Source organism: Salvia hispanica, chromosome 4 (genome assembly GCF_029641045.1).
Source record: "Salvia hispanica isolate PSC_SH4W2 chromosome 4, Shi_PSC_v1, whole genome shotgun sequence".
Taxonomy (NCBI): domain Eukaryota; kingdom Viridiplantae; phylum Streptophyta; class Magnoliopsida; order Lamiales; family Lamiaceae; genus Salvia; species Salvia hispanica.
The window spans coordinates 8,489,099-8,632,389 of NC_142695.1; the positions used below are offsets into that span (position 1 = coordinate 8,489,099).

Here is a 143,291-nt window from a genome sequence, read left to right on the forward strand (position 1 = left end):
ATGATCAATATTCAATTATATGCAACAAAAGTAAAACGGCGAAACATAAATAATTACTTCCTAAATGATAATATTCATTCATATGTATATGTGTAACAAGAGTAAAACAAGTACTAGTATAACTAGAAAGATTAATAAAAAATTACTTCCTAAATGATAATATTCATTCACATGTATACGTGTAGGGGTGGGTCGATACGATATATCGTATCGAAAACGTTGTATCGTGTATCGTATCGAAAATATCGATATGAAAGAATTTCATATCGTTATCGTATCGAAAGTTTCGATATATCGAATTTCGATATAAAAAAATTTCATATCGTTATCGTATCGATATTTCAATATATCGTACCGAAATTAGATATATCGTTAAATATCGAAATATATAGATATATATCGAAAATAAAATATCGATATATATCGAAAATATCGATATATCGAAAAATTTCGATATATATCTTATTTTCGATATAAAACGATATATCGCAATATAAGGAAATTCATATCGTTATCGTATCGAAAACTTACGATACGATATCGTATCGTATCGAAAATTACGATATATCGAAAATTCGATAATTTTTTGATATTTTTCAATACAATACGAGTGATATATCATTTTTCGGTATTTTTCCCCAGCCCTATATACGTGTAACAAGAGTAAAACAAGTACTAGTATAACTAGAAAGATTAGCAAAAAACCACTCCTGATATAACTCGAACTCGAACTCGGGTGCTAAACAATAATAAGTGAGCATTTTACCACTAGGTCATTCACACTTTTGGGGATATGGTCGTCACCCCTTGTTCTTAATTGCGTCCGCTACTGTTCCTTCGTCCCTAAAGAGTATGCACTATTTTCTTTTTTATTCGTCCACAAAGAGTATGAACTTTCAATTTTGAAAACTCTCTTCTCTCTAATGAGGTGAGACTCATTCTCTACTAATAATACTTAAAAAACCATCTCTATCTCTCTCTCTCTTACTTTATCAATAATACATTAAAATCCGTGTCAAATCCAAAGTTCATACTCTACTGATGGAGTATATGATTTTAGTATTACATACTCCTACTTAATAAACAACCTCAAACAATCTAATACTCCACTTAACTACTACACGACTAATTATAGAAAGAGGGTAAAAAAAATCTAAGAGATGAGATATTTTTAGGGTCTTGATGTGTAAATTCGTTCATTAATTGGAGTAGTAACAAAATTCACCGACTTAATTTACATTCGTATTTTTAAAATTGAGTGTAATATTTTCCACACTTGACTCGTCGTAAATTTTAAGAAATGTAAAGAAAAGTGAATAGAAAAGGTTAGTATAATGTAGATTCCGCATATATATACTATTCCCTCCGTTCATGAAATGTTATCCAAATTTGACTCGACGTGGGTTTTAAGAAATGCATAGAAAAATGAGTTGAAAAAGCTAATGGAACAAGAGTCTCATATTTATATTAAGTTTTATAATAAAATGTGAGTGTAAAGAGTTAGTAAAAATTGGGGTCCATTTACCAAAAATAGAAAAAAGCAAAGTGGACAATTTTTCACGGACGGACCAAAATAGTAAAATTGGATAACATTTCAAGAACGGATGGAGTTATTAATTTTAATATAGAATGTAAGTGTAATAAGTTACTAGAAAGTGACCTCCATTGACAAAAATGAAAAAACAAACAAACAAACAAATAAAATGGACAAAATTTTATGGACGGATCAAAATAGCAAAAATGAACAACATTTTATTGACGGAATCACCGGCAGAACCAGCATAGGCCAAAGCCCCCGCTTGAGCGGGGGCTTTGCCGGAGCCGTCCGCCTGTTTATACAGAGAAAGAGAGTGTCCGCCATTTTAGAGCATCCGCAATGGTCGGCTAGCGACCGGCTAGCCGATTCGTCGTGCTGGCCGATCGGCTAGCCGAACCATTGCAGTCGGCCAGCGCAAAATCGGCGAGCGGATCGGCGTGGGCTCGCCGATCGCTCGTCGCTGGCCGAAACGCTAGCCGATCGGCTAGCCGCCATTGTGGAGGCCCGATCGGCCAGCGCCGATTTTCGATTTTTTTTTTTTTTTTAAATCATATATAAACGCGATTTTCGTTTCATTTTCATTTGCACCACTTGTTTTAACGAGTTTTCTCTCTCTCTAACTTTCTGTTCAAGAGCATCATCGAGCGATGGATCACGCGGGTGGTAGCGGTAGCGGTAGTGGTGGGGATCCTGAGGAGTACGAACGGAGGATGAACGAGGCTATGGAGGCCTACATGAACCGCGGGATGGAGCGGTACATGCGTATGGTGGAACAACAGGCGATACCTCGCCCTCCACGAGTTGTCCACCACCGAGCAGTGATTGATCGGGATCACGTAGCTGCATATCAGCGGCTGTACGACGACTACTTTGCAGAGAACCCGCGGTTTCCCGCCAACATGTTCCGGCGGCGTTTTAGAATGCGCAGGGAGTTGTTTATGCGCATCGTTGGCGCATTAGAGCGTCGATATCTGTGTTTCCGCTTCAGGCACGATGCGGCTGGCAGACCCGGCCACACCCCTATTCAAAAGTGCACGGCGGCAATCAGGCAGTTGGCCTACGGAGGCGCGGCAGACATGTGGGATGAGTACCTCCACATCGGTGAGTCGTCAGCCCTGAAATGTCTGAAGGAGTTCTGTGGGGCGTGATCAGCATTTTCGGTGAGCAGTACCTTCGAAGCCCTACTCCCGAAGATTGTCAGAATTTGATGCAGATGCACGGGGAGAAGCATGGGTTCCCCGGGATGTTAGGCAGCATAGACTGTATGCATTGGGAGTGGAAGAACTGTCCGACTGCCTGGAAGGGGGCCTACACGACCGGCTACAAGTCAAAGAACCCCACGATAATCCTCGAGGCCGTAGCTAATTACCGGCTGTGGATCTGGCATGCGTATTTTGGGGTAGCCGGGTCGAACAACGACCTCAACGTCCTGAACTCGTCTCCCCTCTTCAACGAGAAGTGCCAGGGCGTCGGTCCAGCCGTCTCATTCGTGGCCAACGGCAACCGGCATGATATGGGCTACTACTTGGCGGATGGGATATACCCTCGGTGGCCGGTCTTTGTGAAGACGATCCGACAAACAAGTGATGAAAAGAAGGCCTACTTTGCGCAACGACAGGAGTCGGCGCGCAAGGACGTGGAGCGCGCATTTGGTGTGCTCCAGTCTCGATGGGCGGCAATCAAGGGCCCAACGCGTTTGTGGGATGTCGGATGCGTTTCCGAGATAATGTACGCCTGCATTATCCTGCACAACATGATCGTCGAAGACGAAGGCGTACAACTGACTAGTTGGGTCAGTGACGATGAAGCCGGTCCAAGCCACGGAACGGCCACCCCTAGTGTACGACAGGGGGTACCCCTCGATGAAGCCGGCCGACTCAAGGAATTTGCCAGCATGCGCCAAGTGGATGCTCATATTCAACTCCAAAAGGATATAATTGAAGAGTTGTGGGCACGGAGGACTGCACGACGATAGTTTATTTTCTTTATTATGCATGTACTTTTTTTTTATCTATGTAACTTTTTTAAATGCAATTAATGAATTTTCCCGTACACGTGTCTAAATTTAATTCCGTATTTTAATCGTAATTTTAATTCCGTAAATGTAGTATATTTTGAATTTTTTTTATTGCGGCTGGCCTATGGCTGGCCTAAATCTGACGTGGCAGGTGGTTTTTTTAGTGTTGTTGACGTGGCAGAGGAGAGAATGGCTGGCCTATGACTGGCCTACCGACCATTGCGGATGCTCTTATAGAACTTAAAAATTGGAGAGAAAGGGGAGGGTGAACTGGGCAGAAAAGAGAGACTGAAATACCCTATCTAGTTTGCAGACTTTTCATTTTTTTCATACATTTTGTGGATATTAGTGACATAGAGTACAGGATATTTTTATTTATAAAACTTTATCCTATGGTTAGAGTAAGGGAAATCATTTTATAATTTTATCTTTTTATACTTTAAACAAAATGTCGATTTAGAGGATGGGATATTTTTATTTTTATTTTTTTTTCTTAATAAAGTTTCCTATATTTTTATTTTTTCAATTACCATTTGAGAATTTATTATAATATTACTCCTTTTATATTGATTCATTATATCTATACTTTATACTCCCTCTTCACTCTAAGTGAATCATTTTCCTTTTTAAAATATCCCACTCTAAAAATAAAAACTTCATTCCCTCTCTCCTACTTTATTCTTTCTACTTAACTCACAAAACAACACTACATAAAATCTCATGCCGAAAAAGAAATGCTCCACTTAAAATGGGACGGAGGGAGTAGTATATTTTACTTCCATTTCGTTAAAACTTTCGCAATATCACAATATCTATGTGTATGTATTAATATAAGTACTATTAATATTTGCTTCACCCATAAATTGATAATTATGATGCGTCATTGCGGACAACTAGTACGACTAGAATTGGCTATCCACTCTCGAAGATAACAACAGAGTCGGCGTTGTGCTATTTTATTGTTAAATTTCAACACCGGCTTCATTAAATTCCTGGTTCCGCCACTGGACGGAATGGAGGGGAGTAATAAGGTATGTGGGCGATATGTGTCACGCCTGCATAAATAAGGTTTAAAACACGGTGAATCACGACCAGGGGAGGGTTAAAGAAGCGGGGAAGAAAGGGGAAAACAATCAACGGCTCGAAACATGAATCAACCTTGGAAATTCATCCATTTAAATCAGAGTATTCAATCTCAATAGTTCAACAATTAAAAGAAACAATATTCTATCATATCAAAAGATAAATGAAATAACGTTTAGTGGAAACATTTCGAGAGTAGAATACTGCTATGTTTGAAGACACAACATATTCTGAACATTTGATAAACATTCTTCACTTTTATGCTCAACATCCACCGTGCTCGTCACAGCTCAACCTGCACATTTTTTACAACAAATGCAGGGTTGAGTACTTTATGCACTCAGTGGACTCATGCCGAAAACATTTTTATAAAAATTGTTTACAAAGAGATAGCGCACGATCTACTGGGTGTATACCAGCCTGAGTAGGGACTCACTCCCTAGTCAGACCCGAATTTGATTAACCATACATGGCAAAAGCCACTTCAGATAGGTCCACATCAACACAAAAATATGGCATGACAAACATATTTTGCACCATTTAAAAATAAATATACTTAGGACATAGTCCTTATTTAAAAAGAAAGTCCACCTCAAATGCTTAACTCCTCAACTCGGCTTTCCATTCCGTTCTCAAATACTCCCTTCGTCCGCCATTAGGAGTCCCGGTCAATTTTGCGCACTCATTTCGTAAAAATAATAAGAAATAGTTAAAGTGGAGAAATGGTAAAATAAGAGAGAGAATAATGTTGAGAAGACTCTTATCAATGTTATTCTCTCTTTTACTTTACCAATTCTTGACTTTAACTATTTATTATCATTTTTACAAAACAAGTGCGCAAAAGTGACCGGGACTCCTAATGACGGACAGATGGAGTAGCATGCAAAAATTCACCCTTCTTATGAAAAATCATATCATGCAAAAATTAGACTTCAGTGAACACAACATTTAATTAAAATATCCTATGTGATATTAAATCTTACCCTTCGATATTACTTAGAAAATTCTGAAATCCTCGTCCGTTGGGATTCTTTTATCCAATCCTTGAAGCTCCTAGCTACTGGCCCAAATTCAATACACCATCACCCTTATTTCTTCTGCTCAATCTTCCATTCAAATAATTTGGCCCAAACTATATTAAGTCCAATTCATCTCTTTTGTTAAAACAGTAAGCCCAAAATTTAAATTAATTCATTAAGCCCAAAATATTTAAATCAAACAAGACCCAAATCCTTAATCTTCCATCCAGAATGGAGTTGAAATCCTCTTCTCAAATCAAAACACACGTTGTCATCTCTCTCTGCTCACTCTTCTACAGCTCCTCCACACGGGGCTGCCACCATCATCGCGTTCGTCGCCCACGCACAGACCATCGCGTCACCTGCTGCTCGTCGATGTTCTCTCTCTCCGTGACAAATCTCCTATTTCTCTCTCAATTTGTTCCCAATTCCAAAAAGAACTCGTCGCCTACATTCTCCTATCCCAAAGCAACTTCTTCTCTTTCTCCCCTTCTCTTTTCTTGGCAACACAGAGCTGTCGCGACGACTAGTGCACAGTCGCCGCTGCGGGTTGCTGCTGCTACTCGCCCTCCAAGTCCGACCCCGCCGTCGCTGAACTGCTGCACGGCTGTTGTTCCTTCGCGCAGCTATTGCCCCTGTTCCCAAACTCGCTCTCTCTGCCCTCCGATCTGTGCTCCGTCGAGCTCGAAGGCTCAGCTCTCTGCCTATCTTCTTCTCTCATCATCGCTGCTGCCTGCTGGATACACGTTCTGCCCACACAGCCTTATTCTCAAAATCATCATCCCCTGCTACTGGCCTCGTAAGGAGCACTGCTTCCTCTTGCTTCTCACGCCACCATCTCCGTCTTACCCGAAAACAATCGCCTCCGCTATCTCTGTACCAACACAGTGCCGATGTCGCCGGCCGTCACCGATCGGACCGGTAACGCCTCACTCTCGTCTCTTTCCAACGCTGCTGCACTCCATTGCAATCAACTCAGTCAGGCCCTCCAATCCGGCGTCGCCGCTTCTGTTCACGACTTGTCGCCGAGGTGCGACGGTCAGCGCCGCTCTGCTCTCTGTTCTCGATTCTAGTTTCAGATTTGCTAGGGTAGAGTTTTGTTTGGTATAGAATAGTGAGAAAGTGATGGTAGAGAAACTGATATGCATATATCCATAAACTCAAATCGAAGATTTGTTGGGATTCATCGTGGAATTTAAAAGTGCAGATAGTGGAACAAATTAACGTTTGTAGCGGAAAAGAAGTGGGATCGTGGTGATTAAGAAAAGATCTCTTTGGGCTGCTTTTGATGAACTGAACAAAAATAGAGCCCAAATATTATAATTTGATTTGAACTTTATCCTTCTTTTATAATACAAAGGATTTAATGAAAGAAAATTTGGTTTGCAAAATTCGTTATCGTTTCGAGCTCAATTAAAAAGATAAAAAAAAGTTGGGGTGTTACAATACCTGAGCACCTTGTGTATCTCTCTCACCCCACATCTCCATGTATTTCTCTCTCATGATCGTCTCTCTCCTAGAGCCCTCTCTATCTTCCACCATTTTTCCTCCCTCCTCACTTTCTCCACGTCCCTTCTTTCTACCAAGCACAATCCGCCAGCCCATTAAAATTAATTGATTTTGTATAGTAAATCAATTAATCTCAGTCACAGTTATATTTGCAAATGAAAGGCGCAAATAGATTGTTAATAAGGCATAACGTTTCATCTCAGCCCCAAATCCAATCTTGCAGATTGAATGAAGACTTATTCTCAGCAAAACATCCTGTAAATTATTCAAAAAAAATAGAATTCAACTATTTCTACTCCCTAGGGATAAATATATGTTGAGTCTAATTTCCCAATAAATCGCGTCTCCGGCAATTGAATCAGAGTTCTTCATCGACGACGGTAAGTTGAATTTTAAAATTAAGAATGAGGCAGACGACGTTTCTGTGAATTTGCTTGATATTGAATTTGAGAACCCAAAAAAAATGATGGAAGAGAGGGGAGCGTGAAAAAATTAAGAGGCCGCCATGGTTGTGAACTCAAAAAAATGGTGTAGAAGTGAGGGATTGAGCTTGGCGTGGTTAAAAAAAGAGGTTGTCTGATGTAAATATGTTTGATACTGAATTTGAGAAACAAAAAAAATAGTGGAAGAAAGAGTTATTGAGAGATCAATTCTCTGTTCTTATATCACCAATTAATTGTATATACTACAGTAATATAGGTTTACACTTTACAGATTCGTGAATGTTATTTAAGCTCAAATATGATTTAGTAGTATGAGAAATGTTCTGCTGAGCGCTCAATTTGAGCGCCAGTGTGAGCGACAGAACAAATTCCCCTCTCTCTCTAATTTTACACGGTTCCGTCTCATAAATTTTATTCTCTAAATTGAAATTTCACAAAACATACTTCCAATTTCTTAGTTCTCCTAAAATCAAAGAAATTTCAAAATTGCAGGGATGTAATACCACAACAAATTTCTTATTCCCACTCTTGCCTATTGCCATTGATATTGCTGCAAATAAAATTTTTTATACCAAGCGTCGAGAATTGATTCAGAAAAAAAGGAGAAAAAATTGGCTTCAATGGCAGAAAATATTGATTTAAGCAACAATTAAGATAAATTTCGCCAGAATTCATATGAACCCAAGTTCTTTTCGTCAAGTTAATTCAATGAAGATAAATTTGTGAATGGTTAAAAGAAAAGTTAACAAAAGCTGATTAATTACAATAAAAAAAAAAAAAAAGAGGAAATTATTCGCCTCTTATTTGGGGATATCAATTTCGTCATAATTCAATTAATCTAAGTTTTCTTCTTCTTCCTCTTCCAAATGACTGAGAATGTCGGTGAAATTTCTTCTTCTTTCTGCTGGGTTGAACCGAAGAGATGAGAAATTGGGTGAGGGTTTCTTCTTTCTACTAGGTTGAATCGAAAGGGTTGAGAAAGTGGGTGAGGGTTTTCTTCTTCCTGCTGGTTGAATCAGAGGGAAGCAAAAGTGGGTGAGGAGAGAGAAATTGATGATAATGAAAATGAATGAAAAACGTGGAAGAAGGAGAGATAGAGAGTAAGTGAGGAAAGAGAAAATATAATGACGCTCAAATGTCGCTCACATAATCACGCTCAGCAGATCATTTCTCTTAATAGTATAACATGCTCCTACATAATAAACAACCACAAACAATAAAAAAAATCCTCCACTTTAAATAATTCTAGAAAGAGGGTAAAAAAATCAATAGACAAGATACTTTTAGGGTCATGATGTATAAATTCGTTTACTTATTAAGTAATAAAGTCACCGACTCAATTTACATTCGTTTATCTGTGATGTGCCATTTATCTCTGTTGGTTGAATATGAATAAGTGGAAGATAGTTGGTGGTCAAGACATATCACTTGGCAATATGATATGGTATGTTCACTAAATGAATTTTCAACAAATGGAAAGCTATATATGGAAATTAACAAATGTAAATTTAAATCTACTCATAATTCTAAAATATTCTATAAATATTGAAATTTTCCCAAAAATTATTAGGGTATAATTAACAGTTTTTAATATTTAGTAGTAATTTTTTTCTTAATAACATATAAGAAATTCAAGACATTTTTTAAAAATTATGAAATACTATTAAATATTCTTTACTCCCTCCATTCGCCATTAGAAGTCTCATTCATGGGCGGCACGAGTTTTAAGAAATGTTAAGAAAAGTGTGTGGAAAAAAGTTAGTGGAATAGAAGTCTCACTTGTATATATTAGTTTTAAATGAAACGTGGGTGAAATGAGTTAATGGAAGGTGGGACCCTATTACTATTTATGGTAAAAGTGAACCGGTATTTCTATTCGTGGACGGACTAAAATGGAAAACGAGACTCCTATTCGCAGACCGAGGGAGTATAACTGTATAGCATAAAAGTTAGAATAACAATTTACGAATAGAATTGTGTAATATGATTAATATATTCATTATAAGATCTACATAGTCAGTATATATTAAATTAAATCCACTATCGTGAATATATGAATATTTTGTTAGTTATAGAGTATAATATTTTAGAATATTCATGTACGTGTATTATGTATATACTGAGATGCCCATAAATTTTTACGAAATTTTCCATATTTTAGAACTAGTATAAACTAAAATAATAATATAAACGATTCTATAGTGTATAAAGTAAATAAACTATATGAATAATTCTATTTATAAATTATTATTCCAACTATTATGTTATAAATAATATTTAATATTATTTCATAATTTAAAAAATATCTTGAATTTCTTACGTGCTATTAAAAAAATACTCATTAAAAACGGTTAGTTATACACTAATATTTTTGTTGGGAAATTTTAAGTATTATAGGATATTTTAGAATTATGAGATATTTATATTTACATTTGTTAATTTCCATATATGAATCTCCATTTGTCATAAATTCTTTGAATATACATGCCACATCATATTGCCAAGTGGTATGTCTTGACCACTGAATATTTTCTCCACATCATATTGCCAAGTGGTATGTCTTGACCACTGAATATTTTCTCGAATAAGTGATGTTCACAACAGGTCAAGTTCAATGTTTAATTAACCAATGAGGAGCTTCTTAAAAGAAAACCACTGAAATTCATTCATCTTATTGCACTTTCATCGTCTCTCTAACTGATTTACAATCTGTTAATGGCATCTCCTACTCAATGTAAAAATGCATGTGATGCTTCGACTGCCTTAAACAGTCGATAGAAAATCATGTACAAATATTTATACCAACGTTCTTCACTCATTTTCCACAACTAGAAAACTAGCTGATCCTCGTGGAGAAAATACGAAGAACGGGTATGAATAAAATCTAACCTATGAATGCAACGAAGGTAGAGAGCTGAGACAAAAATAACAAGTCAAATTTTAAGGACCTAATACCGTTTCTTGTTAAGTGACTAAGTAGGTATTAGAGCCAATATCTGGTTCTTGATGATGCCCACACACTTTTGTATCTCGGTATAAACAGGAAGATTTTGCGAACTGCGTGGCTGTAGGCTTGTCACAGCAGAATCTAGTATCTGTGCCACGTCAGATGGAGGGAACTGTCTTTCTGTACATTTCTGCAATGATAAAATAATTCCAAATCAGCAAATGTAGGGGAAATACGCTATCCCAACTCTGTCAGGGACTAAAGTACTTTCTTGAGAGAAAGATATCTTCGCTTTGTGTTTATATTTCACCTGAATCATTAGCAAAGTTGCTACACATTTTGTGATCAGCTCAGAAGGAATTTGGGCCTCAATATCAGATGCATTTGTAGATTTAGGATCAGGTCTCTGCAACAGTTTACAGTTAAAAAAAAGATCATAATAGTTGAGGCGATACATAGAGAGAGAGTTAGATAAGGTAAGTAGAAGATTCACCACAGGCATGCAGGAATCGTCTGAGGGAAGCCGGTCATTTACATAGTCTATGGCTTCCTCAATCTTCTCCATGGTATCCTCCCTATTCTTGAGTGATGATATTGCCTGTAGAGGTATGATAGTTCGATTTTTGAATGTGCTCCAAGCAGAAGGATATAATTATTAAAAAGGGTAGGAAATAGATCCAAGTTTTTCGTTTTTTGTTTTCATGTTCAAGGGGCTAGGAATTTTAAATATTTACTACTCCAGAAAGCAACAATGACATAAACTTTGAGAAATTGTAGTACCAACTCCATGCGAAAGAGAGGGCCCAACTCAAAACGGAAAGTTCGTGGATTTCACTTTTAAGGAGCACCACACATTAAAAGGGTCACTTGAATTTGACTTGTTTACCTGCAATGCAGCATCCACCATTGTCCGAGCTTTTGTTCTCGAGCTATCCATGATTTCATTCACATGTGATCCCAATTCTTGAGTTTGAAATGCAGATCGATCAAAAGAATTGAATGTGCTATCCAGATCAGCAAGACCAAGCAGTGGCCTTGGCCATGCAAGTGAAAGTTTTCCTTGATATGTGTTTCGTTCTCTCAAGCGGTGTAAAGCTGAAGAGACCTGCCAACGAAAATAGTAAGCTTATATCTAAATGCAACAAAATTTGGTCCATAAGACTCAGTATCTTTTATGGGACCTCTACCTGTTCATTGGCTTCATTCAATTGTATAAGTACTGCAGCATATTGCTTTTTAAATGGTTCCGATTCTTTTAAAGGGCTATCACCATCCTTCTGACTTTGCACCACATCATCGTTCATACGCCTCAACTCGAGAACAATAGCTTCCTGTACATATTACAAGCAATAAGGCCACATATGCCCAGTTGTTAAATTTCCAATCACCAAAATGCAACAGCTACTTATATATCCAGAAACAAATCATTAAATAATCCAAGGAAGCATTACTTTTTTATCAAGAGCACGAGTCAGTTGTGCTAGAGCTTGAATGTCTGCTTCCTTTGCCTGGATCTGCGCTAGTGTACCTGGCTGAGGATAAGTTTGCTGGTACGTTGTGGTATCACCAGTTCCCAGCCTTGTTGAAACATCAGATGCAACCTGGAGGATAAAATCTACGTGAGATACTAATGCTTTACAGTAACGTGTCATTCTGCGAGTGCAAACTAGCATATTGGATCGAATAGAACATATAGTACAATCAGATATTTCAGGACACAGTATGAAATAAATCAATGTCAATCAATCATATGCAGTGCAGTGCGATTAATAGAATGTGTATATACTGATATAGGGACAACATATCATCAGAACAAATAAACGATGAAATTCGGTCAACAGAGACAATTAACTTTAGTTCAAAAAAATTTGCGAACTCATGCATCAAGTCTAAAAATTCTAATAGGATCAAGTAGAAATAACGTATAACGCAAACCAATGAGAATGAACAGGAAGGAAGAGAAATAATGCCTTTGATTGCTTCAGCAAACTGGCAGGATTAGCTAATAAAGATAGCCGAGAAATATCATCCATATTATCCAGGTTGGTGTTAGGAGAAAGCTTAATATACTCCTTTGCTCGTCCATTCTCTTTCAGTTCATTGAAGCTCTCAAAAAACTTGTCAACTGTGATTGTGTGTCTGCCAAGCATTGCAGGCATGATCTCAAAAGGATTTACAGGCATGCAGTCAATGTCCTGCCACGGGAAAAATCACATATCATTAGGAAAATAAAATAAACATAATGGAGGCACAAGGGCTTCCTTGTACTTCTTAAGCACATAAACTGAAAAATTCTGAATCAGACAAACAAAACTGTTAAGGAAACTTGCATTTTAGGAATGTATGCAATTTCACTACCTAAAGTGGACATGCTGATACTACGACATATCTGAATGGTATCAAAATTTATATATGAAAGGATTAAATAGCATAATTCACCATGACAAATTCAACCCCTAGCTCTTGACGGTCAAATTGAACCCGGCACTTCAAGTGGTCAACAGTTAACACACTTCCATCATGAATCTCCCTTGTTTTTGGATGAATAGCAATGACACGCTGACCAACTGATAAAGGCCTTGCAAGGTCAGTCGGTAGTCCGTCCCTTAGACCTTCACGGAGCTCAGTGTAATGTTTTCTGACAGACTCTCGATACTGATTAAGCTTATCTTTTTCTTCCTTCAGGAACTGCTCTGAAAACCGCCGTGGTTTACCAAGTGAACTGCTTGAACAATAGAGAAACTAGTTATCAGCCCAGAGCTGGTGCAGAACTCGGGTGACAAAAGCACAAAAGTTTTGTGCAATCGGAAAATGAAATATACAAACCTTCGTATGACACCCCACTCTACACGAGTTAATCGTGGTACATGACCCAATCCAACATGATACAGATATTCAACAAACTCCCTCTTTGCAAACCATGGATAATCAATGGCACTGTAGAACCATTCATAAGTGCACCATCTCCTCAGACGTTGATTCGATAAACAATTAGACGGGTTCTGCTTGCCATAAAATGGACAAGGAGAATGAGTATTTAACTTATATAAGAATATGGATTCAAAGAAATTAAAACAAGCCAAACCTTAAATCTAGGCACTGTATCATGGAGCGAACCAAGTGACAGATTATTCTCATCGTTTAAGATCTTTTCAGATAACTTCAGGTCTTTCTTGGCCATTGGTTTTTTAAGATTCATCTTGCGCCGGCTCCGCATTTTAGTAGATAAGTTATTGACGGTGACCTGTGTGGCTGATTGGGCGGAGTCACTTCCTTCTTTCTGCAAATCAGTACCAGAAGAGTTTTCTGAAATTTTCATCACTTTCGGGGAACTGCTTTGGGAAGATTTTTTAGTCCTCATTGATTTCTTGCCTACATCTCCAACCTAATAAAAAAGCGTCATTACTATTTGATGAGCTCTCAACTAGAGAAGGATATGAATTTAAGGTTGCATACTTGTATTATACCTTCCAGTAGTCATACTGTGTAATAAATGTCAAAAAAAAAATTATACAGCTAAAATAAGAGTACCTCAGTCCCTGGTGATCCACTAAGATGAATATCAGCATGAGTTTCAGGCTTTTGACTCTGCAAGTGGTAAAAACCATGCCAAAATTAAAATAGTGTGAGAATAATCAACAATGAAAGATGAACAATATGCCTTTCTCACCTTAGAAACTGGCGTCTTTTGTTTTTTTCTTGATTTGGTAGACTGATGGGAATCCTGGTTTTCTTCATGAACAGAACCACCATAAAAAACTGAACCTTTTCCAGGTTTTGATGTTTTGCTAGAAGCAACTTCAAGACTCGATGCTAGATGTCCTTTTGTTCTTACCCCTGGGGGTCTACGTTTCTCTCTTGGCTGGTTTGCTGGTGGAGATTCTAATGGAACAGACTCATCAACATGGTCATGATGTTCATCTTTAAACAGCACCATTGATTCTGATGTAAGAAAATCAACACTTTTTCAATCTTCATCTGATTTTTCTATTCTTCATATTAGTTGTATCATAAAGTAGAATGAATGATAAAGGCGATGCAAATTTTCATCCAGTGGGACAGTCAAAAGTTATTTTCCAAATAAACTGAATATTCCGAAATGAGATGCTGGTCGATAGGACAAAAATATTTAACTTCAATTTTACCCCATAAAAACTCGTGAACTGCTTGATTTTAAATCAGAATACTTGGATATGACTAATTAACAGAATCTTAAGAGTTTGTATGCTAAGAAAGTAGTAGTGACACCTTTCTTGTAATCTACATGAGAAGGTAATAGCTAGGTGAACGAATTGCTAAATATATTTGGCAACCATCTTAGTCATCTGAATTTCAGTAAACAAGAAATAGTAGATCTGAACACGTACCATCTTCATTATCTGTTGGCATCATCAGTGACAAATCTGCCAATGTTTGCAAGGCATCAAAAGCAGGTCCTTCGTCTGCAAAGATCCATCATAATCTCAAAGACAGTGGAGAGGTATAGTTCAGTTAAGCTACCATCTAACATTCCTACAACTGAATAAGTTTTTGCAAGGAAAAATAGCCCATAAAATATAATGTTCAAACTCTTGAAGGCCAGACAGTTTTCTGAGATATGAAATGCATCCACATTCAACAAGGTGTTTGATTAATGAATCAATTAACTAGTTGGCATCTTTGCATGATGTTTCTTATTCTATACAGAATAATGGGTAGAGCAAGTCAAAAAAATTGTCCAAAAACAAACACTATCTAAACTGTGGAACTTACTTATAAAAGCAAGTAAACCCTAATATCACTTTTCAATAAATAATAGACTGTATAATATGGAATTATTTCCTTAAAGATGTATTGTGAATAAATTTTAACCATTCCTTAAAGATGTAATATGGAATTATTTTCTTTTTTACTGTCCAGCATACCAAAAGTGGTGAAATCCATGATCTGTGATATACTATGATTCAAGGGACAATAATTAATACGGAAGATATATGAAAATCGCACCTCTTCCAAAGAGAACCTTTTTGCTCTTCTTCTTCTTCTGCATAGGGGATCTGGATACCTTAGTGGCATTGACCTCCACATCAAACTTTCTTCTCATTGCACTCAGCAGTTGCTGACCTTCCTCTGTTCCACTGCATTCTTCCTTGATGTCACCCAAATGACTCTCTATATTGTTATCAACTTCATATTTTCTCCCTTCAAGTTTTTTTCCCTTCTGTCTTGTTGTACCAATACTTACAGATTCAATCAAATGGGGCTTATACCTAGACAATTCACCAGTGTCGGCTTCTGTGCTTCCTTCTAAATCTTCTTCATCCGTGTCTGTTGCCAACAGCTTGGCATTTGATATCTCTGCTATATTAGGCTGTAACCAACATCAGTTCTATAAGGGAGGAGTAAGATATATTGTTTCAATTTCACTAGACCAGGTCAAACTATTACCTTTCTTTGAGCATGCCTAAAAGGCGATGACATTACACTTTCAGCTCTTCTATTAAGTGTACCAGAAACCTGGGGGGAACCACCTCTTTGTGATGCCTCCGCCAAAGCTATGGCAATCTCATGAGCCACTTCATCGTCATCAGCGTTGGCCTTTAATTTCAGGCCCTGCCTTGTTGGAGAAAAAAATTTCTCCCCATTGATATTTTCATATGAAAATGAAACAGGGAACCTTGGAGTTCTTTTTCCAACAGGTCGAGGTCTGCTCCCTAAAAGAAAATACCAGCATTTAGCAGGCAAAGAGAAAACAGGGGTGTACTACCCATGCCAGTTAAAAAAGACGTTAACTGTAGAATAAGAAATAAATTTGCCATTAAGGCTCAAGATGTACATTATACAAAGTACAAACATTATATGAAGTAACCAATGAAGGGATACAGGGGACAACGTCCACATAATTTGGCAAATATTTATTTGAGGAAAAAGAGCTAGTTCAGGGGGGGAAAAGGACAGCAGCAAATTAAGCAATGGAGGCTCTCATGTATAGGACAACTAGATGAAACTCGTAAGTACTCCGGAGTAAACATGAGAATGCGCTGGAGAGATTTATACCCTTACATCTTGAAAGCTAAAATACTGTCCACCTTTTCCCTACCTAGGGATCCTATACACAATTAATTCAGAAACTACGCAGCACATAAGCATTGATCCATAGTTCCAAACAAAGACTATATGGAGAATGACTTTCAGCATAGTTACGCACAAAAAATATATTGACTTATCTAGATTCTAACGTACCACCAGAGCGTTTCTTTTTCAATAATGAAAGGCAGCCATAATTTGATGCATTGATTGGAGATTCTGAAGCAATGTACTCATCTGACGCTTTAGGGGTGGGAGGCTGTACTTTACCACGAGCACGCTTCTGTGTCTTTTGGGATGATCCTGCTCCATCATTGTTTTCTTGGTCACTATCACTTCCTGCCTGTAAATCCAAGAATATATTGCATAATTGTCATCATAAAGAAATCAGAAACGGTATCTCGTAACTGACTGATTCATATGATCGACATATGCTAATACTACCAACATTCCGCAGAAACTGGGTTTTCCATCACCAGAAGTCATGAGACTTATGAACAAGTACTTTGTATGTATTGGAATTTAGAGATGGAAGATAAAAATATATACTGACAGCCAAAAACCATAAGCGCACATGTGTGTAGGGGAAACCAGAATAACTGGATAATACCACCTTCTTGTTGTTTGTGTTCTCACGAATATCAGAATTATGTGAACATTTAATAACATGGAGATGGCTAAAGGGATCACAAGATTAGATGGCACTGCGAATTAGATTGTAGTCTCACCAGATTGCTATAGTGATCAGTCATCATGGCAATTAACCCAGCTGCAGAAGCAGTTCCATGTGGAAGAGATAAGTATGCCTGAAATTAACAATTATAGATGAGTTGAAATTGTTGTTGAATGATGCATATCTCAATATGTGTTCTTGGAAAAATCACAACGTCATGTAACACTGTCTACAGAATGACAGCATGGGTTTATATAGATAATTACTGAAATTTGAAAGAATTTTCTTTTAGCATTTGGGGAACCCGTCTTTCCACCAGTAAAGATTCCAGTATATATTTGGTAGTTTGTAGTCAGTAGTCCATACGACCAGTGGACAAAAATGGCTTATATGGACAACTGTCTCACTTTCTTATTTCTAATGAACTGTTGTGAACTTGATGCAATGTGTAATGATACCATAAACCTGAAATCTTATTTATTCATCTGCGGCACACTAAGGCGGATTTTTTTCAATATTGCAATTGTTTGAGCAGATAAGCAAACAAGTGAATCAGATGGTGAAATTGCAATGCTCATAGGCCACTATAGATTTTAGGGATGAAGGACCTCTAAAAGAAAATAAATTTTTTTTCTAGAGCCACCCCAGCATAAAGCTATTCTATGCAATTAGTACAGCCAGCAACGAACTCCAAAAGGCAAAGAAAAATCTCATTGATGAAAACTAGCTTGATATAAGTGAAGTAAGATCCATAGTAGAAGAACATGGAGTCCATCTAGTCTATAATCAAAATTACCCGATTCATCGTGTAAAGTGCCTCCACCATTTCTGCTGAACGATTTCTGACAGCACCAGCTACCTGTACACATGCAAAAGAAGAAAAAGAGACAAGCATTTAGCAATCAACAGATTAGGTCCTAAAAGAACTGTTGCCATCAACTGACTAGTCTATGAGGGATCTAGCCAATCTGGCCGTTGTTTATGATGATGCTATTGTTATCTTATTAGCATGTTGGCATGTCACAGTTATATTTATGGTTATTTTAGGTAACAAATTCTACATTTCACAATATGAGTTTGAACTGACCTTCTTCCAGTCTTTACTGTGCTTGCGGTAAGAGTCATAAAAGCGAGTTAGCTCTTCCATGGTCCACCGAGGCCCAAGCATGTCAGACAATTTTCTTTTCTGTGTTTTAAGAAAAGAAAACAATGTGGTCATTGTGTTGATACTTGATGTGCACATGCATGACCCCAAAACAAAGAACCAAAGAGATGGATTTTAGGATAAACAGTGAGACACTGTACTGGAATCCAGCAGCTTATGATAACAATTTGAGCTACCAAAAACCAAATTTCACTTAGATAAAAATTATTGCACTTAGAAAAGTTTTCCTAGAAACTTGAACAGCTTGTTCCTTTGGTGTGAAAACATGCATGGCAAGAAACTATGAAATAAAAGGCTCTTTTTCACGCTTTATGAGTCGGGAAAAAGAAAACAAGAACAATATCATGAGATAAGACAAAGGTCAACAGCAAGAAGTGAGTTATCAGAAAACGTGGTAGTAAAAGTAAGGAAACTAATTCACTATAAACTCACCCGACTGTTACTTTTTTTAGAACTATCTCCATCTTTGCTGGGAGATACCTCGTGGATATCAGAATAGCGCTTATTCACACTTCTCGACTTTCTCGTGGGCCCCATAATGTGCTAATATAAGAACCTAAAATAGCATCTAAATATCATGAGATCAAATTGTTAGTCATCATAAGACTGCAGAAACTCTTTAAAAGGTATTTATTGAACAACAAGTACTTTTAAATCCGGAGAAGAATCTTCTAACTCATCTCCCAAATATAATGAGAGCCCATACCCATTGAGTATATATTCAAGAGGTTCAAATAAACTAACAATCGGAATTCAATATTATAGCCATGGAACAGAAAGTGAACATTCAAATACCCATTTTGACAATTAAAATATCTTGACATGTATTACAGCATAGTCCGATTAGCAAACACAACCATATATGTCTTGAATCATAGAGAACAGAAAAATAGTAACCCGGATTATCTTAAAGTATACGCTCTAGAAATATTAACAGCATCAACTCATATGAGACATCTCTAGCTCGGCAGGCGCGCACAACCTCACTCAAATTCAAGCAAAAAGAATCCTCAAAAGTTCAAAATTAATCGCATTAAAAAGACTCAAATTAACGATCTTCAAAACAATCCTGAAAAGAAAGGGGAAATAAGAAGAATCTCCGAGTAACTCAAAAAATTCAACCAGACGAATAAAACAAGCTGCGAATTTGCAGCCAAAAAACCGACATTTATCACTGATAATCAGCTAGACCCGCCAGAAAACAAATCCAAAATCTTTCACTTTAAACCCTACCATTCGGCGCTCAAATTAGACAAAAGGAAACAAAAAACAAATTGAAACACAAAAAAGGATCAGCAAAATAGAGAATATAAAAAAAGAACTCACCTCTTCTCCCCCCTCACCTTTCCGATGAATTCAATTCACAACGGTTGAGGAAAGCTCCAGATTTGAAATTAACGGAGGATTGGTGGCAAAAGGGGTGAGATTACGAATTTTCTGCGATGGAGTGAGACTTTAGAGAGAGAGAGAGGCGAGTTTTTTAGAGAGAGAGAGGGGAGGGAAGAAGGATGAATTTATGATTTTAATTTTTATTTTATTCTGTGAGAGTAATAACCGCGAAACGCTACTTCATTGTATTTGTATTTGTGCGACGAAATAAATCTGTTTAAAAGATTAGCTTAATTTCAATTGAGTCCCTCTATTAGTTTCTTTTCAGCTTTTTACCACGGATGTTTTAAATTCAGTTCCCACTGACTCAACTCTAATATTTTCCGTTTCTTATAATGTATTTTAAAATAGAAAATTCAGTTTCCCATAAATAAATAATAGTATTAATATTTGAGAAAATATTTTTATTTATATCATCGGTAATCATTTTAAATAGATACGGAGAATGTTCAATCGTATGAATAATTATTATTCCAAGTATGTAATGCTAAACAATGTTAACTTCGGCCCAATTGGTGACGAATCTCAAAAAATAAATTCAAAAATAAATAATTACTCTAAAATGTTGAGGTTGTATTGGCTTTTCTCTAAGGATTCACTTATTTTCATTTTTGTATTTTTTAATATATAGTTTATTATCAATTCGCTTATAGTAACATATATAACGAAGGGTACAAATTATTAACAAAACAAAAAACCTTCTAAGTTAAATATTTATTTTGTTTAAGTAACGTAATTACGTAAGTTGACTATAATTATAACTTTTAAATAGGATTCAGCTGGTATCAGATTTTGAGACTGCCGGAGAAAAACATAATTGATTCAAATTTGGTGATTTTATCTGTGAAAAAAATTAAATAGGATTCAATGTTACATTTAATTATCAAAGGAGAAGAATCTCCTATTTCACTTCATAATTATCGTCACCGTCATCATCCCTAAATTCTTTACTCTAAAACTCAACCGGTTCACAGAGCATCCATCGTTTAACCTTCTTGTTAATAGGATGAGGTGTGTGAGGTCTCTGTTATGATCAAGAAACTCCAAATCTTGACACTTGAGAGAAGATGGTGCCTAAATGCGCATTTATATGTTTTGGAGTCCAAGGGACTGGTCCGCGCAGGTGGGTTGCCGCTAGGGATGCCAATCGGACTACCCGTTCGGGTTCGGTCCAATCCACTCGGGGTGCTGGACTATTTGGGTGCTGGTTAAGAAATTTTTAGGTCATGAATTTTTAACCCTAACCCGTTGGGTTTCGGGCCAATCCATCGGGCTATTCGAGCCTAAAAACTTTCAAAAATAATCTCTTGTGATCAAATTTTCCTCAATAAAATGATATTAAATTTTGATTATTTTTTTCTTTTTAGTGATTGAATCATATAAAATCTTCAAATTTTTCACAAAGATAAATTAAAAGTTAAATCGATTAATTTCAATTAAAGCTTGTATTCTTGTCATTATTTTGGCATTGGTCATAATTAATTATTTTAAAATAAAAAATCATATCTTACATGAATAATTATTAAAATGATAAATATATTGAAATTTTGATGGGTTAATTCTTAATTTTGGTGTTGGTGGTAGTAAGACAGTGATGGCATGTGATGAGACTATGGAATAATGAGTTGAGGTGGAACTTGAAATTTGATAATGTGAGATTGAGTATAAATGTGTAGAATGTAGATTAAAAAGACTAACGATTGTGTCACATGAAATTAAAAAATACAATAAATCCCTAAAACTCTTTTTTTAATTAAAAGTTGCAATCCTTCGGGGGCCAACCCGCCAACCCATTCAGGCCAACCCATTTAGCCCGCTTTGTATTCGGGTTATAAAATTACAGCCCTAACCCACTCATTTTACCGGACTATTTGGACCGGCCCACAGGTTTCGAGTTGAATTGACATCCCTAGTCGCCGAGCATGTTGGAGCATTTAAGCATCTTGAGTTTGGATAATTGCGCATATTGGGTTATGTCATTATCAGGGTAACTCCAAATCTTCAACCCAAATTAACCCAAAATCATTGAGTTTTTATGTGATCAACCCTATAAGGTGTCAAACTCATTATCTTTGTACGCGTTTGTGTCGAATCGAAAACTTGAAGCCCTATTGACAATGATAAGATACAATTTAAGTTGATACACATAATAACAACCTAAACCTGATATTACACAATAAAATCCTATGAAATATTACACGATTAAAACATAATATAATACGATATATAACGATCGAATTATTGTGTCATCGGTTAAAGATGTGGGTGTCAATCCTCGTCAAGGGTGTGGGCGGCTGACTAGGCCTTTTATGTGTTGGGCCAAAGAAGACTTGGGTCACGATTGGGCTGAACAACTCTCACACATTTATTTTGAAAATACCTAAGCCTCTATTTTATTCTATGCGAATACCTTAGAGCACTCCCAATGGAGGTGGCGAATTCTCGGCGATAAATCGCCGATTATCGCCGAATTATCGCCGGCCATTGTGGCGAAGTCGGCGATAATTCGGCGATAATGTTACCGTTGCTTCGCCGAGTGGCGATTTATCGCCGGATTATCGCCGAGCGATCGCCGGCCACTGTGGGCGACGCTCGGCGATAATCGGCGATTTTTAAAATTTTTTTTTTTTTTTTTGGCCGAACGGCTATTTTATCCCACCCCTATAAATATTTCATCCTCTTCCTCCATTCATCACCCACAAACTTCATTCACACAAATTTTCAATCTTTTTTCTCTCCATCTTTATTAAATGAGTTCTGATTCATCGTCTCGTGCTCAGTCCGACGAGGAAATATCACATTCTTCTTCCGAAGAAGAGGTACCTCCCGCTCCCACCGGATGGGATGTAGCGGGTTTCGCCAACAACCCAATCAACAACTATATCTCCCGCTGCATACAAAGCGAGATCGCTCGAATGCAGCAGCCACCCCCCCAACGGCCAATCCGCCGGCGGCGCCGATACATCCCTCGCAACCACACTGGTGCGCACGATCGGCTGTTCGCCGATTATTTCGCGGAGGAACCACGTTATCCGGCAGATGTATTTCGTCGCCGGTTCAGAATGCGCCGCTCCCTCTTCCTGCGCATTGTTAATGCGTTGTCCGCGCGTTACCCCGAGTTCCGGCTCCAGCGAGACGCAGCAGGGAAGCCCGGACTATCGCCCCTACAGAAATGCACTGTTGCCATCCGGCAGTTGGCATATGGAGGGTCCGCCGACATGTTCGATGAGTATCTGCAATGCGGCGAGACGACTGGCAACGAGTGCCTGAAGAATTTCTGTCAGGGCGTGCGAGAGATATTTGGGGAGCACTACCTTCGCTCGCCGGACGCAGCTGACTGCCAGTTCCTACTGGATTGGCACTGGAGGACCCACGGCTTTCCGGGGATGCTCGGCAGCATCGACTGTATGCACTGGCAGTGGAAGAACTGCCCAACCGCGTGGCGAGGCCAGTTTACTACCGGCTACAAAGGTACGCATCCCACCATCATTCTTGAAGCCGTTGCCGACCAACGGCTTTGGATTTGGCATGCTTATTTTGGTATAGCCGGGTCGAACAACGACCTAAATGTTCTCAATTCCTCGCCCCTTTTCAACGAGCGGATCAACGGATTAGGCCCCTCCATCGAATTCACGGCCAATGGCAATGTGCATAACATGGGGTACTACCTGGCTGACGGCATCTATCCGCAATGGCCCGTGTTTCTGAAGACGATCAGATGCCCACTCGGAGATAGAAGAAGGTATTTTGCCCGAGCGCAAGAGTCTGCGCGCAAGGATGTGGAGAGGGCATTTGGGGTGCTCCAATCGCGATTTGCACTGGTAAAGGGTCCGACGCGCTTTTTCTACCAGGGGGATATTGCCGATATCATGTATGCGTGCATCATCATGCATAACATGATCATCGAAGATGAACACGAAGGCGTCCTCGACGTCACCAACGACCCAAGTGTTGCATCATCGAGTCACGGTGTCTCAACCGAGTCCGCCCGCCAGGGTGTACCGCACAACGAACATGAACGGTTCCAGGCGTTCATGGACATACACCAGAAGGAGGCCCATCAAGCACTACAACACGATATCATCGAAGAATTGTGGGCAAATAGAAACCGCGCCCACCGCCCTTGAATTTTTTTTTCTTTGAATTTTTTTTTTGATTTTTTATTTCCATTCGTGTACTTTTTTTTTTTTTAATTTTCTTCGTTGTAATGTGTACCCGTGTTTAATACAACGAACTTTATTACTATTTATTTGATTTATCTTTATAAATTAAATAAGCTAGCTTTATTATATATAAAAATAAAACAATTAAATTAGTGATGATGTAAAAATGAAATGTTGAGTTAGGGAGAAATAAGGGAGAAATAAGGGAGAAACCATTGTAGGGGTTGGCTAAAAACTGGGGATAAAATGTGATGCTGATGTGGCGCTGATGTGGCAGGAGTTAGGGAGAAATAAGGGAGAAATAAGGGAACTCCATTGGGAGTGCTCTTAGTATTATAAAATGTTCAATATAGTTAGTAGTATATCATATTTTCTGATATCACTTTTGAATGTACGGGATTAGCGTTTAGTTATAATTCTCTGCTTCTATTTCATTTATCATAACTATTCTCGTGTATATCGGAGTAATACAAAATTTAATCTCCTTTCTTCTTTCTTTTTTTTCTGTGAATTGTATTGGCTAATTGAATATGGAGAACCTACTACAATCACGTGCTCTGCACGCGCGCAATCTGAAGGCATGGCTTGCTTCAGTGACACGTGTGTTTTCCTTAGTGGGTAGAATCTTGTAAGTGTGCAGCTGCTCCTTATTTTCTTCACTTTTTATCTTATTCATTTTATGGAGTACATCATTTAGTCCAAAATGCATTTTTTGTACTACATTCCACTTCATAAATAATTCATTAACGCCCCTCGAGTTTAAGGAAATATCACAACAGACCAGCCAAAATATCTAGCCTAATCAGTTCAGTAATATGAATATCTGGCAAATTATATGACTCATTATTCTGTTCAATCCAAGTTAATCCTTCCACAATCACATTAATCTTTTCCACTCTTTTTATTAGGAAATCTCATTGGGGATGTAGACAAAAATAATTATATTCCATATTTTATGCATCCAAGTGCATGAAACTATTTTTATTAGGAGTACTATATATTTTTAGGCAAGAATGGCGTGGGAGCATAATCGGTTCTGGTAGAAAAACTTTTTGTGAAAATAATTTCTGTATAATATTTTTCCTGTTTTTCTACTATAAATACAAATCTTGGGTCCACAACTCTCTCACTTTCTCAGTATTCTCTGCTTGATTCTATAAATATACCTGTGGCTTGAGTAATTGGGATTAGTATTATTATGAATAAATTGTAAAAAAAGCCCCCAAAATTCCTAAATATATCCATTGAATGCTACCTATTACAGGGATTCATTAGTCAACAAATAAATACACAACTTTATGGCTATTTTTATCAATAAAGATAGGTAAATATTTAAATGTGCTTCCTTTGGTCTTATTCCTAATTAATAGTGCATGTGTCACAGACTCGCAAGCAACCACATTCCAATTAATGTTATATTAATGACAATCTATTATATATTCTAATGTTATTAGAATAGAATAGAATAGAATCCGTATGACTTTCGGTCGCAGTTATACAAGAAGACTCTTTATATGTTTTTTCAATATATATATTAGCTTTCTTATTTATTGAAAATAATATGATTGACACATAAGCTTAGAAAGTGCAATCTTTGGAACAAAATAAAAATAAAAATAAAATAAAAATAAAAATAAAAATAAAATAAAAATAAAAATAAAAGAGCACACTTGATTAATGTACACGTAAACTTGCATGCTGGCAAACTTTCAAATAAAAAAAACTGTGGAAAAAATAGAAATAAATCTTAAAAAAATCCATAAGATCCAACATCCATAGAATAATAAAAAAAAGGCCGAATAAAAAGAGACGGAATATTAAAAGAAAATAAAATGTTCAAAAAGTGCACAAAAATCAACAAACACACATTGAGTGTGAAATATATATAGAAGGAGTGTGTGAAAAAGCAAGGTGAAGCACTCTCTCTTTCTCTCTCCTCTTCCCTCCTCTCTTCTCACTCTCTCTCAAACCACCAAACCCCCTCTCGATCAAAAACCACCCTTCTCTCTACCTCACTCACAAACAATCACATGCTGCTATGTGTTTCTGTACCTACAGCGTATGCATAGCTCTGTAAATATCTATCTCCGCACACTGTTATGAAACATTTCTGTTGTATAGTGTAGATACTGTATATATTTGTAGAGAGAGAGAGCGAGAGCGTGTGTGTGTTGAGACAGTGTGCGATAAAAATATGGAGAGATACAGCGGGATCCAGGCAATGGAGGCAGTACCAGCGGATCCGGTGGCGGAATGGGCGGCAGTGGGCGGAGAAACCGGGCTCGAAGGTTGAATTTCATCTGAATTTCACTTGAATTTCACTCGAATTTTCCTGAATTGGGGGCGAGTTTTTGTAATGTTGAATTCGTGTGGGGTTTGCTTGTTTAATGCAGAGCCTATGTGGCAATTGGGCCTTGGTGGAGGGCCCGAATCCTACCCGGAGAGGCCCGATGAGCCCGATTGTATCTATTACTTGAGGACTGGTTTCTGTGGCTACGGCAATCGCTGCCGGTTCAATCATCCCCGGGATCGTGGCACGGTAAATTACGTTGATTTATCAAGCTATGATTGCTGTGATCATTTGGTAAAGAGCACGATTTAGTGGTGGTTTTGTGTAGATTTGATTCTAATTTGGGAAATTTATACTTTTCTTGTTTGGTTGGGGGGATCTATTCTGGTTTCTATCATATATCAGTTATAACTAGACTGGGGAAAGAATTTACATTGTGAATGATCGTATGAATAACACGGGTGAAAATTGAGTCTATTAGTTTGTCATGGTTTTGGTGAAGGCAATGTTGTGAATCGGGTACACAGGTATTCGGTAGAAATAGTAGTTTCCTATATCGATTTGATTTGATGGTAAGTCCGGTAGAATTGGAGTCCATGTTGTGTCGATGAAGTTCATCGTTGTTATGATTATGATATAGAAATAGTATAAAGTAGGTAAAGATTTTTATTCACTGATCACCTCAATTTGGTGTATGCGCACTATTCATTTTTTTTCTATCACTGTTTTAGGCTATGGGAGCTCTCAGAGCTGGTGGAGGTGAGTACCCCGAACGTGTTGGCCAACCAATCTGTCAGGTATAATTTATAGATTGTGAAATTTGTTTATAAATTCACGTAAATGGAAAAAAATATTTAACATTTACCAGATAAAAAATCTTCAAAGAAAATTTGATGTCAGTGAGGTGCAATGTGTAAAGTGTAAACTTTTTTTCTAAGATTTAAAATAAAGGTGTTGATGAGGTCAGGCTGAATTTGTACTTTCTATATTGGAAAAGTGTATTTGCTATAACATGCTAATTTACTAAGTTTTCAGCTCATGCCTATTTAAGGGTTTTGAGCTGAATGGCAAGAAAAGGCCTCGAAGTTGGCTGAAATGCATGTGCGACATAATGCTCTAAAAGAAATTGTTAAGTACTTAATTTTTGAAAGATTTCTAGCATTTATCCATGCGTTTGATCTCTGACATTAGCCAAAGTGATCTACAAACTATGATCCTACTGCAGTTTTTCTTTCCATCTGATATTGTCTAGCTTGCGTAAATTTCTCCGAGGTAGTTTTAGATGTTAAAGTGAATGCTGATAAATGTTTACGTACTCTTACCTCTCTCAGATTTCATCTTTATGTTGTCATGCTATAATAAAAACAAAGAAACTTCTTGATTGCAGACTTCTATTTATCCTTTTCTCAGTTGAAAATTTCAAATGATGATTCTAATGCAAATATCCTTTTTAGATACCAAATGATTCTGATTGCAGACCAGTAGAAATATTTTCAACCATTTCTCAGTAGAAGCATCCTTTTTAGATGCTCGTGTATTTCATTTAAGCATTATATCTTCTTTGTGAAACTAATCGTTTTGTTCAATTCACGCCTTCACAATGGATTTGTAGTACTACATGCGCACAGGAATGTGTAAATTTGGTGGTTCATGCAAGTATCATCATCCAAAGCAAGGAGTTGGCTCTTCAGCTCCTGCAGCGCTGAATATTTATGGATATCCTCTGCGTCCGGTCTGCCTCTTTGGATTATATTCATTCTTATATTTTCTATTGCATTATCTTCGATTTGTTTAAAGAAAAATATATATCTTGCTAGCTGTTTCATAGTCTTCCTTTGGCAGGGAGAAAAAGAATGTTCGTATTATGTAAAGACAGGGCAGTGCAAGTTTGGTGTCACCTGTAAATTTCATCACCCACAGCCGGCCGGGATACCAATGCCAGCCCCTCCTGGTCCTGGGTCTTTGACTGCCTCAGCAGCTATGCCAACACCAGCTATGTATCCAGCTGGACCTTCTCCTTCTGTTCATCAACCTTCCCAACAATATGGGGTTATTCAAGGCAACTGGCCAGTTGCCAGGCCTGCTATGCTTCAAGGCTCTTATGTTCCTGGAAGTTACGGTCATATGATCCTCCCCCCTGGAGTCGTTCCTATTCCTGGCTGGACTCCCTATCCGGTAGGTGTTGCCAACAGTATAATGTTTAATGTCCCTACTTTTATGCTAAATTCTGGAAGTACATGTACAGGCACCTGTTAGTCCCGCGGCTTCACCAAGTACTCAACAAACAATTGGTACAGCCCCGATCTATGGGATAACACAGTTGTCTCCTTCGGCTACTGCCTATACAGGGTCGTACCTTTCCGTTACATCTTCTGCTGGACCATCAAGTGGCAGTCAAAAAGAACAAGCATTTCCCGAAAGACCTGGCCAACCAGAATGTCAGTACTATATAAGGAATGGGGACTGTAAATTTGGAGCTACATGTAAATATCATCATCCACCAGAATGGAGTGCGTCAAGGACCAGTTATGTACTTAGCCCAATGGGTCTGCCACTACGCCCAGTAAGCATTCATTTATCTCGTGAAGTTTGCTGTGGTTTTTAATTGCTTACATACGGCATAATAAGATGATTGACCACAGTGTGGCTATGCCACTTTTCACAATTATTAACTTTTGCCTTTATTTGAAGCATCTGGGTGTTATATCCTTTTAGGTTGAAAAAAATCTTTTGATTATATTTTATTTGGGAGGTTTGTGTGATATTAACACTACCATTTCTTTTGTTTTCTTGATCTAGTAATACTTCAACAGAGGCTGTTGCTTCTGATAAACCAAAACCTGCATCTGGATGCTCGCATTAGTGCTCAGCCCCTTGCTCCAATATTACTCTGGAAGTCGAGTTGTATGAGTTTTGGTAGATTTGGAGGCTTCCAGCTCATAGAAATCTTTAGTTATACTTGCCTGCAGACTGTTATAAACCGATTGCAATAAATTGGACAAGTTTCTCTTATTCCTCTTTTTTCTTGATTTTGTCAATTCTTTGGCATGATCTGTTTTGCCTCAGTAAAATGTTGTTTTTTCTTTGTTGTCAATTCTGTGGCATTCCTTGTTCAATTTGCATGATGGTAGGTGTAAGACACTTTTGATATCCTCCATTATGTAGAATATAATCAAGAATCATACCCGTGTTTCTAAATATTGTACGCCATTTCTCAGGGTGCACCACTTTGTTCTCACTATGCACAAAATGGAGTGTGCAAATTTGGGCCCTCTTGCAAATTTGATCATCCTATGAGATCTTTGAGCTACAGCCCTTCTGCATCATCTCTGACCGACATGCCAGTTGCTCCTTACCCGGTGGGATCCACAACTGCAACTCTGGCTCCATCATCCTCATCATCAGATCTAAGGCCTGAGCTGCTTTCTGGGTTCAGTAAAAACCTGCCCTCGTCACAAATTTCATCTATGAGCAGCTCAAGTGCATCAGTTGGTTCAATATTCTCAAATACTGGGGCTCTTCCTCAATCGTACGTTCAGCAGTCCGGCCAGGGCTCTGTATCTTCAAGTGGTGGCAGTAGTGCAAGTCATGGTGGTGAGACACACGCATCAAGCTGATGTGGAAGTGCGAGTCTAGCAACTTCCATAAAGCAAAGTTCAAGTTTTTGGTGCCAGCGACCTTCATCCTTTCAGGTCTTAGCACAACCTTTAGCTACTTCCATCATTGTTCATAAATATCACGTGGCCGCCCCCCTTTTGAAATAAGCCATACATACCCAAAAAATCATATTTAGCTTTTCAACTTAATCTTTCAATAACAAAAAGCCCAAATCCAACCCCCCCTTTAGCTTAATTCCCATCCCCTGCTCGAATTTTGGAGCTTGTTGTCTATTTATGCTATCTTTTCCGGAACGGGAAAGATGAGTCCTCACCATTCTCAAATCTGGACATAATTACTGTTTCTACACCCCTTTCATCCCAACTCGATCTTGGAGTGAGCATTGCTTCTTCTCCCCCTTTTTTGATTGGGGATCTTATTCTCGACCGATAAAACTTGTAGAAATACAGAGGAAATATAATGCTTCCTTTATATGTATGATTTGTAGTTATGTGGTGAATTATGAATTGTGCTTGAATGGTGCTTCACAAATTATCCATCAAAGAGTTCAGAGGAAATATTGTGTTTTACATGTATTTAGGTACATCATTGCACATTACAAACATATTTCTCTGTACAAATATTAGCAGGAAAAGTAGACAGCCTATTTTAGACTTTGCAGTAGATGTCTGAAAATATCATCTGCTTAGGAGTTAAGGTTGTACATTTTGAAAAGTACCATGCTTAATGAATTAGGTCATATTGCACATCAAACTAAAGGTCTTTATCACAAATTTTTTATGTTAATTAAAAGGATCTTACATTTTTTTTGTTAGTCCAAGATCACTTAGTTTTCTAAAGCTGCATGTGTATTTATTTCGGTACGTATATTTGTAAACTATGCAAATAAACTAAACAAACAAGATAGATATATGCCCATGCAAATATTATACCATTGGACTTGCAAACAAAAAAAAAGTGAATCTTTAACATAAGACTTGCATAATTACCACTCAAAATAGAGACTGTCCCAAGTCAGCTGAATCCCCAAAACAAGGATAAAAAGATGAGCAACTTGCTGCAGAGTTATTGCTATTATTAGTTGCTGCATTACTCATCATTTGATCAAAATCTCCCCTATTCTCTTCCATATTATTGGGATTGTTAATCATTGCTGAGAGCTCACAAGAACTCAGCTCCCACTGCTGCTGGCTGTCCCACAATCCGTAGTCGAATTCTTGGTATGTAGAAACATCTGCTGACGCCGAATCAAAGAGGTTTTCTTGATAATTCTGTGATGAGAGAGAGTTTTCTTGATTCTTGCTTGAGTTGGTGTTAGGAGAAGGGTTCAAGTAGTTGTTTGGGACAATGCAATCCAAGTAGCCAGAGCTTGTGTCAGATTTGGACAAGTTGAAGAAACTTTCTTGATCATCATTGGGTGATGAAGATTCATGGGAATGACACGTGTTGTGGACCGGGCCCCGAGGAATGTCGAGGCTCGCAGTGTTGGTGGTGGCATGGTGTTTGGTAGTTTGTGGTGATGGCTGCAAGAAGGATTGGAGTTGAAAAGGGGTTAAGAGGGAGTGGAAAGTGGTTTGATCAGAGTAGATGAAGTTGGTTCTTGCTTGAGTGCCTTTGATGGAGAGGGCTGCCCTATCATAGGCCAGTGCAGCCTCTTGAGCAGTGTCAAAGGTGCCCAGCCAGTGCCTCTCCTTGGTGGTTGGGTCCCGAATCTCCGCCGCGTACCGGCCCCACGGACGCCGCCGCACGCCCAGGAACCGCCCCGGCTCCGCCTGTTTCTTGCGGCCCCGGCGGTCGCCTGGCTGCGCCGCTGCCGCCGTGTTGCGCTGGAGAAGGGTGAAGCCTGTGTCAGTGAGGATGGGCTCAAAGAGGGTGAAGGGTTTTTCATGGGAGGGTTTATGTGATGACATTTTTGTTGCAAGAAAATGGGAATGAGTTTTTGTTTGTGTTTCTTTTTGTTTTGGTGGTGTGTTAATTGACCTCTCTTTTAAAGGCAGTGGTTTGGAGTGTTGGGAGGGTGGCCACATTGAGTGATTGAAAGACGACATCTTTTAATAAATTATTACTATTTGATATAACTTATTGGATTTTTTTGGAAGTACTTATTTGGATCACTAGAAAAATAGAGAAAAAAAGTGTCCTTTGCCTTTCCGGAGTATTAGATTTTTGATATTGACTAGGATTTCAAGATTCTATTCTCTTGACAAAGGGCCTTTCACCAAAATGTGTTGCATTATTTAAGCCACTTTAAAGCTCAAAAATCTTGAATGAAATGTGATAATACATATATTATACTACTGTGTATATATAGGGACACATTAAAATGCTAACTAAGATCGAATCAGGATCGCACGATTTTAATAAACGCCTAAAAAATGGACACATGGCATCTTTTGTTTCTTAAAGTGAATCTGCATGTATATAACAAATTGAATCTCTATTTATTAAAAAAAATATATATATATATACTTATTCAACGTAATCTGTATATAGTTCAAAATGGCTCAGATAAGTTATTAGCTGGGCAGTATTTTTATATACTTTATGAGCATATATACTGATATACAGGTACTTGTACACACACAAGAACACGTCAGGTTGAGATTTTCGTCTTATAAGTATAACTTACGCAATGCCCCATAAATTTTATGATAAATATCCAATGTCACATGGCCAAATTTTTTCTTCTTGATAAGGTATTTCCATGATAGCTCTAATCCACATAATGTCATGGAAGAATGTTTGGATAGAAACACCAAATACTAAATAAAGACTTGTGATTTTATAAGATTAAATAAAGATTATCACAAACATGGGTTTTTTTGGCTGCATACGTTCTCGAGAGACTCAAGAATTTGAAATTTTAAGGCACCAATTTTGTGTACTTTTGTTGAGATGTCACATGTGTTAATCCTCGTTCCATGCAATTAATATATAATCGTGTGATAATTCTGTCTTGTTCTTCATTTTTCAAAGGGGGCAGTTAGGGATCTTAATTCACCAAAATGATTAATCCCAATAATTAATTAAGTAGCATAGTTTGAATTACTGTAATTAAGTAACTGGAATATGTTAGATTTCCTAGGCAAATGTGTGCAGTACGTGCAATGTATGTGGTTAATTTGTTTAAGTTTCTAGGAAATTACCTTGATATTACCTATAAAAAAAATTTATACGAAAAAAATGCTCTTTATTGCTTAAAATGGTAGCAGTAAGTGTGAGCCCGATCCCGGAGAAGATCACCTACGGCAAATCCTGATCCATATGCTCTTTATTATGTTTGTGAGTACGTGTATTAGGAGATGGATCATGATTTGTCGTAGGTGATCCTTGCCTGATTGATCCACTTTTATTCATTTTTTACTCCCTGCTCTTCCGCAAGAGCACAACACCCATATCCATACTCTTCCGCAAGAGCATGCTCAATGGTCCTATCTTTCTATCATTCAATTTAAAAACTTCAATTACTAAAAACAATTCCACAATATTAAAATGGATAAAAAATACTCGAAACACTATTACAAATTACTAAAAAATTAAAAATTACATAATTAAATTCATAAAATTAAAACACCCACTACTCATGGCCGAATTTCTCCCAAATGTGTTTGATTAGGTCTTCTTGTAGCTCAATGTGGGCTTTGGTCTCGCGCATTGTAATCTTCTTTTGATCCTCTCGCGCACCGTCGTATGCACACCTCGGCATGGGGAGACCTTGCGGTTGAGCTTCCGGCTTCATCCTCGTCGGAAAAGTTAGCCGCCCCCAGTCCTTCGTCAGCTATAATCATGTTGTGCAAGATAATACACATGTACATGATGTCGGCAATATTCTTTGTGTACCACAGTCGGGACGGGGTCTTCACAATGTTGAATCGGGCTTGAAGGACCCCAAAAGCTCTTTCGACGTCTTTCCAAGCAGCCTTTCGTGGGCTCCCTCCCGGTCACGAGGGATGTAGCAGCGATTTTATCTCGTTCATCAAGGAAGAGGGCCAGTGGCAGCGGCGACATAGGCGGCACAATATTGTTGATAATTGGGTGGCAAATCGTGCGTATTGTGTCGTTATCGTGTTGACACGATAATAACATACACGAACACGACATGTTAAGAAAATTCCAAACACGAACACGACCCGCTATCCTCAAACACGAACATGACACGAACCACTTTGGGTCAACACGACACGATAACAACACATATATGACACGACACAATAACGACACTATAATAATATTATAATATATTAATATTATATCTAATATTAAATTTTAAATTTTAATTTTAAAATTTTAAAATAAATAAAAAATAATAATATTATAATATATTAATATTATTTCTTAAAGTGTAACACGAACACTCTACGAAGTTTTCGTGTCGACACGATGAGGACACAAACCCAATAAGCCTTGATACATACCCATTAATTTCGTGCGGGTTCGTGTCGTGTTATCGTGTCGTGCCAAAAATTGTCAGCCCTAGTTGATAGTATTCTTGTTCTTTGCGCTCCGCTTCCGCAATGATCTCGTTCGGATCCGTTTCTGAATTTAGAGAGTGTTTGAGTGAGAGAGAAAGATGTAGGTGAGTTGTATGAAAAAATATGAGAGAAGTATGACTGAGAGATAATTTGATGTAAAAAAATAGATGATAAATATGTGTATTTATAGATGATTTTGGGATGAAAAAATAAAAAAAAGGTAATAAAACAACTATATTTTTGGGAATCCGAAAAAAATATATATTTTTATTTTTTGGGATTATTTTCTATTTTTTTTAAAAAAAGAAAATTCCAACGGAAATTCTGTTGGAGAATTAGAGCCCCCACGTCGTCCTGCTCTTCGGCACGGTGGTGCTCTTAGCTAAGAGCGGGGCCGTGCCGTCGGTAAGAGCACAGCGGCAAGCAGGGGTCTCGCCGCGCCGACGGCATGACGCCTGTTCTTAGCTAAGAGCACCGATGCGAATGCATCCAAAAAGTATAAATTGAAAACAATTACTCCTGACATCGCAAAATGTCACAAAATTGTTGCTAACATAAATAAATTAAAAATACGTTTAATATTGGTAGATAGATTTATGTAGCATTATCATAAATTCGGCCATGAAGTAAATAAATAATTAAAAAAGCAAATTTGGTGAGTCATGGAGCGGTGCCTTGTCTAATTAAAAGTGGCTTCAAAAAGGGACTGCAGTCAAAAGGGTAATCAAAGGCTTAAGAGAAAAAAGAATCATGATAACAATTATTTAAAGAACAATTGATGAAACAAAGTGGGCCACTTAGTTAAAAATAAATATATTAATTATTAGTTCTAAGGTTATATAGGTGAAGCTTTTAGCTTGTTTTTTAATGATTAGTTGATTAAGCATATCACATGCCAAAATGACATTGGAAACAACATTAAACCATATGTTATTACCAAAGGGTCAACCCCTTTTTGTCTTTAGCATTTCAAAATTCCATGATGCCACCCACTTCTCTTTTCACCTGTTTAAAACTTTAAATTAAAGTTTATGACTGCATGTTGCCTCTAATAAACTCTTAAATTGATTTATGCTGATGTCATAAAATACTTAATAGAATTATATTTGATTCGATCTAGTGGAGACACCAGTTGATCTTTATAAGGCGTAATTAAGTTATTCCAATCTATCATTATAAGGCGTAATTAAATTATTCATACAAAATATTTCACAATTATTTTCGAGTTGGTATAAAACTATTTAAAGTTTATATAATATTATAAAAATTTTATTTGTGTTTCATTTTAATATATTCTGCCAGCTATATTTAGACGTTGCTATTTTTTTTACTAACGTGAGATATAAATAATGAAACAATGATGAAATTTTGTGTATCGAAATAAAACAGTGATGCTAGTATTTGCATCAAAGAAAAGTACTACGTATGAGTTTTTTTATCACATAAAATGATGAAATTTTTGTACCTTGCATAACTCAATATTTATGGTATCTAAACACATTGGGCTGCTTAATCGGTTCTCCGGTTCTCGGGTACTCGGAATCAGAATCGGAACCGACCGGGTAATTGAGGAACCGGTTCTAATATTTCTAAAAAGTTTTGGTTCCGGTTCTACCTGGAACCGACCGATTCTTACCCGGAACCGAATAATAAATCAATTTTAGATTCTAATAATATTATGAATATCAAATATAAATATACTACATAACTTTCCCTAATAAATAATAATATTATAGGATCCTAATCTTACGGTAAGTTTAACTAAATTACTCATATTTATTATTTACCCTAATTTCCCTCTCCCACCACTTACGCCGCTATCCCATACACGATCACTCTCAATCTCTCACGCCGCTACTCTCCTCGTTCACTCGACGCTAGATGCTGACCTCCCTGGCCCCGCCGACGGTGTTTTTCTTAAGTTTTGAAGTAGTTTTTTTGCCCACTAGAGTATATTTTCGTGTGTATATGACTTTGTGTGTGTATATGTCGCACGGGTGTGTTTATGTGACAATGTGCGTGTGTTAGGGGCTGTGTGTGCGCATATGTCGTGTGTGTTGGGTCTGTGAGTGTGTGCATGGGGTTGTGATGTGTGTAAGGTGCTGTGAGTGTGTGTAAGATGCTGTGAGTGTGTGTATGTGCGTAATGGTGTTGTGTGTGTGTGTTTATTGAACTATTACTTTTAGGAATTAGAATATTGGATGATAACTATTATTATCTTGTTGATTTGTATTTTTGTGTATTTATTTGAATTTTTAGGTATTAATTGTTATATTTGTAGATGTTGAATTATTTAAAAAAATTAAAACGAAAACTATAAATCGGATCCGGTTCGTAACCGGAATTGGCTGGTTCTTACCCGGTCGGTTCCGAACCGGAACCGGCCGGATCCGGTTTCGGTTCTGGGATTCATGAAAATTTATAACCGGGTACCCGGTCAAACCGGACCGGATAGAACCGGAACCGGCCGGTTAAGCAACCCTAAAACACATAGTACAATATGATGAAGTGCATTATAATGAAATACAAATAAAAGTTTACACTACTACTCCCTCTGAACTAGATAATTTGTTTCAGTTTTTTATTTTGGTCCATTCCACATAATTTGTCTCACTTCAAAATTACCAAAAAAGGACATAAAGAAAACCACTCCATTCACCCACCCCACCACTCAATGTGGGACCCCTTTCCACTACATATCTTCATATAATAGAAAGTCAAACAACATTTCTTAAAATCTGTATCGGGTCAAACTGACCCAAATGGCGGAATTTCATATATCAATGTTGTAATTACAAACCATTATTACGAGTATATGTTATAGAGAAATTCATCAACAATTTTATTTATGATAGTATTGTATCATTGTATGAGATCGTATATGAAGCAAGGCGAGATATATATGCATCAAATTTCACATTAAATAACATCTTACCAAAAATTGCATCATTTAAATGTTGGATTTTATTATAACTCAATTAACTCATCTCATGACTAGATTAAAAAATGTAATTGAAATGTTCGTTTTTTTTTTTAAGAATCTTAACTCATCTCATGATAAGATTGAAGGAAAAGATGTAGAATTGGAATGTTGGTTTTTTATTAATTTTAACTCATCTCATGATAAATTTATTTCAAACTAATACAGAGTACTATATTAGTAGTGTCATATAGTATGTTTTAATGTGTTTTTCCCTAAATTTTCCAGGAAAGTATATGGCACGGAAAAGATCTATGACCCCTTGACTCCACTATATTGTCATATGAATGCAATCAACTTCATTTTGCTCCCCATAGGCTATAATTAACTTTTTAATTATATCTAAGAGCATTTCCATCCGTGCTCTTAAATAAGAGCACGGAAGTGGGCTCGGACCCACTTTTACTCCTTGTCCTTAGCTAAAAGCACAACCCACATCCGTGCTCTTCCGCAAGGACAAGCTCAAGGATTCCACCATTCTATTATTCAATTTAAATACTTCAATTACTAAAAACATTTCTACATTATAAAAATACATTAAAAAATAAAAATTACATAATTAAAATCCTAAAAAATAAAAATACATAATTAAAATTCTAGAAAAAAAAACATAATTAAAATCCTACAAATTAAAAAATACATAATTAAAGACTAAAAAATAGATGAGAATGTGATTTTTTTTTGTGTTGAAGTGGGGGTATTTATAGATGAAAATGTGGATTTTGGGGAAAAAAAATGAAAAATAAATTAAAAGTGGGTAGAAAACAGATATAATTTTTTGGGAAGTGGGATAATATTTTTTTTAATTTAAAAACATTTTTTTAAAATTAATTTCGAATTTTTTTTTAAAAAATAAAATAAAATTGAATATGCCAACAGCGGCCAATCAGACAGCGCCACGTAAGGGTGCTCAGCGGCACGGACGTGCTCTTAGCTAAGAGCAGCGCCGTGCCTCTGGCACGGACGGACGGCTTGCAGCGGCGGACGACCTCGTCCTTGCCGCTGGCACGGACGGACGGACGACGATTTTGCAACCGCTGTAGATGCTCTAATAAGATCTTTTTATAATACAGGGACTGAAATAGCATCTTAATAAAGTTTAAAGAGTTTCAATTCTATGAAAATGAAAACCTATACTGCTAATTAACAATTCAATTTTACCAAGAGAAAATGAGGAAGTAAAATAGAAGGAAATCAAATATTCTTAATTATATGTAAGTAGTCTCCTTTTAAACTGTCACATGGATCCCTAGTTTAGTCCAATATCATATCACCACTATTCAAATGCATAATTAGAGATGAACATGGAAATCACTGTTTTTTATATGAGTTCACTATAAAAGCGTTTCTAATTTATAATACGGATTTGAAAACATAAAGTGAACTAAAATGCCATTATAATAAAGATTTAGTTTACTATAAGAATATTTTAGTTCACTATAAAAACATTTAGTTCATAACACATATTTGAAAACATGAATTTTAACAAAAACGCCCTTATAATGAACTCCGTGTTTTCAAAATCCATTCCATCTCATCCTTGCATTTAATTTAATTTACTAACTGTGATTTATTCTCTAATTGTATATTAAGATTTAGTTATACATTGATCATTCATATATATTCATCTACTATATTAACTCGTAACAAATTTTATTCTTTTGATCTTTTTTTTTTTTAATTTCTTTATTAGTAGTAGTAGTATATTTCAGCTGGGTGCATGGGGTGATTAACAAGTAACATGATATACATCTATACTTTCGGCTCAAAACTTCTTTTCCTTGAGATGAGGATTTGTATAATAATTAACTTTATATCACATCAGAAAATTAAACCTTGAATAGTCACAAAACTTGGCAATCATGTAATTTAGCTCAAAACCCCATTAGGACAACCGTGACTAATTAAAAAAAATCATGTGTGATTAGTGAGTTGCAATGGTGACAAGAGAATTGGTTTAGTTGAGATTGGTATTTTTGCACAATCCCCAAAATAATGGACAAAACTTTTGTGTAAATATATTTAAGGCCATCCGGAATTTAGGGATAAAGATTATGACATTCTAAGGAGAGAAAAAGACCTGGACTTTGACTACATTTTAAAACCAATATTTTCTTTGATGTCTTTGACCACTTCTTGAAAATAACTTTACAAAAAATCAATTCAAAAGAGATTTCAGTAATTCTAATAATTATATGTTGCATTTTTACAAATAGTTTCGTGGGATGATGAGGGAAGCCCCTCTTACCCGTGATATGCTTTGTTTTTGATAAATTGATTCGTTTATGTATAAATTACCAGTATTATTCTATAGTAAATCAATATATAAGAGGTTGGAGGATGAATATGTTTTTCAATTTTCATAATATTGGATTAAGAGGATTTTCTCTATGCGTATAAATTGCTCTATTGGAATCCATCACAAAAGAACGCTGACATTTGGGTGAGATATGTAATACTCTTGATTAACCATATATGTTGAATAATGGTCTATATATTATGGATACAATTATGCTATGCATGTGTATGGCAAAGCTATTTTATTGTTTAAATCTCTATCCTGACCAAATATAAAAAAAAAAATTGGTATTCAAGATTAGGTTCATGTATTATCATCATATTTTTACTAATTGTATTATAAAATAATACGGAGTTATAATCAAATGATAACTAATTAAGTCTTACTATTTGATAACTATTTAGATTATTGGATTCAGAGATTTAATGATAATGCTATGTATTAATTGAAAATATTATTTTAATAGTAAAGTAGTATTATTGTTATTCCTTACATAATAGTTTTTGTGATTCTCATAATATCAACATAATATATTTTAAAAACCAACCCAATAACATGCATATGTGAACCGAATTATATTGGTGATGTACGTGAATTATATTGACATTTATTATACTATATTATATGTTGACATTGAGCAGATTCTCAAAATATATGAAAAATTTAAATAAATTTTATCATTCCAAATATGATATCAGTTAAAATCCTTATAAACTTACCTTTTATTTAAGTACTACTACGTTTTGTAATTGAGATCCGAAAGACTAAAATTAATGATAATTATAACACTAAAAAATTATCATCTTAAATTCTAATGGGACTGTTTTGGGAGTCCACTAAAATAAGACACATTCCTTAATTATATTTATTTGACACATTTTTTATACCTTATCGTAATTTACATACCGATTAAAAAAAATCAAGCATAGTTCGCCTTTATCTACACTAGTCTCACACCCGTGCTATGCACGGTCCATTTTATTTTCTTCAAAATATAAAATATTGATTTGAAATATAAAAAAAAATTATTATATGGGTTAAAATCGTACATTGTTATAATTATTTGACCTTTCAAATAATAAAAATAATTTTAATTGATATATAAATTTGTAATTAAAATGACATTGTTTAAAAAAAATTTAACTCTCCTTTTATATATGGAGTTATAATTATTTGACCTTTCAAATAATAAAAATAATTTTAATTGATAGATAATTTTTAATTAAAACAACATTATTTTAAAATTTTCCAAAACTACCATTTTATATATGTATATATAGATATATTCTAAATATCCAACAATAATAATTATTTTATAAAATTATTTCAAAAATAAGAACCTTTTTTTGTAAATGACTAAAATATAATACCAAAAAACAGAAAATCCCCAACTTTGTAGCATATGAAATGTAAAATTAATTTAAGATATTGTTTATCAAAAGCTATAATTTAAGATTGCACAGGTGAGACACTTTTTAATCGAGCTTCATTTCATTGCAATATAGTGACTCTATACACTAAAAACCCAAACCCTGAAACCTAAACCATAAACCCTTAACTTTAAAATATACTCATCATGACCAACAAATGGGCCAAATATCAATAAAATTCTCCCTCTGTCCCACTTCAATTTTACTCTGTTGATCACTTATTCTATTTTGGGGGTTTTAGATCTGTATTCGATATTCGATATCTTACACTTGGTCGGCCTACTTGATAATCCTTACTGATAGTAGAGTTTTTTTTACTAAAGCTTGGCTGTAAATCTGTAACTAAAGAATTGTCTTAAATAAATGACCATCATCAATTTTAATGTTTAAGATTTGATAAGCCAATATCATCTATGTTATTTTGCTTTAAAAACTTTTTGTTTTTTTTTTCAATTTTTACTAACTCATAATGTTAAAAAATAAAAAGTGACCATCATCTAAATTATATTTCTCTAACGTTTTAATTAATTCATGAAAAAATAAAAATACAAAAACTATATTGTGTTGTTAAAAACTCAACCAAGACTTTTAATAAGTGTTCTAAAATTATTGCTCGTTATAACTAAAATTTATCAGTACCCGTTAGTTAATTTTTATTTGAGTGAAATATTATTTCAATTCAAAGATTGCTTATTTAATGCACAGGCATTTTATTATTTTAGTTTTTTTCAATCATTCTTGAACTTGTAAACACATTCAAATAATCAAGTTTATAAATAATTTTTAACTATATAGTAGTAATAGATTCGTATATTGTTTAAAATACACAAAAAAAATAAAGAACATGCAAAAAATAAGGATAGATAAAAGAAAAATGATGATTTGTTGATCATTGTGATATTGACATCAATTTTTTAGTCAAGAATATGTCAAAGTAGGAAACAATTCACAGAAAAAAAGGAAAGGAAATAATTCAATATTAGATTTATATTGCAACCAAAAATAGTTCTATAGAGCTTTATTTGTATGCCTTACTTGTTTCTATAAATAAGAGGCTGTAAACATGTATAGTAAACAATATAATGAAAATACACAATATCGAACTCATCCTTGCGCTCGCGCAGCAAATCAAGACTCGAGATATTATTTCAAAGAGTGCTTATTTAATATACATTGTATAACATTTTATTATTTTTAGTTTTTTGTTGATCATTCTTGAACTTGTAAACACATTCAAGTTTATAAATAATTTTTAATTATATAGTAATAGATTCTCTTAAGGATAGATAAAAGAAAAAAGTATGCTAAATTAAAAACAACTATTATATTCCATTTTTGAGTTAAAATAAGTATAATTTCATTAAAAACAATAGATTTGAGTAATTATGATTTCATATTACCATTTACAACTATTATATTCCATTTTAAGTATTGTGTTTTTAAATAAATACATAAATTTAAATATTAAAAAGGAAGAAAAATATGGTAAAAATGTGTACCGTAAATCGTAATTATCAAGGTGGCTCATTTTAACGGCCCACTTTAATCTAGTAAAGTTTAAATAAACATAGTGTTACTAATATTTACCATAATGCGCTGATTATTATTCTTATCTCGTATCTGTGTCTTCACTCCCCTTTTACACCGCCCTCTTCACTCATTCATGGAAGATTACCGTTGCTTCTCACCATACAATCGCGTGCTTTTTTCGTTGTTGATTTTCAATGGAGATTTTTCGGTTAGTAGTTAGTTATTTGGATGTTGTCGGGGTTCCTCCATCCTCTTCATGCTTTATCTTCTGAAATTTCTGGTAAGCACTCCATCTTCTTCGGAGTAGCGTCTATATTCTTTGTTCTCCAGCGACACTTTATAGAATATTCACTGTCAAATCGTCAGGAATTTTGGTGCATAGCGGCGGTAGAGAAGGTGGCTGAGAGAAGAGAGAATGAAGAATGAGTATATACATGCCCGTTTATATATGATTGGGTGATGTTATGAATGAATTTAATTAAAAGACTCTTTGTTTCAAATTCTCAACTATTTATTTTCATATTTATTGTTATAATTAAAAACGGCTGAATTAAATAAATGATTTTAAATTAATAGAGAATTGTAACTGCTGTCATTATATATGAAACTAACACAATTATCCTAATGATGATTTGGAAACGCCATAATGTATATAAATGTAATAATATATTATAACTGTAACCGCCACAATTTATTACCATGTATGTTTATGAAAATAAAAGAATTGTTCAACGGAAAGCAACGTCTATACTATAGTTTTTATTCTTATTAACTATACTTTTTATTTTCTTATTTTTTTTCGTATTATATACATGTTTCCTAACTATGAGTTTTTACTTTTATTTGAAATTTAAAAAATATTAGACTTGGTACGATTTATTTTTTATTTTAAAACTCTTCAAATATGTTAATTTATATTATATGTAATAAAGTTTCATTGTATATTTCCTCTTTGATTCTTAGTACACATTTGCCTTTATTTGTGTATCTTATTTTGATTAATACATGCATATTCTTAAATATAAGCATCATTATCTCCTATTTGTCCTATGTTTTATTATATTTTACTCTACTCATATCGGAAATAATAATGTGTAAAATTGTTTGTCGAATGTGACATATTTCATTTAGAGTTGGATGAGAGAAATACAGGTCGAATGTAAAATTGTTATTGTTTATAATGTTTTGAATTGTTTATAATGTTATGAATACTTATTTTAATGAACATTTATTTTTAACTATAAACATTAGTATCTAAATTATAATATTAGGAAATTTTTTCTCTATTTGTTGAGACATAACATTAGGGATGGATCATAATATTAAATTAAGGGAATTTAATACATTTTTATTATATATATTTATGATTTTTGAATTTATATGATGATATTGTTTATTATTTCGTAAAATTATTTTACAGTATAAAATAAGTGTGTGAAGAAAATAAATGATTCGTGCATAGACATAACAATAGCTCAACAAATAGAGGAAAAATTTCAAAATGGGATTCTTTAGCTAGGTTCAAACTACATGCAGATATATTTTGTTGTCTCAATTTCGTTTTTCCAACTATTTCTGTTATTTATTTTGTATAATTTTAATTAGTATTTAATGTCATTTAATTTGGTGTCTCATTTGCATTTTTTTTTATTATAAACCATTGTTTTAAAATTTTTAAATTCGGATTAGTTATTAATTATTGAGATTGATTCATCCAAAGTTTGGGTATATAATAATATATTTTAAGAATAAATTATAAAATGGCAATATTATTAGTGTGACATGATAAATTCAAGGGCATGGATATTTTTCGGATTTAAACAACTTTGTTATGTAAACCTTTTAAAATTAGTTAGGCAGTTTTTGTAAATATTTTCAAAACTTCCCTTTTATATGTGTATAGATAGATAGAAGTGTATTATTTAAACAAAATACACGAATTACCACAAATTTAATAAAAATGTGTTGCTTATTACGATAAATCAGAATTAACCACTAAAATTAATAATGACCACAAATAAAAAATAAAATAATAATTAAAAAGAGCGAACTATTATTACTACACGTTCTGAACGAAACTAAGCAAATTAAGAATTTTAAAATGTCATTTATGTCAAAGAATATAAGAAATTATAGCACCTTTTCATGTGGCAGAAGCTAATTAATTTTCGTGAGAATTTCATTCCAGTGTCAAGAATTGTGATTACATAAATACCCCTAAAATTCCCCTTTGTAATTCCATAAACACCTCTAAAACTCCCCCTTTAATTCCATAAACACCTCTAAAACTCCCCATATGTATAGATAGATTAATTAACATAAAAGAAAATAAAGTGAGATAATTTCTCTACTCATAAAATATAAGTTACTTAAATTTTTTGTTAAAACTTGTGGCATATTCCAAGGCCCACTATTTTACGGGATCGGTGGGGGTGTTATTATCAAATTGAAGAGTTATTCGTTCGAATCTTAATTGAACTTGAATATGCATAATATTTTGAAATCCAAAACTGTTCCCACTTTATCACTTAAAAATTTGGAAAAAATGATTTATTTTTACTTTATTTTGAACTTCATGATAACTTAGAATGCTGTAATTATACATCACATCGAAATGATATAATTATGAGCATGCATTGATTGGTCTAATCTGTTTGACGGACAATTTTATAATTATAAATATAATTGGACAAACTAAAATTGAGGATAATTGTGATGATGATTCGAGGTATTCGAGGTTGAATCAACATTTTGAAATGATTGTTGGTTTAGGACAAAATCAAGAAGTGTGATTAAAGTGTTTTAGTGATAACGATTATTGTCATCAACTTGCTTATAATCATTCTCAATTTATTTATTTTTTAGCTTTCTTACTACTATTTGACAACATGTCTGCGTCTCAAAAAATACCAATCAGGAAATGAAAAAGTCGACAAATTCAAACCTCAGATTTAGAAGAGAGAGAGTGAGCATGCCTAAAATTGCTATCATTTTCCTTGACTGTCAAATCCTTGTTTCCGCATCCTTATCATTGTTAAATTTGATTTTACATTATTGTTAATTTTTGTTTTTATGATAAAACAATAGTATTTGAATCAATAGAATTCAACTTGGTGGAGTTTGACTGCATGATAATTAATTTGCATGATGCATCTCCTATTATTAAAATTGATTTTTTTTATAACCTACTTAATAAATTTTACACTTATGGCTATTCCAAGGAAACACGAAGCTGTATTATACTATTATGTGACCAAATTCCTCTTTAACCCATATCAAATAATCAGGATCATTATCAAGCCGATGAAGAATAAGATTTAAGAGATTTTAACAAATCATAATTACCACGATGAAGATGGTACGCGGTTAGTCATTTAAATTTATTTATATTTTTGTTGATGCTAAAATTGATTGTAGATCCTAGTCCTTAAAGAGAAAAATTGTGCAAAAATAACTTCGGTCACAAACAACTAAGAATGTCAGCTCAGTTCACAGTTGGTATTAAGAAAAAAAAAAATTAAATTGAGAATCAAAAATTAAAAATCAATCTCTAACATTATTAACAAGATTGAAAAATATAAATGGTTGGTCCAATTTCCTTCCTTAATATTAATAGTAAAATCGATTTGAGAGGTATTGATGGAGAGTGAAAATGAAGGGTTACTATCAGTATAAGTGAATCTTGAGTATGGGACACAGTCAAAGATTGCATGTGTTAAGGTACAACTCTCAGATTTCCTCCGTATAGATTTTGTTACTTTAAGAGATTCTATTAAATTTGAGTAGTTGGGTAAATAAAACTTAGTTACCACATTCATGTGTTTTAACTTTCTTAGCATGCGAGTGCCCAAGCCCCAAGCTATTGAGCCAGTTTTATTGGGCCATTAATTAACATAGTCCAAATCCACTAGTGTGACAGTTCTAAATTTATTTGTATCTGGTTTCCCAGTACAGATTATAATTTCAGTGAAATTTTTAGATGATTTTTATGTTAAATTGGAGAATCTGCTAACTTGTACCAAAAAGAATATGACATGTTTGAGATGCATCCTAAGTTCCTAACTAATTATCCAGTAAAAGAAGTATAATAAGCAAAAGGCTAAGAAAGAAGAGTATCAGCTCATGAAAAAGATTGGCTTACCTTTCTCAAATAATTCCCTACAAATCATCTCAAAATTTGGACGATAATTTAAAGAAAGAAAGAAAAAAAGAATATAAAGATTTATAAACTCAGTACTATAATCTATACATAGTAACAGTGAAGCCGGGGTTGGGAAGCTTTCGTGAGCACCTCCGTGAGAGAGCACGTGGAAGTGCACAAATTTGCAGAGAAGATGCACACTTCCATCCAACAAGATGACTGTATAGGAATGCAATGAAACGACCAGGGGAAAGATAGTAGAGGATTCGGGGTTGATCATCGAATCCATGCCGAGCAGTGGACACACCAATGCTTAAGTAGGTTAAGATCTGCGTTCGTGCTCTGCAGAAATGCAAAACATCTTCATAGGGAAAAAGATATAACAAAATAAGATGACTAGTATAGCATATGAAATATGATCATCTTTTGTTAATATGTTTGCAGTGATAGTAAGATAATGAAATTTTAGATACATCCATTTCAGTAATTGATATTGAAAACAAATGAAATATGTGTGCAGTCATACCTCTAAATATTCTTATCAGATGGTGATAATTTAACCTTGACAGATGATGATCTGAGTCGAATTCATTCATCTGATTCTGCTGTCCTCCGCCTACTCGTGTGGCCTGAGTCTGCACTATCGTACCACACAAGCTCCATCTAGAAGGAATCAAGATGAAAGCTTTGTAAAGATCCATTTAGAAATAGATGCCAATGTGCAACAATTATGTAGTCGGTATTCCAATTTCAGATCATTATAGCTAAGTAAAATATTTTGCTCTCAAATCTGAAATCATGGGTTTATTAAGTATGATGTTGCAAGTTAAATAAACCAGAATGCTTGATCGTACCCCTCCAACGACGACTGTATCGCCCTCCTTCACGCCTCGTTTCTTCAGGGATTTATTGACGCCGCATGCCTCCATAACATGTTGGAACCTCCGATCAGAGTCGTTATACCTGTTCCAGAGACATGGAAGAAGTAAACATGAATGTAATAGGAGCAACAGCTAAAGCACAGGCAAGGCGTGCTGCTACAACCACACAAAGAGAACGAAAGGCTTGATTTGCATACCTCCAGTTGGTCATTTGGACAAAACGCTGCAAGCCCGCTCCTTCCACGTGCCACGAACTGGTGCTGCTATCGTGCATAATCTCAAACTCGTCTAGAGGAGCTGCCCGCTGCTTCTGCATCTTGTCAGCCACGTAATTCAAATCAATCGGACCCTCGTAACCTGCAATAAAATGAACACACAAAGGTTAAGGTGATGATATTCCTTCATCACTTGCCAAAGGACTTTGGCAAACAGTAAAACGAGAATGTGAACAGTTCCCCACCATCTGTATCTGCTGCATTCTTCTGTACAAGCTCATAAGCAGCATTCGTAACTTCCTTGGTCCCGTTTCTAGTAACAGCGCTCATGCAAAAGGGATCGAATCCACGTGCTCGTAGAGCATCTCTGAATGATGGCCAGTTTTCAGATGTTTCCGGTAGGTCCATTTTGTTATACACTACTAAGTAAGGCTTTTCAGCCAGCTCAGGGCTGAACATCTCCAGCTCAAGGCGGACTGCATCAAACTCGTATTCAGGCTGCTCTGATGAGCCGTCCACTATATGTACCTAACTCCCCAGTTCGGAAGTTTCTAATTAGTTCTAGAATAATGCACTTAAATGTAAGGTTCTACATCAAGAAGTAAAAGCACAGAATTGACAGACACAATGAAGTTATAATGATATACTTTGAAGTTGTAAAACAAACAGAAATCACAGATTGCAACTAAACTAAAATACTCACATTATAAGATATACTATCAAACAAGCATCATCATATAAAAATGATTAAATCTTTATCATCATAACCAAAGCATTCGGGTAATTTACCAGAACCGAACATCTCTCAGTGTGCCGAAGGAATTCATGCCCTAACCCAAAACCTCGATGAGCCCCTTCTAGTAGTCCTGGCAAATCTGCAACTACCATTGTAGCATCATAGTCAAATGAAACAACACCAAGATTGGGAAGCAAAGTTGTGAAGGGGTAATTTGCAATGGCTGGTTGGGCAGCACTGATGACACTGAGAAATGTGCTTTTCCCAGCATTTGGAGCTCCGACAATCCCAACATCTGCAACCAATTTCAGCTCCAAGTCGAGCCACCTGGTCAACACACACTTTCAAAATAATGGACTAATACTAATGTACTGGTGACAAAAAAATCAGTGGCTATGACACTAGAACACCAAACCAAAACCAAGAAATATTCAGAAATCAACAAAAAAGGGTCATGACTCATGACACAATGCGTGTTAACCAGATGTTAAAGAGAAAAAGGCATGTTCCAGTATGAGCTGCTTGAAAAAGGATACTATCTATGAGAGTTAAGATAGCTAGTTTTAGCCACCGACATCTTAAGACGATATACAAATGGCACTAAATCATTGCATAAATTCTATACCAACTCAAAGAAATTACCTCAGTTACTTGTGTTCTTCCTACATTAAGATGCTTATAATCCCACTAACCAAATATTAGCACAGACAGTAAAAACAGCGACAAGATGAACAGTTACAAATAACATAACATACAAGACAAAGCATATATACACATCAAAAAGCAAAACACAAGCAACCAAAGGCACCTACATTTCAGGCCCTTCTTCCCCATTCTCTGCAATCTTGGGCGCCTTATTCATCCCCGTCTTAAATGAGGCATTGCCCCTCCCACCTCTCCCTCCGGGCATAAGCAACGCCCTCTGCCCTGGATGCAGCAGCTCGAAGAGCACATCCCCACCACTCTCTCTCACAACAGTCCCCGGGGGCACCTTAACCACCAAATCCTCGCCCTTTGCACCACTCTTCTGCTGCCCCTGCCCGTGGCTGCCCCTCCCTGCCCGGAAATGCACACTCTTCCTAAACGGCAACAGTGAATTCATAGTTCCATCCACCTCCATGTACACATTCCCTCCCCTCCCACCATCCCCACCAGACGGCCCCCCTAACGGCACAAACTTTTCCCTCCTAAAAGCCACCACCCCATTCCCACCATCTCCCGCTTTCACAAATATCTTTGCCCTGTCGAAACATCTCATCACTGCTGGCACCCCTTTCTCTTTCTCTTTAACCCCCTCTTCCTCTTCATCCTCATCACCTGACACCATAAACCCTTCATCCCCATAAAAATCATCACCATCACCATCATCATCATCGTCGTCATCATTATCTGACCCCACCTCATAAAGTTCGTATCTTCCGTAGTCATATCCCACTTTCTTAACAATTCCTTCATCCTCATCATCAAATTCATCGTCCACCTCATGATCAAGACTCAATTCTTCCTCAGTGACGCCAATTTTTGGAGCAAAACCTCTTTTTTCTCCATGATTTGGATCAATTTTCTTGGTTTTAATAGCTGGGAATTTTATATCAGCAAGCTTGACTACTTGACTTACCGAGTGTGAAGCTAAATCATCGAAACCAAAGTCGTCTTTGGGAGGTAGGCGGGTGAATGTCGTAGCTTCTCCGCCTTCCCCGGCGGATTGGGGCGGATTTGGCGGCGGCCTGAAATTCCGCGATTTTTGCTTTCGGGACTTCGTGATTTTTGTAGGGACACGTTGTCCACTTGAATCGGTTTCGCGCCGAGATGCTGATAATGGTTTGAAATGCATAACAGTTCCCGAAAATACAGCGGAAAACGCCATAAAAGAAAAAGAAAAAAAAAAGGAAAGTATTGAGCTTGAAATGAATATGAGAAACCTGCAGAGTTTTGTAATTGAGAGACGATTACATGGAGGTGAGGTCTTATCTTCTTACTTTCAAATATTTGCATTTAAGTTGCTTTCTATATTTAGTTTGCACATTTTAGTCCTTGTTTCTTTGCACCATATACTGATATTTGAAAGTAAAGAAATTTAAAAAACTAGTCTTTGATTCTTTAAATACACAAAATTGCACTTTGGCTAATATTGAAGAGTTCTTCCAACAATATTATTAATAATCAGAATTGCTTTGCGAAATTCTAGATAATAAGTAGTGCAAATAATATTAGCAAAATTTTGGTTGAAAACCGATTTCAAAAAAGAAGAGCGCATCCTTCCTTCACTCATCGCTCAGAGACACTTCACACAGTACTCCAACTTTTCGATGGATGTTCCCAAAGACCAATTGCACACCCTTCTCGATCATGGCCTCTTCTCTTCTGCTCAAATTATGGTACAAATCGCGTTACCCTGAATCAATCCCATAAAATTTTGAGCTCGCGTTCTCGCTAATTATACTTTTTATTTACTAATTACCGGAGGATGATAATTGTTGTTTGCTCGAACTAGGGCTGTTTTGCTGTATCTTCGACATCGATACATCCCGAGACGAGCCCTCATCTTAAAGCTGAAAGCTTGGTACTTTGCGATTGTTATTGTTTTTCAAGTAAGGTGAATTTGTTTTGGTAATGGCTGTGTGGTGACAGGTTCTGTTTGGTGATTCGCTCTTTCGAGGAAAGGAGTTCCGAAGAGCAATTGTAAGACCATGACATTATGTTGAGCTTGCTATTATCATGATTTGGTGCAAAATTTGTGATTAGCTCTTGTTTTTTATATTTGTAAAATTCCCAAAATCTACAAATGCAAGTCCCATTTTTAAAATTTAATTTTGGATGACGTTTTGACAGTAAAGTATAAAGTGGCAACCCTTTGTTGGTAGTTGTACATTCATAGAACATACACTGTTTTGGTTGTTACTATTCCATGGCTCCGACTAAACATTTTGGATTACAATAGGGTGATGATAGATTCTTAACTTCAATTGATAGCTTTCAAGTCCCTATTTAGTTGTTTGGTTCCTCTATTTACGTAATTTGGTAATGCATTGGGAGCTATTGATTCTTTAAAGTTGATGTCAGTGTGCACATTTGATCCTCCAAAATTATGCACTTTTGATCCTTCTAAAACATGCACTTGTGACATTATCTTTTGGGAACCAACCATCTTGGACTTCCCACTTAATTAGTATCATCTATAATGCCAACAACTTGTAACAAAATTTGAGTTTGTAGTTTGTACCTTATACGCTCTTCTTCTTTATTTCTTAACATATGATATTATGTATAGTCTGTTAGTCCATTTTCATCTAAGTTTCATGCATCTTTCAACAGCAAGTATATAGACAAGCTTTGCAGTACCACAAAACACTACCAAAACAAAGTGTAAATACAACTCCAACAACCAGGAGCACATTATCAGCCTCTAATAGATCTTCTTCTCCAAATTCTAGCAACACCTCAGCAATAAACGAAAATGAGGTAATTCAGTTCATAAGTTCTCCAGATATTTTCATTTTGCTAAAACCAAAATGACTATCTGTATCATTTTTTTTATCTCATTGCAGGTGAAATTCCAGATTGCCACGTGTCATAGCTCACTCGGTGATAACAGAGCTGCTCTTGCTGAGGTTTGTACTTGCTTCGAGTTAGTCATGTTTAAAGTGTTTGTAATTTTTTTTTTTTTGACAAGTTCTAGGTACTTACTCAGTTTCTTATATCGATGATGCATTGCAACTGTATCTGGCTTAGTGCTTTTTGTACCTTGGATTATGAAACTATAGCATGAAAGATAGTTTGACAAAAGTTAATATGAATTAACAGATGGAAGGAATCCCAAGCAAGTCAAGAAATCTGGAGATGAATCTTATGATGGCAAAGCTCTATCGGAATTCAAGGCATACTCGAGCTGCAATTGGTTGTTTTAAGGAGTGTTTGAGGTTTGCTACCTTGGTATAGTAGTTTTGTACAATCCGCAAGCTTCTTGGCTTACTTCATAAAATGTTTGCAGTGGAGATGTTTAACCTACTTGGAAGACACTCAACCAACAGATTTCTTTTCTGAAAATCCTTTGAGAATTGATGCATCTAATGTCTTACTGTCTTTAGATTATTATTGATCCAAGTGCATAATTTCTTGTTATGTCATACTTCACATTTTGTGATATGTTAAAGGTTTCAACTTGGGTTTGTCCTTTCTGGCTGGACAATGTAATGTCAATAACCTTGTCTCTTTCCCTTTGTGTATGTGAACTTGCAGTATACCTGCTGAGTTTGTTTATTGCTACACAACTTACACTTATTTTAAATCGTACTATTATTGAAGAGAATTTGAAGAACTTTACCAATGAACTTGGTGTTGATGTTGACAGGAATTGTCCTTACATATTTGAGGCCATCATAGCTTTGGCCGAATTAGGTGTTTCTGCAAAGGATATTATTTCATTATTTCCTCAGGTTTGTTATATCTCTGGTTCCTTTAATGGGTATATTGGTGCTTACTGGACATTTGGGTGGTGTTTTGTTTACTAGATAAAAAGTAGCAAAATATAATCTAGGATTAAGTTGTGAGATTATTTAGTAGGAGGGGGTTGGCTATGACTAATTATTACATGACTATCCATCTAGGATTAAGTAATGAGATTCAATCTCATGAACCAAACATAATACAAATTTAATCATGGGATATAATCTTGCAAACCGAACACCCCCTTGGTAGACAACTTTCTCATTATGTCAATTAAAATTTTTATCTGAGGCTACCCAGATTAGATTAGGGTCTCACTCTTAAGTAGTACTCTTTTCCTCCAATAATTATTTTACTTTCCATTTCATGTTACCTTAGATTTTTGTTATATTTAAAGCCTTAAAGGAAATATGTGTGTAGTATCCATTATAATTAGCCAGCTGATGGTTTGCCATCATAGGCTTTTTATTTGTCAAGGTTCAATTCCTGATAAGCATGAATTCAACTCATTAATTATTATGAGATCCATATACTTCCTCTTTAAAGCTAGATGAATTACAACTTTGAGAAATACTGTATATGTTGTTCAGTCGTTGTCGTCAAGCAATTCTCTTAAGTCTCTATCATCTTCATTTTGTACAGTAATTTATGATAGAGGTAGGGAGTAATTTATATAACACTCAACAGATTTTCCTTAATACTCATAGAAGCTCTATGCCCACTAATTGTTTAAGGCTGCATTTAGGTATTTCAAATAAATTTCTTGTTAAGGCAAAAATTCTAAATGTGTGCCTCTCACTGTGTTTTTGCATCCCAGACACCGAGTAGAAGTGGAAGACCTCCTTCTGATCATTTTGATTCAAGTCGATGGCTACCAGTAAGTTGTTTCAAGAGTAGATCTATTTACAAATTAAAACATTGGGATGTTAACTTTTAATCTTTTGATGATCTTATTTAACTAAACCATGGATTTTGGCAACAATATTCTTCAACCATTCTTTTGCTTGCCGTTCTATTGAACATCATATTGCTGAGTTCTTTTGTGTACTGTAATAGAATTTCCCCTACTATTGGTGCAGCGCTATGTTGAAGCCCAATGCTGTATTGCTTCAAATGATTACAAAGGTCAGGTTGGCTGTATATATATTTATCTCCTGCAAAGAATCTATAGATGAAAATTGCTTCTTTTCATGTTCACAATGCAATGCTCATGCGTGCCACACTGATATTATAATTTGTAGTCTGAGGCAGCATTTTCCTGGGAAGGCCGTTGGCGCTTCACTCGAATATTCTGCAGAAAGTTCATGATTGAACAAACACCATGCCTTTTTTCTTATTTTCTTGTGCTTGGCTATCAGGTGGGCTCGATCTATTTACGGAACTGCTACAACGGTTTCCTAACAACATCCACATATTACTCGAAATGGCCAAGGTTTGTGGAATGAGGCCTAACAGTTTAAGTATGTTCTCAGTTGCATGCTGGTCTTTGTAGAAGCTTTAGTCTTTAGGTTTCAGTTCGTCGGCAGGTTTCCTTCAGGATGAATTTTTTAGGCGAATGCAATTACTCTTTTTGTCATGACAGCTATAGCTGGTGAGTAGTGACATCACTGACACTTTTTGTGAATTGCTCTCTGAAGGTCAAAGCTGTCATAGGAAAAAATGATGAAGCCATTTTGGATTTTGAAAACGTGAGTAGTTCACTTATTATAATCACACAAAAAGTTCTGTTGTGAAGCACAGTAAAATAATCAAATGGCTTCTGCAGGTCCTGTCAATTGATCCATACGTTGTGACTTATATGGATGAGTATGCTATGCTTCTGAAGCTTAAGTCAGATAATTCCAAGTTAAATAAGTTAGTTCATGATCTCTTGAACATCGATCCTACAAAACCCGAAGTATTAGTGGCCTTAGCTGTTCTGTGGGAAAAGAAAGATGAGAGAGGAGCTTTAACATATGCTGAGAAGGTTAAGTTTCTTGTCACTGAGTTGATTAGATTGCTAGAAGTATTTTATGATTGTTATTTATTTACCATAAACAGAGCATCCGGATTGATGAAAGGCACGTAGCTGGTTACATAATGAAGGTATGACAATCTTATTTTCATATTTCCTAGATTGTCTCTTTGTTATTTGGATTTCTATACCTAACAATTTGAGATTATCCAGGGAAATCTTTTCTTGTCTTTGAATCGACCAGAAGCAGCTGTCATTGCCTTTAGAGGAGCTCAAGAACTAAGGCCTGATCTTCGCTCATATCAAGGTATGTTAAGACAATTGATTGATGTATTACATTCTGATGTTTTTCCAAGATGATTAGTACGAATAGTTTTTCAATTAATGAAATTCATGTAACTAGCAAGGGGGCATAGTATGAAGCTCGAGATTTATATTATTGCAGGTTTAGTTCGCTCATATCTCGCTGTTTCAAAGGTGAAAGAAGCTCTATTTGCAGCAAGAGAGGCAATGAAAGCTATGCCTCAGTCCGGAAAGGCTCTGAAACTAGTTGGGGATGTACATGCTAGTCATGTCACCGGAAGAGAAAAGGTATGCCTACAGCAAATGAGTTTAATCTGTAGTTTTCTTTCTCTGCCAATGGAGCTGTGCACATGATGAATCCGTTCGCGACCCTGTCTATAATTTTGAATTAATTAGCATTACCTAAATTGGTATCCTTCCTGAAATTAGGGATAATTACGCACATTTTTTCTTGCATATCTTTGCAGGCAAAGAAGTTTTATGAATCAGCCCTCAGACTTGAACCTGGTTTTCTTGGAGCCGCGCTAGCTTTGGCTGAACTCCACGTCATGGAAGGTCGAAATGGAGATGCGGTCTCCCTCTTGCAGCGTTATTTGAAAGATTGGGCTGACGACTGTTTGCATGTCAAGCTTGCTGAAGTCTTTGCAGCAACAAACATGCTACAAGATGCCCTTTCACATTATCAGGCAGCGTTGAGGTAAAAACACTCTGTCGTCGCCCTACTTGTGACATTGCATGATACCCCCTGCTGAATTTCGATATATTTCAGAATAAACCCCCAAAATGAAGGTGCTAAAAAAGGACTAGACCGCTTGGAGAAGCAAATGAAGGTCTGCATTATATCTGCTCAGTCTTTGAATATGATGTCCTTGCCATTAACGAGTAATTTGAATCAAATCTCTGTTTTTAGGGAATTGATCCTGATGCACCTGAAGAGGACGAAGATAATGAGGTTGATGATGGCGATGGAGATCAAGAAGAGGTCGAGCTATTATGATTCAAATATTGTTGTAAAGTTTCATCATGGCCAGAAATATCATATGTAACATTGCTGTTACGGAATGTAAAATTTCACAATACATAACAGACGAGAATTTGAAAATTCCACATCAGAAATTTCAAAATATAAAAATCTTCGGAATATAAATCTTGTGATCTAATTATCCATCCATATTTATAGATTACTTGGTGGGCTTGGTAAGTGATCCAATGAGATTTGGATAGATATTCTGCTATTAAATTAGCCTAATATGATTAACTAATCTATTTTAATAAAATTTCAAAATTAGAATTTACATACACAACAACAACATTTTTTTTTTAGTATATATACCCGAGCAGGGTGGCGGCAATTGGTTTGAATGTTGTTCCACTTATAAAAAAAAATATATCAATCAATTATTAATCTCTTTAGAAGCATAAATAATGTACTTATGTTCATTATTAATCTTTCCATATGATATACGAGCGCGCAAACTATCGTATATATATTCTTAACCAACCCATGCATGCATTGTGACGGAAGTTTTTTACTTTTGTATATATACTTAATGGAAATATATGAACAATGGAGCAAGGAAATCAGCAATTATTCAAACTATAGTTTCATAACTCATAGTGCAACTTCAATACAAAAAGGTTGAAGTATACACAGATTATTCATATAGGAGAACTGGAAGCATAAAAAGCTTCATACTCTCCCTACACACCTATCTACTAACTAGTATATATCCTAGTCGACTCATATACGACTATAATTAAGTATCCATAAAAACTAGTACTACATTTAACACCATGGTATCAATTAATTAATTATTAAACCCACAATGCACCTGCCCTTTTGAGCATGGGCTTCAATGACCTCTTGAGGTGGAGACTCATGATTTCATTGGCACCGCCAACAAATTCACCACCTATGAACACCGCTGGCAAGGCCTGGTTTCCCCCCAGCCGCATCAGTGCTTGCTCGATCTCTTGGCCCCACGACATCTCGTCCAGCTCGTATATTGTAGGGTTCACACCAAAATCATAGAAGAGGGACTTGATGGTGTGGCTCATGCAACACTCCGTCTTGCTAAATATCACAATAGGCTTCTCCGACACCATTTTGTTCACTCTCTCCATTGATATTGCAAATCAAATATTGATTCAATATATGTCACCTTCCAAAAATGTGTTGTGATTTGTATGTATAGGAAACTTTGTTTTGATGTGATGAATATGTGGAGCATGGGAGCATATATATATTAGGGGAAGGAAAGATTTGGGGTAGAATTGGAATATTTGCTTTCTCTCTCTTTTGTTGGAGAACATTGGATTGGAGGGGTTGGGAATTAAATTTTTTTGATATGGGATATTTGATGATATCTTTTTTTGTGAGGGTCTAAAAATGAGAGTGATTGATGTGCCCTACTTCATAAATAAAATAAAGTAGTAAACGACGACGAATATTTGCATACGAAAGAACGTGTCCTTTGTACGGGTGACTTATACCACCATGCATGATTTAAATGTTAGTAGTACTTAATTTTTTAAGGATTAGGATATGTCTTATGATAGCCACAATTTACTAAAAAGATATTCCCATAAAATAATTAAAGTGGCAAATTTCTATCAAATTGGGTGATGTAAGAATATTTCGTATTCTTGATTAGTCGATGTTATCTGATATTATTATTATCCATCAAATCTACTTTATTCTAACCGTACATGATTTGACTTTTGCAATCTCGGAATAGAAGTGCAATTTATTCGACAAATCGCATTATTTCGTTATCTTATTTAGGTATAGTTGTCTTTGTGAATTTTTTTTATCTAATCATATTTTAGAGAGTATATATATTTGGTGGTCCAATAAAATTGTGTGGTGTATGTTTAGTAGATGCATCCAGTGAGCCGGAGAAAGAAATAAAAGTTGGATTTATCCAATTGGGACCTCTTACTTTTCTTTTTCTTCTTGCTCCAAAACATATATTCCACCCACACACAAACAATGGTGAATAGGATCGAATATAATTCTTTTTATTGGATATATATTGTATTTCGTGATCGTTTATATAAGACGAATTTTAAACCTTTTAATTCTATCTGCCAATCGAAGTTTGTGATGTGGTATTTGGCAATTGGCATTAATAATAAAAAAATAATATGATGTTAATTTTTTAATAATACGTTTAAAGAATGTTCAAAAATCACATCGAATTTATGATTAAGTATCACGATTAGTGTTATAATTTAAGCGTTTTAAACCTAACAGATAGAACATGTGTTCCATTACAATTTGCAATTAATTGATAATCTCATGTGTAATTAAGAACTTGAAAAACTTCTCTCGATCATTAATTATTTAGTTTTTGGTAGCGTAACTAACATAGTACGATAAAACTACAAAAATAATCTCTTAGTTGGGTGAGTAAATTCTTATATAGTCCCACAGCAACATTAGGGTTAGCATTTTTAGCCTAAGAATAACATGAAAATTCTCCTGAATTGAGCAATTAGGTTTATAATCTCTTAACAACTTTAAACACTTAATCCTAACAAAATTAAAAATAGTAGGAGTACTCTACATATATGACATATTTTTATCATTCATGTGGGCACAAAAATATAGAAGCATTTTTTGTGCGAAGGTATATATAAAAAAAGCAGCATTCAACTTTCGCAGCAGCTTTTCGTCACACATTCGAATCTATTAAAAAGAAGAAGAAAGAAAAGCCGACGTTTAGAATGTGTGTGTATGCTTGACAGCCGTCCAAGCTTGTATGTACACCAAGTAATCGTCACACGAGATTCTCTATATCATGACCTTAACTATAGTAATGAAGTAGTATAGAAGAGACAACAACACAATGAGGAATCGTCAAATGCTGGATTCTAGAGTATAACTTAAAGCTGCAAGAGCAAGTGTCCATATGTAAGTGGCCCTAAAATGCCCCAAAGGACAAGAGACATCTTACATAACACATTTGTGTGTCTGTGTGAAGCAGATGCCATTTATAGGTACAACTTATACATGTATACATAATACACGTGTGTGTATGTGTTTGCATAATGTAAAACTTGTGCAGGTTTAGAGACGAGTTCGGTTTTGAGCATCCCATACATGTACTCTAATTACCACCTTTTTTATTTGGCAAAACACATCAAATGATCCCTAAATTTTGATTTGTTTGTTTCATTGGGTTCTTATATACAATTTTTTATTTTAATAAACCCTTATACATTTAGTTTTTATTTCAATATCCTTGTATTATTATTTTTGTTTTGTTTTGTTTTTATTTTGTTAAATCCTTATTTAATGGATTTCATTAAAATTTTAAATTATTTAAGTAATAGCAATATTAATAAACTGTTAATTTATAATAAAAAGTATTTTGCCAAAAAAAACTTGAACTTGACTATTTAAACTAGAGGTATAAATAAAAATTATATCTGCGTTATAAGAATTAAACTAGAGCAAATTAAAATTAGACGTGGGCATAAGATAGACAAATTCTTGAGGTGGTTCTGATTGCGAATAAAGAGGTATGGTGGGCTAAGAGGACTAAGCAAAAGGCCGTGATCCTTATGCTCAATTTTTAGAAAGTCTACGACACGGCTCGGTAGGACTTCTTGGAGGAGATTATGTTAGGCATGGGGTTTGGAAATAGGCGGACAAATTGGGTTATGGAGTGTGTGAAAACGGTTATACCTTTCTGCTAGCAGAAGGACTACGTCAAGGACACCCGTTGTCATATTTTCTGTTTCTTTTGGTGGCTGAAATATTAAGCTTTAATAGAATTGTTTGTTGAGGTAGGGAGCTTGGGGTATTCGTAGAGTTCAAAGCTGGGAAGGACCGAGCCCCAGTCACGCATCTTCAGTATGCTGATGATACAATCATCTTTGCCCCGGCTGATATCAGGATTCTGGATGCCTATAATTTTTTTTCTCGATATTTCGCTTTGCTTATAGGATTGAAGATAAACTACAAGAAATCTATCATCAAACCGATGGAGTATGGATATTAAATAGATGTGTTATTTTATAATGGCCGAGTTAAAGATTCCATTATAAAAAAATATAGGAACTTGCAAATTTTTAAAAAAAATTGTAAAAAAAATCTAATTAACCATAAATTTAAAACAGAAGGACCTATATATGTATCTATTTTCCCTTTCTATTTTGTATACTAATTATGTGAAAGCAACAAATATGCTTATTTGCTATGGTTGCATCCTGTGCCAAGAGGATTGCACGATCGAGGTTTGAGCATTTGTAACGCTCCACTTTTCGAACCCTAATTTTAAACCATAAAATTTTTGCATTAAATGCTTTTAATGCTATGAAGTATGCGGATTAAATGATGAGTGAATTAATTGCATGATTTTTTTGTGACCTAATTGCAATTTGGAGTTGAGATTGATTTGAAAAGTCAAATCTGTTGAGTATATGACATGACTGTTGAATAGTTAATATTGTTGAAAATGTGACGTGGTCGTGGAATGGTCAATGTCGTTGAAAATGTGACGTGGAGGTGGAATAATCAAAATGGTTGAAATTTGCGACATGATTGTGTGAATATTTTGATGCGGGGTGAAATATATTGTGGTGAATTATTTTCCTAAGGTTGAGTGAGATTGAATAGATTCATCCAGAATTATTCCACCCATTTTATTGAAATTTTCGACCACTATGATTTATTCGAGAAGAATCCTATTTTCTTGGATTTAATTAATTGCTTGGGATATTTATCCAATTAAATCCAAAACTCAATTATTCTCCCTATGAGAAAAATCAATCCCCATGATATTTCCAAGGAGATTTTGAAAATCTCCTATTTATGGAGAGGAGGGATTATTTATTATATTATTTGATCCCTTATTTATTCCCTTCCATGAATAAATATAAATATCCTAGCATATCTTACCATATCTAAGGAGATATTTCCATATCATATTTAAATTAGGATTTGAATTTGATTCCTTGTGAGAGAGACTCAAAATCCCGCCACTTTCCTACTGGGAGAATTATTATTTTTATTCTGCTCCGTGAAATCTCTTGCTCCGTGAAAATCTAAATAAATCCTACGCATAACTTAATAGGCAGAAATCGCCTACTTCTTATTTTAATAGTGTGATTTATTATTTTATTCTACTCCGTGATATTTTATTCTACTCTGTGAAATACCAAATTAAATCATATGCTTATTAAATAACATATAATTCGAAATCCCTATTTTTCTCTCCCTAATTCACTCTAACTTCTCCCCATCAAATCTTCCCAAATCTTTTATTTATTTATTTGGGGATATAATTATTGCAGTCTATAAATACACGAGAGAAAACCTAAACCTAAATCAAAATCACGCCTCCCTCACTCTTGAAGTTCACGCCCCCACTCCTCCACCCTCTCTCAATTTTTCTTTTATTTTTCTCCAAGAATTCTTCATCTTTTGAGAAGAATTAATGTTGAAGCCTCAAGAATTATTGAAGAATCAAGATTTTACTTTGTTTCTACCGATCGTTTCTATCAAGAAGAGATATTTTGATCTATCTCTCTCATCTAACCGATTAATCGGTGTTCCTGAACCTTCATGCATATAGATTGAGTGAAAAGGGGAAACCAATTTATAAATGGGATACATGTGTGTGTGTGGATCGACGTATGTGTGTGTGTGTCGGCGTATGTGTTTGTGTGTGCGTGTGATGTGTGTTGAAGAACACTCATGCGTGACCATGATTTGATGATAGATCTGGAGTTGTAGTATGAATAAATTGATATGAAGATCATGTCTTGATTGTGACTGTTAATATAAAACAAATCGATGGGAAAAGGGAAACGTTGGGAACATGCATGAATTCGAGTAATTGATTGAGACTGATTTGTGATACACGTTAATTTAAAGGTGATAACTCGCGCTCTAAGCGTGATAGCAAAGGGAAGAAATTACTTGAAATTTGAGCAGTCGAGGTGGACTTTATTCTCCTAAACTCTTTTATATTGAAAATCATGATTACAGCGTTATAAGGGTGGTTTAAAATGTTATGCCATGCCTGTGATTGTTTTGATGATGTCGTTTGTCTGATGCCTAGTTTGTGAGTACGCTCCATTAGGCTATAGGGCTATGTTGTCTGATGCCTAATTTGTGAGTTCGCTCCATCAGGCTATAGAACTATATAAACGAATTCGGGTTGAGCAGGGCCGCAAACCCTATCAGGCTAGTGTACACAGTTAGGATCGGGAGCTGTCCTTGCTAGTCGACCGGTCTCGTGGGCGAATAGTGTGGCCACACTTTCGTCGCACTATGGAATTGTTGTGATTTGTGGATTGTTGAGAAAATGGAGGAGATTGTTTGACTGGCCAGTCTATGAAATTATTTTGTGATACTCGACGATATTCTTTACTAAATGCAAAAACTCGAGTTCACTGTGTTAAGGATGGCATATCTGTTAAAAATATTTTGGCACGAGTCCACTGGATATTTCAAAATACTCAGCCATGCATGTGTTTTCCCTATGTGCAGGTTGAGCTGGCGACGAGCGGTTGGTGGTGTTGAGCAATTTAATAAAATACTATGGTTGTCTTGAAACTCCGAGTGTCATTGTGTCTTCACACATGACTTTACTCTTCTCTTGGATGCTTCCGCTGAAACATGTTTTACTTATTGTTGGTTGATGTTGAAACTATAAATTCTCGTTTGGAACCTAGAGGCATGATATGTTTTTGAGTACTCTGAACCCTTGCCGTTTTGATTATTTTAATGATAGCTGTTATCCTTTTGATTTAACTGCCAAAGCGTTGCTCTGACTTATCTTGATGTTAACCGTTCATTAAATGTTGGTCAAACTCTTTTATGGAACCCTAGACTTTGTCTTTGTTTGTCATTTAAGCCCTTTTAGGTCGCGATCGCCCTAATTTAATTAACCCTAGAAGGGCGGTTGACGGTACAGGTTTCTTTCCCTAGTGGGTTTCGTATGTAAATTGAGTGCATCCAACTAATCAGGAAGAGATTCCCGACCCAGCTGAGTCGTTGGTACGATAACCGGGACCTGGCTTCAAACAAGTTTTCTCAACCCACTTCTACTTGCTAGTATAATGGAGGTAAGGGTCGAATCCCATGAGGATGGACACGTTTTGATAACTGTGGTGACTTTCCTGGGTGTTTTGGTTAGCTACCACGCTTGGGTTGAGATTTTACCTAGACAGGAAATAAAGGTGGTACTCTACTGACTAGTAGGCGAGAAAATAACAGACATGTGGGAGTGTTCGTGAAAATAGGGGACAAGGTGTATCAGAGACATATGGAAAGTGGACAGTTACTAAAAGGGGAAATTTAGACAACAAGGTATATCTGATGGCTGGGTGCCTTCTGACAGGTCTGGGCAGTACATCTGAAAAGTAGGGAACAAAAGCAAAAGTAACTTAAAAGTAAAGTGGTTCAAGCTAAAGTTGATTTTGACGTTTTCTTCTTCACCAAGTATTAACAGAATTCAGATAAACACAAACACCATGACTGAACTTCAGATTCACAAATTCAAACTTAAGATCCATCGATTTAAATGCTCAAACTTAAATTAAACAGTGAAACTGCAACTTAACTTCTACTGACTGACATGCATGGTGGTAATCACAACGCAGAAAAGAACTCATGCACGAAAACTTGACTAAACATAGCTACACTTTGAATCAACAACTCTCGATAAGAAAACACTTAGAAATTGAAAGCAATGACTAAATCTAACTTTCCTAGGCAGAATGAAGCAAACTCGAACCAAAGTGACATGCGAAATAGAAACTTCATAATGTAAATGTTGGAAAATAACAAAGTACTTCAAAAGAGCAACAACGATGAGTGTTTGCAAATAACTAACGATGAAAACAAGTAAACTTTAAACTAAGAAAGCGATTAAGATTGTTTTTGCCACTCCGGGCGATGATACTACTACACTGCTACGATAACTGGCTGGAACGGCGGACTGATGACTTCTCCGGCAGACTCTCGGACGTCAAGTGACCATGGCTGTGGCGAGGAACGAGAGGTAGGATAATGCTGAAGGATCGATCTTCTAGAGAGAATTCTACTAAGTGTGATTGTTGAACTGCGAACTCCTTTTCTCTCTCCAAGTGACTTCTTTTATAAGGAGGCTTGCCCTTGCTTTTAGGGTAGACTTTTCCCGCAATTTGACCTTTTTGCCCTTGTCAATGATCATCCCAGCTATTCTCCTTCTCCATCTCGAGCCATTTCTCTGGCATGCATCCTGGTAAGTATGGCACCCTTCTGGCGCCCTTTTCACTTGCGTAACCTGAATCGTCTCCTACTGACTTGGATCCTTCAATCCTGCACACTTAAGCAACTGTTTTGCAGATAATACATGAATTTCACGACATACTGACCAGTAACCAAGGCTTAGAATACGACTTATCAGCGGTCGTGACAGCATTGGCCTTGGTTGAAGATCCAACGGCATGGTTTCGTTTTCCATGGGGAGCTTACTCTTTCCAGATGATTGAGGATTACATAAAAGACATTGGACCGAAAGAAGGCGTAAACATGTACCGTTTGTATGGTCCCTTTTGGGCAATTCAATTTTGGGCTTTGGAGACCTTTCCTAGTCTCCATCGTTTTACTGGAAATAAAGTCAGCGATACCAAACTTCAGAGATGTTTGAGGTGGGAACAGGCTGCACGGAGCTGCCCATATGGTTCATATTAGGGGTGGGTAAACGGTTTTCGGTTAATTGGTTAATCAGTTAACTGAGAACTGAACCGGAATCAGTCGGTTACCGGTTAACTGATAACCGACATTTACAGTTATCGGTTCGGTACCAGTTATACATTTTTGCTCTAAGTCGGTTATAACCGATAACCGAATTAAATTCAATTTTAATTTCAATTATATGTTTATTTAATACTAGAATAAATTATAATTTACTTTCAAACTTTGTCACAATGGAAGAAATTGTAATTTATATCTAAATTTTGTCAAAGTCTTGTATTGCAATGTCAAAAAAGTCTATATTAATTTGTGTCACTATCAATTATTATAGTATTATACTTATAAATTTATATCTCAAAGTCAATAAAGTGCTTAAGCATTACTATGTTAAATATAGAATAACCTTTCACTTTATTGGAGAAAAGTTTTAAAATTATAGATCACGTAAAGTTTAAGTCTTTAAAAGTGCCTAAACAATTTATGCATTACTTGTAGATAGGAGTATAATAATAATAATAATAATAATAATAATAATAATAATAATAATAATAATAATAATAATAATAATAATAATAATAAAAGTAGATGAAAAGTTAAAAGTTAAAACCATAAACAATTTTAATTTCAATTATACTTTTAATTAATAATAAAAGAAACTGTAATTTACTTTTAAACATTGTCACAATAGAAGAATATGTAATTTACTTCCAAATTTTGTCAAAGTCTCATATTGCAGACTTGCAATGTCAAAAAAGTCTATTTTAATTTGTGTACTATCAGTTACTTATACTTATAATATCTCAAATCCAATAAAGTTTCTAAATATATTTTTTAAAATAAGATCTCTCAAAGTTAACAAGTGCTTAAGCAATACTACTATTTTAAAAATAAGATAACCTTTCACTTATTATTAGAGAAAGATTTTCAAATATTAGATCATTTAAAGTTTAAGTCTATTAAAGAGCCTAAACAATATATGTATTGCTTGTAAATAGAGTATAATAATAATAATAATAATAATAATAATAATAATAATAATAATAATAATAATAATAATAATAATAAAAAAATAAATAAATAAATAAAATTAGATAACAAGTTAAAAGTTAAAACCATAAACAATTTTAATTTTTGTTAAATTTTTAATTAATAATAGAAGAAATTGTAATTTACTTTCAAATTTTGTCACAATAGAAGAAATTGTAATTTACTTCCAAATTTTGTCACAATAGAAGAAATTGTAATTTACTTCCAAATTTTATTAAAGTCTCATAAGTCATATTGCAATGTAAAAAAAAGTCAATTTTAATTTGTGTCACTATTAAATATCTCAAAGTCAAGTGTCTAAGCATTATTTTAAAAATAAGATCTCTTAAAGTTAATAAAGTGCTTAAAAACTAGTATGTTAAAACTATTATAAACCAATTCGGTTAGTTCGGTTAAAACCGATAACCGACCGGTTCTAATCGAGTCGGTTAATTAAGTAACCGAACCGAAGATCGGGTCGGTTCCGGTTAGTTTTTTTTATGAAATTTTGGGGTCGATTAACCGACATGTCGGTTCGATTATTAACCGAACCGACCGAATACCCACCCCTAGTTCATATGGATCTTTATTTGATCAGACAGACGTAAGTTTTATGATATTGCATGCTTAAATTTATTACATAAATTTATGATATTGGCTAATATTACATTGAATTTTTTTTTTCAGTTGCAGATAACACACATGCAACCAACTGCGGATGAATTAGAGACATCCTATATGAAGTCTTTGGATAATGGAGATTTGTTCAGTGTATTCTATATTTCTGTCAGGAAAAATAAAGATCATGATGAAAAGATATCGGTGAAGGTGACGGTGGATAAATTGAAAATGCTAAGGGATGAGGGACCTAATGGGGTCAAAAGAATCGACAATGAGTTGATCAACAATCTGCATCTTGACATTAGTCGTACTAATTGCATTCTTTCGGAAATTAATAATAGTTTCTTAGAGAAGAAAAACTCAGCTGCTAGAAAGAAAGTGAAGAATGCGATTCCACTCCTTGAAGATCTTATTAAACAGATGAAAAACTTCACTGATATCAGCAGTGATGAGGGCAAGGGCAATTTGGGACAAGGACAATCAGAGGTAATCGAATAGAATTTACTCTAATTATAACTGATATCAACAACAATGAGGAATCAAATAGAATTTAATCTAAACACTGCATTTGACAGAACTGTTGGAATTATATCTGATATCATCAGCAATAAGGAGAAGGGCAATTCGGACAAGGACAATTAATTAGTATAGAATTTGGATAAAATAGTGTTTGCATTAATAGAAATTAAATCAGAAAAATATTATCAAACTCATGTTTTTTACTAGCGAGGAGCCTAGATTGATCTTGATATCAAGATAGTTACTCCCTTCGTCCACAAAATGTTGTCCATATTTGACTCAGGACATGTTTTAAAAAATGTAAAGAAAACTGAGTGCAAAAAGTTAGTGGTTTGTAGGTTTCACATTTATATATTAGTTTTATAATAGAATGTGACTGTAATAAGTTAATGGAAAGTGATGACCATTTACCAAAAATGAAAAAAAAGCAAAGTGGACTATATTTTGCGGACAGACCGAAATGGTAAAAGTGGACAACATTTCACGGATGGAGGGAGTAATCGTCATATAGTTTTATCTTTACTTTTCAATCGGTGTTCCAAGTTCCAACGGTATAATTAATTGTAATATAAAGTAACTTTTTTTATTTTATTTTATATAGCCAACTATATGATATTACTATTTGTAATATAAAGTAACATTTTTTTTATATTTTATATAGCCAACTATATGATATTACTACCTCTGTCCCTGAAAATTTGATATATATTACCATTTCGGTCCGTCCCTGAAAATTTGATACACTTCACTTTTACCATTTTTGGTAGTGGACCCCATATTCCACTGACTCATTTCTACTCACATTTTATTATAAATCTAATACTTTAAAAGTAGGACCCACATCCCACCAACTTTTTCAACTCACTTTCCATTACATTTCTTAAAACCCGTGTCGGGTCAAAGTGTAGCAAATTTTGGGGGACGGAGGTAGTACTATTTTTTCAATGAACTTGTTACATATAAAAATGCATAACAAAATATAGGGCACTTTTAGGTCATCGTTAGTTTATTATTAAGTCATTTTAATAAATGATGACTTAAAATGATCTAAACATGACATCCAACCCAATTTTTATAAAATGACCTAAAATTGATTAATAATGATCTTCCTTGTTTTTGGTTAATTATTAACCATTAGAACTAATCCTTAGGCCAAGATTTAAGCTTCATTAATGGATTTAGTTACATTCTTGTTTGGATCATCTCCCTATATATACATATACATACCTGAGATGGAGTTGGCACAATCACCGATTGTCCACGTTTGACTTATTCAGTAAACCGTTTGCCTCTCGGATTCTTCTTAACCTTCGGTGTAAGTACATCATTCTCATAAACTTTCTCGAACGCATGTCAGATTTCATCAATCACGTATGCACCATCAATAGTGCACGGTAATGTGTGTATCTCAGGACACACATTTGCTCCAACCCTCTGTCCAAAGAGCTTCATATTCTTCATAGGAACCCGTGCATATTTAGCCGCAACTTGTTGCTTCAATGGGACTCCTACATGAATAAAGGCTGAAAAAAGGTTAAGTAAGATTAAATCAATAATAAAAGAAATAATCAATATGGAATTCGTATCACTCACTGGGATGTATTGCTGATCTAATTGCGAGAGCACAAAGAATGTACGTTGGCCAGGTATTCCAATTTCCAGCAAAACAGCCCATATTTTTCCCATTGACGCGCAAACGACCTAAATGGTAGAGTCACCTTAGTTGGATCGGTCGCGTTGGGAAAATACTCCATGAGTTCTTGTTGGCACGTAGTTTCAAACATCTATAAAAAAACTATAATTAATTATGTAGACAAAATATCATCTTCAAAATGACAAGAAACAAGGGTATAGTAAAACGGTGTTGTCGTTGATTAAGTGTTTAGCATAATTAATGTCTACGTCATTTTTATTTCATAGTTCCGATTAGGCGACGCCTCATGATTATTTTTAGCAAATGATTAATTATAATTAAATTTTGTACAAAAGACTATGTTTTGCCGGTGGTCTCAGCCCAATTCTCCGGTGGTCCTAGGCTTGGCTCAACCCAATTCACCGGTGGTCCTAAGCTTCTGAATTTATAAAAAGAAGCTCAGCCTAATCTCCGGTGGACCTGGCTCATAAGCAATCCGTGTAAGGGGAACGCATGTGCTGATCCAAAGCTCTATGTACATCGAAATTGTTATGAGAAATTAGGTTTTTACTACTAACTTAACTCTGACATTTATGTGTATACATAAAAGTATAATAGGTATATATGAAGATATAATCTTAATTTTATCTTAAGGGGGCGTTTGAATAACTAGAAAAGGGTAGATATGAGCCCTTATCCATGTTTATTTTTCTGTTTGGTTACAATATCGATTTTTACACATGACCCGGTAAAAACACACTGACCCGAAAGATTTTGAGATTGGTATCACAGTTCAGCGAGAAAGTGAATACCTCTTTTCAATTGCGATAAGGCACCCTTCCTGATGCAGCAATTTAGATTGAAATTTTGGAAACAATTTTACCCATATCTTCCGTCGTTTAGCTCTCTTCCTCTCATTTCTTCCACACAATTTCTAGTTGGCAGTGTATAGCTCGTTCACCACGCCGATTATTCGACTTCCACAAGCGATGGACGCCGAAGATGCCCGGCGAAAGCAGGTAACGCCCTCGTCATCCCCCTTTGGCTAACTAGTCCGTCGGGGTTCTAATCGTGGTTATGTGAGTAATTTTGTTCCAATCGTTACCACCTAATTTGTGCAGCTCATTCTCAATTGGATCCAATTTGTTATTGCTGGACATGGTAGTCTGATATTCAGCCCCAATTTCGTTATTCCATGTCGAATCCATACAATTCGATGTCGCTTGTGGGCATTTATTTCTATAAATTTTGGGTGTAATCGCCTCATTCAATAGCTTACTTTGGCTTGTGAAATAGTACCTTTTTGCTCTACTAATTCAACTTGTAAATTATAAAATGGGTCAAATTAGGTTAAAGATGAAAGTTGCAAGTAAAGTTAGTTTTTAATAGACTGTGTTTCTCAACTAGTAACTGATCTAACAAATGTGTAATCTTACAACTTAGTTCGACACAAATTTCATGTTGATAAATTAGGAGAATTTTGTCTAATCTTGCTGCCTATGTCTATGTTAGATTTGTTTAAGAGATTAGTGCAATGAGTTTATGACAGAATGTTGAGAAGAAAATAAAAATCACATCTTTAATTAAAATGGTGAGGTGTGTTGTGGTTGTTGATGTCTAAAAGTATTTTAAAGAATTGGAGTTTACAGTTGATACACTTTATAGTTCAATTGGAGTATCATGTTGATAAATTAGGAGGAAAATGTCTACTCTGGAAATTAGTTCAAAAAACTTTCTCTGCATTTGTTCCCAAAATTTTCTTCTATGAATTATCAAGTTTTAATTATAGTTTCTACAGATAAAGCGCCGCCGCATAACAAGTACTCAGTTATTGCTTTTATTGGAGGAAATCATTCAATCTCATCAAATGAACATGCTCCTCCTATTGACATTGGTTGTATCCCTCATCGATTTACCCCGAAGGAAATGGCATATTCATCAATTGAGGGGGAGATATGTACTTGTTGATAGAATTCCAGCTCAAGTCAAGCACATGGATAGGCTTGTAAGAGTTTCAGACCGATATTGCTTTGACAATATGCGCATGAACAGGAATGCTTTTGGTCGCTTGTGTCGTATTCTTCGCCAATACAGCGGCCTAACTGACTCCAAGTACATAAAGGTTGAAGAGCAAGTGGCTATGTTCTTATGCATCTTATCCCATCACAAGAAAACTATAATTATTGGTTTTGAATTCACAAGGTCCTCGCATACAGTGTCCCGATACATGCACAACGTTCTGGGTGGTGTTCTCAAACTCCACGAAACATTATTTGTCCAGCCAGAACCTGTCCCGGATAATTGCACCGACCATCGTTGGAAGTGGTTCAAGGTTAGCATCTTCACTGAGCTAATGGAATAATTTTGTTGTTTATTCATAACCTCAGTTATTATTTGCTTTGTTATTCTTGAATGGTGTTGGATTGTTGTATTGTTGTAAAAAAATGACTTGTTCTTTGCTGCCGTGAATAGTAATAAATTGTTTTGTTTGTATAGGGTGCCGTAGGAGCATTAGATGGGACATACATAAATGTGCGAGTGCCCATTGAGGACCAACCCAGGTTCCATTCTCGGAAAGGGCAAATATCAACCAACACTCTTGCTGCTTGTGATAGATTTTTACGGTTCACATATGTACTTCCTGGCTGGGAAGGATCGGCCGGGGATTCGAGGGTTCTCCGTGATGCAGTCTCAAGGCCACACGGGCTGCGCGTCCCCATAGGTACGAATATGAAGCATCAATTACATTGCTTTGCCAAATCATGTTCTATTTTGTTACTGAACCATTATGTTTTCTTTTATTTGTAGGCACATACTACCTATGTGATAATGCATATGCTAACAACGAGGGTTTTCTCACACCATACAAAGGAGTGCGTTATCATCTTAAAGAGTGGGGTCCTGCCGCACATGTGCCTCAAAATCCAGAGGAGCTCTTCAATATGAGACACACCAAAGCGCGCAATATCATTGAACGGGCTTTTGCCATACTGAAGATGCGGTGGGGAATACTAAGGAGTCCTAGCTTCTACCCGCTACAGGTTCAAATCAGGCTAATCACATGTTGCTTTATTCTTCACAACTTTATCCGGCGTGAAATGGATGACGACCCTATCGAGAACCAACTTGACATCGAACTAGGGGAAGTTGCAGAAGGTGAAGAGCTAGGGGAGAACCTCGGTTATGTTGATAGCATTGAGCCTACAGATGCATGGACTAACAAGAGAAGAGATTTGGCATTGCACATGTGGAATAACCGAGATGGTCATTAAGAGAGAGACCTACGACTAAATCTATTTGACTAGCGAACTTTGGTACTCTTTTGCAGATATTTTGTATGGAGTGACTTCAACTAATTAGCACTTGTACTACTTATTTGGTTGTGTTGATGAAATTGTTATTTATAAGAACCTAGTGATGCATTTCAAAAACTCTACGTTTGTCTGCATTATATGGCTGATTCTTGTCAATCATTTGAGCTTCAATTTGCAACACTGATATCATATTATTTCGAATCATAACATTCAACAAATAAATTCCAGCTCAACAAACAATAGAGGAGAGACTTAGAATTTTTTATAGATAATATAATCATTCATGAAATAATTAACACAGTGCTGAGCATTCAACATTGGAGTCACAAGATGCGCACAATTTCCAAACTAATAGTCTTTTACAAAATTTTACTCTACCTGCATCTTACAATATCCAAACTAGTAATATTTTGGACAACACAGATTAGTTACCTGATAAGTAGCATATTTCATAGACAATATCCATAATGGTTTTTGTACAAAATAGATGGTTCACCAGGTGCATATATCACACAGTAGAGGGTGGACACATTTAAGAGTTTTGTATTTCAGCATAAGAGCACAAAAGATTTCAACGACCATCGTTGCAAAAAGGTCAGATCTTGCACCGAAGACCAACCATCTAACCGATGTTGTTCTCTTCAAGGAGGAACATGACGAAATCTGGCCTATCAGCCTCATCCATCCCCCGGAATAGGTCGAGCATCTCAGTTTCCTTTGCAAGTATTTTTGCAGCTGTGAACTTTTGTGTCTTGGTCAGCCCCTGGACCACACCAAGAAGTTGAAGCACCTCCTCCCTTTTAGTGGTCAAGTCGAACTCATAGCCAATCCTAGTGGACAGGGTGTGTAGTCGCTCGTTTGTGTCATCGTTAATGCGTTTCATCATCTCAAGTACCCCATCCAATGCTTCTCCAGCCTTGCGTTTCTTATTTGCTTTCTTCAATGTGGGACTGTTCATGTCAGTGTCACACGCACTATCAACCACAGGAATCGCACTATCAACCACAGGAATCGGATGTTCCCCTTCTCCAACTGATTCTCCAACATAAATGCCATCCATGTCGGGGTAATAGTCGTTCTCCGTGTCCACGTACGTGTTCTCCTGGGTGGCACGAACACGCTGAGTAGATTCAGCTGCGTCCTCTGCACTTCCGCCAATAGCTCGGTCCTTGCCATATATAATTTTCCATGCTTCGAAGTAGGGCCAAGACTTACCTCTAATGTACTTTGCATCCTTATTCGACTACACATAATTGAGACAAAATTCATTGGCAGTTATACACAATAGACCTTATGGAAAAAAGAGAACAACTACCTTGATAATTTGGGCCCATTGTTCCTCGTCACACTCTATTTTGTGATCACCATTGTCATTGAAGCCGACTCCGCTGCGATTGAGTATGTTACAGAGCAAGAGATAGTTCTTTTTCCATATCGATATCTTTGACCAAATGTGCGGATGGATTTTCAGATCAGTTTTCGGGTTTTGCCGGTGCAAGTCTTCTTCGATCCTTTTCATGTATCCAGTACGAAAACCATTATCCGCTTTCCATCCATTAGCAACAAGTTCTTTCATGGACATGATAAGAGTTTCTTCCTCCTTATCTGACCAACTCCTACGTGTCCTGTCACCCTTTGGTCCGCTAGACCGTCCAATGTTTCTTCCTGTCATTTGTAAATATTTGTAAAATTCAAGGTGCTGTCATGAGTTGCATTATCAGGAAAAATTATTTACATTGTGTATTGATTTGAATAATGTCATCGGGTGAAAAAGTACATCGTTCCAACAATAATCGTAAACAATGTGACATGACTTACAAAAAAATGCAGCAATGGCACAATAATTGTTAGGAGGCAGGTACTAGTGACACAAGCCAAATAAGAGATGCATACACGAGAGAGGCGCAAATACAAAAATGCTTACAACATACAACACATTCAAATCGTAAAAGAGAAATTATCTTCCGAACATATGTGAAATATAGCAATATTCAATACTCGAGCTCCACAATGCTACTAATTTTGTAATGAGTAAAGTTTGTAGACCAACCTTCCATTGTAGGGGATGCTGAAATCCAACACCAAGCAAGTGCAATCCAGGTTAAAAATTTGCTTTGATTTTATGTTCTTCTAAGCGTCTACAATGGCAGGAGCGGGAGAGCGGGAGAGTGGGAGAGCGGGAGAGATTTTATTTATATCGGTAATCTCAAGTAGGGTTAGATGTAGGACATAAATGGAAATTCAAATTTTAATAGAGGACACTTTGGTCATTCCATAAAAAAGTTGATCATTTTTTTAGGGCACGCTTTGCTTTTCTAGTTGGACTAGAGACATCCAATTTGGTACCAAACATCCTTTAACTACAAAGGTTGAAACCAACATGAGTGGGAAAAGTGGAAAAGGGCCCATATCCATAATTTACTTATATACATATTCAAACGCCCCTATCTTAACCTTTGTTGTTGCATACATTTATCTATTCCAACCTAAGTAAGGATTAGATATATGTTTGTCTACGTTTTTGCGTATCATGAACTTAACAAGTATCCTTTATATTCTTACACTTGTATATAAGTATCTCAAAATCAATAATTAGTTAAAGACCATTGTTTTAAAAATCGAACTGGCAAGCGAATTGACGAAGTTACTTGTTCACATTTCAACTATTGGTCGACCCGCTTACTGTAGCATATATAATTAAATATATATTATATAAATACATCAAAGTTATTATACTCCATCCGTCCCACTTTAGGAGTCCCGGTTGAGTTCTGCACGAATTTTAAGAAATGTAAAGGAAAGTTAGTGAAAAAAGATAGTCGAATGTGGATCCTACTTTTTTATATTTTATAATAAAATGTGAGTGGAAAAAGGTTAGTGGAATGTGGGGCCTAATAGCATTTATGGAATATTCCAACCGGGACTCCTAAAGTGGGACACCCAAAAACGGTAATTGGACTCCTAAGTTGGGACGGATGGAGTATAATAAAATGTATTGTAGTTTTGATCAAATTATATTATAATTTAGTTTATAATAAAATATTATTAATAATTCAGGATAAGTAGAATTAAATTTCAGTAAAACTTAAATATAACTATATAAATATATACCTAATGGGGAGTGATCAATTGCTAACTAATTAGCAATCTCAAACTAAGACTAAATCTTAGCCATTAGATTAGAAGATCTAGTGGTTGATATAATGCCACATGGATTATATTTTTAATTAAAAAAATTAATAAATAAAATTAGCGGGTATTAATGTCAATTCTCTCTCATTAAAATCATCTTAAAACTTTAAATTTACGTAACTCTCTCGATTTAAATTATTTTTTCGCAAAAAATATATCAAATTAACGATAATTTTATAAGGATTCCAACGAGATCTCAATTGCATATGTTCCGAAGACGTTTGGATGATGAAATTTGATATTTTTTATTTTAGTTTTCGTAAATGTTGATAACCAGATTTTATCAACAAATACATCAAAAAATCTCAATAAAATCATGTAAAAATCTCAATAAAACCATGTAAAAATTTCAATAAATATGTGTTGATATTTTCTTGTACTAATGTTGATATTCTTATGTCATATTGTTGATATTTGTAATGCACTATGTTGATATAGAAAAACTTTCACGAAAATTATCATATTGTAACATAATGACGATATTACCTTTTTGTTGATATTTTGTCTACTATTTATTGAGATTCGTAAGATTTAATCTCATCCATTCATTTTAAAATCTAAAGGTGGAGATTTGGTTTTGATTTTGGATTAGGATGCTATAAGCATTAGAATATGACCCCTACCTAATATATTAAAACTTATATATCATTAAATATGTTATGATAATATTCAAATTTTCGTGTGATAAGTTACTATTAAAACTTATTAAATAACGATAACTGTAATTTATACTTCATCGTCCAAAAAAAAAATATATGATTCTCTCTACGGAGCCTAACTTGGTCAAGCGGATTCAATGTCTTGAACAGTACTCCGTAGAGAGGAAATTGAAATCTAGTTATAATTATACGGAAATTTTGCTTAATACTAGAGTGATTTTTAAAAACATTAATTCTAATTACAAGGAGTATTTTTTTAAGCGAAAAGTTTGTTTGAGCGACACCAAACTAATACTCCATCCGTCCGCGAATAGGAGTCCCGGTTGAGTTGGGTGTGGGTTTTAAGAAAAGTTTGAGTGTAATAATTAAATGGTGTGATAGAGGAATGTGAGACCCATTTATATTATTATTTGCTTTATTCTTTGGAATAATGAAATCTAACATTAGGAGAGAGAGTGAAAAATTGCAATCAAAGTGGATTAAAATTAATTGCAACTTCTAAATTAAGAGAACAATGGGGACATTTTTTATACTCCCAAGGTAAAATGTCTAACCGGGACTCCTAATGGCGGACGGATGAAGATGGCCAACCGGGACTCCTATTCGCGGACGGAGGGAGTATTGTTTTCCTGAGAAATAATGTAATAGTAAAATTTATAAATATGGTTGTAATTGCAATATTATAATCTTCAGGGTAATTTCCAACAATAAAATCAAAATTAATGAAACTGCCTTCCAACTCATAGAAAATGACTGGAAAAATGTAATTAAGGAACATTTTAAGATGCCTCGTTGCACACAAATAGCATAACCCGGAAAAAAGATGTTTTTATTTTCAACAAAGATAATGGTAAGGCAAGTGGATAAGTAACTATATATATCCATCTATATCACTCTACTTTAGAGCATTCGCAGCGGTTGTTTTTTTTCCGTCCGTCCGTGCCGCTGAGCAGGCGGCGTCCGTCCGCCGCTGGAGCTCGTTCGTCCGTGCCGCTAAGCAGCCCTACATGGCACGTCCTGATTGGCCAACGGCTTAGCCGTTGGCAAATTCGAATTTTCTTTTTTAAAAAAAAAAATTCATAAATAATTCTAAATAATACCAAAAAATTAAAATTTTTTTTGGATTCGAAAAAATAGAGCCGTTTATGGACGTTTTTTTTTAGATTTTTATGATTTTTTTTAATCCCAAAATCATCTATAAATACACACATTTATCATCCACTTTTCACATCAAATTATCTCTCATTCATAATTTTTCATACTAAATCATCTACTTCCTCTCTCACCCAAACTCTCTCTAAAAAATTCAAAAATGAATTTCACCAATCTCATTGCGGAAGCGGAGCGCGAAGAACAAGAATATTATGAACAATATCGTGCCACCTGTGAAGCCTATGTCGCCGCCAATGCCCCCGCCCCTCCTCCTCAACCAACTAGAGCAAAACATCGCTACATCCCTCGTGATCGAGAGCGAGCCCATTAAAGGTTCGTTGCCGACTATTTTTCCGACCAGCCACGGTATCCAGAAGATTACTTTCGGCGCCGTTTTCGCATGTCAAAACGGTTGTTTATGCGTATTGTCAACACATTGTCCACCCGCGTTGAATACTTTCAAGAAGGTGCAGACGCAACCGGTCGGCAAAGTCTCACGGCGTTGCAAAAGTGTACTTGTGCCATCCGACAACTTGCTATTGGGCAAACGGCTGACCTCTTCGACGAGTATTTGCATGTCGGTGAGTCAACTGGAATCCTATGCCTTAAGAGTTTTTGCAAGGGCGTTCGTTCTGCTTTCGGCGAGAAATTCCTTCGGGCACCCACCACCGACGATTGTCAACGGTTGCTTCGTTTTCACGAAACAGTCCATGGTTTTCCCGGTATGCTAGGCAGCATTGACTGCATGCATTGGAAGTGGAAGAATTGCCCGACTGCTTGGAGGGGGCAACACTTAAGCGGCCACAAAGGTGGCGGCCCAACGCTTATCCTTGAAGCGGTCGCCGACTACCGCCTATGGATTTGGCATGCATATTTCGGTGTTGCCGGATCCAACAACGACTTGAACGTGTTATATTCTTCACCACTCTTCGATGATGTTTTGAATGGTGTAGCACCGGCGATCGACTTCACCGTCAACGGAAATACATACCACATGGGTTACTATCTCGCCGATGGTATCTACCCAAGGTTGTCGACTTTCGTGAAGTCGTTCAACAACCCACAAGAGCAAAGACGGATTCTTTTTGCGCAGCGTCAAGAGTCTGCTTAGAAAGACGTCGAAAGAGCTTTTGGTGTCCTTCAAGGCCGATTCAACATTGTGAAGTCCCCTTCTCGGCTTTGGTACGTTAAGAATATCGCCGACATAAAGTACACGTGTATTATCTTGCACACCGATGGCGGCTAACTTTTACGACGAGGATGAAGCCGGAAGCTCAACCGTGAGGTCTCCCCCACGCCGAGGTGTGCATACGACGGTGAACGAGAGGATCGAAAGAAGAAACACAATGCGCGATACAAGAGCCCACACTGAGCTACAAAAAGATCTAATCAATCACATTTGAGCGAAATTGGCAACGAGTAGTGCGTCTTTTTAATTTTATTGATTTTAATTATGTAATTTTTAATTTTTAGGATTTTAATTGTGTAATTTTTAATTTTTAGGATTTTAATTATGTAATTTTTAATTATTTTGTAATTTGTAATAGTATTTCGGGTATTTTTAATGCATTTTAATATTGTGGAAATGTTTTTATTTAAATTGAACAATAGAATGGTGGGACCCTTGAGCTTGTCCTTAGCTAAGAGCACGGATATGGGTGTTGTGCTCTTAGCTAAGGACAAAGAGTAAAAGTGGGTCCGGGCCCACTTCCGTGCTCTTAGCTAAGAGCACGGATGGGAATGAGCTACTTGAGAAAGACTTAACATTTTTATGGAGATATATATACCTCACTCTTGATTTTCTTTAATTATTCTACCAAAATTATATCTTGTTCGAGAATTTGCTGAAATATACTCCCTCCGTCCCATTAGAAATGAAACGTTCACATGTGTTTTGAAAAAATAATAATAAATAGTTAGAGTGAAGAAAAAATAAAGTAAAAAAGAGAATAATATAAAAGGGACTCTCCTCTACATTATTCTCTCTCTTACTTTATTTTTTCACCACATTAGTTATTTATTATAATTTTTCTAAAATAAGTGCGCAAAAGCAAACGTTGCATATTTAATGGGACAGAGGGAATATGATTTTCTCTACCGAGATAAAAAAAAACAGATTAATTTCTGCCTTTTGAATATGGCCATGTTTTTTTGTCCTTTGCTTATCAACAAATACTCTACTCCTACTTGTGATATGTAGCCGGCATAAAATCTAATCGTCCCATACTAGGAAATTGAAAAATATAGTATAAATGAACGCAATAAAATATCTTGAGCATATATGAATATGAGCATTATTAGAAAATAAGTTAATTAATATAAAATCACAATGTCAGTTGGTAGAATTATTGTGATAATCTTGAGTCTTGACTACAACATGGACCAAATTTATGATAAAACCATTGTAGCTGGTGGATATATAAAACTACCTTGCTTAGGTTATCAAACCTACTTAATATGACGTGGTTTTGCCCAGTAATAAATTTGTTTACTATAAAATCAATTAATAGTTCAATTACAAAATAGTGAAAATTGATACTACTCCTATTATATAGCGGTATGCTTGGATCGAAACCTTTGGTGATTTCTAAATACAAAATTTATCAAGTACTACCAAATAACACAAAAATATTTTTCTCCAAATATCAACATATTTGTGGTTGCCAACTTAATTTTGTGGTGTGACCAAACATAAAACTCTCTCTTATACACACGCGCCTGTTATTATAAAATTGATGGTGATGACATCATAATCTCATCCAGATAAGAAAATAATTAAATCACAGTGCAAAGTCAATTAGGGGAATATATTCTAGTTTACCTTATTATAGAGTAAAATTTTATCCAGTTGCTTTAGATCTCCACGTTTTCTCCTGGACAGTCATCATTACTTTAACTTACTCTGTATAATATTAAGTCAAAACCATAAATTAGTACTTATACATTTAAACCAACTTTTTGTAGAACTAATTATTTTACATGATATATTCAACTTTTCCAAAAGCGTAACAATCGCTCTTCATAACACCACATCTAATTTTACTACTCAAAACTTATCAATCAGTGGATTTCTAGTAAAACTCAAATGTAAAAGAGCGAATTAAAGAAAAACAACAATATTAAAACTTAATTAACAACATTAATTAGCTTTACTAAAAACATTAACTCGGTACATATAATTAATGTCAGAGCTAGCAAACTCAAGAGCCCAAAAAAACCTCTCTCGCTCTCTAACTACTTACACAAAAATGCAAATACAAATTGCATTAATTGTTATTGTATAGTAGTAATAAAAAGTTCAAAGCCAGAGGGCCCCAGCCCTCTTGAGCATGGGCTTCAAGGATCTCTTGAGATGAAGGCTCATGATCTCATTGGCTCCACCAACAAACTCACCGCCTATGAACACTGCCGGCACGCTAGGGTTGCAGCCGAGCCGCGACAGCGCCTGCTCCACCTCTCTCCCCCGCGGGATCTCATCCAGCTCGTACACCGTCGGATTCACCCCAAAATCGGAGAAGAGAGACCTAATCGTGTGGCTCATGCAGCACGAGCTCTTGCTGAAGATCACCACCGGCTTCTCCGCCACCATTTTGCTCACTCTATCCATTTTAATTAATTACTCTTCGATTGAGATTTGATGATTGCAAGAAAGTTGGAGGAATTGATTTGTTTTGATGTTTGGTTGTGGGAAAATGGAGAATGCGTGGGGAGTATTTATAGGGTTTTGGAATGTTTGGGATTAATTATTGATAAGTAAGAATTTAATTTGGAGGGGGAATTGGGTTTGAGAGTGATTGATGTAGAAATGCACTGAATAAAAAAGTAAAAATCAAATATAAGAAAATACTCCTAAAAAAGAGATGCATATATTAGACGATAACGAATCTGTGCATATATACGGAAAGAATGAAGACGTGTCACTGGTACGGCTTTACTGGCGTATATATATGATGCTTTTATTATACTACTTTTCTTGAATATCTCTTTTTTATTTTATAAAAATAAATATTGTTTTTTTCGCAAAAATATTCTTTTTGATATGGGATGGGCTTAAGATTTCCATATCGAAAAAAGTCTATACCCACTATATGAATTATATGAATTCACTAAATTTTTAGCATACATAGCAAATCATTTGTGGAATAAAAGTTGCTGGCTTAGAAATTTTTTTATAATTTTGTCTAGTAAGAATGCTATGCATTGGCCAATTTGGTGAGTTTGCAGGTATGATAAATTTGGTAAAAATTTGACTGGATTCATATTTTGTGTATATCCGGATTACCAAGTCTAGTAAGCTTGATATGAATTATATTGATGTGTTATAAGTATAGAATTCGCCTAATTGTCGTCGGATTTTTTATAATAACCGTCACAAATTTTTAAAAATTTTTAGTTTACCCAATGTAGATTTTCTAGTTACGTACACCGTTGTTTCTTGGGTGATATGCATGCTTAAAATATCCAAAGTATAAGTTACTAATATTCATATTGCTTGTGTCGTCAATCATGATGGTTGGATTATAAACCCTACTAAAAAAAGATATAAATATAATAGGTTGAATTATAATCAATGAACTAGTTTCTAGCACCGAACACTGTCGAACCCTTCATTTTTAGCTGGTTTTAGTTCAATTTAAACATTTTAGTTCATCTATGCTGAACAAAATTAATTAGTGATCCAATGAAATTTGGATTGATTTTCTGCTATTAAATTAGCCCAATTTATTTGAAACTCTTTAAGAAATTAATTACTGTCACTTATCGTGAGTAATATTGATTACTGTCACTTATCGTGAGTAATATTGAGTAATATTGAGTAATATTAATTACTGTCACTTATCATCTTAATTATATATAATCCATGATCCCTTTAAATTTTATTTATCTCATGTTTAAAATATTCTATGTCCATTAATTAATCAAGCTTGCTTGCTAGCTCAGTTTAGTTAATTAACTTTTCATAAAAAAAAGGTAAAAGAGTTCTGAAATAAATTTCAATTAGTTAGCATATGCGCAATATAAACTTAATCAGAACATCTCTTAGGATATTACCAACTCTACATACCCCAGACACGATTAGTAAAGTAACAAGTCATTCTCAAATGTTGATTACCGCAACACAATATGACAAAAAATCCAGACATATCGACAAGTGAAAGTATCGTATGACAAACATTGTAAGCTCAATGTTACTTGTATATATGGATTAAAAATAAATAGTCATCGAGATGTGTACTTAGTTTAATCAGGCAAGGAGTACTTATCTCACAATGATCCGGTCGAAGTTATACCACACTACATTGTTATCAGACAGTAAGTAACTTCAGATCAACATTAACAATGGTTCGCTATAGATTTTCTACATCTGTCTAAGTTGAGAATATCAATTACTTATTTTTACTAGAGTATTGACTGAAAAATCTTATATAATCATGTGTCTACCTATTAGTCTATACTGTAAAAGAAGCACTAGTCTTTGTTCCATTATGAGTAATAAATAACAAACTATATGATTAATTAATCTATTTTCATAAAATTTCAAAATTAGAATTTACAATATACAACAATAACATGTTTTTGTTTTAGTATATACCCTAGCAGGGTGGCGGCAATTGGTTTGCCAAAAGCATTAATTTTGTTATAGTGCAAAATTGACCGATAAATTAATTTTCAGTATAGCAATAAACTTTGAGTTGTTCCACGTTAAAAAAATATTAATCAATTATTAATCTCTTTAGAATCATAAATGTACTTATGTTCATTATTAATCTTTCGTATATATATTCATAAACAACCCATGCATAGTGACGGAAGTTTTTTACTTTTGTAGTACAAGTATTTAATGGCAATATATGAACAAATTAATGGAGCAAGGAAATCAACAATTATTCAAACTATATATAGTTTCATAACTCATGGTGCAACTTCAATACAAAAAGGTTGAAGTATACACAAATTATTTATATAGGAGATTGGGAAGCATAAAAAGCTTCACACTCTCCCTACACCTCAATACTAACTATAGTATATATATATCCTAGTCGACTCATATACGACTATTATTAAGTATCCATAAAAACTAGTACTACATTTAACACCATTGTATCAATTAATTAATTATTAAACCCACAATGCACCTGCCCTTTTGAGCATGGGCTTCAATGACCTCTTGAGGTGGAGACTCATGATTTCATTGGCACCGCCAACAAATTCACCACCTATGAACACCGCTGGCAAGGCCTGGTTGCCCCCCAGCCGCATCAGTGCTTGCTCGATCTCTTGGCCCCACGACATCTCGTCCAGCTCGTATATTGTAGGGTTCACACCAAAATCATAGAAGAGGGACTTGATGGTGTGGCTCATGCAACACTCCGTCTTGCTAAATATCACGATGGGCTTCTCCGACACCATTTTGTTCACTCTCTCCATTGATATTGCAAATCAAATATTGATTCAATATATGTCACCTTCCAAAAATGTGTTGTGATTTGTATGTATAGGAAACTTTGTTTTGATGTGATGAATATGTGGAGCATGGGAGCATATATATATATAGGGGAAGGAAAGATTTGGGGTAGAATTGGAATATTTGCTTTCTCTCTCTTTTGTTGGAGAACATTGGATTGGAGGGGTTGAGAATTAATTTTTTTGATATGGGATATTTGATGATATCTTTTTTTGTGAGGGTCCAAAAATGAGAGTGATTGATGTGCCCTACTTCATAAATAAAATAAAGTAGCAAACGACGACGAATATTTGCATACGAAAGAACGTGTCCTTTGTACGGGTGACTTATACCACCATGCATGATTTAAATGTTAGTAGTACTTAATTTTTTAAGGATTAGGATATGTCTTATGATAGCCACAATTTACTAAAAAGATATTCCCATAAAATAATTAAAGTGGCAAGTTTCTATCAAATTGGGTGATGTAAGAATATTTCGCATTCTTGATTAGTCGATGTTATCTGATATTATTATTATCCATCAAATCTACATTATTCTAATCATACATTCATGATTTGACTTGTGCAATCTCGGAATAGAAGTGCAATTTATTCGACAATCGTAATTTCTTTATCTTATTTAGGTATAGTTGTCTTTGTGATTTTTTTTTAATCTAATCATATTTTTGAAATTAATGAATTTTAATTATAGAAAATATTTAGAGTGTATGTATATTGGGTGGTCCAATTGAATTGTGTGGTGTGTGTTTAGTGGATGCATCTAGCGAGCCGGAGAAAGAAATAAAAGTTGGATTTATCCAATTGGGACCTCTTACTTTTCTTTTTCTTCTTGCTCCAAAACATATATTCCACCCACACACAAGCAATGGTGAATAGAATATAATTCTTCTTGTGGAAATTAAACTACATTGTACTAATGTTGTTCAATTTATTAAGATCCCAATTCCATTTCTATATCTCATCTCATGTAATTAGCATTGCATTAAATGTGAATATATTGCTGATTGTAACCTATTAAATGGACTAGTATACAAATTAAACCTAATATATACGTATAAGAAAATTACATCCACTATATTTGGGTCCTTCCTTTTATTGGATATATAGTTTTTCATGATGGTTTATATTCACGTCATAATTGTTAACTACTCCATATAACACGATTTTTAAACCTTTTAATTCTATCCGGCAATCGTAGTTTGTGATGTGGTATTTGGTATGAATAATGAAATATTAAAATGATGTTAATTTTTTAATAATACGTTTAATGAATGTTCAAAAATCACATCGAATTTATGATTCAGTACCACGATTAGTGTTATTATTTAAGCGTTATTAAACCTAACAGATAGAATGTTGAGCTATTCTACTTTCTATACAAGATCGCCTTAATTAGTGCACGTGTTCCATTACAATTTGCAATTGATATTCTCAGTGTAATTAAGAACTTGAAAACTTCTCTCGATCATTAATTAGTTTTTGATCGCTTAACTTATAACTTATAACATAGTAAGTACGATAAAACTACAAAAGTATAAAATAATCTCTTAGCTAGTTGGGTGGTTAAATTATGTTAGCATTTTTAACATAATTATACTAACATGAAAATTCTCCTGAATTGAGAAATCAGGTTTATAATCTGTTAACACCTTTAAACACCTAATCCTAACAAAAATGACATATTTTTATTGAACTCAACACTCATTCATGTGGGCACTAAAAAATTGAGGCATTTTTTTTGTGAAGGTATATATAAAAAAAAAAGTAGCATTCAACTTTCGCAGCAGCTTTTCGTCACACATTCGAATCTATTAAAAAGAAGAAGAAAGAAAAGCCGACGTTTAGAATGTGTGTGTATGCTTGACAGCCGTCCAAGCTTGTATGTACGCCAAGTAATCGTCACACGAGATTCTGTATATCATGACCTTAACTATAGTAATGAAATAGTATAGAAGAGACAACAACACACTGAGGAATCGTCAAATGCTGGATTCTAGAGTATAACTTAAAGCTGCAAGAGCAAGTGTCCATGTGTGAATGGCCCTAAAATGCCCCAAAGGACAAGAGACATCTTACACAACACATCTGTGTGAAGCAGATGCCATTTATATGTACAACTTATATATGTATACATAATTAATACACGTGTGTGTATGTGTGTGTGTAGATTAGTGAATGTCAAACTTGTGTAGATTTAGAGACAAGTGCGGTTTTGAGAATCCCATACATGTACTCTCATTACTACCGTTTTAATTTGGCAAAACACATCTAGTGATCCCTAAATTTTGATTTTATCTGTTTCATTAGTTTCTCATACCATTTTTTATTTTAATAAACCCTTATACTTTTAGTTTTTTTTTTCAATGTCATTGTATTTTTATTTTTGTTTCATTAAATCCTTATTTAATGGATTTCATAAACTTTTCAATTATCTATAATATCAATATTAATAAACTGTAAATTTAATAAAAGTATTTTGTTAAAAAACACTTGAACTTGACTATTGAAAACTAGATGTATAAATAAAAATTATATATATCTGCAATATAAGAATTAAACTAAAGCGAAATTCATGAAATACAAGTTAAATAAATTAGACTTGGGTACAAGATAAACAAATTCTTGATTGGATTCTAATTAGAAGGAGTGTTTTGTTAATAGAAGTTTGTTCGGGCGACACCAAACAAACGTTGTTTTCCTGAGAAATAATGTAGTACTACTAATTAAAAGATATAAATATGGTTGTCATTGCAAATTTGCAATTAATATTATAATCTTCAGAGTAATTTCCAACAATAAAATCAAAATAAACTGAAACTGCCTTCAACTCATAGAAAATGACAGGAAAATGTAATTAAAGAACATTGTAAGATGCCTCGTCGCACACAGATAACATAACCTAGAAAAAGAGATGGTTTCTATTTTCAACGAAGATAATGGTATGCATGGCAAGTGAATAAGTAACTATATGTATCCATCTATATCACTCTACTTTATGCAACTTGAGAAAGACTTAACATTTGTATGGATGCATGTATATATCTCACTCTAGATTTTCTTTATTTATTCTACCAAAATTAAATCTTGTTTGAGAATTTGCTGAAATATATACTATGATTCTCTCTGTAGAGATCAAAAACAGATTATATTTCTGCCTTTTCAATGGTACTTGAAAGCATGGCCTATGATTTTTGTCCTTTCCTTATCTACAAAGACTACTTGTGATATGTAGCCGCCATAAAATCTAATTCCACAGTGGTAACCCTACCATTTAGGAAATTGAAAAATATATAAACGAACGCAATAAAATATCTTGAGCATATATGAATATGAGCATTAATAGAAAATAAGTTAGTTAATTATTATAAAAATCACAATGTCAGTTGGTAGAATTATTGTGATAATCTTGACTACAACATGGACTTAATTTATGATAAAAAAACCATTGTAACGCTGGTTACGGATATCTAAAACTACGCCTTGCTTAGGTTAATTAAACCTACTTAATATCACGTGTGTTTGCCCAATAATTTTATACTATAATATCAATTAATAGTTCAATTACAAATACAATAGTGAAAATTGATAGTACTAGTATGGAAGGCACATATAGCGGTAGCCGGTATACTTGGGTCGAAACGTTGGTGATTTCTAAATACAAAAATGATCAAATACTAGTACTAAATAACATACAATTATTTTTCTCCGTACAGAATTGTTCATGTCTACATAGTTGTGGTTGGCAACTTATTTTTATGGTGTGACCAAACATTCCATTACTCCGTTGTATTCCATATCTGTCATGCCACGTAAAACTAAAAACTGTGTCTTATACACACGCGCCTGTTATTATAAATAAATGGTGCTGACATCATAATCTCATCTTGATAAGAATATTATTAAATCGCAGTGCAAAGTCAGTTAGAGGCATATATTCTGGTTTACCTTATTAAGTACTATATAAAATTCTATCCAGTTGCTTTAGAGTTTAGATCACCACGTTTTCTCCCTGAGGTAAATACAAAATAAACATTTTTGTCACAGTCGTCATTATTTTAATTAACTCTAATATTAAGTCAAAACCATAAATTATAAATTAAATCAACTTTTCAGAACTAATTATTTTACATGATATATTCAACTTTTCCAAAAGCGTAACAATCGCTCTTTATAGTCAAATTAACTTCTCAACAGTGGATTTCTAGTAAAACTCAAATGTAAAAGAGCGAATTAAAGAAAAGCAACAATATTAAAACTTAATTAACAACATTAGCTTCACTAATAAAAACATTAACTCGGTACATATAATTAATGTCAGAGCTAGCAAACTCAAGAGCCCAAAAAAACCTCTCTCGCTCTCTAACTACTTACACAAAAATGCAAATACAAATTGCATTAATTGTTATTGTATAGTAGTAATAAAAAGTTCAAAGCCAGAGGGCCCCAGCCCTCTTGAGCATGGGCTTCAAGGATCTCTTGAGATGAAGGCTCATGATCTCATTGGCTCCACCAACAAACTCACCGCCTATGAACACTGCCGGCACGCTAGGGTTGCAGCCGAGCCGCGACAGCGCCTGCTCCACCTCTCTCCCCCGCGGGATCTCATCCAGCTCGTACACCGTCGGATTCACCCCAAAATCGGAGAAGAGAGACCTAATCGTGTGGCTCATGCAGCACGAGCTCTTGCTGAAGATCACCACCGGCTTCTCCGCCACCATTTTGCTCACTCTATCCATTTTAATTAATTACTCTTCGATTGAGATTTGATGATTGCAAGAAAGTTGGAGGAATTGATTTGTTTTGATGTTTGGTTGTGGGAAAATGGAGAATGCATGGGGAGTATTTATAGGGTAGGGTGCTACTAAGGACGTTTTGGAATGTTTGGAATTAATTATTGATAAGTAAGAATTTGATTTGGAGGGGAATTTGGATTGAGAGTGATTGATGTTGAGATGCACTGAATAAAAAAGTAAAAATCAAATAATAAGAAAATACTCCTAAAAAAGAGATGCATATATTAGACTATAACGAATCTCTGTAAGAAATACTATACTTAAGTATCCATAAAAACTAGTATTACATTTAATCAGGCAAGAAATACTTATCTCACAATTATGATCCGGTCGATGTTATACCACACTATATTGTTATCAGTCACTTCAGATCAAACTATATGATTAATTAATCTATTTTCATAAAATTTCAAAATTAGAATTTACAATATACAACAATAACATGTTTTTGTTTTCAGTATATACCCTAGCAGGGTGGCGGCAATTGGTTTGCCAAAAGTATTAATTTTGTTATAGTGCAAAATTGATGGGTTTAGGGTTTTGTTATAGTGCAAAATTGACCGATAAATTAATTTTCAGTATAGCAATAAAGATTGAGTTGTTCCACGTTAAAAAAATATTAATCAATTATTAATCTCTTTAGAATCATAAGTGTACTTATGTTCATTATTAATCTTTCGTATATATATTCATAACCGGGTATGCATAGTGACGGAAGTTTTTTACTTTTGTATATGTATTTAATGGCAATATATGAACAAATTAATGGAGCAAGGAAATCAACAATTATTCAAACTATATATAGTTTCATAACTCATAGTGCAACTTCAATACAAAAAGGTTGAAGTATACACAAATTATTTATATAGGAGATTTGGAAGCATAAAAAGCTTCACACTCTCCCTACACTTCTCTACTAACTATTGTATAAACTATATATCCTGGTCGACTCATACAAGACTATACTTTAGTATCCATAAAAACTAGTACTACATTTAACACCATGGTATCAATTAATTAATTATTAAACCCACAATGCACCTGCCCTTTTGAGCATGGGCTTCAATGACCTCTTGAGGTGGAGACTCATGATTTCATTGGCACCGCCAACAAATTCACCACCTATGAACACCGCTGGCAAGGCCTGGTTGCCCCCCAGCCGCATCAGTGCTTGCTCGATCTCTTGGCCCCACGACATCTCGTCCAGCTCGTATATTGTAGGGTTCACACCAAAATCATAGAAGAGGGACTTGATGGTGTGGCTCATGCAACACTCCGTCTTGCTAAATATCACGATGGGCTTCTCCGACACCATTTTGTTCACTCTCTCCATTGATATTGCAAATCAAATATTGATTCAATATATGTCACCTTCCAAAAATGTGTTGTGATTTGTATGTATAGGAAACTTTGTTTTGATGTGATGAATATGTGGAGCATGGGAGCATATATATATATAGGGGAAGGAAAGATTTGGGGTAGAATTGGAATATTTGCTTTCTCTCTCTTTTGTTGGAGAACATTGGATTGGAGGGGTTGAGAATTAAATTTTTTGATATGGGATATTTGATGATATCTTTTTTTGTGAGGGTCCTAAAATGAGAGTGATTGATGTGCCCTACTTCATAAATAAAATAAAGTAGCAAACGACGACGAATATTTGCATATGAAAGAACGTGTCCTTTGTACGGGTGACTTATACCACCATGCATGATTTAAATGTCACTTAATTTTTAAGGATTAGGATATGTATTATGATAGCCACAATTTACTCAAAAGATATTCCCATAAAATAATTAACGTGGAAAATTTCTATCACATTGGATGATGTAAGAATATTTTGCATTCTTGATTAGTCGATGTTATCTGATATTATTATCCATCAAATCTACTTTATTCTAAACGCACATGATTTGAGTTTTGCAATCTCGAAATAGAAGTGCAATTTATTCGACAAATCGTATTATTTTTTTTATCTAATCATATAATTAAAATTAATGAATTTTAATTATAGAAAATATTAAGAGAGTATGTATATGTATATTGGGTGGTCCAATTGAATTGTGTGGTGTGTGTTTAGTGGATGCATCTAGTGAGCCGGAGAAATAAAGAAATAAAAGTTGGATTTATCCAATTGGGACCTCTTACTTTTCTTTTTCTTCTTGCTCCAAAACATATATTCCACCCACACACAAGCAATGGTGAATGAATATAATTCTTCTTGTGGAAATTAAACCACATTGTACTAATGTTGTTCAATTTGTTAAGATCCCAATTCCATTTCTATATCTCATCTCATGTGATTAGCATTGCATTATATGTGAATATATATATTGCTGATAGTAACCTATTAAATCGACTTTATTATATTCACGTCATAATGGTAAACTACTCCATATAACACAATTTTTAATATTATACGGCAATTGAAGTTTGTGATGTGGTATTTAGTGTGAATAATAGAAAATTAATATGATGTTAATTTTTAAATAATACGTTTGATTAATGAATGTTCAAAAATCACATCGAATTTATGATTCAGTATCATGATTAATGTTATTTTAAGCGTTATTAAACCTAACATATACTAGAATGTTGAGCTATTCTACCTACTATACAAGATCGCCTTAAATAGTGCATGTGTTCCATTACAATTTGCAATTGATATTCTCATATGTAATTAAGAACTTGAAAACTTCACTCGATCCGTCTTAATTAGTTTTTGTTCGCTTAACTAACAGAGTACGATAAAACTACAAAAATTACCTCTTAGTTGGCTGGTTAAAATCTTAGTCCCACAGCCACATTAGGGTTAGCAGTTTTAACATAATTTTAACATGAAAATTCTCCTGAATTGAGAAATTAGGTTTATAATCTGTTAACAACTTTAAACACCTAAACCTAACAAAAATGACATATTTGTATTGAACTCAACACTCATTCATGTGGGCACTAAAAAATTGAGGCATTTTTTGTGTGAAGGTATATATATATAAAAAAGCAGCATTCAACTTTTGCAGCAGCTTTTCGTCACATATTCGAATCTATTAAAAAGAATAAGAAAGAAAGAAGGAAAGAAAAGACGACGTTTAGAATGTGTGTGTATGCTTGACAGCCGTCCAAGCTTGTATGTACGCCAAGTAATCGTTACATGAGATTCTGATAGGAATTAGCCTATCGGAGGAATTATTTGAGTGAATTTGTAGAGAGAAAAAGAGAACAACTCTAGTTGAGGTTCTAGGGGAAGAGAGAACGAGATTAATAATTTAATTCTTCATTCTGTTTGATAATAATAAAAGACTCCACACATATTTATAATATGTGTGGTACAAAAAGATCTCTATAAACTAGGAAAACAAATCAAAAGCAAATCAAATCCTAACCACTATGGAAAGTAAATAAAATCATAATAACTAAATAATACTAAAACATAAATAAACTAAATACATATACGGAGAGAATATCAGCTCCCTTCCGGAATAAAATAGAATATTAGGTCCCTATCAACTCTCCCACCGTTGAAAACCACCTTGCCCTCAAGGTGGAAGTCAGAAAAATAATCTTCCATCTCGTTGTCGCTGTCTTTGTTTGGATCTTCGTTTGCAAACAAAATTGTAGCGTTTGGAACCGCAACGAGTGATGGACAAACAATCTTTGGATATGAGATCTCTTCCGCGACTTCAGTGACATAACCAATGATGACAATAGTGATTTTTTGGCTATGGGATTTTGGAGGAAATTTGGTTTCCACCAAAGTCATTGCCTCATCCAGCACTTGAGGCGATTCGTCATCGTCTTGTTCCATCTCTTCAATGACAGGATCAGACTTGACATTTGTTGTTGACTCATCGTCGTTTTTTGCAACAGACTCGACGATAGAATCAGATGTGGCCTCCTTTTTAGCCATGGCCTCTTTCTTTGCTAAATATGCAACTGCCTCCATTATTTTGTTGAGAAGTTTATTCGTCTCGGCGAAGTAAATGGCATCCTCATCAAAATTATGATAAACATCATCCAAAAATTCTTGCCATGAGCACTTAGGATTCGAGCGTCGATACTCGTGGAGCCAAACGGATGCTGGATGGTCAAAAAATAACCTCACAAAAAATAGACGATCAGTATCAGAAAATAAATAATAGTCAAAATACTCCTAAATATCCAAAATCCATCTCACGGGGTTAACACCAGAAAACCGAGGAGGAGAGTCTGGAGGAGAGTTTGACAACAAGACGGACATGGTGGTAGAAATCAATAGGAGGATGAGAACTCAATGAAAGCACCAATTTGATAGGAATTAGCCTATCGGAGGAATTATTTGAGTGAATTTGTAGAGAGAAAAAGAGAACAACCCTAGTTGAGGTTCTAGGGGAAGAGAGAACGAGATTAATAATTTAATTCTTCATTCTGTTTGATAATAATAAAAGACTCCACACATATTTATAATATGTGTGGTACAAAAAGATCTCTATAAACTAGGAAAACAAATCAAAAGCAAATCAAATCCTAACCACTATGGAAAGTAAATAAAATCATAATAACTAAATAATACTAAAACATAAATAAACTAAATACATATACGGAGAGAATATCAGCTCCCTTCCGGAATAAAATAGAATATTAGGTCCCTATCAACTTTGATAGGGTTTAAGTTCCCTATCGAGAGGTTTGTAGAGCACACGAAGATTTAACGGAGCAAAAGAGATAATCCCTAGTTGAAGTTCTAGGGTTTTGGAACAAGAATGAGAAAAGAAGTATTTTATTTCTTAATTCTCAATGGAGCAAAATACTATAGAATTCTATTATTTATAGAATTCTAAATCCTAAACCTATCTTGCTAATCAAGCAAGATAATTAAAATAAAAGATTACAGAATATATGCAAAATAACTAAAGATAAATAACTAAAATAAGAGATATGCTAAAATAAAGAAAGGAATATTGAGGAAGATCTTTAGCGAGATTTGCTAGATCGAGGGCCCTATCAACTCTCCCACCGTTGAAAACCACCTTGCCCTCAAGGTGGAAGGCAAAATAAGAACAACCAAACTCGTATCCTGCCTTCGTAGATTCAATGTAGCAGGAGAAGATCTTTCTTTCCTTCAAAATTTGCAGTACCCGGTCCACATTAGTGTCTTCAAGACAGCCAATAACAGACACACTTTCCAAAGCATTTCTCCCAATTAGATCACACGCAGGATGTAGATTAAATGAGTTCCAATGGTTGTTCTCAAAGGATTCTCTCGCCATTCGAACTCTTGACGGATCAGTTGCCGGACCTTGCATTAGTCTGCAATTTCTACCCTAGAACTCTTCTCTACTATCTTCTGTCAACTCCAGGAAACTAGTAGAATAAAAAACAATATGATTACCAACAAGGCTTAGAGAAGTGATAACCTTTTTGTTCTCTACACGTACAAGAGTGGTGGCCAAATCAACAGCCATTCTCATCTCCGTTCCTACTTTATCATCTGTGGTCTCCGGTGAATAATCATCTTCATTGCCTACGTTGCCGGGTTCGAGATCTTGAGTGATGGAGAACTGCTTCTTCTCTGTATGCCCCTTAAAAGAGGGGCGAGACCATCTCTTTTGAGGCCTAACCGGCAGCTTGCTGATCTGCTGCGCGGGGATTCGCATTCCTGCATGGAAATGGTGCCGAACAGCCGGTAGGTTGTCATAGAATGTACGACGGGCTGGGGCACTGCAGAAATGGTGGTAAGCAGAGTTGTGGTTGAAAGGCCGGTTGGCGTGCTCACTGAAAATCCTTGCTCGAGGTAATATTGAAACATCGACCACCTCCTCCAGAGTTAATTCCTGTGTCAAGCTATGACAAATTATCACTAAGAAATTGGATGACGCCGGATTACGACTATCATTAGGCACAAAAGCTCCCGGATCAAATATAAGAACGCCGTTGTTTGCACCAAACTGAAGGGTGCTCGGCTCCATTTGGCATCTCCACAAAAGGACGCCTTCATATCATCACTATAAGATAGTGTGGGAGTTGCTCCATCTATGTAAATTCTGGCATCACTTCCATGGGAGACAACGTTTACAAGTTTCGATGCAACAGAAAGAACAACTACATCATCGGGAATCTTGCTCGGTGGTATAGTGCGAGCATCACCATATCGATCAAGAAGTCCTGTTGCATCTCCGAAATCACCTTGTATATCTCCTGACAAAACACGCAATTTACCATTAATCACATTGCAATTTTGGGGTTGCAACTCAGTATTGATGCCCAAAAATTCCAATACAGAGTATGACTTTGATCTATCTGTGCAAAGGAATGAATTGAGCTCATTTAACTCCTTAATTTCAAAAGATCCAGTTGGTTGCTCAGATTCAAATGGAACAAGGGCAGCCACATCCTCTTTCAACATAGCTGCAGATTCCTCAAAAATCATAGAAGCAGCTAGTCCATTAGACATAGCCACCTCCATAAAATTCTCACGGCCCTCCGAGTTCTCAACAGGAGTGGCGCCATGAAGATGCTTGTTGCACATCGGAAGCACGCGTGCATCCTCTAATTTTCCATCCAAAGTATTGCAATCATCGGATACCCCGTCTCCAGTCTCTGTGGGCTTAACGACGTCCAACACCTCATTGGGAATGCCAGCACACAATGAACTGCCACCTAATCGCTCTTCGTCGTCTACTTCCGGAGCAAAATGGTAACGAACTGCCACCAAGAAATCCTCCCACGAACCCTTCATGTCAGACTTTTGATAATTATGAAACCAATCCAACGCCGGTTGTTCAATAATGTTTTCAACCACGGCCAAGCGAACCGATTCATCAGTGACAAAATAATTGAAATAGTCTTGAATACCAAAAATCCAACCTAAGGGGTCATCCCCGTTGAAGAGAGGTGCTTCAATTCGAACACGGGTGGGGACAAATTCTCCAATGGTGCGTGACGGCGGAGGTCTCCAAGTCCGAGTTGATGAAGCAACCTTTGGCTGCGGCGGTTGGACTGATGAGTTGCTGCTGCTAGAGGGAAATGCGCGAAGTTGACGGTTCACATCGGGTGGCCGAGTATGCCACGTCGAAAGTTGAGGCGAGCACGCGTCGAGGCTGATCGGCGCTTCCTCGGTCAGCGAGTGCTGCCCAAACTTTGCTAAAAATTTGCCGTGAGCATTGAGTTGCTGCTGTAATTCCACGAGCAAATCCTTGACATCCTGGAGTGCATGCTGTTGTGATTCCTCGAGAAGAGGCATGGTATGTAGAGAAAATCCTAGGTGCATTGAGTTTTTGACAGATTGGAGAAAGATTTTTGTGAACTGGCGTGAGTCGAGGTATTTTGAGAGATCAATTTTGATGGAGGAAGAGTAATCAATGGAAAGCACCAATTGATAGGGTTTAAGTTCCCTATCGAGAGGTTTGTAGAGCACACGAAGATTTAACGGAGCAAAAGAGATAATCCCTAGTTGAAGTTCTAGGGTTTTGGAACAAGAATGAGAAAAAAAGTATTTTATTTCTTAATTCTCAATGGAGCAAAATACTATAGAATTCTATTATTTATAAAATTCTAAATCCTAAACCTATCTTGCTAATCAAGCAAGATAATTAAAATAAAAGATTACAAAATATATGCAAAATAACTAAAGATAAATAACTAAAATAAGAGATATGCTAAAATAAAGAAAGGAATATTGAGGAAGATCTTTAGAGAGATTTGCTAGATCGAGGGCCCTATCATATTCTCTATATCATGACCGTAATGAAGTAGTATAGAAGAGACAACAACACACTGAGGAATCGTCAAATGCTGGATTCTAGAGTATAACTTAAAGCTGCAAGAGCAAGTGTCCATATGTAAGTGGCCCTAAAATGCCCCAAAGGACAAGAGACATCTTACATAACACATCTGTGTGAAGCAGATGCCATTTATATGTACAACTTATATATGTATACATAATTAATACACGTGTGTGTGTAAATTAGTGAATGTCAAACTTGTGTAGGTTTAGAGACAAGTGCAGTTTTGAGCATCCCATATATGTACTCTCAATATCATTGCATTTTTATTTTTGTTTCATTAAATCATTATTTAATGGATTTCTTTAACTTTTCTATTATCTAAATAATATCAATATTAATAAACTTTAAATTTAATAAAAAGTATTTTGTTAAAAAAACACTTGAACTTGACTATTGAAAACTAGCTAGAGGTATAAATAAAAATTATATCTGCAATATAAGAATTAAACTAATTAAAGCAAGATTCATGAAATACACGTTAATTAAAATTAGACTTGGGCACAACTCACAAGATAAACAAATTCTTGATGGGATTCTAATTACAAGGAGTTTTTTTAATTAAAGTTTGTTCATGCAAGCGACACCAAACAAACGTTGTTTTCCTGAGATGTAAATATGGTTGTAATTGCAATATTATAATCTTCGGAGTAATTTCCAACAATAAAATCAAAATAAACTGAAACTGCCTTCCAACTCATAGAAAATGACAGGAAAATGTAATTAAGGAACATTTTAAGATGCCTCGTCGCACACAAATAGCATAACCTGGAAAAAAGATGGTTTTTATTTTCAACAAAGATAATGGTATGCATGGCAAGTGGATAAGTAACTATATATGTATCCATCTACATATATCACTCTACTTTATTCTACTTGAGAAAGACTTAACATTTTAATGGATCTATATATATACTCACTCTAGATTTTCTTTAATTATTCTACCCAAATTATATCTTGTTCGAGAATTTGCTGAAATATATGATTCTCTCTATTGAGATCAAAAACAGATTATTTTTCTGCCTTTTCAATGGTACTTGAAAGCATGGCCTATGCTTTTTGTCCTTTGCTTATCTACAAATACTACTTGGGATATATATTTAGCCGCCATAAAATCTAATCCCACACTAGGAAATTGAAAAATACTTAATATCTCGAGCATATATGAAAATGAGCATTAATTATTAGAAAATAAGTTAAATATTATTATAAAAATCACAATTCAGTTGGTAGAATTATTGTGATAAATCTTGACTACAACATGGACCAAATTTATGATAACGCTGGTGACGGATATCTAAAACTACCTTGCTAGGTTAATTAAACCTACTTAATATGACGTGGTTTTGCCAAATAATAAATTTGGTTTATACTCAAAAATCAATTAATAGTTAAATTACAAATATAATAGTGAAAATTGATACTACTCCTATTATGGTATATAGCGGTATACTTGGATCAAAAAACCGTTGGTGATTTCTAAATACAAAATTTATCAAATATATACTACTCCGAACAAAATTGTTCATGTCAACATATTTGAGGTTGCCAACTTAATTTTGTGGTGTGACCAAACATTCCATTACTCTCGTATTCCATATCTCTTATACCACGCGCCTGTTATTATAAAATTGATGGTGATGTCATCATATTCTCATCTAGATAAGAATATATATAATATTAAATCACAGTGCAAAGTCAATTAGGGGCATATATTCTAGTCTGGGGCAGTCTAGTCTAGTTTACCTTACTATATCAAATTTTATCCAGTTGCTTTAGATCACCACGTTTTCTCCTGGACAGTCAACATAATTTTAATTGACTCTATATAGTAATATTAAGTCAAAACCATAAATTAGTACATTAAACCAACTTTTTGCAGAACTAATTATTCTACTATATTTCCAAAAGCGTAACAATCGCTCTTCATAGCACCACATCCAATTTTTGAACTCAAAACGTATCAATCAAACTTCTCATCAGTGGATTTCTAGTAAAACTCAAATGTAAAAGAGCGAATTAAAGAAAAGCAGCAATATTAAAACTTAAACAACAACATTAGCTTTACTAAAAATTAACTCGGTACATATAATTAATGTCAGAGCTAGCAAACTCAAGAGCCCAAAAAAACCTCTCATGCTCTCTAACTACTCTCACAAAAATGCAAATACAAATTGCATTAATTGTTATTGTATAGTAGTAATAAAAAGTTCAAAGCCAGAGGGCCCCAGCCCTCTTGAGCATGGGCTTCAAGGATCTCTTGAGATGAAGGCTCATGATCTCATTGGCTCCACCAACAAACTCACCGCCTATGAACACTGCCGGCACGCTAGGGTTGCAGCCGAGCCGCGACAGCGCCTGCTCCACCTCTCTCCCCCGCGGGATCTCATCCAGCTCGTACACCGTCGGATTCACCCCAAAATCGGAGAAGAGAGACCTAATCGTGTGGCTCATGCAGCACGAGCTCTTGCTGAAGATCACCACCGGCTTCTCCGCCACCATTTTGCTCACTCTATCCATTTTAATTAATTACTCTTCGATTGAGATTTGATGATTCCAAGAAAGTTGGAGGAATTGATTTGTTTTGATGTTTGGTTGTGGGAAAATGGAGAATGCATGGGGAGTATTTATAGGGTAGGGTGCTACTAAGGACGTTTTGGAATGTTTGGAATTAATTATTGATAAGTAAGAATTTGATTTGGAGGGGAATTTGGATTGAGAGTGATTGATGTTGAGATGCACTGAATAAAAAAGTAAAAATCAAATAATAAGAAAATACTCCTAAAAAAGAGATGCATATATTAGACGATAACGAATCTCTGCATATATACGGAAAGAATGAAGACGTGTGTCACTGGTACGGCTTTACTGTCGTATATAAATGATGCTTTTATTTTACTTTTCTATTTTTTAAATTATTGTTTTTTGATATGGGATGGGCTTAAGATTTCCATATCGAAAAAAGCACCCACTATATGAATAATATGATTTCACTAAATTTTTAGTATACGTAGCAAGTCATTTGTGGAATAAAAGTTGCTGGATTAGAATTTTCTTATAAACTTTTGTCTAGTAAGAATGCTATGCATTGGCCAATTGAATTTGGTGAGTTTAGAATTACCAGGTCTGCAGGTATGATAAATTTGGTAAAATTTGGCTGGATTCATATCAGGCGCAGTAATACTACGAAATGTTTAGTGTATATCGCCTAATTGTCGTCGGATTATATATATTGATGTGCTAGTATAGAAATCGCCTAATTGTCGTCGGATTTGTTTATAATTATAACCGTCACAAATTTATAAAAACTTTGAAGTTACCCGATGTAAATTTTCTAGTTACGTACACCGTTGTTTCTTGGGTGATATACATGCTTAAAACATCCAAAGTAAGATACTAGTAATATTCATATTGGCATATTGCTTGTGTCGTCAATCGTGATTGTTGGATTATAAACCCTACTAAAAATTAAATATAAATATAATAGGTTGGATTATAATCAATGTCAAACTAATTTACAACGCTGAAACGTCGAACCCTTAATTTTTAGTTCAATATATAACATATTTTTATTTCATCGCTGAACAAAATTAAACCAACAGATCGGTAAATGTGCCTATTTATATTTCGAAATTAAATAAATTTTACTGATAGTATAACTTTTTGGTAGCTTTTTTTCAATAAGAATCTAATGAGTTGGAGGGCGAAGTTGGATTTATCCATTTGGGACCCTTTCTCTTTTGCTATTTCCTTTTTTCTTCACTACAAAAAAGGATTCTATATTTCTATTCCATTACAGATACATAAATGGGGATAGAATTTTCTCACCAAAAATAAGGCTGGAGTACACTACGTCCTTTGAAAACATATTGTATTACACTTATATATGTGTTTGTATATTTTATGTCATGGAATGTAAATGGCCATGAAGAAGTGCTTAAATAAAATAATTGGTGGTTTTAATTTTGGAGAAAAGAAAAAGGAAAAAGAAATGTGAGAAACGTCATAGATAGAAGAGTGTGCATATATATGCGAGATGAGGAGGTCCACTCAAACTCACAAAGTAATCTTATTGCCTTTTTTATTTGAATGTTTATGTGACGACATCATATATATCATTTTGTTTTTTCTCGAATGATTTACAATGGAAAAGATGTGTCTCTATTCGACGTGTCCCTAATCCATAGTATTACGGTTTGATGATCAACTTGAAATCCCTACTTCTTCTCCGAGGGAGAAAGGTATATTAAGAAGGTATATTTCTCATTTACTCATACAATATCACTTGTATCGATTGAGTTCGGTTCGTTCGCTGAAGCTAGTTCCGTCGAGCAACCAAGGGGAAACCCTAGCTAGGGTTTGTAAAGCAAGAAACGATAAAAATAAAGAGAGATAAACTTGGGGATAATTTTCGTAATCTTATTAATGAATAACGAACCCCTATTTATAATACTAAGGACCTTAGGGTTGGTTCGACTCTCTTTTGCATTTCGGGAAAGAACCAACAAAGAAAACCCGCAATGGAGCTTATAATTCGCTCGACTCAACAAATATTCAAAAATACTAAATAATATCCAAAGAAAAGAAATAACAATTAAAAATAACTCATATCAAATTATCTAACTAATAAGAGACAAAGTCTCTGTATCTTGCGGGAGTCCTCTGCTGCCGCTTCGGCCTTTGCTTCCTCTCCACCGTTCTCCCGCGTCTTCCTCCTCCGTCCGCCGTAGCTTGCACCTCCTGGACTTCCTCAGTCGGCGTCTCAGCTGGTGTGCTCGCGGCCTCTTCCTCCGGCTCCCCATGCTTCTCCGTATCTGTATCATTTACCTTCTCAAAAGGTAATTATACCTTCTTAAAAAGTAATAGACTCCAAAGAAAGAAAGTAAATTAAAAAAGTAAACAAAATAACTAACTTTTTACCTTTTCTATCAAGAAGAAGGAAAGATACCTTCTCAAAATGAAAGAAGGTATAATACCTCCTCAAATACCCTTTTCCTTTGGAGCATGAAATTTTAAGAAGAAGAGGTAAATATGGTAGTTATTTCTCTTTGTCTCTCCATTCAGTCCTTTTAGTAGATATGCTCCACCATCTCCATTTGGCTCATACACGCACATAGGATTGTCCAGGTATGTCCCTCGAGCAATTGACCACCAATGTGAATATCTGTTCTTGTACGTCTCATCAGTTCCAAACATTAGTCGAAACGATGGTAACTTCCCTAGTTACGCTTGCTATCATAAGGTCACATGAATAGGTTTTCGATTCAAACATTCAAACTTGAAACTCATGCAACATTTACTTCCCTCAGTTATACGAGCTATTATAAGGTGACATGAATGGATTGCCGATAGATGTAGTAGATCATAGTAATATTAAAAGATACTCCATTCGTCCCACTAAGTGAGACATATTCTTTTTCGAATCGTCCCATTATAAGTGAAGCATTTCCTTTTATGGCAAAAAAGCAATACTCTATCTCTCTCTTACTTTATCATCTCTCCTACTTTTTCTCTCTATTTTTTTCCACCCTTACTTTATTTTCTCTTTATTTAACCACTACACATCACTACCTAAAAACCTGTGTCCAAGAAAAATATGTCACATATAATGAGACAGATTACTTAACAGTAGTACTCCATAAAATAATCTATACAAATAATAGAATAAAAACAACCCTCACAATTGAGACACAACAAACAATATTTCGTTTCAAGGAGTAAAGAGAAAGATTTTTATCTTATAAACACTTTGCAATTTCTGTTTTGGATAAAACCATGACAGTACTTTTCTCTAGACAGATCTCAACAGAAGGAAAGCTGCCCTCCTTTTCTAAAGCTTTTCGTCACATATATATGGAATCTTAAATTGCTCACGAATGTTGTCTCCTCAAACTTCAATAGAGTGTAATGCTTATCTTTAGATATGCGAATATATAGCCATATATAGGGAGAGATGGAATAAATGGCAGCAAGTGCCCATAACGACTCTAACTTATCCCAAAGGCCAGTTTGTACGGTTGGTTTCTTCTTGGCATATGTTGTTGCAATATCAGTTTGATCTGTTTATAGGTGAGCATCAATAAAAATTGGGAAATTAAAAGACAAAGCTGCTAGCTAGATCGATGCTCAATACATTTGAGCATAAATCTATGAAAATTGCACATTCTTTTCTTATCAAACAATTCAATACTCTATAATGTACTAGCATTTGTAGAATTCTTCGAATTGAAAGAGAGATAAATATTTGTTGACAAACATAAGAGAATATGTGGATGAGATATGTGAGACGAGAATGTCAAGATTTATATGCCAAAAAGAAAAAAGGATTCGAGGTCGGTTCTGGGCATCGCAGATACGTTAGAAAAGTTGCTCAACTTGTTTCTTCTTCCTTAATTAATAAATAAATAAGATCATAATTCAAAAGGTCCAGACATCTCTAGAAACCACGCTGCGTTGCAATAGAATTTACCTTGCAAGTTTATATTGGGCATATATTAATTGCTAGGAGCTCATAGGATCCGTTTGATACACGAAATTGAAATTAAATTGGAATTGGAATTCTCAATTCCAAATCCTTTATTTGGCAAAATGAAATAATTGATAAGAAATTGAATTTGAACCATTGAATATGTGCAGTATGAGTGTGAGTGTGAGTGTGTGTGTGTGTGTGAATGTGTGCAATATGTGTGAATGTGTGCAGTGTGTGTGAATGTGTGTAAAATGTGTGCAGTGTGTGTGTGTAAGAATGTGCAGTGTGTGTGAATGTGTGTAAAATGTGTGCAGTATGTGTGCAGTATGTGTGTAAGAATGTGCAGTGTGTGAATGTGTGCAAAATGTGTGCAGTATGTGTGTGTAAGAATGTGCAGTGTGTGTGAATGTGCAGTGTGTGTGTAATTTAATAAATATTTGGAGTTTCACTACTTTTGATATGGAATTCAAATTGTGGAATTGAAGGATTTGAAATTAAATTTCAATTCTAAATCCAATAATTTTTATGATATCAAACACTGGATTTGAAATTGAAGGCTTCAATTTCAATTCTAATTCCACACCTCCAATTCCTGTATTAAACGGAGCTTTAGGAAAATTGATCAGAAATACTATGAACTTTGGCCAAAATTTAATATTTCTCGTAACTTTTGAAAGTGGCCATAAAACTGTGAACTTTAGATTTTATGTGCATTTCGCAACCTGAACAGGCTCTTTAAGTTTCCAGCGAAATTTAAGAGCCTAGATTCATAAGTGTTGCTCAATATCATTAAATTAAGGATTAAAGTAGCTACAATAGTATAAAAAAGACTTGAATTTTATAATCAAGAAGAAAATTATAAGCAAGAGCCAATAGATCTGCAGTTTGGTTGCTTCGAAAATGAGAATTGAAAATATTTGTATTGTGTGGGCTTTTAATTATTGGATGGTAGGCTTACTGAACAAAATCTAGTCGGCTAGAATAAAGGGAAAACATTGAGCCCATGTCTCTTGATTTTGATTCCTTGGGCTTGTATGATTTGAGGTATATTAAATTACTGGCCTATGATTAATCCATTGTTGAACTGAAAGTGAATTAGTTACGCAGGCTTAGAGCATCAGCACCGGCGGACGTCCGCCGGGCGTCGGACCGGCGTGCCCGACGTCTGCGGCGGACCCCGCCATTGGGAGATGAAGGCAGGCGGGCGGACTTCCGGTGCGGACACGGGAGTTCCGCGGTGCTCGGCGGACGTCCGTTGCGACGGCTATGGCACGTCCGCCGTTGTGGCATGCGGACGGAAGTCCACGGCGGACGTCTGATACGCATTTTTCATTATTTTTTTTTACAAACTCTATATATAGGGCTCGTTGCAAACTCTATATATACGAATTTTTTAAAAACTATAATTGTAACGGCCCGCCATTCTAGGATATGATAAATGCGGCGACTGCTACCTAGGCAGACTTAAAAGCAACACAACATAGGCTAGGGTTCCACTAAAAGGGATTTGACCAAATTAATTAATGCACTATTAAAGCAATAGGTCAACGGCTTAATCAAGAAAAAACGAAGATGAGTAGTTATAATAGAATATGCTCAAAAGGAAAGGGTTTAAAAATAAATCCAACAAAATGCATTATGTCTCAATATTCTAAGCAATAACGAAATAGTTCAAAAACGATGATACTAAGTTTCATGTTTAGCGGAAGCAACCAAGAGAAAAGTGAAGAACATGTATGAAGACACAACTCCACTTGATGTTTCAAACGACCATATCATTATTCGATTTATTAGCTCAACATCGCCACCCGCTCGTCACTGCTCAACCTGCACATAGGGAAAACATATGCAGGGCTGAGTATTTTAAACATACTTAGTGGACTCATGCCAAAACGTTTTAATAGTTATGCCACCCTTACCATAGTGAACTCGAGTTTTTGCATTTATTTAAAGAATAGCATCGAGTATCACAAAAATATTTCATGGACTGGCCAGTCAAACGATACCTCCCATTTTTTCTCATCAATCAACAATATCATGGTGCGACGAAGTGTGGTGTAACACCCCGAGTTTTCTTGCATAGATTTTTGGAGAATAAAAAAAAAAAATTGGACGAAGAGATGATTGAATCTATGTTAAGTTGATTTTATCATGAGTAAAGGAATTAAGTTATGTTTGGTTCTTATACCATATGGAATTAAAGTGTAAGGAATTTCAAGTTTATAAACTACAATGGTTGGAGGAAGAGAAAGGAGAATGCCAAGAATTTCACATAAATAGGTGTGCAAGTGTTATTGGAATTTATTCAAAAGAAGAAAGGTTGGAGGTATACCTTACAATATAGGAGAACTACCTTTCATGAAAAAGATTACATGGATATTGGTGCTGGAACAAGTAGAGAAGATATATCTACTTTACAAAAGAAATTTCCTAAGAAAGCTAAATGAAGTAAAGAAACAAAAGTAGGGATTTGCTAAATCTTCATTGAGGATCCTCTCTACACACATCTCGATTCTTGATCCCCACTCCATGCCAAGAGGTCAATTAGTAGTCTCCTAGAGATAGCATGAGTTGTCTCTTAACCTGCCAAGGAAATTCCCAAAATAGTTAGATTCCTTCTTCAACAAAAACCAAGGGAAAATGTTATTCAAGAAAATGGTAAGGAGCCATTTAAAGATTTTGCAAGAGTGTTTGCAAGGAGACAAGGAATGAGATATCACAAATCTTCCCAAAGTGGATGTAATGACAATTGGATAAAGAATGATGAGTCATCCCCTTGACCTAAAGAGTGAAAAATCCTTTTCCACCACATGATCAATTAAGAGACTTGATCACCAAGTATAACATCTTCCAAGACTTTCACATATTAGGCAAGGAAGCCTTTTTCAAGATTCAAAAAGAGAGGTGAACAACTAGCTCAAAAGGGAATTTGGTATCTTCCCCAACAAGCCAAGAGAGTTGGCTATATAAAGAGCCATACCACACCTCTTGCTTCACCTTTTTACCACTTAGAAACTTCTCGGCAAAGAGTAGCAAGGAATGAGAGGAAAGGGAGGAAGCTCTTGAGCTGCCCAACAATTAAGGAATCACCAAAGCAAGGTAATTCTCCCCAACATCCTTTACGAAAATAGCATTCATATAGACTTCAACATAGCAAGCTCTAGATGAAAACTTAGAACTAGCCTCAACAATTAGTGGGAATTTGTAAAGCATGGTTAGCCAAGCAACGATGGAATCCAGCAACATCAACACCCAAGGACTTGCAATAATAAGAGATAAGCTGCTCACGAACATAAGACAATAGCAATGCACCTTTCAAAGAAATAAGAGAACTCTCTCCATCAAGTAATAGTTAAGGATGAGAACTCATCTCAAGAATCCAACTTTGAACTTAGCACATAGCTACTGCCCTTAAGAGGACTAAGTAAAATAGCTAAGTTAGAAGACTTAGCTTAGTATACGTGGAGCTGTCTGGCGATGGTTGAGCGACCGCGGAGCGCCGGAGAGCTCGACGGAGGCCATCGTGAGGGGCGCTGGGAAAACTCCTCGTCAACGGCTGGAGACCCGCAGCCGACGAGAGGCTCGACGGAGGAAGGAGAGCTCGACGGAAGCCGGAGGCGGCAACGGCAGCGGCTCTGCCCGTTGAAGCTGGAGGCGTGGGTGCGACGGCGGACCTCGAAACTCCCACGCGCGAGGAAGAGAGCCGGAGAGAGTACGCAGCGCTAGAAGCTCCCCGACACTTGTTCGGTGGCGGCGCTGCGGTCTCCGGAGGAAGAGTCCCGGCGGAGAAAAGAAAACAGAGAGGGAGACGGAGAGTGAAAGGCGACACCTTCTCTGTCGGCGACTTCGTCGGGAGAGAAAAACTCGACGGAGAGAGAGGCGGAGGTAGGCGCTGCATCTCCCAAATTAAGGGTTCTAATTGGGAAATTAATGGTGTGAATCGAGTTGAGAAAGGATTAGAGGAGTGAGAGCCGGGAGACGGCTGGCGCTGGTGAAGCTCTGGCGATCTGGTTGGATTCGCCGGAGAGGGGAGCGATGGCGGCGTGAATTCGTCGGAGGAAGAAGAGGGGTTTGGCGGAGGAGAAACTGCCGCTGCTTTCTATCAGTTTGGAATTTCTAATTGGATATTTAGGAAAGAATTAAAAAATAAGGAATTTGGTGTTGAGAGGGAGTATAGTAGCCGATGGAGGAAGGAGTATATTTGGACTTTTATTGATTGGGCCACTCTAGTTGCTTTAATTGGGCCAAGTGAAATTATTTTTCCTCACATGGACTAACTAATCAATTGGCAGAGGGCCATTTAATTTGTTGAGAAGTTGGACTGCGAAATTTAAATGTTATTTGGCCTAGTAAGTAGAAGCTCCAATTAAGTAACAAAAGTGAGGAGTTGGGCTGCCCAATTTAAATAGTTGGGCCGAGAATCAATTTAGTTTGGATGGGGTTAATTAGTATGGTGGATGGACTTGTCTAATTGTGGAAATGGACTCAAGGGAATTTAAGTAATAGTGGGCCAAGGGTTTTGCTTGTTGGACTGTTGCAACTAATTGGAAGTGGGCCGAGATGTTTTAAAAGAGAATAGAGCATGAACCAAGATTTAACAATTGGGCCAAGAATTACTTAGGATGGATTGGAATTAATTTAAGGACTGGGTTGGAGCTCAAATGATTAGTTTCCGAATAATTTACTAAGTTTCCGAAGATAGAAACTATTGAAGCTGGAGGAGCGAATGGGCAGCCTTAAGAAAATTCAAAGAAAGGATTTAGAGAGGGATTTTCCATGAATCCATACTGTAGTAAATAAATACCCAAGTGATTATCTTCGAGAAAATAGAGATTTCCCCGAAATTAGTGAAGTGAATAATCAAACCTTATGAAGTAGTGAAGCCCGAGGTAGGATTAGAAATCCTATAAGCCGAGACTAAGATATAGGTGCTATCCATTAGGATGCATGCATTGTTTCTCATGAGAAATATTTCAAGTACTAATTAGCGTGCTACGCTATTTATTTTCAAAGGATATTTTGCTCGAGGGCAAAATGAGGCCAACACGAGAGTTGTTATTTGGAGATAAGCATATCAGGTGGGCTTTCTTTTAATATCCAGCACTATAGTGTGGATATAAAGCAAATACTTTTGAAGTTATGAAAAATCATTTTCTCAAAATAAAGCAGTGATTATTTTAAAGTTGTTGTCATGCCATAAAATGTTTGTTTTGAGGCCTATCTGTTGGGGTTGTAGCCCGCGGGTTTTGGCGATGCCAGCCCGAGTCTAACGAATTCGGTTCCCAATAGGACCGCAAATCCTGTTCGGAATAATGTGCACGCGAGCCGTGAGCCATCAGCTGTTGGCCGGCGATGTGTCCGCTGAAGGTGGCCACCTTCACGGTACACGATTCTCAGATTTGGCGAGTGATTTGGAGAACTTAGATTGATCAATCGAACTTTTAGCTCACAAAAGAATTTAGTATGCTCGGGCCTTTTAAGAAAAACCCCCGTGTGATACTGTAGATGGATGACAACTATATATATTGGTATGTTTTGTTTTCGGCATGTGTCCACTGAGTACTCCTGTACTCAGCCCTGCATGTATTTATAAATGTGCAGATTAAGCAATGGGGCGGAGGTGTGCTGATCAGAGTCGATGCTACTTAAGAAAATAAGTGTGGATCTCCCGACGCTTCGTGTCTTCATACGCGAAGTCGTTCTCTGGACTTTTTCCGCTGCAGTTTGTTAAGAGAGAATAGTAAACTCTCAACATCGTAACTCTGATTCATTTTGATGAAATGCTATTGTCATTTAAATCCTTGTATTTGAATACGTGGATCCTATCTTATGATATTGTTTGACTTTTCAATGTGCAAGTTCCATTTCCATTTCTTCCTAATTCCTTTAAATCCTTTTATTACTCGCGATTTACCCGCTTTCGCTATCCTTAGCAAAAATGCGGTCATGACATGTGGCCACACTTTCGCCCACGAGACCGGCCGACTAGCAAGGACGGCTCCCGATCTCCCGTGTACACTAGCCTGATAGGGTTTGCGGCCCTACTCAGACCCGAATTCGTTTATATAGCCCTATAGCCTAATGGAGCGTACTCGCAAACTAGGCATCAGACACACACAATATCCAAAGCAATCACAGGCATGGCATAACAGTTTAATCCACCCTTATTTCTTCACTTTCATAAATTTGCAACATAAATGAGTTTAAGAATAAAGCCCACCTCGACTCCTTAGATTTCAAGCACGTTCTTCTTCTTGCTATCACATCGAGAACGCGGGTTATCACCTTTAATTTATGTATATCACAAGTAAGTCTCAATCATTGATCAAAATCATGCATGTTTCCAACGTTTCCCTTTTTCCCATCGATTAGTTTTAATGTCACCATTCAAAATCAAAGTACGATTATCATATCGTTTTTATTCACACAAGAACTCCAGATCTATCATCAAATCATGTCACGCGTGAGTGTTTTTCACACACAACACACGCACACACACGACACACGTGCACGCATACCGAGGCATGCACACACACACACGATCACACCCACCCACAAACCTATGCATCCCAAATTCATCAATTAATTTTCCCTTCACTCAATCTAAATGCATGTGGACTCAAGAACACCGATTAATCGGTTAGATGAGAAAAGATAGATCGAAATACCTTTTTCTTGCTAAAAACAATCGGTAGAAACAAAGTAGGATCTTGATTCTTCAACAAATTCTTGAATTTCAACTTCAATTCTTCTCACAAGATGAAGAAATAATGGAGAAAGTAGAAGAAAATTTTGAGAGAGTGGGGAGAGGGAGAGAACGACGTGAGGGAGAGAAGGGGGGTTGTGTGCTAGGGTTTAGGTTCTCACTCTTATTTATAGAGTGCAAGATATAATCCCACAATTAAATAAATAAAAGATTTGAGGAGATATGGTGGTTGTAGTTGGCGTGATTTGCTAGGAGAAATAAGGGGATTTCGAATTCTTATGCTATTTATTAGCATATGATTTAATTTGGATATTTTACGGAGTAGAATAAAATATCACGGAGTAGAATAAAATATCACGGAGCAGAATAAAATAATAAACCCCCCAATTAATATGATATAGGCGTGATTTTTGAATCTCTACACAAGGATTCAAATTAAAATCCTAATTTAAATAGGATATGGCAAGATCTTCTTAGATATGGTAAGATATGTCAGGATATTTGAATTTATTTATGGAAGAGAATAAATAAGGGATCAAATAATATAATAAAATCCCTTCTCCCATAAAATAGGAGATTTCAAAATCTCCATGAAATAATGTGGGGTTCGAAAATTTCATGAAATAACTAAGGAATAATCGGACTTTGGATTTAATTTAAATAATTATCCCAAGCAATAATTAAATCCAAGAAAAATAGGATTTCTTTCCAATAAATAGGAGGGTCGAAAATTCCATATGAATAAATAATACTCCTATTTTAATCTCACTCATCCCTTAGGAAAATAATTCACCACAAATTTTATTTCACCCTGCATCAAAAAAATATTTACATATTCACCAAAACCCACCATTCTAATTTCACCTCCACGTCAAATTTTCCAACGACTTTGACCATTCCACGGCCACGTTACATTTTCCACAATATTGACTATTCAACTCAATATCAACTCCAACTCGCAATTAGATCACAAAGAATCATGCAATAAATCACTCATCATTTAATCCACATACTTCATAGCATTAAAAGCATTTAATACAAAATTTTCACATCTCAAAAATTAGGGTTCGAAAAAGTGGGATGTTACATCGCATGTATTATCGTTGAAAATGAAGGACTAAAACAAAAACATATCATACCGTCGGGCAGGGGGCACTCCGCGCCCCCGGAACCCCGGCAAGGGGGCGTCGCTCCCCAGCGAGACTCCTGTTCGGCTAGCGGCAAACTATATAGATTCAACGCATATGTATGCTTTTTTTAAAATAAATTCATTGCATTTTTCTCATATTTGTGTTGAAATTTTAATTTCGTAAATTGTTCAATTCCATAAATTGTTTAATTTGGTGAATTTGTGATTTTTTTTATTGCGGGAAGTCCGCGCGGGAAGGCTATGAGATGTCTGCCACTGTGCAGTGGGAAGTCCTTATGATGTGGCAGTGCTGGGAAGGCTATAGGAGATCCTTATGACGTGGCAGGATGTGTTTTTGGGAAGTCCGTGTGGAAGGCTATGGGAAGTCCGTCCCCACTGGGGATGCTCTTATTCCCTTAAATTAATTTAATTAAATGGTTTTAATTATTTAATTAGTTGGGATAATTGCTCATCTATACATATATAAAAGGCGAGCTTTGGCCTTTTCTTGAAATATTTATATGTTTTGTCCTTATTCTGAAATATTTATAAGTTATGGACCAATTTGAATATTTTAAGTAACTCATGAATATTTATTTAGATATTTTAATGAGCATTTGACTAATTCTTAAAGCACTACAATGACTCATTGGTGGTTACAAATATTTAAATAGAATAATGAGCATTTAACAAATTTTGTAACCTGTATTGTCTTGATTTTAGTTTTAATTCCATGATCTCTCATTTACTAATTTTGTACCTATAAAAGGCATAGAATTGTGGATGAAATACAATATACACACTAACAAAACATTCTTCATTCTTTCTCAAGCTCTCAACATTTTATTACACATTTTAGGAACATTGTTTTGCTCGATTTTGGAGCCCTGTCAAGTTTATAGGTGCCTAGCAGGTTTGAGATGTTATATACGTTAGGAGGAAGTCGTTTTTATCTCTGGGGAAAATATGTCAATCCGAGAGCACTAACCGTGATGTAATTTGTCTTGCGGAAAGATGGTTTTTCTTGACTAATTTTCATTGTAATTTTCATTTCATTTATTGTTGTTTTTTTCCTTTGATTACAAAAGTTAGAGTACCGCGTGTATATGGTTCCAGAATTTTATCTCAATATTTCTTACAGTTCTTAGAGAGAGAAGAATTGTAACATCCTTAACTCAAACATACATAGTATTTATCTTCATCTTTGCACAATTTATTATTTTTAGTAGAGAAATATGAAGGATTGTTTTAAACATATTTTTCAAAAATGTCAACACTTAATGTAGTCTCTTTATCATTGTCCAAATAATTGTGTTTGTCTCAATTCAATTTTAAATATGTTTAAGTTAATGTCTTTAGGTGTAAAATGAATTGAGGAGTATATATTTATTGAATTTTTTATTACATAGTAGTATATTTTTCTATTTTAAATCGTATATAATTATATTGTTTCTTATTTTAATTAATCGATTAACAATTTAAAATTGTATGACAAAAAAATATTCCGTCGTGCATCGCACGTGGGTTAAGACTAGTTAATTAAAATCTTGAGTTTAATTAGTGAGCTTGCATAATTAATTTATGTAAATAATTAATCTTTGGATTAATTAATACTATCAAGTACTCCCTCAGTCCAAAAAAAATAGGGCACATTTAACATTTTTGGTCGTCCACAAAAAATAGAGCAAATTCATTTATGGAAAGTTTTCAACAAAATAATAACCTTACATATCATTTTATTTACCACTTGTGCCATTAGAATTAAAACTTCTCTCTTATACTAACACTACTCTCTTATTTTTTTCTCCTTCTCTCTTAGTACTTTTTTCCCTTCTCTCTTACTTTACCAATTCTATATTAAAACTCGTGTCATACACTAATTACCCTATCCTTTGTGGACGGAGAGAGTAATTAACTCTCATATTTAATTAAAGCCAAAAAGCTAACACTTGAAAGAACGAGACAAAGTATAGAATGCATATCCCAATAGGGTAGTTGCGTATCATCCGATTTCATAATATTTCTTAAAGCTAATATGTGATGCCCTCCTTTTTTTGACCTTACTCGATTACGTTTGTTTTGCTCCGAAATGAAAAAAAAGCAAAGGTTATTGAAATACCAAGAGCCGATACGTATATTTATTTTGTCAAGCGCGACGAGGGCGAGACAATGGCGGCAACGGTGGCTAACCGAACCTCGGTCGGGGAGTACTCCCCCCGTCCCAAGATATTAGACTTCTATTCCACTTTGGGGTGTTCCTATATGTAAAAATTTATTCTACTACCAACTCCACTTATACCATTAAACAATTATCTCCTATATTCCTGTGCCCAAATGAAATGAGTCTAATATCTTGGGACGGAGGGAGTATAATATTTGTAGACAAAAATTTGATGCATCTCACCAGAAGTTGTGAAATGAAACAGTTTCATAAAGCTTGAGTAAGATTCTTGTGAAATGAATCAGTTTCATATAGCTTGACATTTTATGAAAAATATTAGAAGTCGTGATTTGTGAACATTTTAATAAAAGCACTGAAAGTTTAATCGATAATAAAAAGTTAGGGATATTTTCCATAAAAAGAAAAAGTACGGAGTATAAAATTAAGGGTTTTGAGAATGAAATAAAATTTCAAATCATTTTTAGTGTGAAAATTTAAGTTGTGGGCTAGAGAGAACGAAAGTTAGGAACATTTTTCAAAAAACGATCTACGTTGGTGACACAATCTAAATTAAATTAGCAACAATATTCTCCTATATATTATAGTATCAAATCAAATTTTGACAGACCAAACTTTAAGGAAAATTAATACGCCAAACCCTTGACCTAGAGCAATACGTGTACAAGAACTTCAATTTCACCGTCGACATTTAGGTCGACTCAATCTCACTTAGATTTTAATTTATTTTTTTGTAATTTACAAGCTCTTCTATATGAGCAAAATTTTACCAAAAAATGTTGAGTAGTGATAAATATACATAATTGTACGTACAGTCAAACTTTTTTTAACATTGAAAATCGATTTATAAATATTAATTGGTTTAAAACTAAATTTCATACTAATCATTTTGCAACACTTCGAATAAAAATTAAAATTTTAATTTAAATATTTGTATATTTAAAAAAAAAGCTTGAAATCATGTGAAGTACAATTTGGCATAAAATTTCTATATCACTTCTTTCTTATTGCTACATTTATCACAATAAATAACATAACTAAAATTTAATTAAATTTAAAAATTTAAGGATATTATATACATGTATAATTTTTGTGCACATATCTTTTCTCATGTTTTTTAAATATAACTGCAAGTTTTTCGCATGGACAGATGTGTTTATTTAACTTTGACGCATAAAATTGACATTCGAAATGTAACAATATTGTCAAATTTATTAAAATACCGAATCATAAAATTAGACATAGTATACTACTCCAAATGTCAAAAGTTCACTTAAATGCATGCAAAAGGGAAAAGTATAATGTACTACCAGTCTACCATCATATTTTGAATTATTGTATAACACAGATGCATAACATATTAGAGCGTCTTCGGTGGCGCCCATCCAACTAGAATTTTCATTAGGATTTTCCACAAAAACTTCTTGCCACGTCATCATTAGGACTTCCCATTGCACTAGGATTTCCCACTAGGACTTCCCGCAATAAAATAAAATTCACAATTATTTATTTCACGAAATTAAAATTTTACGAAATTAAAATTTTGACAAGAATACGAACGGGGAAAAGCGAATATTTCATTAAAAAAACATACATTCTTCGAAAAAAAAATTACACAATACTTAAAATAAATTACATAATTTAAAAAAAAAATTTACATAATTTAAAAAAAAAATTACATAATACCTAAAAATTACATAATCATAAAAAGTCGAGAAATACAACCCTCGGCTCTCACTCCTCCTCGTTCTCTTCCTCGTCCTCGTCACCGTCGCCCGTGCCACTGCCGCCTCCGACGTCCCCGCCCCCAATCTCGACGCCATAATCATCAATGGGTGGCATTCCTAAATCACGCCGACATGCATCGATCACATCCTTGCACATCCTTTTGTACATAGGATCGTGCGTGCTAAACCACTTATTCATGCTTTGCATCAGGGTCTTCGTTAGCTGCGCGCGGGCGAGACGGTCGTTCATACTTGGGCCTTCAGGGGCCTCCGATTCGATCTCGTAGGACCTGCTGCCGCTGCCGCTTCCCCTCGCCATCCGCTGCGCAGCCTTTTGCCCCATCGGGCGCCGATGACGGCGAGAGTCTGATCGTGGTAGCGGGGCCACTTCCTCGGCTTCGGGGAGCTCGTGCGAACCAGCACTGCTGTTGTACTCACCGGAAGAGTTGATCTCCGTCCGCTTCCAGCCCGAGTCGACACCCGCACAAAACTTTTGCGATTCCCTGACCACGAGAAAGGCCTCCCATTGGTCAAAATCTTTGAACTTCAATTCTTTGTCGGGGTACTGGGCCAAGGCTCGTTTCTTCACATCATCCTCAGACATACCGTTGGTTGCCATGCGCATGTTGTTTTGGTAGAGGGCGGCAAAACGACTGAGCTTAGGCCTCAACCGAAGCCACTGTTTCCAGCATTGCTCGGAAGTGCGAGGCTTCGCCCCAAACGGTTTGCATATGAGGTAGGCCTCACTAATGCGAAGCCACAATCGGTCAACATACTGGTTCGGCCCGACATAGGGATCCTTTACTACACCGATCCAGGCCTTCGCAAGCGCGGCATTTTCCCACACGGTCCAGATCGTCCTCTTCTCCCGCTCATCCTCACCCTCCTCCTCCTCTGCTCCCCGTGTGCGAGGAAGAGCTCGGGGCTTTGCCCTTGCCCTTACCCCCGCCCCTACCCCCGCCCCTGGCCTTGACCTTGCCTTTGCTCCTGCCCCTTGCAGGAGGCTCCGCCTCATCGGGAGTCTCACGGATCGGCGATAGCCCCAACTTCGCTCCCAGCTCCTCAAAAGAGAAAGTCTCAATGCCGGCGTACTAAGTCTCCGGAACAGTACTAGGGGAATCATCGGCCAACAAATCTATATATGGGCGATAGACAGATTCCCTAGGCGTCCTCGGGCTCCTGTGCTGCATCGACCCACCCACCACCATATTTGGCGGCGTACCGCCCATCCCCACTGCCCCGGGCATCATCCCACCCACCCCCGCCATATTTGCCGGCATACCGCCCATCCCCGCTGCCCCTGGCATCATCCCACCCATCTGACTCATCCAATTGAACATATTGTAGAACATTTGGGGAGTCATCCCCGCCATCCCCACCATTTGGGGATTCATCCCCGCAACATTTCCCTCCATTCCGGTGGGAAACGTGGGTGTGTCTCATCCGCTTGTGGTGGGGGAGTTCCTATTGTACTCCATTGTAGTAGAAATGAAATTTGTAAATTTAGAGAGAGAAACTTGTCAACACAAGTGGTGTGAATGAAATGAAGTTCAACGAGCCCTATTTATAGAGTTTTAAAAAAGAATAATATAAAAAACCGGACGTCCGACCTCGCCACTATGGCGGATGTCCAGTCGGACGTGGGGTTGACGGGCGAGCCCATCCGACAGGCGTGGGCGCCCTTCTTCTTTACTACGGCGGACGTCCAGTCGGACGTCAGCGACGTCCTACCGCAACGTCCGCCATTGAAGACGCTCTTAGCATATTGTCTCAATAAGGTTAACATTTCGGATATACTCTTTTTATGGGTGAATGTGTAATACTGTTTTAATTTATGAATTTAAACTTTTAATATATGAGTCAAACTCGGATTCAAACACAATCCAATATCAACATAATTACAAATATATCATTCAATGGGAATTTGAATCTAAAAATTGATTTATACAATTATACCACTTGAATAATCTTATGTAAATTTTTGTATATTTCCTGGTTATGGTTTGAGATATTATATAATTTCAGACAAGATAGTAATTTTCACATGTTGCATTATTGTTAAATCAAATCAATGTATCAATTCAAATCAACTGTTTCCACATTCACTTTAGGCTATTTATTTTGTCCAAAACAAATCATTAGATAAATAAGTCCATAGATGATAAGACTAATTTCAAATCATATCCAAATAAGAGATTCATTGAGGGGCCTGTATAATTTTTTTCATTTAACCCAAGTCCCACGTGTATTCAATTATTTACACTATATATATTTTTTATGAATTTTACCACTGTTTGGGCCACATCTCTTATATATGAAAAATAAGAATTTGACCTACTTTTACAAAAAAATCGAGGGGGACTTTTTATCAATTTTTACGATAACGATACTTCACTGCGTCTAAAATCCAAATTTTTATTCCAATGATTTATTTGTTTTGTATTATATTATGTCTCTGCATGGCACATGCTACTTCGATGTGACACTTTACTCAATACTCCTTTTACTAATTAACCATGTAAAACGACATTGACAAAATTCGAAAATTTAAAATACTGAAAATATTGCAGTATTATATTTTCTAGTTGTACTATCAAACCTAATTTATTTCAATAAAACTACTATGACTTGTCAAACAAAATTATTTTAATAAATATTTGTAAATATATATAGTACTAATATTATTATAATTTTAATTATTCTAATACTTTTACATTATATCTTATTCTCATTTCCCATCAATGCTGGATATAGATTATGAATATTAATTGATTCTATTATATTTTACTAATTGTTCTGTTTGAATAGTTTATTAGTAGTAATAATCTAAAATTGAGTAAGGAGCCCATCACTATTTACTTCTACATACTTTCCTTATCAGAAGATTTCAACCACAAATACAAGTAATACATAACTCCGTACACAAAGTATTCCACAATTACTGTATTTTATAAATATTTTCACACCTAAATTCCCCATGTGTTAAGCATGTGAATGTCTCACATGTAAGTGATGGCTGGTCCCACAGTTGAAACAAAGATTAGCAGTATAACAAAAAGTCTTTAATTCAATTAATTATTTTTTACTCCGAAGAAAAAAGGGTCAACTTTGTGTCGGACGGTGGTGGCCATTTTATTTTAACATTTTCTTATAAAATATTCTCTATATACTATTAATAATTTTGACTGTAAAATATAATAGAAATCGAGTGAAAAAATAATTGAAGTAATATTATAAATGATAGATAACATCAGATTATTAGAAGATAAAGCACAAATTTACTAGTGCTTAATTTCAAAGTTTAAAATTTTACCCCAAAAGAAGATTACAAACACCTTCCTTTTTGACTTTCACCATTCACAATATTTCATGAATGAAAATTATTCCAACAAATTAGTTGCAAATTTTTCTCTTTTTTCCGTTTCTTTAACTTTTTCATCCCTTTCTTTAACTTTGTCTTGAACAATCAAGATTTTCTTCGATTTGTTGATCTGCTTTTACCTATTAGCTGATCTCTGCTCTCGAAAATATTGGGGTTGGGATGAGCTGCAGCTCATGGCCGGAATTCCCTATTAAAACTTTTCAAGCATCGAATTTTGACGAGATGGGCTGCTTTGAATGGATAGGAACACGCTTCTGATGGTCGAAACTCGTCATATATATGTATGTATATTGCGTAGCTGAAGAGTTTTTTTTTGCTGAGTGAGTCGAAAAATGGGTTGTTTTCCCTGCTTCGGATCATCGAAGACGGAAGTAAATAGTAGTAGCAATGGAGTCAAAGAAGTGTCAAAGAAGGATTCTGTTAAAGAGGGTTCAGCAGCTCAGTCCAATTCTAATGTAAATAGAGTGAATTCAGGTAATTTTAATTGAACACTGCAATAGCCTTTTTTTTGTTGTTGAATTTTCAATTCTGTGATGGTTGGTGTGAGGGGTTTTAGTTAATTTGAAAAAAATTATGATTTGGGTTTCTTGATCTGTGGATTATGGCGTTCTTGGTGATCCAGGTGAAATTGGGTCAAGAATTGTTGTGAATGTGATTATTGCTGCTGTGTTTTGAGAGAAATTGTTAGTGGCATTTGAAAGAATGAATCTGTAATCATCTATAGTGTAGAAGGTAGAATGAGTGGTGCAGATGACCTATTCGTCGGAGCTATGTGATAAGCTGTGGATAAATTATGAGAAATTACATTCTTGATTATTTTTTACTGATGTATTAAATGAATATTTTAATATTCCACAGATAAACCAAGACTTCGGACTGGTAACGATTCGAAGAAAGAAATGACAATTCCGAAAGAGCCAAATATAGCTGCACAAATATTCACATTTCGTGAGCTTGCTGCAGCGACAAAGAACTTTAGACCAGAGTCCTTGCTGGGTGAAGGTGGGTTTGGACGTGTTTACAAAGGTCGACTAGAAAGCACAGGACAGGTTGGCTACCTTTGTTGCATCTATAATTGAATTGGACGTGTTATATGTTCTTGCTTTGTGGTCTATGATGCAATCATGCAAGGGGAAGAATGTTAGCTCTTCTCCTTCTTTTGCTCTAAGATGAATAATTATGATTTAGTGTGACTCATAGTTATCTTGTACAGGCTGTTGCAGTTAAGCAGCTTGATCGGAATGGCCTTCAAGGGAATCGAGAGTTTTTGGTGGAGGTTCTCATGCTTAGCCTCTTGCATCATCCAAATTTTGTCAACCTGATAGGGTATTGTGCTGATGGTGACCAACGTCTGCTAGTATATGAGTACATGCCATTGGGATCGCTGGAGGACCATTTACATGGTTAGTTACCATGCGAAAAATCTTTTATAATTTGGAGTTAGATTAGTGCATAAGTTTGTCAAAATTATCACAATGTTATCATAATTTGGAGCTTGATATCCTTTTTTAATTTTAGCCATTGTTTTGCTTGGACAATTGTTGCTGGAGAACTTTTGCTACTCCAAATAAAGAGAACTCTGGATCCCAGATTAATGTCCTGGAATCTATCAAATATTCATTGACTTTCCTTATAGCTACCTGTCTGATTTTGTCATAAGTAGCTGTATCAAAAGATTCAAAACTATGGAACATAATTTGCATTTCGATGGAAGTTTCCCATATTATGGGGTATTAGGTTGGGAAAAAAGATATTTTATTTGTAATACTGTCTACTGGTTCCCTAATTAGATTTTGATTGCTGAACAAGCTTGGTTCAGAAAATAGTTCATATGACCACCTCCATACTTAACATAGGAAAGTTACGACGGGTTCATCACGTTACAGGCTCTTTCATTATCTTAATTATGTCCTAAGCAATCTTATAATCCTAGTGCCTCACTAATTAGCTTTTGATCACTGAGAAAACGTAATTGGCAGACATAACTTGATTGCCCCTAATGCAGCAACTTGAGTAATCATAAAATTATTATAACCATTCCATCTGGGGTTGTAATATCTTCATATTTTTATCTGATTGATTTAATAGCCGAAACCACATCTTGTATTTGTAACATACTCTTTACAGTAGACTAGTTTGGATACTATCCTTAGTACTTATTTTTGTTATGCCGTTCCACATGTTCAAATTTATTCATAGCATTCTTTTAGAAAGAAAGGTTATTTCTTAGTATCACATGATTTTGAAATGTTGTAGCTTTGATATTTTATGACACTTAGGAGAATACAGACAGGGGTGGCAAGTAGGTAGGAAGTTGGGAACGACTCATCTAGCAACTTTGGTTGACTATTTTGAAAAGGAAGTGGTTTAAGTTTAAAACTAACGTGCAATTTATAAAGACTCTTGCTTTTTTGCCCTAATTAGTGTACAAATGAGCTCTCCAAATCAAATTCGATATGGTCTGACAATTTCATTTATTTAGGACCGAAGATTTTATCCAACTTAGGTTTGATATCAATAATATATTATGCTCCAATAAAATATAAATTCATCTTGGCTAATACTGTCAGAATTTTGCTAAAACCATTATAATTAGCTCTTGATTTCCCTTTCTAGTAAAGAACTATGAAATATCATATTATTCTCTTGATTTTGCTAATTGCTAAGAGTGGAATGTATTGTGAAATGAGAGTCTCCCAGTCTGAGTTACTAAGAATCTGAATTTATCTCAGCCCAAATGAAATGCAAGTCTTCCAGTCCCTGCACAGTATAGTTATTTGCATATATCAATAGTTGTCTACACTTGTGATCAAATTTAGATATGAATATGATTACAAATCTTTAGCCAGTTTCTTGAGCTTGTTTGTTCATAGAATTGTTTTTCTCATGCCCTACCTTTTTGTTTTGAGTACATGCTGTATTTTGTCCTATCATATGAGAGTTCATATACCAGACTAAGGCCATATTCTTTTGTGTTTTTAATATGTCAAAAGCGAGACTTCAACATTTAATTATCTTTTAAATCATTGGAGTGGAAGATCTGTACTAGTAGTCTATTCTGAATCATAGCATCATCATGGAACATGACTATACATAATAAGTACTCGAGTTAGTTGGCAACTTTCCGTGACTTCTTTATGTAACATTTGGACCTCAGCTGATATAGTTTCTAGCAATTCAATTAAACGAGTTAGATTGTTATTCTTGTATAAAATATTTATATTTGACTATTGACTATAAAGTGTTAGAACGTTATTTTTTTAACATCATGCAGTACACAAAATATTATTCTACGAACGATAGTATGTACCAGATCAAAAGAAGGTAGAACTATAGCATTTGGACCTCACTAATATATAGTAGATTTCAGGCAGCTAGTTCGTTATGTTTTATGCTGTTATTCTTGACTAAGAATAGAAACACAGCGACAGTGAGCTACACCAAGGTCTTCCTGTGATCTCAATTACAAAAAATTCTATGTGATGTGAAAAGAAATGTAATAACCTGTAACTCGTGAAGACGTACCAAATATTAACTTGCTTGAACTATGTCGATTGGAATGGAGAACTCTTTACTGGTTGAAAATGTGTCCTTGATTGTTTCTTTAAATGAAACAATGATTTCAGACTTGGTGTGTTACTTTGTGTCTCGTTCTCTCACATTTGTTGTCAATCGCCTTTCAGTCTGCTAAACTTGTTCATTTCAATGTTTCTATATAGATGTTCCACCGGATAAAGAACCTTTGGACTGGAATACAAGGATGAAGATAGCTGCCGGTGCAGCAAAGGGATTAGAATACTTGCATGACAAAGCGAATCCACCTGTCATTTACAGAGACCTAAAATCTTCTAACATTCTTCTTGATGAGGGTTATTTCCCAAAGTTGTCTGATTTTGGGCTTGCGAAACTGGGGCCCGTTGGGGACAAAACCCACGTCTCTACGAGGGTGATGGGAACATATGGTTATTGTGCCCCAGAGTATGCTATGACTGGTCAGCTCACCCTAAAATCTGATGTCTACAGTTTTGGAGTTGTCTTCCTCGAAATCATCACGGGGCGTAAAGCTATCGACAACATGAGAAGTGCGGGGGAGCAGAATCTCGTCGCATGGGTATGTGATTCAGATTTCATTTTCTGTGCGCAATATATTCCTTTGTACTTGATTCTCATCTTGAAATGGACACAGGCGAGACCGCTTTTCAAGGACCGAAGAAAGTTTCCAAAAATGGCAGATCCTCTACTGCAAGGCCGTTACCCTATGCGTGGACTCTATCAGGCACTAGCAGTGGCAGCCATGTGCTTGCAAGAGCAAGCAGCCACGAGGCCTCTAATTGGTGATGTTGTTACTGCTTTAACATATTTGGCCTCACAGAGTTATGACCCCAACGCACCCGGCTCCCAGAGCAGAGGAGGCTCGGGTACGCCAAGGCACAGGGATGTGCGCAGGAATATATCTGATGCCGACAGCCTGGAAGATGTGGGGCGAGGTGGCCACTACGGATCACCTTCTGCACACAAGAACTCTCCCAATTTCAGGATGAAAGACTCGGCTGGAGACTTAAATGCAGGTGCAGAGTTGCGGAGGATCGACACAGGGGGCGGGTCAGGCCGGAGATGGGGCGTGGACGAGCCGGACCGCTCTGACTCTCAATGGGGGAGCCCTGCCAATGGTGGTCGAACAAGAGAGACTCCGAAGAACCGGGACCTGGACAGAGAGCGGGCTGTTGCTGCTGCGAAAGTGTGGGGAGAGAACTGGAGGGAGAAGAAGCGGACGAATGGATCAGGGGACGACGTTGTGTGAATAAAATCCTTTGAATTTGTGAATCATTGTTACCTGCTGGTGTTTGGCCGGAAAGGCTACAATATATTGATGAGCCTTTGTGGTTGGATTTTCGTGTATGAAAATGTTGGTTGAAGATTTGATAGGGAGAATGTTTTGCTCTCATGTTTGTCTTTGTTGCATGGAAATTAAAAATCTCCAATCTTGTCTTTTCCCCACACACAGTTGCTAATATGTGTGTCATGCTTTTGGACTTCATACTTTCACGTTTCTACTCTTACATCTTTGCTCCTCATATATGTCAACCATTAAAGTATTTGTAATTTATGTAATATGAAAAAAATGTAATAACAAATTTTTGACAGAGTAATATTACGTTATAAGAGACTTTTGATTTCCAAAACTACTCCATTTTCAATAGTGTACATAATAATAACAGTAGTTAGTGGGTACGAGGCTCCATTTTCCAGACATCACACCTCGTATACATCTATTCTGATTTTGTACAACTAGTACATCTAATATACTATCATTAGGAAACACAACATTACGCTAGAAACTAACACAAACCAAATCGGTTAGCAGCCCCATTTTGATCCATCATTTCCTCTTCCTTCCCTGCGAAAAAGTTTGGAAAATTTAGGTTATCAATTCATCATATAATACTCAGCAGCGATAAGAATATATCATCCAGAGAAACATACCGAGCTCACATAGTCATCCATCGATGATTGCTTCCGCTTCTTCATAGTTGATGGGGGGCTCTCCGCAGCCTGTCTGGCAGCAGCGCGCTTGGATGGGATTGCATTCTGCTGAGATGAAAAACAAGAAATGCTAAGAAACTGAGCTGAAGATAACAAGGTTATTCCATTATTCAAGTGGTGTGGCATCCCTACCTTGGCTAGTTTCTTCTCTTTGCGTGCCTGCCTCTCCCTCTCATCATATTCTTGGTTTTCCCTCTCTACCAACCTAATTAGTGTATCACATCTCCTTGCAAGTTCTTGAGTCGTACGAGACTTTATAAACCAGTCGAAGCGGAACAATGGTGAAGTACGGAAGGCTGCCTTGAGCTCATCCCAGTTACCATATCCGAGCTTATGAACCATGCATATCTGAGAAGAACAATTACCAGACATTAAAGGAATGATACACGAGATCCAACTTATTCAAAGAGTCAAGATGATTATTCGTAGTCTAACCATGAAACGATCACATTCTTCATTGTACAGTTTCCCTTTGTTCTGGCCATACTGGATCTTCAATTCCAGCCAAGGGTTTTTATAGCGATCCAGCTTCTTCCCAATGGCTTTCATGATCTCATCTTTCCGCGATATCCTAGCCTCTCCTCTTTCAATGCTTTTGATGATCCTATCATAATCTGATTAAACATATTCACGTTCATTATCATGCTCCACATGCAGTGGAAGAACTAAAAACAAGAGCCACACACAGTATATGCTTTCTAAAAGAGAATTAACCAGCTATATTAAGGTTTCACAATGTAACTAGAAGATGAAACCTCAATGCATATACCATTGAGTTCTTTATATCTATCCTTGAAAGCTTTAGCATATCTTTCAACTTCTTCCTCTGTTTTCCCTTCCATTTCAGAAGCAATACCCCTGATGTCATTCCGGCCATACTTCTCACAGGCCCTAATAAATGTGTTAAAGTCTTTTCTGCTCCAAGTTGAAAATCCCTAAATACCAAAATTAAGTAAAATTAGAAAAAAAAAAATCAGTTAAAGCTCAAGCTAACTTCAAGCAATGGGTAAGGCAAGTCTTTTCTTGAGGGAATGGGTGAGGCAAGTTAAAACTTACTTCTTCCAGCAACCGCTCCTTCTCTTCCTGCTCCTCAGCAGTCAATGGGTCTCCTACATCTAAGTACAAGAAATATAATCAAGATATAATTCAGGTAAATAAGTAACACAGAGTTCTCAAGAAAGAACAGACCTTCTGGTTCATCCACATCTATGGTATCTTTTACTTGATTCCTTTGATGTGCTTGCTGAATTCAAAGGACAAAGGGTAAGAAAGTGATCACAAGCAGATATGTATTAGGGAGTCCCAATAGTAAGTTGGACACGCACCATAAGACACCGCACTTCTTTCTCATACAGCTCGCTAAGACGCTGTGTGTTGAAGAACTGGAAATCATGCCTGACAAAAACTGACATGAGCCATAACATACATAAATCTTAAATACTCAACATGTAAAAACAAGTAAACAAAAAACGATTACAATTGCGGCATGCGAGGAATTCGAGGCTCCTTGGGCTTCACAGGACCACTTTGACGCATTGTCTGCTTGAAGTACTCTGATTCTGAGTAACTACAGATAAATAACAACAAATGGATAAGTCTGCCAGAAAACAAACAGACAGTTAAGTGTGTAATTAAAGAGATAGAAAAAACGTACTTGCGTTTCCTCTCTCTTTTTGGTGGTTCAATCCAATTATCACTGACAATTTTCTTAAAATCGAACTTATTTTCATCCTTCACCAATGAAGAAAATGCAAATGAGTTGGGGCGAGAATAAGTAAGAATCATAACAGCCAGCAATAAGCAAAGCATCCATACCTTTTCATCATCAAAATCATACAAATCAGCAGCTGGAGAAAGTGCATAACATGTTAATCAAATTAATAAAACATAAATAAATGGACAAAAACCATAAGAGGCCAAGAATATCAAACATACTGTCATCCATTTTGAATTTGATGGCATCTTCAGTAAATTTTTTCATCTTGGCATCAAGTTCAGCTGTTGCTTCTTCTCCCTTGGCAATTATTCGATCTATATCCTCATCTGTGATCGTGCTATCTTTGGAGCTGAAAACCATTTCAGCACCAAACCTTACCATTTGCAACAGCTCATCCTTATTCACAGCTGCATAATCGAAAACCAAAATACATAAATAAATCACATCAATATTGCCAGCGAAGGAAGCAATGTTAGTGGATGCATAAGACTTACTCTTTTGTTCTGCTAGCCTCCCTTGCTGGATAACCAAGGCATCAAGAGCAAGCTTCTTATAGGCCCTTTCAATAACTTTTTCCTCAATAGTGTACTACATAATAGCAAATGATAAGTCATTGAACACTGAACCTCCAGCGCACTTGATATAACCATAAAAATTATGACAAGACAAACCTCAGTGCAGAATCGGAATACTTGAACCTCCTTCTTCTGTCCTATCCTATGAGCTCGATCCTGTGCTTGTAAATCAACCTGTGGGTTCCTGCAATCATACGAGCCTAGCATTGTAACTCAAAAGCCAATTCAATAGCATTCAATAAAACCAAAACGGTAGAAAAGCAAATTCTTACCAGTCACTATCATAAAGAATGACAACATCAGCAGTCGCAAGATTGATACCAAGACCTCCAGCCCTAGTTGACAGCAGAAAGACAAATTTTTCGCTTCCTGGTTTATTGAAGCCTTCAATGGAAGCATCTCGATCTTCTCCCCCTGTATTCCCATCAATTCGGCAATAGAGGTACCCACGGAACATTAAGTAATCCTCAAGAATGTCTAGCAGTCTTGTCATCTGATGTATGTAATAAAAGAAGTGATGGTTATGGCAAATCCCAAAATAAAAAGCAACCGAAAACAATATAATAATCTAGACAATCTATAAGCAGTACAAGATTCTGAAAGTAGATGAAGTTGGTCATGGTACCAACCTGGGAAAATATCAAAACCCTGGAATCGCGTTCCTTTAATTTTGGGAGCAACTTGTCCAGAAGAACCATCTTTCCTGCAACCAAAGGAGATAGAAAACTATAAAAGTTAACAAAGCTGAGACAGGAGAACCCAAGCTAGAGCATATAGTGTGCGTTTTCTTCCTTGATCTTCTAGCAAAACCTTACCAGCATTTTCAATGAGATGCTCTCCCGTGCTATAAGGTGGGCCAGGTTCCGCACCTTGAAACAAATATGGATGATTACAACATTTTCGGAGCTGCATGGCTATATTAAGAAGGCGTTTGCGTTCTCCACCAGCATTTACCACCTCAAGATCTTTCTGTAGCAATGCCTTATAGTATTGCTTTTGCATTTGGGACATGCCAACTTTAAGTATTGTCTCCTTCTTGGGAGGTAAACCTTTCTCAACATCAGATTTTAGCCTTCTAAGAAGGAAGGGCCGGAGAACCTGGTGTGTCACCAAAAGGACTGCATCAGTCAGACAAGTGAATTGCTCAAGCAACTGCATCTCAAGAACTTTAATTGATATATCAAATCCTAATAGTTTCTGTGCCCAAAGAAACAGATTACAGGAGGAAGATTTTCATTATACAAGAGAAATGGTATAGAAGTTGCAAAACCACTTTGTTATGCAATACAACAACTTGTATTGCACTTTAAAACATAATTTTAGAGTATCAAACACATAGATCTGAGATGCTTATGAATTGGCCAGCCTACAGCTCTCATGCACTTTTTGATTACTATCGAACATAAGAATACCATTTTTGGCACAAAGAATTATCTTAATAGAACAATCACACACCTTGTGAAGTTGTTGGACAACTTCATGTTCATCATTTTCACCAGAAATTTGGAACCACTTGTCAAACGTCTCTGCAGAACTAAATATTTCTGGAAGCAAGAAGTTGAGGAGAGCCCAGAGTTCATGAAGATTATTCTGAAAAGTGCAAAAAAAACATTGGGAAAACATAAAACTAACATCACATCTCAATTGAAATAAATATACCCGAATATAAACCTCAGCTTCCTAATGTATACATTGAAGGTTTCTGTAGGACTAACACAAGTTCCTAAAAACAAATTAAACTCAAACTAATTAGGCATAAAAAAATTACTACATTTTAGATATATAATCTTCCAAACGAAAGCATGATACTATACCCCACTTCAAATTCCGAACCAACTAATGTAACAGTTATTGTAGAGTTCATAAAATGGCAGAGACTTAGCAACTGTGACACAAAAAAATATTACCTGAAGTGGTGTTCCAGTAATAAGAAGCCGGTAGTTAGTATTATAGAGCCTCATTGTTTTTGAGAGAAGGGAATTCTCATTTTTGATTCTATGAGCCTCATCAATAATGATATAGCGCCAATTAAATCGTCGCAATGTAGTCTTTTCTTTGATGGCCATCTCAAAACTTGTAACACAAACATCGAACTTCCCAGCAACAAGTAACTCCTCGCGAATATACCTCTAGAAAATATCATAATAGGATTTTTGAAATCAAAAGCAGTAGAAACACAACTCCTGGAAAATAATATCTAAATTGGTATTGCAAGCTTACCCTTTCATCAGGATTTCCAAGGAACTTTACAGCACGCAGCACTGGGCAAAACCTTTTGATTTCATTCATCCAATTTCCAAGTGTGGATTTTGGAGAAACAACCATGTGAGGACCTGTAATTCCTCTGAACTCGTGCAAGTAGCCCATCAAGGATATTGTTTGCAAAGTTTTACCAAGTCCCTAAATTAAATACAACACACTAATATTAGTACAAGAAACCATTATCAATAATAGGGGAAACCATTATGTTGAAAATACAACTACTCTCCATATATACCATTTCATCAGCAAGTATCCCATTAATGCCATTTTCATACAACCGAATCAGCCAATTTAAACCAGCTAGCTGGTAGTCCCTCATCTTTCCCTGAATACCTGCAAACAAAGGTAAAATTAGCATAGGAGATACCATTTTGTGTAAAAAACAGTGCAGGGACCCAATACATACTTGCACCAAATTAGAAACTAATGCAGTAGAAACTAAACATAGGGTAGCATTATCACATATACTAGTAAACCATTCTAAAAGCAAACATTTTTAGTATTATTGTGGCAGAAGAAATTCATAACAATGAAAACAAAGAGGATAAAGAAAATCTTACAAGAAGGCTGCACCAATAGTCTAGTGTTTCCTGTGCCAGAAATGCCATCTTCTTCCTCTTTGAGACACTCTTCATCTTCTTCTTCTTCAGTTATCTTTGATGCATGGCGGCCCCTAACAATTGGAGAGCACAAGAAACATAATTTACTTAAGAAGCAACTAGCTTGGCTACAGAGGACTATGTTAACAGTGTGAATATCCTTAATCAGTTCCATCTATTACTGACCTCTGCCCCCATGCTAAGGAATTCACTTCCACAAACACCTCTTAGTTTCATTATTTTCCTAAAATATCTACTTCTAAGGCTGCCAACCTGTCCAGTTGACAACTTTTTGAAAGACTTCAACTAAGCCCAATCTTATTTATCTTCCTAGTGCCTACCACAGTGTAATGCAAAATAAAATTACAAAAAGAGAAGAGACAAGACAAGGATTTCTACTGACAAATTTTAGCACCACTACATCCCTTCTCAACTGTCAGCTGCTCAACCATGTATAAATAGCGCATTAGCAAGATACAACACATGCCGATCTACCAAGATCATAGAAACTCGATCATGTACAACGGTTAGGTGCAACCCAAACCAAATTTATTAAACAAAATTTTTTGCAAGATATCCTTATCATTATTAGCAGCTATGAAGCACAGTGAAATACTTACCAAGAAAATGGTAATATTAAAGTTTCAACCTATAGCCATACTGGAAAGGTAATCAAGTCAAAATGACATTACCCACCTTCCTTTTCCCTTCTTCTGAGAAACAGACTGATCACCCTTGGCAAAATGAGCAAATAACTCTGTTTGCTGTAAAAGATAGTTCAAACGACCCTTTCCTTTGTTGTTCTGTGCCAAAGCAGATCAGATCACTTATCATATGATCATATCCAAGAAGATAATTTAATGTACACATCATATCAAGTACCAATTCATACTCAGAAAACACACCATGTCAGACTCAATAGCAGCATTCTGCACATCAAGTATTTCTTGTATTTTCTGCTTTTTTACCCGCTGCATTTCTTTAAGCCTTGCTCTTTCGCGCTTTGAAATTTCATTTGCAACAACATCCTCTTCCTGAAACCACAACTAAAAGCTTCAGCATAGCCCACTCGATCATTCCAACCATGTAAAACATCTTTAAACAGCACCATAGATATAATGATAACAATGCCCATTTGGTAGGGCGGACAAGTATGTAAGATTATTAACGCAGAGGCCCGTGTTAGGAGCTCTGGCCCGGCCAAGCCAAATCAACAATTTACATTTCGACCGGTTTCACTATCGCATCCTTTTCTGTACTGGGCAATGGACTCCAACAGCCTTGTTGAAATGGGCATTATCGAAGCAGCAACGGGTTAGGAATTGGATGAGGGAGATGGCGATGTCGAAGCAACAGCAGCAGCAGTGAGTGATATACAAAAATGTAATTTTGCATTCCAATCTACGAAATAATCTAGACTACCACACATCTTATTTTTTCTTAGTTTTAAATCTAGACTACCAAACAGCAGACCGATCATAGATCCGTCGAGTACACCGTGAATTGAAAACAAACAATAGCGAATTATAAAGTAATATGACCTCAATGTCATCTTCGTCCTGATCGGCAGCGTTCGGAGCATCCTCGTCGTCGGAATCTTCGGCGGTGCGAGCCACCGCCTCGAGCTCGTCATCGTCTTCTTCGTCATTGACCTGGTCCCTGGCCACCTCCTCCTCAGCCGAGGAGCTAGTCATCGAGTCGTCGGATGAGTCCTTTGCACGAGAGGGTTTCGCCATCTTCGAGGGTTTCTGTAATTCAGCTCCGCGTCGAACAGTAGCACAGTTGTGCGGTTTGGGGGAGAAGCGGTGAAGAAAAAAGGAAAATGGAAAATTGAAATGCAACCGACCAATTTGGTTGGCGGTTTGGGTTTTTATATTTAATGGGCATTTCCCGCCATTTGTTGCGTGGGATCCCGCCCAATGTGGGCTTATTCATTATTTTAAATCTACTCAAAGCCCAATAAGAGATTCCTTTATTCCTTTTTACTTGATTACTAATATGTAAAGAACTAAAAGTTTAAAATTTTCAACGATCAGTGTTCTAATGTTTTTTTTTTTATAAGTAAAGGAACTTTAAAAATGGTTGGGGCTTTGGTGGAATTTGAACATCGTTTTTTTTTCGCATGGAGAAGAGCATTAGTTGCTTGCATTTATGATATTACAAAACCTAGAATCAAAATCTTCCGAGTTTTAAGTGTTTTGCACACTCAATCTCTATACAAAGGTTAATTAGTTTTAGGTCTATTGATGACATAGGTGTTCTTGCTGCATATGGCACCACTGATATTGTTGGGAATTTGTTGTGTTGAGGGATGCTTCAACATCGGTCTTAAAACTGTATATAGACGGATGCAAGGGACGCACCTTGGTTAATTTAAATGAGATGAAACTTTACATATATCTTGTAAACATGTAACATTACAAATCTCTTCTGTGGATAACAATTGGCAGTGCATATATAAGTAAATATAATTTGTGTTGCATGATCCAAGTATATTTTGGTTTGAGCTGATTTATCTAACTTATAGATTCTGCTAGAGTTAGGCTGCTCATTACACGTTACATGACTCGATGAAATATATTCGAGCTATGTTAATTGCTCATCCCAACATAAAAGCATCAAGAAACCACAGGAAATTTCCATTAATACATCAAAGCAATTGAGATTTTCTCCTCACCAAGAGATAATAGTCTGAAATTTTGATATTGGGTGTGTGACAAATTCACCATTATGAGTAATCAAAGTACATAAATACAAGTCTAGAGATGTTGACAAACAGAGAAGGATTGAAGAATGCCAATCTCATATGAATTTCTTCCTCAGTTTCCCTTGACATCAGCTGCTGCTGCTGCTGCTGCTACTACAACGTCACCCTCCTGCAATATCATTCACAACGAACATCCATTGTCGTAAACAATAATATTCAAATCCAACCCCAAATTCTGAGTAAACAATATCCAAAATAGAGTCATACACTTTGATCAGCAGGTTTCTTCTCTTCTGCAGAAGGCTTTATTTCTTGAGCCAACTCTTCTGCAAACCACACAATAACATAAATTTGAATCATTAATGATCAAAAACCACCTTATTTAAGTAATTCTGATACACAAACCTTTTCCTGTCTTGTCTTCTTCCTCTGCAATTGCAACATTGCTTTCTCCCTCAACGACGACGTTTTCGCCTTGGGGGATCTTCTCATTAGCACTAGAAGAAGAAGGAGCATCTTCTACTTGCTGGGAAACCACCTCTTCTTGATCAGCCTTGACCTCATCTTTCTTCTCTTCCTTCAATTCCACATTCTTGATCTCTTGCACAACCTCAATGGCTGCAGGGATTTCTTGCTCCACCACTTCAGGCTTAACCTCCTCTTTTTTGTCTTCCTTCAATTCCTCATTCTTGATGATCTTTTCTTTCTTCTCCTCCTCCTTCTCCACAACCTTAGAAACAGCAGCAGCCACTTCAATCTCCTTGTTCTTCTCTACCTTGACTTCTTCTTCTTCATCATCCTTGGCCTTAACAGCCTCGGATTCTATATTCTTGGGAATCTCAACAGCTTGGTTTTCATTTTTCTTCAAAGTTTCTGAATCCTTATCAGCATTTGCAGTCACATTTACATCATTTTTGGGGATTTCAGCCCCTTGTTTTCTGATGCTCCTGCTCTTGCTCTTGCTCTTGCTCTTGCTCTTGGTGATGGTGTTTTGTGTTGCAACAGCATGCTTTGATTCTCCGCAACCCATTTTGTGTGTGTGTTTATGAAAAATGGATTCTTGAAATATGGAAAGAAAGAGAAAGGAGAGGAAAATGGTGAATTTTTTTCCCTCTGATTTCTCTCTTGTGAGTTTCTTTTTCTTCTTACAATTTTGTTCTGGTTTAAATGGGTCAAGTCACCGGTTTTGCCGTTCCTATTTTGAAGGCTCTAATTTCTTCATGAGGAATTGAGTGGACAACCATTTTACCAAAAAATTACTGCTAAAAAATAGAAAAAAAATAGATTTAGTATTATATATACGATAAACCTTTTATAAATTAATATTGTTGGGGCCATATAATTTTATTAATTTAAAAGGATGTATTTTATAATGAACTTATAGGGGTTATAACATTTATACAAATTTTCAGAGTTTTATAATTCATTTATACATTAGTTATTGATTATAAATAAATTAAACTACAGATTTTAATTGCTATTCAAAGAATATATATTCGCATAATTATTTTCATTGGAAGTTTGAATGGTCTCATCCATTGTCTTTTGTCAATGTAAAAGAATGATTTATGGGGCATGTACATTGTGTACAAGTAGATCTATGGATGGATACACTCAAGAATAACAAGAGACTAATGTTGTTTTTCATTCATTTTTAACTATAAAAATCGGTTAAAATTGCCATCATAATTCTTTGGCTCCCGCTGCTACGACAATGTTGAAAAAGTGGGTTGAGAAGAGATTACATAGTCGGGAAGAAAGGGTTGAAAATGGCAGATAATTAAATGTAATTTTATTTTTATTATTTTTTGTATTAATATTTCTTCTATGTGTATTAAACAAAAATTATGCATCCGTTCATTTTTAGATCAATTATATAACGAAGAATTGGAAGCAACAATTCTTCACAATTTTTTATTGCAATACTGAGAAAATAATGATCCAACTATCGAGGAGAGTGATGTGACAGCAATCTATTTTACCAATATGATGACTTTATACATATCCTATTTAAGAAGTTGTAAATAATGATCTGTTTATAATTTTCTATTTGGTTATATATCTCGACTATTTGATTTTATTTTTCTTTAACTCATTTAATCTCACTTACTTTAATTTACTTATTTACTCTCCTTTTTATCTTTTTATTTTCTTATTTGTTTCAGTTTAGTTTAATAGGAGTACTTTAAATACAATTTTTCTAAATTCTGAAAATGTCTCAAGTAATATGAGAAGTAAGGAGTATTTTATTCACGGGTGTCCATCTATGACGGACAAATTATTAGCTTTGTGGAGATTTATTTGGTGGAAATTTATGTATATACAAGCTCTATTCTCTATAGTAGTCGTTTTACTGTATTAAATGAAAATCGAACTCTCTCCTGTGGTTAGATATAATCTATAATACAATTCATTTTGTAATTCAGCGATGTTGAAATTTCAATAAATACGAGTAAATAATTGAGAAGATCTTAGCCTGCTTTCGATCTCAGTGCACATGCTTTTGTTTTTTTATATACATGTATGTCTTGTTTGTTTGGTGTGGTATCGATTAGTTAGATTTGATATAAGTTTCGGTCTATATACTATTATAGTTGATGTTTAATTTGTATTTAAATGAAGCTAAAGAGTTATTTAAGGGGAAATTTTTTCAATGATTAAAAATTTAATGTTGTTACCCCATGAGATGGGAAAACTGAATATAGAACTTCTCGAAATGAGAGTTTTGAGACGTTTAATTTTGGTGTGAGATACTCTGAATTGTTACTATATCTATATACTGAATGTTTGGATATTTTTTGGATAGACCAAAATTATATTTTTGGGGAAGGGGAAAGAGAAAGTGACTCCATGGAAATTGGGGTTTTCGAATGTTGGGAATTTTGTTTGTCATTTTGGTGCAATGCATTTGGATGGTATTGCCCATACTATTGCTATTTTATCTAGCATGTCTAATTATTGACGTGCATTTAGAAAATTATATTTATTTACATTTTTTACATTTCTTGTATATTTTGTCTTTAAATTCTGCAGGCCCATGAAGCACAAGACAACAGGATAGGATACAAACGAAGAATATACCTTTGCGCTGCGAATTAATTAAACAATTTTCAATATAGAAAAATGTAAATAATTAATTGATTTGCAGGCTGTGTGACAATTCATGAAGTGGATGATACCCATGTTTAGACCTTTTTCCCAATAAACCAAATCAATTTCTATGCTGAATTGAAAACCTATAAATTATTTTCGTAGTTTACAACTTCTTCGTGATATTTTAAGAGTTATTTAGGATTTGTCTGGATTGATTTTTCCAATAACAAATTTTCTTAATTTTCCAGATGGAAGAAAATTGAAATTTTCGTCTTTTTCATTGTTTGGTTTATATTCACAATTTGATACTACCATTTTGGCGTTTTTCTATCTTTTCGAATTAAATTTGTTAGTTAGCAATTTTCTGTTTTATAATTAATGATTACCGAACATAGCCGATTATTTGATACTTCATGCGTTGAAAAAAGTAAAAATTAAATAACTATCTACTGCATTAATGGTGTATTTATGTTAAAGATGAGATAGTATTATAGTCTCGTCAAAAAGTACTTTATAAGTATCGTTAGATTGTTATTACTAATTATCATACGATAATTAATCTAAAATTAAATTATGAGACTATTTTAGTTAGGTGATTATAACATATTACTTAGATTATTCATATAGGATTAAGATGTGAGACCCAATCTCATAAACTAAATACAGTCATAAAATATAATCTTTCAAATAGAACTAATCATATTGTACTACTCCTGTTATATTTTCGAGCATATGCATTTGCAAATTTTTTTCACAAATAATTGGTTGTAATGAACTGAATTGATCAACTAAGTGGAAAACTTTCTAATCAAACTTGTCCAAATATATCTGTCGAGCTTTAAAATGTATGTCATCAACAAGTGGAGTAATATTTTTTGAATCAAGCAAATTATCCACTTATTGCCTATATTTTGGGCCCAATTTGTGGGCTAATAATGGCCTCATGTATACCTACTTAATTAATGGGCTGCTGTTGATTCCCAATCGTATCTACATTATGTATGAGCAATTTATTTTGACAAGTAATTGCATTCATGAAACATGAACTCTGGATTCATTTATTGGCGGCTATTAAATATGTATAGACCGATATGAATAAAGTGTAATAAAAACATGATGTATATCATTAAAAAGTCTCATATTCATTAATGCTTATTCTATAAATAGATTGGTGCCCATACGTGATGAAAACTCCTTTCTCACTTTCATGATCGACTTCAATAAAGAAAGGAATAAGCTAATTGACTATATATGCAAATGCAACAGATGTTTCATCATCCTTGAATGGGCCATTATAATTTTACTCCATTTTACAAAAGACAAGGTTTATATTGTACAAAGTACAGTCATAATATATGGATATAATACTCATTTAAATCACAAAGTTTATTCAAATACTGGCCCATCGTATCAAAACAAAATATAAATTATAAAATTCTAATTTTTTATAATTATTTCATATTTGTACTACATAGCATCTTTTAGTGATGCTTAAAACGGTTTTATTTCATGAAAATAAGTATCTTTCATCTTTTCTTTAAATTTTGTTTTATTTTAATTGAACGATTTGAAATAATTTGACATTGTGTGAGTTAATTAATTATTATGTGGACTATAAATGTGCATAATAAACTAGTGCTATAAGTTGGATATTTTATAGTAGTACTAAATGAAAGTGCGGAGCATATTAGATATTTAGATGGCGTCATGCATGTATTGAGTCGTTTGAGAACGAAAAATGCGTAATACTGTTATGCATAAGATTATTATTTTTAGCAATAATATGAACAATAGTCAAAACATTTATTAAATCCACGTCATGATTTCAGAAAGCAATGAATCCATGTCATAAATATATTATCCAATAAATAAAATGCTCGAAATTTGAGAAAAACTGTGGCGTCATCGCCTCCAAGAGTACACGCATGAGTGCACCTAGAGAAATATGAATATCAAATTCGATTTTCTTTTAATTTACATTTCTCTTTAAATAACGATAAAAAAAGCTCCCATTTCACTCGGTTTTAAAGACAACATGTCGAAGATAATTACAGCCATAAATAAATATATGAAATTAAGTCTTCGAAGAATGCACGTGTTTCTGAGTTTGGTTAATTGGAAATTTAAATGAACCCATAAAGATGGAAAACTTGAAATTTTTGTTTGGGGTGTAATTGCAGATTGGAAGATTTCGGAATTGGATTCTGAACTATGATAACTTCATCTTCATCCAGTTATGTTAAGAATGGTCTGAGTAATGTAAAAATTACAATTTGAAAATCATACTAGTACTTAATTTTCACTGATTGATTTTAATTGCACTTATCAAAAGGATCAAGGAATTAATCAATTATTTCATACTCAATTGAAATTGAAGATCCGAGCCAATGAGAGGTCCTGAATTCACATGGCCAAAATTGAGCATCTCAAAGGATTTTAACTGTCGTCAAGAAGCAGTTACTTTAAATTCGGGAAGAGATTGCTTTGAGCTGTGATTGGGTAGATTGAGCGGTGCTGGGCCCCATCCGGCCACCCCACTCCTCAGTCACTTTCACGCTACCTTATCCTCTTCCCCAAAATTATTGTTATAAATGGTTGAAGGTGCTTCCAGATTTGGCAAGTTAAGAATATTATAATAAGATGTTTGTTTTGCCATTAATGCTCACGTATATATAATCTGTCCCTGTCCATTTGACTCCATGGCCCTCTCTTAACTTGATTTTATTGGAGTTTTTGAGGTCGCCCCCCATCTTCTTCTTGCATCCCACTTTCACTTGGAAATGCTAATGGAAGGCAGCCCCAATGATCGCCTCACCTTTGGCAAGATGGGTTATGGGTACTCTCTCTATTTCTCTCTCATCAGATGTCCATTTGCTTATGCATCTTTGATCTTGTTACTGCAGTGTTGTAGTGATGTTTTAGATTGACATTGATGTTATGATTTGTAGATCTTTATAGCTTTGTTTGAGGACATAAGTATTGATTGTGTTAATCAAGGCACATAGAAAAGATTACATTTTTCTGCATAAATTTAGGGATATAATCAATTTGTGTAGAATCTTGTTGATGTTCCTTGTGTTTGGTGCCAATCTCCACTGTTTTAAGATTCTTACTTGATCTTGTCCAGAAATAGAAAGTCTGATAGTTTAAAATGGAATCTTTCAATGGATTCTTTCTGATTTGGGGAATAAGTGCAGCACACGCATCACCATGTATTTGTATGTGTATTGAGTGTAATTCTGTTTTTGAAGTTTTTAGAAATAGTTTAATTAGTATAGATCCAAATCATTCATGTGAAATGGCTGTTCAAATTCAGTTAAGATGGATTCAATTATGGTCTGGTTTAGCCGTTTAGGTATTCATATTGTTAGGATAAGTTTGGAGATGGTTGTTGTGTGTTTTAGGTTTTTCCTTTTGTTTTGAGGCAATAAAATTCTATATGCACTGTCAGGATAAATTAGTGATTTGTTTGCTATTGAGGGTTTTGATATCATAGAAATCCCAGTTACTGATTTTGTAGTCATTGGATTTATATAGATGCAAGCATTATAGAAGAAGATGCAAGATTCGAGCTCCATGCTGCAACGAAGTCTATGATTGCCGTCATTGCCACAATGAAGCCATGGTACGGATTATTCAATGATGTGATCTACTGTAAACCATAGTATCCCTAGCATCTCTTATCTACCAAAGCCCAATTTAATATGGGAATTTTGTTGCTTGATTCTTGTTGAATCAACAGAGTATGCAGCGCAAGATTTATGATCGTCATGATCTAGTCCGGAGCGATGTGAAACAAGTATGTCCTTTGCAGAAATGTATTCTTCTTGCTTCTACACTTGAGTTATTTGTTTCTGCCATTCTTTTTTTGCTTGATTTCTTATTGAAATTGATGATATTATTGGTCCGATTGTAGGTTATTTGTTCTGTTTGCGACACGGAGCAGCCTGTACTTCCTCTAACCTGAGTCGTAGCCAATTCTTTCCTACAGTCTGTATATTAATCGTCTTTGTCTTCATCTTATCCAGGTTGCACATGTTTGTGTGAATTGTGGCGTCAATATGGGAGAGTATTTTTGCGAAATATGCAAATTCTACGATGATGATGTAATGTGATCTTCAATATCCCTCTTTTCTATGTGCTATGACAGAAGGCTTTTAAACTCTAGCTCTTTCTTGCTTGATGCAGATTGAGAAAAAACAATTTCACTGTGATGATTGTGGGATCTGCAGGTTTGTGAAAATGAACATGTGTATTCAAACTTGTTTAAACCAAATTCAAAAGTACGTTAGAGCTGATTTATGCTCGTGGTCGTCTGCAGGATTGGAGGTCGAGAGAACTTTTTTCACTGCAAGAAGTGTGGTATGGGACTTGTTACTGGCTATATATGTTGTTTGAAAACACATTCCATGAATGGTTTTCTCCCCTTGTTTTCGGACGCTTTGTTGTTTATCTTCAACTAAATAGATGACTTATCTCCTCGTCTCCGTTCTTGCTAACCATGCAGGCTCTTGCTATTCAATTAGTTTACGCAACAACCACCTCTGCGTGGAGGATTCCATGAGGCATCACTGCCCTATATGCTATGAGGTTTTTCTTTCTTTGTTCAAACTTCTGAGAATCACAACACTTTTTATATATACTTATAAATGCTGCGAAATCTGTGATTCTTGCATTCTACAGTATCTATTTGACTCCCTCAAAGATGTGACGGTCATGAAATGTGGACACACCATGCATTCTGAATGTTACGATGAGCTGATAAAGCGTGACAGGTAATAAACTGTCTCGTCTCATAATCACTACCGCGTCTCTGCTTGTTTTATGGATAAAATATCTACTCGCACGTGGCTGGCAGGTTCTGCTGCCCTATATGTTCCAAGTCAATCATGGACATGTCTATGGCGTGGAAGAGAATAGACGAGGAAGTAAGTCTCCCTAAATATACGAAATCAACAGTTTTGCAGGTTGAAAACGGTTATTAACTCGAGAAGACACTGCTTTTTTTGCAGATTGAAGCGACCATGATGCCCGAGGAATACAGATACAAGAAGGTATGGATTTTGTGCAATGACTGCAATGACACGACTGAAGTTTACTTCCACATAATCGGCCAGAAATGCAGCCACTGTGAATCGTATAATACTAGAACAATTGCTCCTCCCGTTCTTCCTCAGTAAAACAGTTTTAAAACTCCATTATTTTGCTCTGATGCACCGGACAAGCTGGTGCAATATGATTGATGTTGTCGTTTGCTGTAATTTTTATACGTGTGGTGATTGATGTACACTATTGTGTTGCTCTTCCTATTAATATGGGGAAAAAATGTATCGAGCTCAGTGACTTTGGATTGATGTATACAAAGTTTTATTGGCTTGTTTACCTTTACAGCTTATGTAGTTTTTAAGTTGCTCGACAATGATGTTTCATCTTACTTGTTCAAAACCATTAACTTCCCCAATTTTGACAAGAGCAAAACAACTTCATCACTTCTCTATATTTATTATCTGTATTCAATTATTTCAATTTGTAATCTAATCTATTCAAAAGTATTGCAATAGCATTCGTGTAATTTTTTCCAAAACATCCATTTTATATTAGTATGTATTTATATATCAGCCTGTGGTGCTCATCCTGTCACAACTAGTCCTCCCCTGCCTCTCGAGGAAGCACTCTCTCGTCTTGGCTTACTGTTTACCCCAATGAAAACCTGATGATCCATATGCACTTCACGATCCATACCTTTTTTAACACAAGTATACGTGCAAGTCTTTCTGTGCGAAAATGGCATTGTCTAGCTCTAGAAATGGAAATATATGGACATGAGCCAACCATGGGAACATGAGAATACTCATTCTACAACTTGGGTTTCCATATATGGATCAATCAAAGGTGACAAGGGAAGAGAATGAGAATTTAAGCACCAAAGAATTTGCCAATGTGGTAAATAACAATGGGACAAGAAGTAGTAATTCCTTCTCAAACAAACATATAAAATGAGCTCCATATAAAAAATGTCATCAAACAAATGCAAGGAATAAAACTATCAAAATGTCATCAAAATGAGAGGTCTCTGAGCACAAGCAGATGCAATCAATAACTACAGCAATGAATCATTCTAATCATATCTTTGCATATACTTATAAACTCAATTCTAGTCAAGAAACTTTATAATCTATCACATATGGATTAGAATCCAAAATTTCTAAATCAACTTCTGTTCAGTAAATGTAATGAAGATAGTATATCTTGTCTCATCTTATCAATAGAGCTGCCTCCATGACCTCCAAGCTTCACCGTGGCTGTGAATGTCATCACCTTCTCGTCACTAACATTAATCCGTGCCTCCATAACTTCAGCTTCATGCCTCTGTAGAATCCTCAGTATGTTGAGCACTGAGCCCTGCCTAGAGGGCAGTTGAATGGCGAGAAACACCGCAGAGTCAGAGATGGTAACATTGACAGAGTTGTGATCTGTGCATTTTGAGTGACTAGGCCTTTCCACCCTGCGCAGTTTGCTCTGAAATTTCTTCAGACCTTCCAACCTCTCTGCCTCTTCTTGAAGGAATTTGATATAGTTTACTGTATTGTCCAGTATCCTTAGTTTGCTGGGCTGTAACATTTCACATGGTTCAAATCTAGATTGAGAGATCAGTGTTTTGAACAGTTTCACAATGTGAATATGGTCAAATTCTTCTATTTCACACAAATTAGAAACATAATCTCTCATTGAGACAATCCAGTGGCAAAATTCGTGTGAAACTCCAACAACTTGTAATGCTCGAATCATGAATATATTCACACACAAACACACACAATCAATCGATCAAATAGAAATTCAAATTCAATCAGGCAATAATCTTCTAAAACTGAATACAATCACATAATCACGCTGATTCAGTTTATTTAGCCCCAAACAATATCACAAAGCACAATTCAACCCTTACATCTAATTAGCATTAATGAAACTTGTTCCCAGCAACAATAACAGCTATCAATTCAACAAAATTCGATCACAGAGAGAGAGAGAGAGATTACCTTACGTGCTGTGAGAAGGGAAGGCACCATTGATTGAAGAAGAGAAAAATTCTGAGTCAATTGGTCCCTTCTCTTGCGCTCACTCAGATTTTTATCGGATTCAATTTTCTGCATCTTTCTCGAATTCTGGATGTTGTGTTCATTATTGGGGATTTGGGGAGTGGAGAAATATGATAATGGTGGGATTGCAGAATCATTGTATCCCTCCATAATTTGGAGAAACAAATCTCTGAGCTCCTCTTCTTTGAGTTTGCAGTTCGCCGATTCTGCGTTTTCCCCTTGGCTCATTTGATCAATCGATTTTTCTTTTGGCGCGTGTTGGGGTTTTCTTTCTTTACTTGTGCATGTGAGAGAGAAGATTTTCGAATGGGGAAAGTCTTTTCCACCAAGAAAGCAGTTAGGATCTCTTCTGCAATCATGCTGTATGTTAATATGAGAGTGTGAGAATGAGAGAGACAGAAGCGAAAGCGATTGATGTGCATGAAGAATTCAGCTTCAATTGATATACACCGTAGATCCTACATACAGACGGTTGAGATGAAGCTATTTTTAAATCAATAGCTGAGGTTGACTTCTTTTATTTTAATTACTCCGATGTTTGTTTTGAACATTTATGAGAATGCAAATCTCAATAGGTCCCGAATTTAAATTGGATAAATTAATTTTTGAGTATTGGTCAAAATTGGTCCTCAACATATGGTCATTTTACCTTTTTAGTTCTAAATTTTATTTTTTGGATTTTTTTTCCTGCATATATGAAAATTAGATCATTTTGGTCCTCCTGTCAATAGTTCCATTAAAAACTAACGATCAACGGGTTTAATCTCGATTTAGACCAAATAAACTCTTTGTTCTGATTTTTAAATCACTAATTAATCTCCAAATTATTTTAACAAATATCCATTTAAAATTAAAATTAAATAAATAATATAAAAAGTTAAAATGAAATAAACCCATCGATTTCTCTCTCAATCACTCATGAGGAATTCTCTCAACACCCACACTAAAACGTCTCTCTTTCTCAACGATTCACTCACTTCGACGGAACCCTCCTCCGATCGGCGACGGCGAATCCAAGGCAGACGACGGCCAAACCTAGTCCTAGACACAACGACGATGACGATGAGCGCACGGAGAAAGAGGTCAAGCTCGTCGTCCGCCTCCCCAAATCCGACGACAAGGTGATACGAATTTAGCTCGTGATTTCCCAATTATGAACCGAACTCACCAGCCACAACAACAATTACTCAGATGATGCAGCGAAATCAAAGCAATGACGAGATCAATGAGGAATTGATCTCCACATCGCATACACTCATGTGACTGATACGTTGCATGCATGCTTCTCATGGTCTAGACGCACACAGCCCATGCATGCAACAAATCTCCCCCCTTAAGGTTCCTTGTCCTCAAGGAACCATGTGAATCTTTCTCTGACAACATCGGCAAATTCCCAAGATGCATCGGCCGGTGACTGCCCATTCCAATGAATCAGCCATTTCGTGGCTGCCTGCTTATGTCTCTTCACCATCTTCCTCTCAAGGATAGCTTGCGGTATAGCATCATTAATGTAGGAGGGTGGAGGAAGATCAATTATAGGCCCGATAGGAGCTGCTGCCGGTTTCAACAGTGAAACATGGAACACATCATGTATAGCAGCAGAGGATGATAGATTGAGCTTATAGGCCACCTTTCCTATTTTATCCACAACTTGATAAGGCCCAAAATACTTAGGCTCAAACTTCTGATGCTTCCCTCGTATGGATTTCTGTCTATACTCTTGTAGTTTCAACCAAACCCAGTCCCCAATGACATAATCCTTGTCCATTCTTTTCTTGTCAGCTTGCAGCTTCATCCTTGTAGCTGCCTTATGCACGTTCCTCTTAAGTATCTCGATCATACCCTCTCTATCACGCAAAGCCATATCCACAGCCTCTACACTAGCATCACCCGGAAGATAGGGAATGTGCAAAGGAGGGGCAAATCCATATAAAACCTCAAAAGGAGTCATTTTAATACTTGAGT

The 143,291-nt window shown here is 35.7% G+C and overlaps 14 protein-coding genes and 3 pseudogenes across 19 annotated transcripts; 4 read left to right on the forward strand and 13 right to left on the reverse strand.

The window, feature by feature from the left end:
- Positions 1 to 10,246: 10,246 nt before the first annotated feature.
- Positions 10,247 to 19,992, reverse strand: LOC125195792 (protein ALWAYS EARLY 3-like). Of its 5 annotated transcripts, XM_048094029.2 has the most exons (21): positions 19,786 to 19,992; positions 18,892 to 19,027; positions 18,382 to 18,480; positions 18,091 to 18,153; positions 17,350 to 17,427; positions 16,778 to 16,964; positions 15,983 to 16,248; positions 15,542 to 15,905; positions 14,923 to 14,997; positions 14,226 to 14,497; positions 14,087 to 14,143; positions 13,641 to 13,940; positions 13,382 to 13,557; positions 12,995 to 13,277; positions 12,526 to 12,750; positions 12,007 to 12,156; positions 11,743 to 11,886; positions 11,442 to 11,660; positions 11,049 to 11,153; positions 10,866 to 10,961; positions 10,247 to 10,745 (listed from the first exon to the last, which is right to left on the reverse strand). In XM_048094029.2, exons 2-21 carry the CDS (start codon positions 18,994 to 18,996, stop codon positions 10,581 to 10,583), a joined length of 3,429 nt encoding a protein of 1,142 aa, XP_047949986.1. In that variant the 5' UTR covers positions 18,997 to 19,027; positions 19,786 to 19,992; the 3' UTR covers positions 10,247 to 10,580. The 5 variants fall into 5 exon arrangements, with proteins under 5 accessions (XP_047949986.1, XP_047949985.1, XP_047949984.1 ...); XM_048094028.2 differs by having other exon boundaries at positions 10,866 to 11,153; positions 18,892 to 19,015; positions 19,803 to 19,992; XM_048094027.2 differs by having other exon boundaries at positions 10,866 to 11,153; positions 19,803 to 19,992.
- A 5,939-nt stretch (positions 19,993 to 25,931) lies between these two features.
- LOC125196278 (zinc finger CCCH domain-containing protein 32-like) lies at positions 25,932 to 30,476 on the forward strand. The gene is made up of 7 exons (XM_048094728.1): positions 25,932 to 26,299; positions 26,405 to 26,550; positions 27,033 to 27,098; positions 27,914 to 28,033; positions 28,144 to 28,476; positions 28,547 to 28,864; positions 29,520 to 30,476. The coding sequence occupies exons 1-7, from the start codon at positions 26,206 to 26,208 to the stop codon at positions 29,916 to 29,918; spliced, it is 1,476 nt and encodes a 491-aa protein (XP_047950685.1). The 5' UTR covers positions 25,932 to 26,205; the 3' UTR covers positions 29,919 to 30,476.
- A 399-nt stretch (positions 30,477 to 30,875) lies between these two features.
- Positions 30,876 to 31,883, reverse strand: LOC125196279 (ethylene-responsive transcription factor ERF086-like). Its single transcript, XM_048094730.2, has one exon. It carries the CDS (start codon positions 31,827 to 31,829, stop codon positions 30,912 to 30,914), a length of 918 nt encoding a protein of 305 aa, XP_047950687.1. The 5' UTR covers positions 31,830 to 31,883; the 3' UTR covers positions 30,876 to 30,911.
- Positions 31,884 to 46,750: 14,867 nt separating this feature from the next.
- On the reverse strand, positions 46,751 to 50,552 carry EMB269 (GTP1/OBG family protein). Its single transcript, XM_048095979.2, has 7 exons — positions 49,416 to 50,552; positions 48,657 to 48,930; positions 48,113 to 48,395; positions 47,850 to 48,009; positions 47,626 to 47,734; positions 47,298 to 47,434; positions 46,751 to 47,113 (listed from the first exon to the last, which is right to left on the reverse strand). The coding sequence occupies exons 1-6, from the start codon at positions 50,468 to 50,470 to the stop codon at positions 47,360 to 47,362; spliced, it is 1,956 nt and encodes a 651-aa protein (XP_047951936.1). The 5' UTR covers positions 50,471 to 50,552; the 3' UTR covers positions 46,751 to 47,113; positions 47,298 to 47,359.
- Positions 50,553 to 50,750: 198 nt separating this feature from the next.
- On the forward strand, positions 50,751 to 56,490 carry LOC125192557 (anaphase-promoting complex subunit 7-like). Its single transcript, XM_048090167.2, has 18 exons — positions 50,751 to 50,981; positions 51,098 to 51,166; positions 51,235 to 51,285; positions 51,919 to 52,065; positions 52,152 to 52,214; positions 52,408 to 52,523; positions 52,955 to 53,039; positions 53,867 to 53,926; positions 54,129 to 54,174; positions 54,408 to 54,481; positions 54,687 to 54,737; positions 54,815 to 55,015; positions 55,090 to 55,134; positions 55,217 to 55,310; positions 55,449 to 55,594; positions 55,774 to 56,003; positions 56,076 to 56,136; positions 56,217 to 56,490. Exons 1-18 carry the CDS (start codon positions 50,913 to 50,915, stop codon positions 56,301 to 56,303), a joined length of 1,695 nt encoding a protein of 564 aa, XP_047946124.1. The 5' UTR covers positions 50,751 to 50,912; the 3' UTR covers positions 56,304 to 56,490.
- A 395-nt stretch (positions 56,491 to 56,885) lies between these two features.
- LOC125196877 (monothiol glutaredoxin-S5 pseudogene) lies at positions 56,886 to 57,518 on the reverse strand (annotated as a pseudogene).
- Positions 57,519 to 72,499: 14,981 nt separating this feature from the next.
- LOC148927191 (uncharacterized) lies at positions 72,500 to 74,261 on the reverse strand. The gene is made up of 3 exons (XM_089069678.1): positions 74,167 to 74,261; positions 73,432 to 73,781; positions 72,500 to 73,359 (listed from the first exon to the last, which is right to left on the reverse strand). Exons 1-3 carry the CDS (start codon positions 74,171 to 74,173, stop codon positions 72,739 to 72,741), a joined length of 978 nt encoding a protein of 325 aa, XP_088925804.1. The 5' UTR covers positions 74,174 to 74,261; the 3' UTR covers positions 72,500 to 72,738.
- A 5,958-nt stretch (positions 74,262 to 80,219) lies between these two features.
- LOC125196468 (monothiol glutaredoxin-S4-like) lies at positions 80,220 to 80,807 on the reverse strand. The gene has a single exon (XM_048094994.2). The coding sequence runs from the start codon at positions 80,724 to 80,726 to the stop codon at positions 80,418 to 80,420; it is 309 nt and encodes a 102-aa protein (XP_047950951.1). The 5' UTR covers positions 80,727 to 80,807; the 3' UTR covers positions 80,220 to 80,417.
- A 2,190-nt stretch (positions 80,808 to 82,997) lies between these two features.
- LOC125196995 (monothiol glutaredoxin-S5 pseudogene) lies at positions 82,998 to 83,641 on the reverse strand (annotated as a pseudogene).
- Positions 83,642 to 87,836: 4,195 nt separating this feature from the next.
- Positions 87,837 to 88,405, reverse strand: LOC125196442 (monothiol glutaredoxin-S4-like). Its single transcript, XM_048094958.2, has one exon. The coding sequence runs from the start codon at positions 88,321 to 88,323 to the stop codon at positions 88,015 to 88,017; it is 309 nt and encodes a 102-aa protein (XP_047950915.1). The 5' UTR covers positions 88,324 to 88,405; the 3' UTR covers positions 87,837 to 88,014.
- Positions 88,406 to 89,159: 754 nt separating this feature from the next.
- On the reverse strand, positions 89,160 to 89,805 carry LOC125196953 (monothiol glutaredoxin-S5 pseudogene; annotated as a pseudogene).
- Positions 89,806 to 98,159: 8,354 nt separating this feature from the next.
- LOC125196450 (monothiol glutaredoxin-S4-like) lies at positions 98,160 to 98,746 on the reverse strand. The gene has a single exon (XM_048094968.2). The coding sequence runs from the start codon at positions 98,658 to 98,660 to the stop codon at positions 98,352 to 98,354; it is 309 nt and encodes a 102-aa protein (XP_047950925.1). The 5' UTR covers positions 98,661 to 98,746; the 3' UTR covers positions 98,160 to 98,351.
- An 18,989-nt stretch (positions 98,747 to 117,735) lies between these two features.
- On the forward strand, positions 117,736 to 122,770 carry LOC125196462 (serine/threonine-protein kinase PBL27-like). Its single transcript, XM_048094986.2, has 5 exons — positions 117,736 to 118,206; positions 118,591 to 118,781; positions 118,946 to 119,135; positions 121,452 to 121,843; positions 121,919 to 122,770. Exons 1-5 carry the CDS (start codon positions 118,065 to 118,067, stop codon positions 122,531 to 122,533), a joined length of 1,530 nt encoding a protein of 509 aa, XP_047950943.1. The 5' UTR covers positions 117,736 to 118,064; the 3' UTR covers positions 122,534 to 122,770.
- Positions 122,771 to 122,884: 114 nt separating this feature from the next.
- LOC125196461 (ISWI chromatin-remodeling complex ATPase CHR11) lies at positions 122,885 to 130,259 on the reverse strand. 2 transcript variants are annotated; one of them, XM_048094984.2, is made up of 25 exons: positions 129,971 to 130,259; positions 129,335 to 129,463; positions 129,126 to 129,232; positions 128,391 to 128,503; positions 128,066 to 128,163; positions 127,789 to 127,968; positions 127,476 to 127,697; positions 127,024 to 127,158; positions 126,384 to 126,666; positions 126,198 to 126,271; positions 125,841 to 126,061; positions 125,665 to 125,752; positions 125,488 to 125,581; positions 125,212 to 125,400; positions 125,092 to 125,123; positions 124,931 to 125,007; positions 124,754 to 124,843; positions 124,602 to 124,671; positions 124,465 to 124,519; positions 124,333 to 124,391; positions 124,046 to 124,211; positions 123,712 to 123,890; positions 123,409 to 123,624; positions 123,217 to 123,321; positions 122,885 to 123,130 (listed from the first exon to the last, which is right to left on the reverse strand). In XM_048094984.2, the coding sequence occupies exons 1-25, from the start codon at positions 130,163 to 130,165 to the stop codon at positions 123,113 to 123,115; spliced, it is 3,195 nt and encodes a 1,064-aa protein (XP_047950941.1). In that variant the 5' UTR covers positions 130,166 to 130,259; the 3' UTR covers positions 122,885 to 123,112. The 2 variants fall into 2 exon arrangements, with proteins under 2 accessions (XP_047950941.1, XP_047950940.1); XM_048094983.2 differs by having other exon boundaries at positions 123,217 to 123,324.
- A 788-nt stretch (positions 130,260 to 131,047) lies between these two features.
- Positions 131,048 to 132,277, reverse strand: LOC125197254 (uncharacterized). The gene is made up of 3 exons (XM_048095977.2): positions 131,542 to 132,277; positions 131,404 to 131,462; positions 131,048 to 131,305 (listed from the first exon to the last, which is right to left on the reverse strand). Exons 1-3 carry the CDS (start codon positions 132,164 to 132,166, stop codon positions 131,249 to 131,251), a joined length of 741 nt encoding a protein of 246 aa, XP_047951934.1. The 5' UTR covers positions 132,167 to 132,277; the 3' UTR covers positions 131,048 to 131,248.
- A 4,449-nt stretch (positions 132,278 to 136,726) lies between these two features.
- On the forward strand, positions 136,727 to 139,611 carry LOC125192597 (E3 ubiquitin-protein ligase MIEL1). The gene is made up of 11 exons (XM_048090220.2): positions 136,727 to 137,065; positions 137,767 to 137,854; positions 137,972 to 138,028; positions 138,146 to 138,178; positions 138,258 to 138,335; positions 138,418 to 138,461; positions 138,551 to 138,591; positions 138,737 to 138,819; positions 138,913 to 139,004; positions 139,088 to 139,157; positions 139,242 to 139,611. Exons 1-11 carry the CDS (start codon positions 137,010 to 137,012, stop codon positions 139,407 to 139,409), a joined length of 810 nt encoding a protein of 269 aa, XP_047946177.1. The 5' UTR covers positions 136,727 to 137,009; the 3' UTR covers positions 139,410 to 139,611.
- A 608-nt stretch (positions 139,612 to 140,219) lies between these two features.
- LOC125191896 (transcription factor bHLH25-like) lies at positions 140,220 to 141,645 on the reverse strand. The gene is made up of 2 exons (XM_048089321.2): positions 141,267 to 141,645; positions 140,220 to 140,841 (listed from the first exon to the last, which is right to left on the reverse strand). Exons 1-2 carry the CDS (start codon positions 141,552 to 141,554, stop codon positions 140,440 to 140,442), a joined length of 690 nt encoding a protein of 229 aa, XP_047945278.1. The 5' UTR covers positions 141,555 to 141,645; the 3' UTR covers positions 140,220 to 140,439.
- Positions 141,646 to 143,291: the final 1,646 nt, after the last annotated feature.

Coding starts and splice junctions, on each gene's coding strand:
- LOC125195792 (XM_048094028.2), bottom strand. CDS start 18,996: ATGGGGCCCACGAGAAAGTCGAGAAGTGTGAATAAGCGCTATTCTGAT. Junction 18,481..18,891: donor CTAAAAAAAGTAACAGTCGG/GTGAGTTTATAG, acceptor CTTAAAACACAG/AAAAGAAAATTGTCTGACAT. Junction 13,558..13,640: donor ATACAGTGCCTAGATTTAAG/GTTTGGCTTGTT, acceptor TATGGCAAGCAG/AACCCGTCTAATTGTTTATC.
- LOC125196278 (XM_048094728.1), top strand. CDS start 26,206: ATGGAGAGATACAGCGGGATCCAGGCAATGGAGGCAGTACCAGCGGAT. Junction 26,300..26,404: donor CGGAGAAACCGGGCTCGAAG/GTTGAATTTCAT, acceptor TGTTTAATGCAG/AGCCTATGTGGCAATTGGGC. Junction 28,865..29,519: donor TGGGTCTGCCACTACGCCCA/GTAAGCATTCAT, acceptor GCCATTTCTCAG/GGTGCACCACTTTGTTCTCA.
- LOC125196279 (XM_048094730.2), bottom strand. CDS start 31,829: ATGTCATCACATAAACCCTCCCATGAAAAACCCTTCACCCTCTTTGAG.
- EMB269 (XM_048095979.2), bottom strand. CDS start 50,470: ATGGCGTTTTCCGCTGTATTTTCGGGAACTGTTATGCATTTCAAACCA. Junction 48,010..48,112: donor GAATGCAGCAGATACAGATG/GTGGGGAACTGT, acceptor ATTTTATTGCAG/GTTACGAGGGTCCGATTGAT. Junction 47,435..47,625: donor ATACAGTCGTCGTTGGAGGG/GTACGATCAAGC, acceptor GATTCCTTCTAG/ATGGAGCTTGTGTGGTACGA.
- LOC125192557 (XM_048090167.2), top strand. CDS start 50,913: ATGGATGTTCCCAAAGACCAATTGCACACCCTTCTCGATCATGGCCTC. Junction 50,982..51,097: donor TCTCTTCTGCTCAAATTATG/GTACAAATCGCG, acceptor TGCTCGAACTAG/GGCTGTTTTGCTGTATCTTC. Junction 55,595..55,773: donor ATGTCACCGGAAGAGAAAAG/GTATGCCTACAG, acceptor ATATCTTTGCAG/GCAAAGAAGTTTTATGAATC.
- LOC148927191 (XM_089069678.1), bottom strand. Junction 73,360..73,431: donor AATGGGCCCAAATTATCAAG/GTAGTTGTTCTC, acceptor AATTATGTGTAG/TCGAATAAGGATGCAAAGTA.
- LOC125196468 (XM_048094994.2), bottom strand. CDS start 80,726: ATGGATAGAGTGAGCAAAATGGTGGCGGAGAAGCCGGTGGTGATCTTC.
- LOC125196442 (XM_048094958.2), bottom strand. CDS start 88,323: ATGGATAGAGTGAGCAAAATGGTGGCGGAGAAGCCGGTGGTGATCTTC.
- LOC125196450 (XM_048094968.2), bottom strand. CDS start 98,660: ATGGATAGAGTGAGCAAAATGGTGGCGGAGAAGCCGGTGGTGATCTTC.
- LOC125196462 (XM_048094986.2), top strand. CDS start 118,065: ATGGGTTGTTTTCCCTGCTTCGGATCATCGAAGACGGAAGTAAATAGT. Junction 118,782..118,945: donor GACTAGAAAGCACAGGACAG/GTTGGCTACCTT, acceptor TATCTTGTACAG/GCTGTTGCAGTTAAGCAGCT. Junction 119,136..121,451: donor GCTGGAGGACCATTTACATG/GTTAGTTACCAT, acceptor GTTTCTATATAG/ATGTTCCACCGGATAAAGAA.
- LOC125196461 (XM_048094983.2), bottom strand. CDS start 130,165: ATGGCGAAACCCTCTCGTGCAAAGGACTCATCCGACGACTCGATGACT. Junction 127,969..128,065: donor GGATACTTGCTGATGAAATG/GTATATATGGAG, acceptor TATTTAATTTAG/GGACTTGGTAAAACTTTGCA. Junction 124,672..124,753: donor ATTCCTCGCATGCCGCAATT/GTAATCGTTTTT, acceptor AGTTTTTGTCAG/GCATGATTTCCAGTTCTTCA.
- LOC125197254 (XM_048095977.2), bottom strand. CDS start 132,166: ATGGGTTGCGGAGAATCAAAGCATGCTGTTGCAACACAAAACACCATC. Junction 131,463..131,541: donor AGAAGACAAGACAGGAAAAG/GTTTGTGTATCA, acceptor TGTGGTTTGCAG/AAGAGTTGGCTCAAGAAATA. Junction 131,306..131,403: donor AGAAACCTGCTGATCAAAGT/GTATGACTCTAT, acceptor ATGATATTGCAG/GAGGGTGACGTTGTAGTAGC.
- LOC125192597 (XM_048090220.2), top strand. CDS start 137,010: ATGCTAATGGAAGGCAGCCCCAATGATCGCCTCACCTTTGGCAAGATG. Junction 138,336..138,417: donor GCAAATTCTACGATGATGAT/GTAATGTGATCT, acceptor TGCTTGATGCAG/ATTGAGAAAAAACAATTTCA. Junction 139,158..139,241: donor GGAAGAGAATAGACGAGGAA/GTAAGTCTCCCT, acceptor CTTTTTTTGCAG/ATTGAAGCGACCATGATGCC.
- LOC125191896 (XM_048089321.2), bottom strand. CDS start 141,554: ATGAGCCAAGGGGAAAACGCAGAATCGGCGAACTGCAAACTCAAAGAA. Junction 140,842..141,266: donor CCCTTCTCACAGCACGTAAG/GTAATCTCTCTC, acceptor GAAATGTTACAG/CCCAGCAAACTAAGGATACT.